The sequence below is a fragment of the Pristis pectinata genome, chromosome 1 (genome assembly GCF_009764475.1).
Source record: "Pristis pectinata isolate sPriPec2 chromosome 1, sPriPec2.1.pri, whole genome shotgun sequence".
Lineage (NCBI taxonomy): Eukaryota > Metazoa > Chordata > Chondrichthyes > Rhinopristiformes > Pristidae > Pristis > Pristis pectinata.
In genome coordinates, this window is record NC_067405.1 from 147,192,118 (window position 1) to 147,336,296 (window position 144,179).

Here is a 144,179-nt window from a genome sequence, read left to right on the forward strand (position 1 = left end):
TGGCGGAGTCCGTATTCCACGTACACACCGAGCACGAGAGGCTGCAGGTCCCCGTCTGAGTGTCTGAAGGGGCTGCTGGTGACACTTCCCCACACTCCTGACCTCTGGGCACCCGGTGCGGGGGTCGGCCGGGGGAACCCCCTCATCGGTCTGCTCCTGGGCCTGGCCACGGTGGTCACTCACAGGTCCCGGCAGTGGGCTGTCGGGGGTTCCGCCTGAGCCGACTGCCTGCCCCCCTCCTTCCGAGGATTCATCCATGTCCGGGTCTCCCTGGAGAGGGAGCACAGTGTCCACTGGCTCTCTGGAGACCTTCTGAACCAGTGGGCGCTATAGGGGCTGGAGCAGACATGTTTTGCTTTGAATGAACAGATGTTTTAAAACACAAGATATAGGAGGAGAATCAGGCCATTCGGCCCATCGAGTCTGCTCCACCATTAAAGCATGGCCAATTTTGTTTTTCAACCCCATTCTCCCTGGAACCCATAACCCCCTGACCAATCAAGAACCTATCAATCTCTGCCTTAAATACACCCAATGACTTGGCCTCCACTGCCCTCTGTGGCAACAAATTCCACAGATTCACCGCCCTCTGGCTGAAGAAATTCCTCCTCATCTCAGTTTTAAAGGTACGTCCCTTTATTCTGAGGCTGTGCCCTCAGATCCCAGGCTCTCCCACTGATGGAAACATCCTCTCCACGTCCTCTCTATCCAGGCCTTTCAGTATCCATGTATAAAACATGTCCCAGCCCACACAGAAAGACCAGCCCTCCCACCTGAGTAACAGGTTAGATACAGACTGTGCACTCGTCATTCTGTATGACCTGCTCCAGGTTCAAATCCCCATCCAGTTCCTTCAGTATCACAGTGTGTGTATCCATCTCCTGAGTTCTGTGAACGATTCCCCCAACAGTTGAACAGCTCCTCAGGCTGTGTGGGTGAAGCTCTGCTGCTGGTGGTTGACTGGTCCACAGGCACCCTCTGGGGTTCAGGGGCGAAAGGGCATGAGTTGTACAAGATGATGGTGAGGCCGCATTTGGAACACTGTGTTCGGTTTTGGTCGCCCTGCTATAGGAAAGATGCCATTAAGCTGGAAAGAGTGCGGAGGAGATTTACGAGGATGGTGCCAGGACATGAGGGACTGAGTTATGGAGAGAGGTTGAGACTTTATTCCGTCCCATTGGAGTGTAGAATGTGGGGTGATCTTAAAGAGGTGTATAAAATGATGAGGGGCATAGATAGGGTGAATGTGCGCAGTCTTTTTCCCAGGGTTGGGGAATGTAGAACTAGACGGCATGGGTTTAAGGTGAGAGGGGAGAGATTTAATGGGAACCTTTTTCCACACAGAGTGTAGTCAGTATATGGAACGAGCTCCCAGAGGAAGTGGTTGAGGCAGGTACATTAAAAGGTACTTGAACAGTATATGGACAAGAAATTTTAGAGGGACATGGGCCAAACATGGGCAAATGGGAATCTTGGTCAGCATGGACCAGTTGGGCCGAAGGGCCTGTTTCCGTGCGGTACGACTATAACGAAGAGAACCGTGCCAGGGAGAAACTGAACGGGAAGCACAGTATTAGTTAGTGTCACTGTTTACATACAGAACTTTATTAAAATGGACTAAGATCGGAAATAGGATTAAACATTCTACCATGGCTCTGAGAAACAGTACAATGCTTTACAGTTGTATTGCTTTTGTAAGGCTTTAGGAAGCCCCAAGATAAACAAAAGATAATAACCAGCAAGCAAAACATTCTCTGCAGCCAGGAGACGAGTTGAACTGGCTCCCCAGCCTCAGCAATGAAGCTGGACAACTGACCAGAGGCAGAGACCCAGCAGAGAGCTGGAGAGGGAGTGGGAGTGGGAGTGGATCTCCTGACCAAGGGTTTGTCACAGCACCTGGCCCTGATAAACCCTCTGCTCCTATGTTTTGTAAGGCAGGACGTTCCCCACTGCAAACCCCCCCCCCCCACCAAGACCTGTCTGGAAGATGCTTCAAGTCCACTGACCCTGCCCAGTCCATCGCTCCTGGAGCCCAGCTCCAACAGGAGGTGAACAGGCTGGGGGTGGTCACCACAACCCCATGAATCCTCCCCCGCCCCCCTCCACACATTCTCACACCCATGGGACCACACTAACTCAATGCCACTCCACCCTACTCTAGGAGTGTGCTAGGAACTCAACCACTTCTTTCTCCCTCCCCCCCCACCCATATTATATGTCAAACCACCCCCAGAACTTGAGCAACACTGGCAAGGCCATTCAGTACAGACAGGGGAATGTTTGCCCAGCCTGACCAGGATAGAGCACTCCAATCAGTTCCATCCTTTGCCCAGAGCTCTGGAAATTGAACTCCAGAGTTGTCCCAATCCCTTTCGGAGGTTGGGACAATCCCTTTCCTTTTGGAATCACTTCCACTACTCAGGCAGCACATCCGAAGTCACAGCAACCCATGGGTTTCAAGGAATTAGGAACTCCTCTCTCCCCAACCCTGATCCATCTCTCTAATAAACCTTCTCTTAACCCTTCCCAGTCTACAGAGAACAACTCCAGCTTCTCGGTTTGACACACGTAGAGATGTGGATGTCCCACCAGCTGTCACACAGCAGGCGGCTTCCTGAACCAGCGAAGTGTGACAACGTACCCTGTGTCACCGGCGAGGGGAACGAGCTTTTACTGGTACCTGAAAAAAAACATCCAAGTGCCCAGTGCAATAGGAAAGCACCAAATCAAATCTGTGCAATCAAGTATCACCTGGTAATCAATGCAAAACCGGGACTGAGCATCACATTACGGAAACCAAACACAACACTGGGCGGTCTGGAGAACTGAACCACACCGCAGGCCCGAGTGAACTGGTCTCTTCTCCTGGGCCAGGTCCTGCTACCGGTCAGTGTACTGGACGAGCTGTGATGCCAGACCCCTGCTGCCAAGCAGGGAGGGACGCCGGGCCAGAGCGCACACGCTCAGGTGTGGCCGTGCGATGGCCTCCATGGTCGAATAGCCCGTTTTGAGGGGAACCGTTCCGGGAAGTGGGGGGGGGGGAAGGGGGTTGAGGTTTCGGGGCACCCGATGGGAGGAGGAGGAGGAGGAAGGGGCGAAACTCCTTGCAACAGAACGGGGGAGGCCAGACCCCAGCCCAGTGGGTCACCCGACGCGGAGCCGCCTCACGCCTTCTTGGTGTGGCTGGTCAGGTGGTGGGTGCTCAGGTCCTTCTTGAGCTTGAACTTGTCGCCGCAGAGGGCGCAGGCGTGGAGGGTGCATGTCCATGTGGCGCTCCAGCAGCTGCCCGTCGCCAAACACCTGGAAGCAGACCTCGCAGATGACCTCGCCGGCGGCCAAGTGGGACACCATGTGGCGCAGGTGCTCATGCTTGCGGTAGCTGCCCTGGCCGCAGCGGGGGCAGACGTAGCGGGCGTCGCCCCGGTGCATGTCCAGGTGCAGGCGGAGCAGCCGTTCACAGGCAGGAATTCCTTGCCGCAGAGTTGGCAGGCGAACTCCTTCTCCCGGGTGTGGGTGGTGTGGTGCTCCCGCAGGTGGCACCGTTGGTAAAAGCCCTTGCCGCAGAGGCCGCAGACGTGCCGGCGGCGGGCGTTGCGCTGGGGCCCCGGCGGCGGGCTCAGCCCGCACCGTGAGACGTGCTCCGCCCAGGGCCCCTCCTGCTCAAAGGCCAGTGGGCACCGCGGGCAGCGGTAGGCGGCGCCCCGGTGACAGTACACGTGCTCTTCCAGCTGGCGGGGCCCGGGGAAGGTCTCCCCGCACACGGGGCAGGCGCAGGGGCCCGGCCCGGACTCTGCCTCGGCTTGGCCCCAGGCCTCGGCCTGCTCCCCGCCGGCCCCCAGGCACTGCTCGGCGTGCTCCTGCAGCCGGCCCCCCTTCACCAGGATGCGGCCGCACTTGCCGCAGGCGCACACGCTCTCCATGTGGTGGGCCACGTAGTGCTCGGCCCGCTCGCTCTCAGGCAGGGCCGCGCCGCACAGCTCACAGGCTGGGCCCAGAGGGCTGTCGCCCGCCCCTCCCTCCGCCGCCACCACCTCCTCCTTCGGGCCCTCGTCCTCCTCGTCTTCCTCCTCGTCCTCCTCCTCCTCCTCGTCTGTCCAGCTGCCCGGGCCCCGCTCCCGAGGGGGCGGCCGGCCATACAGGCCGTAAGCTGGGGCCTGCGCGGCCTCCTCACCCTCGTCCGCCACCTGCACCACCGTGATGTCCCCCAGGCCAGTGGCGGCCGTGTCCTCTGGCTCCGTCTTGACCAGCGGCCGGCCGCGGGCCCCGTCCCCTGCCGGGCCTTCTCCTCCTTCCCCCCCTCCACCTCCTCCTCCTCCTCCCTCGCCGGCCGCCACTGCCGCCGTTGCCGGGGCGACGGGCCGACCTCCGCAGGCCTGAGGCGGGTCCCCGGGCTGGGGCTGGGGCAGGGCCCGGCGGCTGTTGCAGGTCAGTGAGTGCTCGTCCAGCAGCCTCTCGCAGCTGAAGACAAAGCCGCAGCAGTCGCAGGTGTAGCGCCGCCCGAACCGGCGGTGGAGCCTTCCCTTCAAGGCCCCACTCCGCCCTTGCTTGCAGGGCGGGCTGCCCCCCGCCGCCGGCCTCCGGCCCGGCCTCTCCCGGCTGGGCTCCCGCATCCCGTTCACCTCTGTGGTGGCCTCACCCCTCGGTCCCTTGCCGGCTCCCCCCGGCGGCCCGCCGTACATCCGGACGCCGAAAAGCATGGAGCCCTTGGCCTGGCTGAAGGGAGGCGACGGGGCCTCGGCCTCCCGCACCTCCTCCAGGCTGCGCGGCACGTAGTAGAGCTGCAGGAAGGTCATGGCCGAGCGCAGCTCCTCGAAGTCGGACGGGACGCCCACCAGCCGGCCCAGGTACATCAGCTGCAGGATGAGGTCGAAGCACTCGGCGCTGACGTGGGCCTGGCTCAGGCTGAGATTGCCGGTCAGCTGCTGCTGCCCGATGAACATCATGCGGAAGTAGGAGCTGCAGGCGGTCAGCACGGCGCGGTGGGCGCGGAAGTAGATGTCCCCGATCACAATGCAACAGTCGCAGAGGAAGCCCCACTCCCGCTGGTTGTTCAGCTGCTGCAGCACGTAATCGCTGTGGCTGGGCCGCGGCATCCTCGGGCCGTGCCCCCGACCCTGTCCCCGCCGCTCCTGCAAAAGGCAAGGTCAACGTTAAGTTTATTGTCACAGGCTCGAGTCCACGTGTGCACGGGTGCAGTGAGAAACTTACCTGCAGCAGCATCAGTGGCACAGGTCGGATGACCTGTCCTGGACCTAGCACGTAGAGGCACCCACAAGGAGGGTGTGTCAGTGTCTTTACTCTATTGGAAGGTTAAGGAGGTTTGGCTTGTCACCGAACACTCCAATACGCTTCTACAGATGTGCTGCTGATTGGCTGCATCGTGGTCTGGTACTGCAATTCGAATGTGCAGAGCAGATACAGGAGCCTGAGGGCACGTACCACCAGACTTAAGGACAGCTTCTACCCCACTGTGATAAGACTATTGAACAGTTCCCTTATACGATGAGATGGACTCTGACCTCACGATCTACCTTGTTGTGACCTTGCACCTTATTGCACTGCACTTTCTCTGTAGCTGTGACACTTTACTCTGTACTGTTATTGTTTTTACCTGTACTACATCAATGCACTCTGTACTGACTCAATGTATCTGCACTGTGTAATGAATTGACCTGTACGATCGGTATGCGAGACAAGTATTTCACTGTACCTTGGTACAAGTGACAATGATAAACCAATGCAGCACAGAACAAGCCCTTTGGCCCACAATGTTGTGCCAACATTTTATCCCGCTCTAAGATCTACCTCACCCTTCCCTCCCACATAGCCCTCCATTTCTCTATCATTTATGTGTCTAAGAGTCTCTTAAATGTCCCTAATGTATCTGAGGCTGCAGAGAGTCGTGGACTCAGCCTAATACATCACGGGCACATCCCTCCCCACCATTGGGAGTATCTACAGGAGGCGCTGCCTCAAGAAGGCAACGTCCATCATCAAAGATCCCCACCATCCGGGCCGTGCCATCTTCTCACAGCTCCCATCGGGCAGGAGGTACAGAAGCCTGAAGTCCCACACCACCAGGTTCAGGAACAGCTGCTTCCCTTCAACCACTCGGTTCTTGAACCAACCTGCACAATCCTAATCATTACTTCAATTCTTGTAAATTTATGTTTGATTTATGTTTTTCTTGTCAAATTCAAGTTTATTATCATCTGCACGAGTACATGTATGTACAGATGCAATGAAAAACTTACTTGCAGCAGCATCACAGGCACAGAGCATCAGATAAGCAGCGTTCACAAGAGAAACATAAATTACACAAAATTATTCAAGAAAAAACTCAATTAAAACAAAAAGAAACAAAGTTCATTGTTGTGTTGCTGTACTGAGGCAGTGATTAGGGTTGTGCCGGTTGGTTCAAGAACTGAATGGTTGAAGGGAAGTAGCTGTTCCTGAACCTGGTGGTGTGGGACTTCAGGCTTCTGTACCTCCTGCCTGATGGGAGCTGTGAGAAGATGGCACGGCCTGGATGATGGGGATCTTTGATGATGGATGTTGCCTCCTTTAGGCAGCGCCTCCTGTAGATACTCCCGATGGTGGGGAGGGATGTGCCCGTGATGCATTGGGCAGAGTCCACTACTCTCTGCACTTCTTATGTTCCTGCACATTCGAATTGCCGTCCCAGACCGTGATGCAACCAGTCAGGATACTTTCAACAGCACATCTGTAGAAGTTTGTTAGAGTGTTTGGTGATAAGCCAAACCTCCTTAACCTTTCAAGAAAGTAAAGATGCTGACGCACTTTCCTTGTGACTACATCTGTGCGCTGGGCCCAGGACAGGTCATCTGATATGTTAATGCCCAGGAATTTAAAGCTGCTGACTCTCTCCACTGCCGATCCCCCCAATGTAGACTGGCGCATGTTTGCCCTCCTTCCCCTGCCTGAAGTCAGCAATCACTCTTTAGTTTTACTGCAGTCAGCACCCCGTATTCCTGTTTACATTGTTGTGGAGTCAGAGTCATACAGCAGGGAAACAAGCCTTCGTTCCACCTATTCTGTGCGAACCTAACAGCAATCATTTACACTAATCCCATTTCATTCCCCTCAACTCTCCCCAGATTCTACCACTCAGAGTCATACAGCACAGAAACAGGCCCTTCGGCCCAACACCTCCATGGAGCCCACCAAGCTAGTCCCATTTGCCTGCATTTGACCCATATGCCACCTGTCAAAGCCCTTACATCTTATTGTTGTTAGTTTATCATTGTCACATGTACTGAGGTACAGTGAAAAACTGTTTTGCATGCCATCCATACAGATCAGTTCATCACACAGTGCATTGAGGTAGTACAAGTGAAAACAATAACAGAATGCAGAGTAAAATGTTGCAGTTACAGAGTAAGTGCAGTGCAGGCAGACAATAAGGTGCAAGGCCATAACGAAGTGGGTTGTGAGGTCAAGAGTCCATCTTGTCATACTAGGGAACCATTCCATAGTCTTATAACAGCGGGACAGAAGCTGTCCTTGAGCCTGGTGGTACGTGCTTTCAGGCTTTTGTATCTTCTGCCTGATGGGAGGGGGGAGAGGAGAGAATGTCCGGGGTGGGTGGGGTCTTTGATTATGTTGGCTGCTTTACCGAGGCAGCGAGAAGTGTAGACAGAGTCCATGGAGGGGAGGCTGGTTTCTGTGATGCGCTGGGCTGTGTCCACAACTCTCTGCAGCTTCTTGCGGTCACGGGCAGAGCAGTTGCTGTACCAAGCTGTGATACATCCAGATAGGATGCTTTCTATGGTGCATTGATAAAAATTGGTGAAGGACGACAGGGACATGCCGAATTTCTTTAGCGTCCTGAGGAAGTAGAGGTGCTGGTGAGCTTTCTTGCCCATGGCGTCTACGTGGTTAGACCAGGACAGGCTATTGCTGATGTTCACTCCTTGGAACTTGAAGCTCTCAACCCTCTTGACCTCAGCACCATTGACGTAGACAGGAGAATGTGCATCACCCCCCTTCCTGAAGTCAATGACCAAATATTGTCTGCCTGCACTTTCTCTATAACTAACACAATCTTGCATTCTGCTTTTCCCTTTGTACTACTCTGATGTACTTTGGAATGATCTGTACGGACGGCATGCAAAACAAAGTTTTTCACTCTACGTGTCACAGTAATAAACCAATTAAACTTTTCTTATCCATGTATTTATCCAAATATCTTTTAAATGTTGTTATTGCACCTGTCTCCACCACTTCCTCTGGCAGCTCGTTCCATGTACCCACCACCCTCTGTGTGAAGAAGTTACCCCTCAGGTCCCTGTTAAATCTTTTCCTTCTCACTTTAAACCTGGGCCCTCTAGTTCTTGATTCCTTTTCCCTGGAAAAAGACTGTGTGCATTCACCATATCTGTGCCCCTCATGCCTTCATACACCCCTCAATCTCTTACGCTCCAAGGAATAACGTCCCAGCCTGTCCAACCTCTCCCTATAACTCAGGCCCTTGAGTCCCAGCAACATCCTTGTAAATCTCCTCTGCAGTTTAGTGATGTCTTTCCTTCAACAGGGTGATCTTTGCGTCCTCACTGGCCACAGGAGTAGTGCCAGATGATTGGAGGGTGGCAAATGTTGTTCCTTCAAGAAAGGGAGTAGGGATAACCCTAGGAATTACAGACCAGTGAGTCTTACTTCAGTGGTGGGCAAATTACTGGAGAAGATTCTTAGAGACAGGATTTTTGGGCATTTGGAGAACCATAGGCTGATTAGGGACAGTCAGCGTGGCTTTGAGAGGGGCAGGTCGTGCCTTACGAGCTTGTTTGAATTCTTTGAGGATGTGACAAAACACATTGATGAAGGTAGAGCAGTGGAAGTGGTGTACATGGATTTTAGTAAGGCATTTGATAAGGTTCCTCATGGAAGGCTTATTCAGAAAGTCAGGAGGCATGGGATCCAGGGAAACTTGGCTGTGTGGATTCAGAATTGGCTCGCCCATAGAAGGCAGAGGGTGGTTGTAGATGGAGCGTATTCTGCCTGGAAGTCAGTGACCAGTGGTGTTCCGCAGGGATGTGTTCTGGGACCCCTGCTCTTTGTGATTTTTACAAATGACTTGGATGAGGATGTGGAAGGGTGGGTTAGTAAGTTTGCTGATGATACAAAAGTTGGTGGTGTTGTGGATACTGTAGGAGGTTGCTGAGGGTTACAACAGGACATTGATAGGATGCAGAGCCGGGCTGAGAAGTGGCAGATGGAGTTCAACCCAGAAAAGTGTGAAGTGATACACTTTGGAAGATCGAAATTTGAAGGCAGAATACAAGATTAATGGCAGGACTTAGCAGTGTGGAGGAACAGAGGGATCTTGGGGTCCACGTCCATAGATTCCTCAAGGTTGCCACGCAGGTCAATAGGTTTGTTACGAAGGCGTATGGTGTGGTGACCTTCATCAGTCGGGGTATTGAGTTCAAGAGTTGTGAGGTGATGTTGCAATATCACACTTGGAATATTGTGTTAGTTCTGGTCACCTCATTACAGGAAGGATGTGGAAGCTTTAGAAAGGGTGCAGAGCAGATTTACCAGGATGCTGCCTGGATTGGAGAGCATGTCTTATGAGGACAGGTTGAGTGAGCTAGGGCCTTTCTCTTTGGAGAGGAGGAGGATGAGAGGTGATTTGATAGATGTGTACAAGACTATCTCCCAGGGTGACAATGGCCAACACGAGGGGACATAATTTTAAGGTGATTGGACGAAGGTATAAGGGGGATGTCAGGGGTAAGTTTTTTTTTAAACACAGAGAGTGGTGGGTGTGTGGAACGCACTGCCGGCAGAGGTTGTGGGGGCAGATACATTAGGGACATTTAAGAGACTCTTAGATAGACATATGAATGAGAGAGAAATGGGGGGCTATGTGGGAGGGAAGGGTCAGATAGATCTTAGAGCAGGATAAAATGTCAGCACAACATCGTGGGCCCAAAGGCCTGTACTGTGCTGCAGTGTTCTGTGTTCTATAAAACTGTACACCGTACTCCAATTGCAGTCTCTTATGTTTGAAGAGCACTGGGTCAGATACAGGGTGCTGGGGAGGGGTTTCCCAGAATAGGTAGGGCATTTGGACCTGGTGGGTGTTTGAATATGAAGAGTAGAGGGGTACAGGCTTAATGCTGGGAAAATTGTCGATAGGCATCATGATCAGCATGGCTGTGTGGGGCCGGTCTCTGTGCTGTACAGCCCTGTGACTGTGTTTATCATTGCGACAAACAGACTACAGACATGGGTGGTGAGAGGAGGGAAGTCAGTTAGTCCACGGGGACCAACAATAACATCAGAGATCACTGGGTTAATGGGTTAATGTAAGGCTTAATGGCATGCTTCTCATTGTCAGCTTCTTCTCATGGTAAAGAATCACCTCAGCCATGGGGTGACTATAGTTATGACTGAAGTGAGGACCAGGTGTGGGTAAGGAAGACAGTTATTTTAGACATATCTTGTTTCGCTAAAGCTTGCTGTAAGCAATTACCGCAGTGAGTGCAACTTCCCACGAAGGTTTCTCACAAAGTGGGTATAAAAGATACACACTAACCGAGGCATCTGCGAGTGCGAAAAGAACAGAGCTCCGGTTACACTGTTTACTCTTTCTCTGTATCCCCCGCTCCCACTAGCATTAAACTAATAAAACATTACTCACAAGTTCTTTGGTTCTGCTGTTGTCTGATTTATTACAGAGCGCGGGTCGACTTTCACACAGCAGGTCAGGCAGAACTTGTGGGAAGAAAAACAGTTAATGTTTCACCCTGAAGACCTTTGGTCAGACCCAAAACATCAACGAGGTTTCTCTTCGCAGATACGGCTTGACCTGAGTGTTTACGGAGCTTATTGCGGATTTCCAGCAGATTTTTTTTGTCCCATTTTAACTGATGAGCCAATGGGGACAAACAGTGCGACAGTCGAGATGGAGAAAATTACATCGCAGGCAAGACTCAACACTAGAAATCCAGAGATAGGAATCTCTTCACAAAAACGGCCTGCCATTTTGTTTATTACACACTAATGTGGATCTTGAAATACACACAGGCAAGGCTTTGACACAAGTTTAAGAGGGAAAAAAAACTTGCAGTGAATCTCCTGCCAAAAGGCTGTAGAAAGCTCAATTAAAAACAAAATAGGGTTATGCATCTTGTAAGACACATGCTTTGACAATTATTTCAATATGCTGACTTCACAGCTGGATCGCAGGGCTCAAGTTATTAGGACAGAGAGTGATACAACACAGAAACAGGCCCTTCGGCCCAACTCATCCATGCCGTCCATCTACACGTCCCACTTGCTCATATCCCTCTAAACCTTTCCTATCCATAAATTGGATAGGTTGAGACTGAAGAAAGGCCAAGAGGTGACAAGATAGAGGTACATAAAAACGGAGGCACAGACAGGGTAGACAGCCAGTGTCTGTTCCCCAAGGTAGAGGAGTCCAAAACTAGAGGTCAGAGGTTTAAAGTGGGAGGGAGGAGATTCAAGGGGGATCTGAGGGGTAAATTCTTCACACAAAGAGTAGTTGGTGTCTGGAACGAGCTGCCAGAGGAGGTGGAGGCAGAACAGTGACAACACTTAAGAGGCATCTGGACAGGTATCTGAATGAACAGGGCACAGAGGAATGGAACATAGAGAACATAGAACAGTACAGCACAGAACAGGCCCTTCGGCCCACAATGTTGTGTCGACATAGCTAATCCCTCCTGCCTACAGAATGCCCATATCCCTCTATTGTCCTCTCATTCATGTGCCCATCCAAGCCCCTCTTAAAAGCCCCCAATGAATTCGCCTCCACCACCCTATCAGGCAACGCATTCCAGGCATCCACGACTGAGTAAAACAAAAACGTACCCCTCACGTCTGTTCTGAACCTACCCCCGCTTACCTTAAATGCATGCCCTCTGGTATTGGATCACTCAATAATGGGGAAAAGATATTGCTTGTCCACCCTATCTCTGCCCCTCAATTTTTATACACTTCCGACAGATCACCCCTCAGCCTCCGCCGCTCCAGAGAAAAGAGCCCAAGTTTGTCCAGCCTCTCCTGACAGCACATGCCCTCTAATCCAGGCAGCATCCTAGTAAACCTCCTCTGCACCCTCTCTGATATGGAATTAGGTGGGATTAATGTGGGTTGGCATAATGATCAGTACAGACATAGTGGGCCAAAGGGCCTGTTTCTATGTTGTACAACTCTGTGATCCAAGATGATACTCCTGGTTTTGAAGAGCAGTTGGTAGCAAGGGGAGGCCACTCAGCCCCTCCAGCATGGGCTATCACACAAGGACGTTGCCAGGACTGGAGGGCTTGCGTTATGAGAGGCTGGACAGGCTGGGACCATTTTCCCTGGAGTGAAGGAGGCTGAGGTATTGTGGAAGTGAGGTGAGGTGTACTGGCTGTAGTGGAAGGATCTCACAAAGGTTTATCAAATCATGAGGGGCAGAGATAAGGTGGATGGTCAGTCTTTTCCCCAGGGTAGGGGAGTCTGAAACTAGGACTAAAACTGGGATCCAAGGAAACTTGGCTGCATGAATTCAGAATTGGCTCGCCCACAGAAGACAGAGGGTGGTGGTAGATGGAACGTATTCTGCCTGGAGGCCGGTGACCAGTGGTGTTTCACAGGGATGTGTTCTGGGACCCCTGCTCATTGTGATTTTTATAAATGACTTGGATGAGGGTGTGGAAGGGTGGGTTAGTAAGTTTGCTGATGACACGACTGCTTCAAGGACTGCCTGGGGCTGAGAACTAAATGTATGAGAAAAGATGGGGAAATGGTAGAGGAGGCTTGGTGATTAACGATGAGATTGCAGTATTGATGAGAGAGGATGAAATGAGAGGTAACCCCAGTGGAAACTTGGAGTAGAATTAAGCAACAGAAAAGGATTTAATACTGGTGGAAGTTCAGAATAGGCCTCCTGGTAGCAGCTGTGGAGTGACAGAAGACACAAATATAGAGTCCAGACCAGAAAAGGCAGGGTAGTTTCAACGGGGAATTTAACTTCCACATGATGGGATTGAGACGAGGAGTGTCCTCGCTTAGCAGGTGGTGAAACTGCGGAATTCTCTATCTCAAGGCAGTGAATATATTTAAGGAGATGGGTGGGTTTCCAGGCACAATAAGCGTCAATGGCTGTGTAGGAGGGATGGGTTAGATTGATCGTGGAGTAGGTTTATATAGGTTAGCACAACATCGTGGGCTGAACGGCCTGTACTGTTCTGTGTTCTAGAAGGCATAGATTTAAGGCGAGAAGGGAAAGATTTAAAAGGGAACTGAGGGGCAACTTTTCCCCCCCACAGAGAGGGTGGTGGGTATGTGCAACCAGCTGCCAGAGGAAGTGGTAGAGGCCATTACATAGAACACAGAACAGCACAGCACAGGAACAGGCCATTCGGCCCACAACATCCGCAGCGAACACAATGCTGGAATAAACTGAATCCCTCTGCCTCCACATGAACCACAGCCCTGCGTATTCACATGTCTGTCCAACCACCTCTTGGACACCACTGTCGCATCTGCTTCCCCCACCACCCCACCGGCCCGTTCCAACGTTTAAAAGGCGTTTGGATTGGAATGAAGTAGAGGGATACGGACCTAACGCGGCTAAGTGCAATTAGTATGGAAAAAGCATTGCAGTTATCCACCAGTCACATAAATGATTTCATTTTAGGCCCGTTAACTCCTAGCAGAGGGAGAAAGGCTTGAACTTCGCCACCTCAGGAACAGGAAGCTGCAGTCACAGCTGTAATGCAGGAAGCTAGGCAGATGACTTACACACAGCAAGATCCCACAGACAGCGTTCTGACACTGACCCAGGTCAGCTGTCGAGGTTGGCGGGCAAGGGATGAATACTGGCCGGAACACAACTCCAGACTCTGTGAACCTGTGACAGCGGACGGTGGTGCTTGGGTAGAATTAACAGCTCCTCTGGCAGACAGAGCCAGGACAACCCAGTCAACCCTCTGCACTGCATTGGGAGCGTTGGGTTCTTTCTGCCCAGCTCTCTGGATCAGGTACTCCACCCTCTCAACCTTTTATTAATCCAAAAGCAAGAGCAGTCCCCCAACCCTGTGTATGCATGCTCCAGTAACCTGTGCCCATTGGTATCTCTCCCCAGACCCGGACAACTAAGAATGCTCCAATACAGAAAATGCTGGAACACTCAGCAGGTCAGGCAGCATCTGTGGGGAGAGATACAGAGTTAACGTTTCAGGTCCAAGTCCCTATGTCAGAACTGGAAAAAGAGTGAAAAACAAGTTACAGGCACGAAACTTGGGTTGTTTTCTCTGGAGCGTCGGAGGCTGAGGGGGGACCCGATAGAGGTTTATAAAATTATGAGAGGCAGAGATAGGGTAGACAGTCAGAGTTTTTATTCCAGGGCAGAAATGTCAAACACCAGAGGACGTGCTTTTAAGGTGAGAGGGGGAAAGTTTCAAGGAGATATGTGGGACGTTTTTGTTTTTTTTAAGAGCGAGAGAGCGGTGGGTGCCTGGAACGAGCTGCCAGGGGTGGTGGTGGAAGCAGATACAATAATGGTGTTTAATTAGACACATGAAGATGCAGGGAACGGCAGGATGTGGATCACGTGCCGGCAGAAGAAATTAGTTGAATTTGGCATCATGGTCGGCACAGACGTTGTGGGCCGAAGGGCCTGTTCCTGTGCTGTTCTATGGATAGAGGCGGTGGGGAAAGGATGGATAGGTCAAAGGAAATCTCTCTGATTGGGTGAGGCCAGGGTTGCTGCAGGGATAAGTTGTTGAAGTCAGGCCTTCCGACAGCTCTGCGTTTCACATCTCCCTCTCCTTTGAAACCCTGTGACAGATTGACTCATTCATCTCTCCCCCACCCTCGGTCCAACTTAAAATGACCTTTTCTCCCTCCCTCCCCAGTTCTAATCAAAGGTCGTTAACCTGAACAGTTTCTCTCCCCACAGGCGCTGCCTGACCTGCTGAGTGTTTCCAGCACGTCGATTTTATTTCAGCTATTCAGCCGTCAATTTTCAAAATACTCTTCAGGGTCCTGCGCACAGGATTTCCGGTCGATAACCCTGCTCTGGGGCCTGATGCAGGGTTTCGACCTGAAGTGTCAACAGCTCCTCCCCCCCACAGTCCCCCCCACAGATGCTGCTCGACCCGCTGAGTTCCTCCAGCAGACTGTTTGTCGCTTCGGCACACAGGTTGCCCCCCACACACGAAGCTGCTACCCCTGTGACCTGGTGAGACATAGGATCTCACCTCCCACACTGGCCGTGGCTCACACAGGGCCTCAGAGCCCGGCACACAGCTGCTCGATTGTCCCAGCCAGTGACAAGGACACTTCACCCAGGCTGCACAGAGAGGGACAACCCTCCCTCACTCCCCAGCCAAACCTCCAGCAGCCCCCTCCTCACAGCTGCTTGTTAACAGCTCTCCCTGCTGCCTTCCTGGTGTGATGACATACTAGGGCGAGGTGGAGGTGGGGTCCCTGGTTCGCCAGCTACAGGAGAGAGTGGTGAAGATCTGGAACGAGCTGCCAGAGATGGTGGTGGAGGCAGGTACAATTACAGTGTTTAAAAGGCATTTGGACAGGTACTTGCCACAGTCCGTAAGGAGTTTGTACGTTCTCCCTGTGTCTGCGTGGGTTTCCTCCGGGTGCTCTGGTTTCCTCCCACATTCCAAAGACGTACAGATTAGGAAGTTGTGGACATGCTATGTTGGCGCCGGAAGCGTGGTGACACTTGCAGGCTGCCCCCAGAACACTCTACACAAAAGATGCATCTCACTGTGTGTTTCGATGTACATGTGACTAATAAAGATATCATGTATCGTACTTGGATAGGAAAGCTGTGGAGGGATATGCAGGCAAATGGGGCTAGCATAGATAGAGATCAGGATCAGCATGGACAAAGTGGGCCAAAGGGCCTGTTTCCGTGCTGTACGACTCAATGGCGGCTCAGACTGGCGGTGACGGGCAGGGTGTCAGCATGGCCATTGTCCGGCCGGTACAGGAGCTGGAGGCACGGCTGCCAGAGCAGAAGGTCCTCAATACCCAAAGGGTTAATGAGCACGGGGGGGCTCAGGGCCAAAGAGTGAGGGAGGAGAGGGGTGTCAAGAGTTCTGGATGGGCTGTGGTTTACGGACTGTAGCTCCAGGGTGCCTGAAGAGGAGTGCTGAAGTAACCAAGTGTGGAGCTAACTAAGGCATGGAGGAGGGCTTCAACAGCAGAAGAACGTGGCAGGGCTGCTTGGGCTGGGCAATGTTCCAGGAGTGGAAGGCAGTTTTACAGATGGTGCAGACATGGGATTCATGTCAAACACAATCCAAGGCGTGTACACACCACCATCGTATCTGCCTCCACCACCTCCCCCAGCAGCCCGTTCCAGGCACCCACCCCTCTCTGTGTAAAGAACTTGCCTCGTAAATCTCCTTTAAACTCCACCCCCCACCATGAACCTGTTCCCTCTAGTATTTAATATTTCCAGCGTGGGAAAAAGATTTTGACTATCTACCCAATATATTTTAGTTCAGGTCTCCCCTCAGCCTCCAACGCTCCAGAGAAAACGGTCCAAGTTTGTCCAACCTCTCTTTATAGCTAATGTCCTATAATCCAGGTAACATCTGATGAACCTCTTCTGCATCTGAAGTCTCCACATCTCCACAGAAACCAGAACTACACAAAGTACTTCAAATGTGGCCTGACCAAAGTTTTATACAGCTGCCAGCAGACTTGCACCCCAAGATCCCCCGTACACCAATGCTCGCAAGGGTCCTGCCATTACCTGTTTTCTTTCCCCTTACATTTGACCTCCCAAAGTACAAGACTTGCCTGGATTAAACAGCATCAGCCACTTCTCTGCCCATATCTCCACCTGATCAATACCCTGCTGTTTCCTTCGACAATCTTCCTCATTGTCTACAGCTCCACCAATATTTGTGTCATCTGCAAATTAACTAATCAGCCCACCTATATTTTCATTTATATATACACGACACAGAACAGAGGTCCCAGCATTGATCCTTGTGGAACACCTCTGGTCACAGACCTCCAGTCAGAATAACACCTCTCCACCACTACCCTCTCTCCTCTCTGGTAAGCCCATAGATCCTAGAACATTGTAAATCCAATCCGACATGAATCCAGTTTTATTCTGCCCACATTCCCATTGACTACCTCCAGATTTTTTCTCTCCCGTACACACTAGGGGCAATCCACAGTGGCAAGTTAACTTAACTGCACGTCTTTGGGATGTGGGAGGAAACCGGAGCACCCGGGGGAAACCCACGCACAGTCACAGGGAGAACGTGCAAGATCCACACAGACAGTGCCCGAGGTCAGGATTGAACCCAGGTCTCTAGCACGACAAGGCAGTGGCTCTACCAACTGCGCCACAGTGTCACCCTTGTTCTGTTTTCCTTCCTCACTCTATCTAAACCCTTCACCATTTTGGATTCTTCTCTTAAAGCTGTTCTTACCTCCATGGGAAGCAAACACAGTTTCTCCAGTCTCTCCACTTAACTGAAGTCCCGCAGCCCCAACCTCGGTAAACTCTGAGGGAAGGTGTGGTGGTTCTGTTCCTGGACTAGTAGTTCAGAGGCAGAGACTAAATGCACCAAGTGCTTTCAAAACAATAGGCTGCTGGACATTAAGGGAATCAAGGGATATTGTGAGAGTGCTGGTAGACAGGGCTGAGGGAGAAGGTCGGCCACGATCTTGATGAATGACAGGGCAGGCTCACTCCTGCTCCTAATGCTTTCCTCGTGCAAACCCAAAGGGAAGAGTTCAAATCCCACCAGAGCTGTACAAGTCATTGGTGAGACCACACAGTGAGTACTGTGTGTAGTTCTGGTCGCCCAGCTGTGGGAAGGGTGTCATTAAGCTGGAGAGGGTACAAGAAAGATTCACGAGGATGTTTCCGGGTCTGGTGGGCTTCAGTTATAAGGAGAGGCTGGATTCACTGGGACTATTTTCCCTGGAGTGTAGGAGGCTGAGGGGTGACCTTATAGAAGAATAAAAAAATCATGAGGGGCATTGCGGGGAGTCTAAAACTAGGCATAGGTTTAAGGTGAGAGGGGAAAAATTTAAATAGCTCCTGAGGGGCAACTTTCGCACACAGAGGGTGGTGGGTGTGTGGAACGAGCTGCCAGAGGAAGTGGTAGAGGCAGGTACAGTTACTACATTTAAAGACCCTTGGACAGGTCCATGGATGGGAAAGGTTTAGAGGGATACGGGCCAAACACAGGCGAATGGGACTGGGTCAGATAGATATCTTGGTCAGCATTGATGAGTCGGGCCGAAGGGCCTGTTTCCATGCTGTACAACTCTATGACACAGCAGCTGGGGAATTTAAATTCAATTAGTTAAGTACACTGGAATAAATATTCTCAGTAATGGTAAATATCACCAACAACTGGTCCTGGTCCAACCAGGTAGACACCACGGCCAAGAAAGCTCACCGGCACCTCTAATTCCTCAGGAAGCTAACAAAATTCGGCATGTTCCCAATGACACTCACCAGTTTTTACAGTTGCACCATAGAAAGCATCCCATCCAGATGCATCACGTCTTGGTACGGCAACTGCTCTGCCCGGGATCGCAAGAAACTGCAGAGAGTTGTGGACACAGCTCAGCACGTCACGGACAACAGCCTCCCCTCCTTGGACTCTGTCTACACTTTCCGCTGGCTTGGGAAAGCAGCCAACATAATCGGAGACCCCTCCCACCCCAGTCATTCTCTCTTCTCCCCCCTCCCATCAAGCAGAAGACACAAAAGCTTGAGAGCACGTACCACCAGACTCAAGGACAGCTTCTATCCCGCTGTTATAAGACTCTTGAATGGACCTTGTACAATAAAGATGAACTCTCGATCTCCCAGTCTCCCTCATCATGGCCCTTGCACTTTGTTTACTGGCACTGCACTCTCTCTGTAACTGTAACATTACATTCTGAATTCTGTTTTCCCTTTTTACTACCTCGATTATGTATGGAATGATCTGTCTGGATGGCATGCAAACAACAGCTTTTCACTATATCTCAGTACATGTGACAATAATAAACCAATTACCAGTAAACCTCTGGTTTATTGTAAAAACCCATCTTGAAGACAAATGTCCTTCAGGGAAGGGTTTCCCATCATTTCCCAGTCGATTGGCTGGAATGTTGCTGACTCTGCTTTCTACTGACCTCCCGGGGAACCACTCGAAAACCAGGGGCAATCGGCAGCACCCACACAAACAGCTCAATTCTCTCTACAGCCCTCCCAGGAGGCCATTCAGCCCATTGACTCCATGGCTGTTCTTCTCCAACAACGATCTGTTCCATCCCAGGGAGGCTGGTTTCCGTGATGTGCTGAGCTATGTCCACGACTCTCTGCACTTTCTTGTGGGCAGAGCAGTTGCCATTCCCCACTTGTTCCCTGTAAATAATCTCTCCTTAACAGCTCATCCAATTCCCTGCTTTCACCAGCAGCGAGTTCCAGATCAATCGTAGTGTAAAAAAAACTCCCCCCACATCTCTAACCCCACCCCTCCTCAGCTGTATTTTTTGCCCTCACGAATTTTTAAATCAACGCACCATAGAAAGCTTCCTTTCCGGATGCATCACGGCTTGGTACGGCAACTGCTCTGCCCAGGACCGCAAGAAACTGCAGAGAGTTGTGGACACAGCTCGGCACATCACGGAAACCAGCCTCCCCTCCATGGACTCTGTCTACACTTCCCGCTGCCTCAGTAAAGCAGCCAACATAATCAAAGACCCCACCCACCCTGGACATTCTCTCTTCTCCCCCCTCCCATTGGGCAGAAGATACAAAAGCCTGAAAGCACGTACCACCAGGCTCAAGGACAGCTTCTATCCCGCTGTTATAAGACTATTGAACAGTCCCCTAGTGCGATAAGATGGACTCTTGACCTCACAATCTACCTTGTTATGGCCTTGCACCTTATTGTCTGCCTGCACTGCACTTTCTCTGTAACTGTAACACTTTATTCTGCATTCTGTTATTGTTTTCCCTTGTGCTACCTCAATGCACTGGTGTGATGAAATGATCTGTATGGACGGCATGCAAAACAAAGCTTTTCACTGCACCTCGGTACACGTGACAATAAACCAATTAATTAAATTGGAAACACAACTAGCAGTGCATGCAGAGCAAGTGTGACAACTACCCAATTATCTCAGTGATGTTGGTTGAGAGATAAATACAGCCAGGGCACCAGGAAGAACTCCCCAGCGTTTCTTCAAAGGGCACCATGGATCTTTGAAACATCTGAAGGGGGTGGAAGGCCTCAATTTCTCTACCTGAAGGCATCCCTCAGCACCACACTAGGGGTCTGGGTCCAAATTCTGGGCCAAGTCTGTGGAATGGGGTTGGAACCCACAGCCTTCAGACTCCACAGGGGAGAATCCTACCCTGATGAACAGTAGTATCGTCAGCGGGGAACCACAGTGGGCAAGCTGACCTGACCAAACAGCCCACTGGGCAGCAAGAGCAAAGACCAACTTTCTCCCTTCTGCGTCACTTCCAGAGATCAGGTCAGAACAACAGTAGAATTTACCAATTTACAGCGGCCAGTTAACCCACTGACCCACACGTCTCTGGGATGTGGGAGGGAACTGGAGCACCCGGGGGAAACCCATGCAGTCACAGGGAGAGTGTGAAAACTCCACACAGGCAGCGCCGGAGGTCGGGATTGAACCTGGGGCTCTACCACTCGGGCTAGAGCAATGACAACTCCCAAACCCGTGAGCTTTCCCACCAAGCTGGACATGGGCCGGTGACGGGTATTGGTTGGACACCTCTGGGCAATAGGGTTACCAGCAGTAAGGCTGGTTCCTGCCCTGATCAGGGTGCACAACCAGGACCACAGCCCTACAATCCCCTCTCAGCATTCCTGCCCAAAGGCACAGATCCCTGCACCATCACCCCAACACCGGGAAGAAGCCAACACCAACAGAACCACTGATGCCCCTGAACATGGCACACAGTCTTCAGATCCTCAGTGTAGATATTGGCACATTGGCACAGTAGGTGAGCCGCTGCCTCACGTCACTAGAGACTAGGGTTCGATCCTGACCTCCGGCGATGTCTGTGTGGAGTTTGCACATTCTCCCCGTGACCGCGTGGGTTTCCCCCAGGTGCTCCAGTTCCCTCCCACATAAGATATCTTTATTAGTCACACGTACATCGAAACACACAGTGAAATGCATCTTTTGCGTAGAGTGTTCTGGGGGCAGCCCACAAGTGTCACCACGCTTCCGGCGCCAACATAGCACGCCCACAACTTCCTAACCCGTACGTCTTTGGAACGTGGGAGGAAACCGGAGCACCCGGAGGAAACCCACGCAGACACGGGGAGAACGTACAAACTCCTTACAGACAGCAGCTGGCATTGAACCCGGGTCGCTGGCGCTGTAATAGCGTTACGCTAACCGCTACAATACCGTACCAACGACGTGCGGGTCAGTGGGTTAATTGGCCGCTGTAAGTTGTCCCCAGTGTGTGGGTGGGGGGTAGAATATGGGGGAGGGAGGAGGGAAAGAGGGAATAAAATGGAATGAGTGTAAATGTGTGGTTGACAGTCAGCACAGACTTGATGGGCCAAAGGGCCTGTTTCCCTGCTGTATCTCTATGTGACTATGCTGCCAAAACCCCTACCTATCAGAGCAATTATTCTTCACAGAAGGCGTCAGAGGCTTTCCCTTCCTGACTCTTGAAGGACAGGGCGAGAGGGGAGAGATTTAATAGGAACCTGAGGGGGCAAATTTTTCACCCCGAGGGTGGTCAGTATATGGAACGAGCTGCCAGAGGAAGTGGGTGAGGCAGGTACATTAACAACATTTAAAAGGTACTTAGACAGGTCCATGGATGGGAAAGGTTTAGGAGGATATGGTATTGGTTCTGGTTCATTATTGTCACGTACCGAGGTACAGTGAAAAACTTGTCTTGCATAATGCAGGCAAATGGGACCAGCTTACATGGGAATCTTGGTCAGTATGGACCAGTTGGGCCGAAGGGCCCGTTTCCCTGCTGTATAACTGTGATAAATATTTCAGCCAGACACAGTATCGCAGTGGGTATGGGGGTAAAACAGCAGTCCTCTGCTGCACTCAGGCCCTGCACAGAACGTTCTAATGAAAGCCAACCAACTGCAGCTAACTCCACACGTGGAAGTGAACCAGACCCCTCCGTCCCTACCTCCACAACCTTCTCCCGCTCTAACAACCCTCCCGGAGCACCGCACTCCCCCAGGTCCAGCTCCCCATTCCCAGAAGGTAATTGCTCCACCATTGGTGTCCGTGCTCTCGGCCGTCTGGTCTCTGAGCTCCCAAACCCTCCTCTCAGACGCTGCTCAAGGTCTCCCTCATTTTCCGAGCTTTCGATCCCTTGTCCTGGATCGGGTGGGTTGCCTCATGAGGAAAGGTAGGTGTAGTCTTGACCCGAAACATCAACAATTCCTTCCCCCTCCCCACAGATGCTGCTCGACCTGCCAAGTTCCTCCAGCAGATTGTGTGTTGCTCCAGATTCCAGCATCTGCTGTCTCTGGTGTCTGCTGGAGCTCAGATGAGTGAGATTTGAGGAGCAGGGTTTGGGGGGGGGGGGGGGGATGGTGGTCACTGATTGAAGTACATGAGATTACGGGGCAGCTGACCGGAGAGGTTTCCTCTGGGACGATGCAGAACTCAGGGTCACTGTTTAAAGGGGTCACCCATTTAAAACTGAGAGGGGTGATGTTCCCCCCACCCCCCCACTTTTCCAAGGGTCATGAGTTTTTAGAACTTTCTTAGTCCTATAGTCATACACCGGGGAACAGAACAGAACAGTACAGCACAGGAACAGGCCCTTCGACCCATAATGTCTGTGCCGACCACGATACCAAACTAACCCAAACGTCTCCTGCCTGCACATGATCCATATCCCTTCAGATATCTTTATTAGTCACGTGTACATCGAAATACACAGTGAAATGCATCTTTTGCGTAGAGTGTTCTGGGGGCAGCCCGCAAGTGTCGCCACGCTTCCGGCGCCAACATAGCACGCCCACAACTTCCTAACCCGTACGTCTTTGGAATGTGGGAGGAAACCGGAGCACCCGGAGGAAACCCACGCAGACACGGGGAGAATGTACAAACTCCTTACAGACAGCAGCGAGAATTCAACCCAGGTTGCTGGCGCTGTAAAGCGTTACGCTGAAAGCCCCTTGAACATCACTACCGTGTGGGCCTCCACCACCACCCCGTTCCAGGCACCCACCGCTCTCTGTGTAAAAAAAAAACTTGCCCCGCACATCTCCTTGAAACGTATCCCTCTCTCACCTTAAATGAATGCCCTCTAGTATTTGACATTTCTACTCTGGGAAAAAGACTGTCTGCCCTATTGAGGCCTCTCACAATTTTATAAACCTCCATCAGGTCTCCCCTCAGCCTCCGATGCTCCAGAGAAAACAACCCAAGTCTGTCCTTGTAGCTCATGCCCACTTATCCAGGCAGCAACACCTCCATGCCAACCAAGGTACCCATCTGAGCTGGTCCCATTTGCCTGCGTTTGGCCCATAGAGGCCTTTGCAACCCATTCCTCAAAAGGTTGTTGAAGGCAGTCAAAAGGGTAGAGGTAGATCAATTCTCGATGAGAGAGAACTGGGGAGAAAGGTTACTGAGGGTAATGTGGAATTGGTGTTACGGTCAGCAGTACAGGCTGGAGGGGCCGAGTGGCCTCCCCCTGTTCCTGACAGGGGTGTTGACTGTGGCTCTGGCCACAATCTGCAGACAGGAACAAAGTTCAAGTGTCAGCTTGATGGACCTGCAGCAGCCCGGGGTCGGTGTGCGACAGACTGTCCCCTTGCCAGGGCTGGGAACCTTCCGCTGCAGGGCGCCTGCTAAATGCAGGGAGTGTGGGGTGCAGTGGAGGAGAGCTGGATTCCTGCAGCGGACTCCGCGTCTCCTTCAGCTCGCCCCACGCTGAGAACTTCTCCTGAAGGGCAATGCAGTTATTTTACCAGAATCTGACAGGTTCGACCAAGAGGGAAAAGTCACGCAAGCCTGGGACCTGCATCCCCGTCCGGTTGCAATACTCCCGTCCCCCGGGACCAATGCAACACACCCGCCCGGTTTGCATTACTCCAGATCCCGGGGCTAATGCAACACACTCTCCCGGTTGCACAGCCCCGGTCCCCCGGTTGCTCGGCAGCCCCGGTCCCCCGGTTGCACAGCCCCGGTCCCCCGGGCACGGCAGCCCCGGTCCCCCGGGCACGGCAGCCCTGGTCCCCCGGTTGCTCAGCCCCCGTCCCCCGGGCACGGCAGCCCCGGTCCCCCGGTTGCACAGCCCCGGTCCCCCGGGCACGGCAGCCCCCGTCCCCCGGGCACGGCAGCCCCCGTCCCCCGGTTGCACAGCAGCCCCCGTCCCCCGGTTGCACAGCCCCGGTCCCCCGGTTGCACAGCCCCGGTCCCCCGGGCACGGCAGCCCCCGTCCCCCGGGCACGGCAGCCCCCGTCCCCCGGGCACGGCAGCCCCGGTCCCCCGGTTGCTCAGCCCCCGTCCCCCGGGCACGGCAGCCCCGGTCCCCCGGTTGCTCAGCCCCGGTCCCCCGGGCACGGCAGCCCCCGTCCCCCGGGCACGGCAGCCCCCGTCCCCCGGTTGCATTGTCTCGGTGCCGGGGGGAGGCCGGTTCCAGCTCGGCCGCGCTGCCCCGGGACCGGCGGCGGCCGATCCCCCGGTTGTCCGGCCCCGATCCCGGCTCTGTCACTGCCTCCACCCTCCCTACCTGGGTGCCGGACTGCGGCCGACCTGGGCTGGGTGCAGGAACCCCCCGAGCTGGGCGCTCTCCTCGGACCAGGGCCTCGGCTCAACACATCACAGGAAATGAGCTCCTGTCTCCTCTCCTTAAAGGGGAAATGTGCTGCAGGAACTCAGCCGGGTTGCACCGAGCTGCCACACTGCAGGCCGAGGCAAGTTCACTGGCGTGTGCACAGGTACAATGCACAACTTGCAGCAGCACTGCTGGCGTCCTGCAGTCAGGGCATGCAGCGCAGGAGTTGGGGACTTCTGCTGCAGCTAGACTGGTGTTGGTTTATTATTGTCACTTGTACCGAGGTCCAGTGAAAAACTTGTCTTGCAAACTGATGGTACAGGTCAATTCATTACACAGCGCAGTTACATTGGGTTAGTACAGAGTGCATTGATGTAGTACAGGTAAAAACAATAACAGTACAGAGTAAAGTGTCACAGCTACATAGACGGCACAACCTGGTGGGCCGAAGGGCCTGTTTTGTGCTGTATGGTTCTATGGAAAGTGCAGTGCAATAAGGTGCAAGGTCACAACAAGGTAGATCGTGAGGTCAGGGTCCATCTCATTGTATAAAGGAACCCTTCAATAGTCTTATCACAGTGGGGTAGAAGCTGTCCTGAAGTCTGGTGGTACGTGCCCTCAGGCTCCTGTATCTTCTACCCGATGGAAGAGGAGAGAAGAGAGGATGCCACTTGTACCGAGGTACAGTGAAAAACTTGTCTTGCATACCGATCGTACAGGTCAATTCATTACACAGTGCAGTTACATTGAGTCAGTACAGAGTGCATTGATGTAGTACAGGTAAAAACAATAATAGTACAGAGTGAAGTGTCACAGCTACAGAGAAAGTGTAATATAATGGAGACTGCAACTACTGGAAATCTGCAGCAACACACACAAAATCGAATGAGATGGAATTTGAGAATACCAGGTTAATGGCAGGACTCTCAGCAGTGTGGAGGGACAGAGGGATCTTGGGGTCCACGTCCATAGATCCCTCAAGGTTGCCACGCAGGTCGATAGGGTTGTTAAAAAGGCATAGAGGATAAGATTTCTTTATTAGTTAGGGCAGGCGCCAGCAACCTAGGTTCAATTCCGGCTGCTGTCTGTAAGGAGTTTGTATGTTCTCCCCGTGTCTGCGTGGGTTTCCTTTGGGTGCTCCGGTTTTCTCCCACGTTCCAAAGACGTACGGGTTGGGAAGTTGTGGGCCTGCTATGTTGGCGCCGGAAGCGTGGCGACACTTGCAGGCTGCCCCCAGAATATTCTCAGTAACGCAAAAAGATGCATGTGTGTTTCGATGTACATGTGACTAATAAATATAAAAAAACAGTGGGTCAGGCAGCATCTATGGAGAAGTGAACCGTCAACGTTTCAGGCCGAGACCCTTCATCAGGACTGGGGTGTCAACTCTCCATTTCCCTCCATAGACGCTGCCTGACCTGCTGAGTTCCTCCAGCGTTTTCTGTGTGTTGCTGCAGTTATACAAGATGCTGGTGAGGTCCCACTCGGAGCACCGTGCACAGTTTTGGTCGCCCTGTTATAGGAGAGATGTTATTAAACTAGAAAGAGCACAGAAAAGATTTCCCAGGATGTTGTCTGGACTTGGGGGCCTGAGTTACAAGGAGAGGTTGTGTAGACGAGGACTTTATTCCCTGGACTGTAGGAGATTGAGTGGTGACCTGATAGAGGTGTATAAGATCATGAGGGGCATAGGCAAGGTGAAAGCACACAGACTTTTTCCCCAGGGAGGGGGAGCTAAAAACAAGAGGGCAGAGGTTTAAGATCAGAGGCGAGAGATTTAAAAGGGACATCAGGGGCAGCTTCTTCACACAAAGGGTGGTGCGTATTTGAAACGAGCTGCCAGAAACAGCAGTTGAGGCGGGCACATTAACAACATTTAAAAGCCATCTGGATAAGTCCATGGATAGAGAGCCCTGGGCCAAACACAGGCAGATGGGACTAGCTGCCTAGGCAACACAGTCGGCATGGACAAGTTGGGCAGAAGGGCCTGTTTCTGTGCTGTATAACTCTGACAACACACAGAACATAAATTATACACAACAGTGAAGTAAAAAAAACTGTGCAAAACAGGACATTAATGCAAATAAAAGACAGAGACAAGTCCACGGCAGTGCAAGAGCTGGTCCATAGTGTCCCGTTGCTAAGGCAGGGTTAGGGATGTGCAGGTCGGTTCAAGAGCCTGATGGTTGAAGAGAAGTAGCTGTTCCTGAACCTGGTGGTGTGGGACTTCAGGCTTCTGTACCTCCTGCCCGATGGGAGCTGCGAGAAGATGGTATGGCCCGGATGGTGGGGAATCTTTAATGATAGATGCTGCCTTCCTGAGGCAGCACCTCCTGCAGATGCTGTCAGTGGTGGGTCGGGCTGTGCCTGTGATGGACCGGGCTGTGTCCACTAATGCCAGAGGAAGTGGGGGAGGCAGGTACAACAGGATGATTTAAGAAGCACTTGGACAGGTACATGGAGGGGTGGGGCTTGGAGGGATATGGGCCGAACGCAGGGAATTGGGACTAGCTGGGTGGGCAGCATGGTCAGCATGGACTGGTTGGGCTGAAGGGCCTGTATCCGTGTTGTATTGCTCTATGACTCAGTGACTGTACTCTCTGCAGCCCCTTGTGTTCCAGGCCATGATGCACCCAGTAAGGATACTTCTTACAGTCCGTCTGTGGAAGTCTGTTAGAGTATTTGGCAACATTCTGAATCTCCTTAAGCTTCTAAGAAAGTAGAGGTGCTGGTGTGCCTTCTTCGTGATTGCATCTATGGCAGAGCTAGTACAGACTGGCCATTCAGCCCACTGAACCTGTGCTGGATCTACTCACAAGATGCTGGAGGAACTTAGCAGGTCAAGCAGCATCCGTGGAGGGAAATGCACAGTCGATGTTTTAGGTTGAGACCCTTCCCCTGGGCTGGATCTAACCAATTCACATCCGTGCCTGCTCTTTTCTGCAGAGCCCATAAGACCTCTTTCTGGTGTTTACTTGCCTTGGAAGTTGCCATTCAACCAGCCTCTGCCACCCCTCAGACCTCTCCGATGCCGTTTCTTGAAGCAGGTGCAGTTGGCATTGACCGTATTGTCAACATTGAACAGTGGTGCAACGGGTAGAGCCAAAGCATCACAGCTCCAGAGACCGAGGTTCGATCCCGACCTCCAGCGCTGTCTGTGTGGAGTTTGCACGTTTTCCCAGTGACCGCGTGGGATTTCTCCAGGTGCTCCCAGGTGCTCCACAGTTCCCTCCCACGTCCCAACAATGTGCAGGTCGGTGGGTTAATTGGCCCCAGTGTGTGGGTGAGGGGTAGAATCTGGGGGGGGGGGGGGGGGGGGGCGGGTGATGGTGGGAATGCAGGCAAAATAAAAATAAATGTAATTACTGTAGAATTACTGACGGACAACTTTTTCCACGCAGAGGGTGGTGAGCACACGGAACGAGCTGCCAGAGGATGTGGGTGAAGCAGGAACAATAACGACATTTAAAAGACCCTTGGACAGGTCCATGGGGAGGAAAGGTTTAGAGGGACCTGGGCCAAATGCAGGTAAATGGGACTGGCTTAGATGGGCATCATGGACCAGTTGGGCTGAAGGGCCTGCTTCCATGCTGCAGGACTCTCCAAATAAGCAAGAGCTGCCTCCAGTGGCAGGGTGGTCAGTAACCAGAGGCTACAAGGCAATTGGACCGCAAGTTATAGGAGCAGAATTAGGCCATTCAGCCCATCGAGTCTGCTCTGCCATTCACTCGTGGCTGATCATTTTTCACACCATTGTGCTGCCTTCTCCCCAACACCTTCAACCCACTTACCAGTCAAGAACCCATCAATCTCTGCCTTAAATACACCCAATGACTAGGCCTCCCCAGCCCTCTGTGGCAATGAATTGCGCAAATAGATGTGGAGAATCTCCCAGTACCTGAACCATACCTCTGGAGAGAGATTCCCCCAATGACACTATGTGGTTCCAGGGCGGAACGGGAGCACGGGATCAGCACGGCCTTCCCTGTTCCTCCAGCCTTCCTCCACGTGTCCAACTTGCACTGAGTATCGGCTCCCACCACAAGGTGATAAGGCAGATGGTGAGACTGAGGGTCATTGGACAGCCCCACCACAGACAGCGTCCCCACTCTAGTGTCACTGGCACAAGTGATCATCCCCCATCACAGAAACTGACACAGGAACCTGGAGTGTTTTGTTGATGGTCAACACTGCAGCCTATCAGCACAAAGTATTCAAAGAAGCAATGTATAAAACAGTGGCAACCACCAAACCTGTAGAATATTTTGAAGAAAAAAAAGACAGATCATAAATTCTGTAAGTTTTAAGATCGTTATGGACACGGATAAGACTGATCCTCAGGTGAAAGTGCTAAATTGGGGGAAGGCTACTTACAACAGTATTAGGAAGAAACTGGGGAGAGTAGATTGGGAGTGACTGTTCGGGGACAAATCCACATCTGACATGTGGGGATTCAGCTGGATAGAGTTCAGGACCAGCATGTTCCACTGAGGATAAAAGATAACATAAGATATTTATTTATTAGTCACATGTACATCAAAACACACAGTGAAATGAGTCTTTTTGCATTAATGAGAATGTGCTGGGGGCAGCCACAAGTGTCGCCACTCTTCCAGCGCTAACATATCATGCCCACAACTTCCTAACCCGTACGTCTTTGGAATGTGGGAGGAAACCAGAGCACCCAGAGGAAACCCACGCAGACACGGGGAGAACGTACAAACTCCTTACAGACAGCAGCGGGAATTGAAGCCGGGTCGCTGACACGTCACACTAACCACTACACATCGTGCCGCCCAAGCATGGCAAGGTTCGGGAACATTGGATGACAAGAGATACTGTAGGTTTAGTTAAAAAGGAAAAGGAAGCATGTGTGTGGTTTAAGAAGCTGAAATCGGACAAGGCCCTCGAGGACTACAAAGGAAGCAGGAAAAAACAAGGAATTAGAAGGGCTAAAAGCGGCCAGGAAATGTCTATGGCGAGTAGGATTAAGGAGAATCCCAAGGCATTTTATACATATATTGAAGGTAAGTGGATAAGTAGGGAAGGGGTAGGACCACTCAAGGACAAAGGAAGGAATCTATGCCTGGAGCCGGAGGAAGTGGGCGAGGTCCTGAGTGAGTACTTCCCATCGGTGCTCAACAAGAAGCATTTGCATGATGGAAATGAGAGGGTTATGTTGATATTATAGGGCATGTCGATATCAAGATAGATAGACAGATAGATTTCTTTATCAGTCACACGTACATCGAAACACACAGTGAGATGCATCTTTTGCATAGAGCGTTCTGGGGGCAGCCCGCAGGTGTCGCCACACTTCCGGCGCCAACATAGCATGCCCACAACTTCCTAACCCGTACACCTTTGGAATGTGGGAGGAAACCGGAGCACCCGGAGGAAACCCACGCAGACACGGGGAGAACGTACAAACTCCTTACAGACAGCGGCGGGAATTGAACCCGGGTCTCTGGCGCTGTAAATAGCGTCACGCTAACCGCTACACTACTGTGCCTGCCCCAAGGAGGAGGTGTTGGGTCTCTTGATAAAGATTAAGATGGATAAGTCCCCAGGGCCTGATGGATTCTATCCCAGGAAACTGAGGAAGGCAAGGGAGGAGATCTCTGGGAACTTGACCAAGATCTTTGTATCCTCTTTAGCCACAGGTGAGGACTGGAGAACAGCCAATGGAGCAATAGGGACAAACCAGGGAATTATAGGCTTATAAGCCTCACATCCTCTGTGATAGAATCAGTATCAGAATCAGGTTTATTATCGCTGACTTACATGATGTAAAATGTGTTGTTTTGCGGCAGCAGTGCAGTGCAAAGACATAAAATTACCTTAAATTAAAAAAACAAATAAAGAGTGCAAAAAAAAGGAATAACGAGGTAGTGTTCATGGGTTCATGGACTGTTTAAAAATCTGATGGCGGAGGGGAAGAAGCTGTTTTTGAATCGTTGAGTGTGGGTCTTCAGGCTCCTGTGCCTCCTGCCCGATGGTAGTAATGAGAAGAGGGCATGTCCCGGGTGGTGAGGGTCCTTAGTGATGGATGCTGCCTTCTTGAGGCACCGCCTCTTGAAGGTGTCCTCGATGGTGGGGAGGGTTGTATCCGTGATGGAGCTGGCTGAGCCTCTTGCGATCCTGTGCATTGGAGCCACCATACCAGGCTGTGATGCAACCAGTCAGAATGCTCTCCGCAGGACCTATGGAGATTGGTTAGAGTCTTTGCTAGGGAAATTATGAGAGAGGATTTTTAAGGATAGGATCTACTCGCATTTGGAAAAGCATGGACTTATTCGGGATAGTCAGCGTGGCTCTGTTGGGGTGAAGTCCTGTTTCACAGATTTGATTTGAATGTGATATTGAGACAAAGGATCAGCATTGATTGTACTGAATGGCAGAGCAGGCTCACAGGACAGGACATCCTAATCCTGCTATCTTTCTTTGCTTCTATGAAACTTTGACTGATGGGAGTTCGATGTGGGACAGCGTGAGGATCTTTAATTTGGATCTGAGGAGGACATGTTTGGGTCTTTGGTCTTTTAATTTGGATCTGAGGAGGACATGTTTGGAATACCTGGCAGCTCAGGCAGCATCTGCAGTGAGGTACGGGGCACAGGGAGGCAGGGTGGTGAAGAAGGTGTTTGGCACGCCTGCATTCATTGGTCAGGAGCACTGAGTACAGGGGTTGGGATGTCATGTTACAACTGGACCAGAGGTTAGTGAGACCACACCTGGAGTACTGCATGTAGTTCTGGTCACCCAGGTATAGGAAGGATGCCGTTAAGCTGGAAAGGTTGCAGAAAGGGTCTCCACATGGGCCAGAGCTTTTGGAGGGTAGTGTAGCAGTTCGCGTGAAGCTATTACAGCGCCAGAGACCCGGGTTCAATTCCCGCCGCTGTCTGTAAGGAGTTTGTACGTTCTCCCCGTGTCTGCGTGGGTTTCCTCCGGGTGCTCCGGTTTCCTCCCACATTCCAAAGGTGTACGGGTTAGGAAGTTGTGGGCATGCTATGTTGGCGCCGGAAGTGTGGCGACACCTGCGGGCTGCCCCCAGAACGCTCTATGCAAAAGATGCATCTCACTGTGTGTTTCGATGTACGTGTGACTGATAAAGAAATCTATCTGTCTATCTATCTTGATATCGACATGCCCTATAATATCAACATAACCCTCTCTTATTTCCATCATGCAAATGCTTCTTGTTGAGCACCGATGGGAAGTACTCACTCAGGACCTCGCCCACTTCCTCCGGCTCCAGGCATAGATTCCTTCCTTTGTCCTTGAGTGGTCCTACCCCTTCCCTACTTATCCACTTACCTTCAATATATGTATAAAATGCCTTGGGATTCTCCTTAATCCTACTCGCCATAGACATTTCCTGGCCGCTTTTAGCCCTTCTAATTCCTTGTTTTTTCCTGCTTCCTTTGTAGTCCTCGAGGGCCTTGTCCGATTTCAGCTTCTTAAACCACACACATGCTTCCTTTTCCTTTTTAACTAAACCTACAGTATCTCTTGTCATCCAATGTTCCCGAACCTTGCCATGCTTGGGCGGCACGATGTGTAGTGGTTAGTGTGACGTGTCAGCGACCTGGCTTCAATTCCCGCTGCTGTCTGTAAGGAGTTTGTACGTTCTCCCCGTGTCTGCGTGGGTTTCCTCTGGGTGCTCTGGTTTCCTCCCACATTCCAAAGACGTACGGGTTAGGAAGTTGTGGGCATGATATGTTAGCGCTGGAAGAGTGGCGACACTTGTGGCTGCCCCCAGCACATTCTCATTAATGCAAAAAGACTCATTTCACTGTGTGTTTTGATGTACATGTGACTAATAAATAAATATCTTATGTTATCTTTTATCCTCAGTGGAACATGCTGGTCCTGAACTCTATCCAGCTGAATCCCCACATGTCAGATGTGGATTTGTCCCCGAACAGTCGCTCCCAATCTACTCTCCCCAGTTTCTTCCTAATACTGTTGTAAGTAGCCTTCCCCCAATTTAGCACTTTCACCTGAGGATCAGTCTTATCCGTGTCCATAACGATCTTAAAACTTACAGAATTTATGATCTGTCTTTTTTTTCTTCAAAATATTCTACAGGTTTGGTGGTTGCCACTGTTTTATACATTGCTTCTTTGAATACTTTGTGCTGATAGGCTGCAGTGTTGACCATCAACAAAACACTCCAGGTTCCTGTGTCAGTTTCTGTGATGGGGGATGATCACTTGTGCCAGTGACACTAGAGTGGGGACGCTGTCTGTGGTGGGGCTGTCCAATGACCCTCAGTCTCACCATCTGCCTTATCACCTTGTGGTGGGAGCCGATACTCAGTGCAAGTTGGACACGTGGAGGAAGGCCGGAGGAACAGGGAAGGCCGTGCTGATCCCGTGCTCCCGTTCCGCCCTGGAACCACACGTCCGGGTACTGGCAGATTCTCCACATCTGTTTGTCCTTCAGTGACGTCACTGTTAGTGGGAGACTTCACTTGTGACGTCATTGTTGGTGGGAAGCTCCCCTTGTGACGTCATTGAGTTACTGGGAGACTCCCCTTGTGACATCATTGTTGCTGGGAGACTCCCCTTGTGACGTCATTGAATTACTGGGACACTCCCCTTGTGACGTCATTGAGTTACTGGGAGACTCCCTTTGTGACATCATTGTTGCTGGGACACTCCCCTTGTGACGTCATTGTTGCTGGGACACTGCCCTTGTGACGTCATTGAGTTACTGGGAGACTCCCCTTGTGACATCATTGTTGCTGGGAGACTCCCCTTGTGACGTCATTGAGTTACTGGGAGACTCCCCTTGTGGCATCATCGTTGCTGGGAGACTCCCCTTGTGACGTCATTGAATTACTGGGACACTCCCCTTGTGACGTCATTGAGTAAATGGGAGACTCCCCTTGTCAAATCATTGAGTTACTGGGAGCCCATGCAGTGACGTCACTGGGACTGTCAGGCTCGCTATGACATCACTGTTGCTGGGGGGGGGGTGTCATGTTGTGACGCAGACGCCGCTGTGACGTCACCCAGTCGTTCGGAGGCTCGCTGTGATCTCACTGGTCAGGTCCGGTGACGTCACGCAGCGCGTCCGGTGACCCCAGAGGTCGCGAGGCGACGGAGCGGGTGAGAGGCGGCGGGAGGCGGGAGGAGAGGGGAGGGAGCGGCCGGTCAGCCGGTGGGCGGGAGGGAGGTCCAGACGCCCGGCCCCAACCCCCGGCCACCGCGGACAAAGTTTTGGAGCCGATCCGGGGAAGAGTCGCAGCGCCCGGGCCGGAGCCTGCAGCTGAGCCCGTTCACAGCCCGGCCCGGCCCGGCCGCTGGAGCGGAGCGGAGCGGGGAAGGTGCGGTGGGGCGGGATCTGTGCACAGGTGACTGCAGATAGGGAGGGGGGGTGGGGGAGCTGGAGGGGAGGGGGAGCTGGGGAGGGAGGGGTGTGGGGGGTGGGGGAGCTGGAGGGGAGGGGGAGCTGGGGAGGGAGGGGGTGTGGGGGTTGTGGGAGCTGGAGGGGGGAGGGGGTGGGGGAGCTGGAGGGGGGAGGGGGTTGTGGGAGCTGGAGGGGGGAGGGGGTGGGGGAGCTGGAGGGGAGGGGGAGCTGGGGAGGGAGGGGTGTGGGGGTTGTGGGAGCTGGAGGGGGGAGGGGGTGGGGGAGCTGGAGGGGAGGGGGAGCTGGGGAGGGAGGGGTGTGGGGGGTGGGGGAGCTGGAGGGGAGGGGGAGCTGGGGAGGGAGGGGTGTGGGGGGTGGGGGAGCTGGAGGGGAGGGGGAGCTGGGGAGGGAGGGGTGTGGGGGTTGTGGGAGCTGGAGGGGGGAGGGGGTGGGGGAGCTGGAGGGGAGGGGGAGCTGGGGAGGGAGGGGTGTGGGGGTTGGAGCTGGAGGGGGGAGCTGGAGGGGAGGGGGAGCTGGGGAGGGAGGGGTGTGGGGGTTGTGGGAGCTGGAGGGGGGAGGGGGGTGTGGGGGGAGGGGGAGCTGGAGGGGAGGGGGAGCTGGGGAGGGAGGGGGGTGGGGGAGCTGGAGGGGAGGGGGAGCTGGGGAGGCAGGGGGTGGGGGAGCTGGGGAGGGGGGTGGGGGAGCTGGGGTGGGGGGGATGGGGGATCTGGGGACAGTGGGTACCAGCGAGGGGGAATGGAGGAGGGGGAGCTGTGAAGGAGGGAGGTGTGGGGGGAGCAGCTTGATAAGACAAGATTTCTTTGTTGGTCACACGTACATGGAAGCACACAGTGAGATGCACCTTTTGCGTCGAGTGTTCTGGGGGCAGCCCGCAAGTGTTGCCGCAGGTGGAGGTGGTGTGGGAGGTTTTGTTTTAATGCCTGTGTGGCCTTTGCTGGGGGAGGTGTGTGGGTTTGTGTGGGGCTGTCGGAGCAATCTGAGCCAGTAACTGCAGTACATTTTGTGCACGGTTCCCACTGCAGCCACTGTGTGCTGGTGGTAGAGGGAGTGAGTGTTTCATCAGATGCCCGGCTTCACTGACAGTGCATCAGTGTGGCACTGCTACACCGGACTGGATCTTGTGCTCAGTTTTCTCTGAGCTGAGACTGTGGGTGTTCTGCCCCAATTGACAGATACAGAGACCATACCTGCCATATTATAGGACTGGTGTCAAAATTGCAGTAACATTCATCCTGGTCTGAGCCCAGATGTGGCTTCAGTCCCAATGTGCCCAGTTGACCTTCAACTTTCCCTGAGATGTGGCTGGATGAGAAAGCACCTCCCCCCCCCAGCAAGGCCCACCCCTGAAGAATGGACTGAGGGATAGTGTTAATCCAGACCAGTAAGGCTGGGAAAATTCAGTGTCAAGAAGTGAGCACTGCCAGTATTGATGCAGCGTTTCGACTCAAAACGTTGACAGTTCCTCCTGCCCCCCCCACGGATGCTGCTCGACCTGCTGAGCTCTTCCAGCAGATTGTTTTGGCTAATGGCCTTTCATCAGAATAAGCTCAAGTTACCTTTTTGTCGTTCACATATACAGTATGCTATAAAAACACATGGAGAAACGAAATGTTGTTTCCCCCAGACTCTCAGAACAGAGGACATACATAGAATAGAGGACATAATATAAACGCAGACAAAAGAATTGTGCAAGTACAAATAATGCAAAAAACAGTATATACAGAATACAAATTTAGTGCAGAGTTAGTGCAAAACCGAGTTGGACGGAAATACAGAACTCTGTGTTGCACTAATTGTATAAACATGTTCAGCAGCAGCCAAAATTCTTGTTCGCAGTTGTGCAAACCAGGGCTTTTGACACGCCATTTGTCTGAAACTGTCTCCAGGGTATTCAGGGGCCTGACAGCCTTGGGGGAAAAAACTGTTGTACAGTCTAGTAGTTCTGGCCCAGATGCTCCGGTACCACTTGCCAGACGGCAGTAGGACAAATAGGTTATGGGAGGGATGAGAGGGGTCATCTTATGATTCTGCAGGCCTTGCATGTGCATTGTGTGTTGTAGATGTCCAGGATGGAGGGAAGAGGTTCTCCAATGATCCTTCTCACTGTACTTGCAATTCTCTGCAAAGACTTGTGGTCAGAGATGTTACAGTTACTGAAACCACTTCTGATGGAAAATAGGGAAAAGCTGGTTGTCTGCAATTGTTGAATTCAGTGTTCTGGGAGCTGGTTGGAAAGTGAGATGCTATTCCTCTATCTTTTATGTATGAAGCTTTGTTGTAACAGTGTAAGAAGCCAAAGGCAGAGAGGTGGGAGTGGGATGGACATTCGGGATCATCCATGTGCACTGAATGGAGATGTTGTTCAAAGCAGTTGCCCAATTTGCTTTTGGTTTCTCTACAGGAGATTACATCATGAGTACCAAATGTAGTACACTGAATTGGAGGAAGTTCATCTGTTAAGGGTTTTTATTTGAGGAGGAAACCAAGAGAATTAATGAAGCCAAGGTGGTGGATGTTGTCCATGTGGACTTTAGCACGGCCTTTGACGTGGTCCCACATGGAAGGCTAGTCTGGAAGGTCAGATCACATGGGATCCAGGGAGAGCTGGCTAACTGGATGCTCAATTGGCTTGGTGGCAGGAAGCAGAGGGTGATGGTGGAAGGTTGTTTTTCAGACTGGAGGCTTGTGTCTGGTGGTGTGTCTGGGGGCTGGAAACTTTGTTGTTCATCAGTTATATAAATGATTTGGATAAGAATGTACAACGCGTGGTTTGTAAGTTTGCAGATGACACTAAAATAGGTGGCAGGTCGCAAAGAAGGTTATCAAAAATGACGGGGAGATCTTGCTCAGCTGGGTAAGTGGGCCGAGGAATGGCAGACGCAGTTTAATTCAGGTAAGTGCGAGGTGTTGCATTTTGGGAAGTCAAACCAGGGTAGGACTTTCACGGTGAACGGTAGTGCACTGGGGGGTGTTGTAGAACAGAGGGACCTTGGAGTACAAGTCAATAGTTCCCCAAAAGTGGCATCAGAGGTAGGCAGGGTGGTGAAGAAGGCAATCAGCACACTGGCCTTCATCAGTCAGAGCACTGAGTGTAGGAGTAAGGACGTAGTGGTGCAGTTTTACAAGACATTGGTGAGGCTACCCTTAGAGTATTGTGGACAGTATTAGTCACCATGTTATAGGAAAGATGTCATTAAACTGGAAAGAGGGCAGAGAAAATTTGCGAGAATGTTGCCAGGACTCAAGAGCCTGAGTTGTAGGGAGAAGGATTTTCGGGCAGGCTAGGATCTTATTCGTTGAAATCTAGGAGACGGGGTGATCTTATACAGGTATAAAAAATCACGAGTGGCATGGAGAAAGTGAATGCACTCAAGTCTTTTTCCCAGGGTTGGTGGGGGGGGTGTCTAAAAATAGAAGACATCGATTTAGGGTGAGGGGGGAAGGATTTAAAGGGAACCTTGTGTTAATGAAATTGGCCTTCTCCTCCCCCACCGCCCCATCCCAAATATGAGACCAAATTTTATCTCTGTCCTTTTCCAGAACTACTTTAAAATGTACAGAATTATGGTCATGATCTCCAAAATGCTCCCCCACTGACACTCCCTCCCCTCGAATAGTACATTTCTGAGATAATTCGGATAAGTGCAAGGTGTTGTATTTTGGAAAGTCAAATCCAGGTTGGATTTCACAATGAACGGTGGGGACCTGGGGAGTGCTGTAGAACAGAGGGACCTTGGAGTTCAGGTACATGGTTCCCTGAAAGTGGAGTAATAGGTAGACAGGGTGGTGAAGAAGGCTTTTGGCACGCTGGCCTTCATCAGTCAGGGCACTGAGTATAGAAGTTGGGAGGCCATGGTGCGGTTGTACAGGACGCTGCTGAGGCCGCACTTGGAGTATTATAGAACAGTGTAGCACAGTGCAGGCCCTTCGGCCCATGATGTTGTGCTGACCTATATAAACACCCACTCTATGATCAATCTAACCCTTCCCTCCTACACAGCCCATCACCCTTTACTTTTCTTGCATCGATGTGCCTATCTAAGCGTCTTTTAAATGTCCCATTGTATCAGCCTCCACCACCACCCCCAGCAGTGTGTTCCAGGCACCCTGTGTACAGAACCTACCTCTGACATCTCCCCCAAGCTTTCCTCAACTCACCTTAAACACATGTCCTCTGGTATTGGCCATTGCCGCCCTGGGAAAAGGTGCTGGCTGTCCACTCTATCTATGCCCCTCATCATCTTATACAGCTCTATCAAGTCACTTCTCATCCTGCGTCACTCCAAAGAGAAAAGCCCTAGCTCGCTCAACCTATCCTCATAAGACATCCTCTCCAATCCAGACAGCATCCTGGTAAGTCTCCTCTGCACCCTCTCTAAAGCTTCCACATCCTTCCTATAATGAGGCAAACAGAATTGAACACAATACTCCAAGTATGGTCTAACCAGAGTTTCATAGAGCTGCAACATTACCTCGCAGCTCTTGAACTCAATCCCCCAACTAATGAAGGCCAGCACACCATACGCCTTCTTAACCACCCTATCGACTTGCGTGGCAACTTTGAGGGATCTATGGACTTGGACCCGAGATCTCTCTGTTCCTCCACACTACTCAGAATCCTGCCATGAACCTTGTACTCCGCCTTCAAGTAGGTTCTTCCAAAGTGTATCACTTCACACTTATCTGGACTGAACTCCATCTGCCACTTCTCTGCCCAGCTTTGCATCCTGTCTATATCCTGTTGTAATCAATGATAATCTTCTACACTACCCACAACACTTCCAATCTTCGCATCATCTGCAAAATCACTAACCCACCCTTCCACTTCCTCATCCAAGTCATTCATAAAGATCACAAAGAGCAGGGGTCCCAGAACAGATCCCTGCGGAACACCACTGGTTACCAATGAATCATCTACCACCACCCTCTGCTTTCTGTGAGCAAGCCAATTCCGAATCCACTTATCCAAGTCTCTATGGATCCCATGCCTCATGACCTTCAGGATGAGCCTACCATGGGGAACCTTGTCAAACACCTTACTAGAGTCCATATACACCACATCCACCGCTCTACATCAATTTGTTTTGTCACCTCCTCAAAAAACTCAATTAGGCTCGTGAGGCACGACCTGCCCCTCACAAAGCCATGCTGACTATCCCTAATAAGACTATGCTTCTCCAAGTGCTCGTAAATCCTGTCCCTAAGAATCCTTTCCAATAGCTTGCCCACTACTGATGTAAGACTCACTGGTCTATAATTCCCAGGATTATCCCTTTTACCTTTCTTGAACAACAGAGCCACATTTGCCATCCTCCAATCCTGTGGTACCACTCCTGTGGCCAGGGAGTACGCAAAGATCATCGTCAACACTCCAGCAATCTCTTCCCTTGCTTCCCATAGTAACCTGGGGAGGAGAGGTTTAGAGGGCTATGGGCCAGAAGCAGGCAGATGGGACTTGTTTGCAGGGCAACACAGTCAGCATGGATGAGTTGGGCTGAAGGGCCTGTTCAGAACATAAGGAATAGGAGCAGGAGTCAGCCAACTGGCCCGTCGAGCCTGCTCTGCTATTCTATAAGATCGTGGCTGATCTGGCCGTGGACTCAGATCCACCTACCTGCCTTTTCCCCAGAACCCTTAATTCCCCAACTATGCAAAAATCTAACTGTGTCTTAAATATACTTACTGAGGTAGCTTCTACTGCTTCCCTGGGCAGAGAATTCCACAGATTCACTACTCTCTGGGAAAAGCAGTTTCTCCTCATCTCCGTCCTAAATCTATTACACGAATTTTAAGGCTGTCCCCTAGTTCTAGTCTCACCTACCAGTGGAAATGACCTTTCTGCCTCTATCTTATCACGTCCTTACATAATTTTATATGTTTCTATAAGATCCCCTCTTATTCTTCTGAATTGCAGTGAGTATAGTCCCGGGGGGGCGCGAAGGTGAGAGGGTAGGTTCATAGAATCATACAGCATGGAAACTTCGGCCCAACTCATCCATGCTGACCAGGGTATCTATCTGAGCTAGTCCCATTTGCTTGTGTTTTGCCCATATCCCTCAACACCTTTCCTACCCATGTACCTGTCTAAATACCTTTTAAACACTGTAAATGTACCCACCTCACCCACTTCCTCTGGCAGCTTGTTCCACACACCCACCACCTTCTGTGGAAAAAGTTGCCCCTCAGGTCCCTTTTAAATCTTTCCCCTCTCACCCTAAATCTATGCCCTCTAGCTTTAGACTCCTCTACCCTGGGAAAGAGACTGTGGCCATCCAATTTATATCTGCCCCTCTTGATTTTATAAATTTCTATAAGGTGGCCTTCACACCAGGGAACAAAGTCCCAGCCTATGCAGCCTCTCCTTGAAACTTGAGGCCTCCAGTCCAGTGACATTCTTGGGAATCTTCTCCGCACCCTTTCCAGCTTAATGACTTCCATCCTATAGCTGGGTGACCAGAACTGCACACAATACTCCCAAGTGCAGCCTTGCCAATGTCTTGTACAGTTGCAACGTGATATCCCAACTCCTGTACTCAATTCCCCGACCAGTGAAGGCCAGTGTGCCAAGTGCTGCCTTCACCACCCTGTCTACCTGCATCGCTGCTTTCAGGGAACTATGTACCTTTACTCCTAGGTTCCTCTGTTCAACAACACTCTCCAAGGACCTACCATTTACTGCAAGTCCTGCCCTGATTTACCGCATCAAAATGCAACACTTCACATTTGTTCGAGTAGAGTTGTGTCTGCCATTCCTTGGTCCACTTTCTGAAATGATCTCGATCCTGTTGTAATCCTGGATAACCTTCGTCACTCTCCACCACACCACCAGTGTTGGTGTCATCCACAAACTTACCAACCACCTTAACAACGTTATCATCCAAATTGTTAATATATACGACAAACAACAGAGGATTCAGCACCGATCCCTGTGGCACCCCACTGGTCACAGACCTCCAGTCTGAATAACAATCCTCCAATTAGTATTGGTTTATTATTGTCACGTACCGAGGTACAGTGAAAAACTTGTATACTGATCATACAGGTCAATTCATTACACAGTGCAGTTACATTGTGTTAGTACAGAGTGCATTGAGGTCGTACAGGTAAAAACAATAGGCACAGCACACTTGTCCCTGATGACTACACCTGTAAAAGGTGCATCCAGCTGCAGCTCCTGACAAACCGAGTTAGGGAACGAGCTGGATGAACTTCGGATCATTCGTGAGGCAGAGGCAGAAATAGACAGGAGCTTCAGGGAGATAGTCACCCCTAAAAGTCAGGTAGCTGGGTGACTGTCAGGAAAGGGAAGGGGTATAGACAGAAAGAGCAGAGCACCCCCGTGGCTGTTCCCATCAACAATAAGTATACCGTTTTGGATACTGCTGGTGGGGACGACCTTCCAGGGACAAGTTGTAGTGGTCGCGTCTCTGGCACCGAGACGGGACCCTCAGCTCAGAAAGGAAGGAGGGAAAAGAGGAGAGCAGTAGTGATAGGGGATCCGATAGGGGGACAGATAGGAGGTTCTGTGGGAGAGATCGAGAATCCCGGATGGTCTGTTGCCTCCCTGGTGCCAGGGTCCGTGATATCTCGGATCAAGTTCTCGATATTCTCAGGAGGGAGGGTGAGCAGCCAGATGTCGTGGTCCATGTAGAGACCAATGACATGGATAGGAAGGAAGAGGAGGTCCTGCAAAGAGAGTTTAGAGAATTAGGTGCAAAGTTGAAGGACAGGACCTCCAAGGTTGCAATCTCAGGATTGCTACCCGTGCCACGTGCTAGTGAGGCGAGAAATAGGAGGATCATGCAGCTAAATATGTGGCTAAGGAGATGCAGGAGGGAGGGCTTCATGTTTCTGGACAATTGGGCTTTGTTCCAGGGAAGGTGGGACTTGTTCTGACAGGTCGGTTTGCACCTGAACTGGAGGGGGACTAACATTCTTGTGGGTAGGTTTGCTAGTGCTGCTCCGGGGGGTTTAAACTAGATTTGCAGGGGGAGGGGAACCAGAGTGTTAGAGCAGATAGTGAGGTGGGGGAGGAAAATGATCATGCGAGGACTGCAGGTATCGACAGAAATCAAAGGTTTGTACGTGATGGAAATGTTCTCAGGTGCATCTATTTCAATGCAAGGAGTATTGTAGGTAAGGCAGATGAGTTTAGGGCGTGGATTGACATGTGGGATTACGACATTATTGCTATTAGTGAGACTTGGTTGCAGGAGGGGCAGGACTGGCAGCTTAATGTCCCAGGCTTCTGTTGTTTCAGATGTGATAGGGGGAGGGATGAAAGGGGGAGGAGTGGCATTACTGGTCAGGGAATGGATCACGGCTGTGCGTAGACAGGGCAACCTGGAGGGCTCATCTACAGAGGCCATATGGGTGGAGCTGAGGAACAGGAAAGGTGTGGCCACACAAATAGGATTGTATTATAGACCGCCCAGTAGAGACAACTAGAGGAACAAATCTGTAGTGAGATAGCAGATTGATGTAAGAAACAGAAAGTTGTAATAGTAGGGGATTTTAACTTTCCACATATTGACTGGGACTCCCACACTGCGAAAGGGTTGGATGGCTTGGAATTTGTCAAATGTGTTCAGGAAAGTTTTCTAAATCAATATATAGAGGTACCAATGAGAGAGAATGCAATACTTGATCTCCTATTAGGGAACCAGACAGGTCAGGTAACAGAAGTATGTGTAGGGGAGCATTTTGGGTCCAGTGACCATAATGTCATTAGTTTCAAGTTAATTATGGATAAGGATGGGTCTGGTCCTCGAGTGGAGGTTCTAAATTGGAGAAAGGCCAATTTTGTGGAAACGAGAAAGGATCTCGGAAGAGTGGATTGGGATAAGTTGTTTTCTGGCAAGGATGTGCTCAGTAAGTGGAAGGCCTTCAAAGGTGAAATTTTGAGAGTGCAGAGTCTGCATGTTCCTGCCAGGATTAAAGGCAAAGTTAACAGGCATAGGGAACCTTGGTTTTCAAGGGATATTGGCAATCTGGTTAAGAAAAAGAGAGAGGTGTATAGCAGGTATAGGCAACTAGGAACAAATGAGGTACTTGAAGGGTATAGAAAAAGTAAGAAAATACTGAAAAAGGAAATCAGGAAGGCAAAAAGAAGACATGAGGCTGCTTTGGCAGATAATGTGAAGGTAAACCCGAAGGGTTTCTACAGGTATATTAAGAGTAAAAGGATAGTAAGGGACAAAATTGGTCCCCTAGATCAGAGTGGTCATCTATGTGTGGAGCCTCAGGAGATAGGGGAGATCATAGACAGTTTTTTGGATCAGTATTTACCCAGGAAACGGGCATAGAGGATATGGAAGGAAGGGAAACAAGCACTAGTGTCATGGAACACATAGAGATTAAAAAGGAGGAGGTGCTTGCTGCCTTACAGCGAATAAAGGTAGATAAATCCCCTGGGCCTGACAAGATATTTCCTTGGACCTTGAGAGAGACTAGTGTAGAAATTGCAGGTGCCCTGGCAGATATATTTAAAATGTCCTTAGCCATGACGCAGTGCCGGAGGACTCGTGTTGTTCTGTTGTTTAAAAAAGGATCTAAAAGTAAATCAGATAATTACAGGCTGGTGAGCCTGACATCAGTAGTAGGTAAATTATTGGAAGGTGTTCTGAGAGATCAGATATACAAGTATTTGGACAGCCAAGGGCTGATTAAGGATAGTCAGCATGGCTTTGTGTGTGGTAGATCGTGTTTAACAAATCTTGTAGAGTGTTTCTACAAGAAAGTAGATGAAGGAAAGGCTGTGGATGTTGTCTACATGGACTTTAGTAAGGCCTTTGACAAGGTCCCACATGGGAGGTTAGTTCAGAAGGTTCAGACACTAGGTATCCATGGAAAGGTTGTAAACTGGATTCGAAATTGGCTGAGTGGGAGAAGACAGAGAGTGGTTGTGGATGGTTGTTTCTCAGACTGGAGGCCTGTGACTAGTGGTGTGCCTCAGGGATCTGTGCTGGGGCCATTGTTGTTTGTTGTGTATATCAATGATCTAGATGATAATGTGGTAAATTGGATCAGCAAGTTTGCTGATGACACTAAGATTGGAGGTGTAGTGGACAGTGAGGAAGGCTTTCAAAGCTTGCAGAGGGATCTGGACCAAATGGAAAAATGGGCCAGAAAATGGCAGATGGGATTTAATGCAGACAAGTGTGAGGTGTTGCATTTTGGAAGGACAAATCAAGGTAGGACATACAGAGTAAATGGTAGGGCACTGAGGAGTGCGGAGGAACAAAGGGATCTGGGAGTTCAGATTCATAATTCCCTGAAAGTGGCGTCACAGGTAGACAGGGTTGTAAAGAAGGCTTTTGGCATCCTGGCATTTATAAATCAAAGTATTGAGTATAGGAGTTGGGATGTTATGGTGAGGTTGTATAAGTTATTGGTGAGGCCAAATTTGGAATATTGTGTACAGTTCTGGTCACCTAACTATAGGAAGGATGTCAGTAAGATTGAAAGAGTGCGGAGGAGATTTACTAGAATGTTGCCGGGTCTTCAGGAGTTGAGTTACAGGGAAAGATTGAACAGGTTAGTACTTTATTCCTTGGAGTGTAGAAGAATGAGGGGAGATTTGATAAGTTTACAAAATTATGAGGGGTATAGACAGAGTTAATGTGAGTAGGCTCTTTCCACCTAGATTAGGAGAGATAAGTACGAGAGGACACAGCTTTAGGGTGAAAGGGGAAAGGTTTAGGGGGAACTTCTTCACTCAGAGAGCGGTGGGAGTGTGGAACGAGCTGCCATCTGATGTAGTAAATGCGGGCTCACTCTTAAATTTTAAGAATAAATTGGATAGATACATGGACGGGAGAGGTCTGGAGGGTTATGGACTGGATGCAGGTAAATGGGACTAGCGGAATAACGTTTCGGCACAGACTAGAAGGGCCGAATGGTCTGTTTTCTGCGCTGTAGTGTTCTATGGTTCTAACAGTACAGAGTAAAGTATCACAGCTACAGAGAAGTGCCTTGCAGGTAGACAATAAGGTGCAAGGTCACAACAAGGTAGATTGTGAGGTCAGAGTCCATCTCATCGTATAAGGGAACCGTTCAATAGTCATCACAGTGGGATAGAAGCTGTCCTTGAGCCCGGTGGCACATGCCCTACGGCTCCTGTATCTTCTGCCTGATGGAAGAGGAGAGAATGACCTGGGTGGGTGGGGTCTTTGATTAGGCTGGCTGCTTCACCAAGGCAGTGAGAGGTAAAGTCAAGAGTCCAAGGAGGCCCGGGCAGAGCAGTTGCCGTACCAAGCCATGATGCATCCGGATAGGATGCTTTCTATGGTGCATCGATAAAAGTTGGTGAGCGTTAAAGGGGACATGTCAAATTTCTTTAGCCTCCTGAGGAAGTAGAGGCACTGGTGAGCTCTATTGGCCATGGCGTCTACGTGGTTGGATCAGGACAGGCTGTTGGTGATGTTCACTCCTAGGAACTTGAAGCTCTCAACCCTCTCGACCTCAGCACCATTGATGTAGACCAGTGTATGTAAACTGCCCCCTTTCCTGAAGTCAATGACCAGCTCTTTTGTTGACATTGAGATAAAGTTTGCTGTCATGACACCATGCCACTAAGCTCTCTATCTCCTTCCTGTACCCTGACTCGTTGTTTGAGATACGGCCCACTACGGTAGTATCATCTGCAAACTTGTAGATGGAGTTAGAGCAGAATCTGGCCACACAGTCATGCGTGTATAGGGAGTAGAGTAGAGGGATAAGATAATAGATAAGATGTTTATTTATTAGTCACGCACATTGAAACACACAGTGAAATGAGTCTTTTTGCGTTACTGAGAATGTGCTGGGGGGGCAGCCCGTAAGTGTCGCCACGCTTCCGGCGCCAACACAGCATGCCCACAACTTCCTAACCTGTATGTCTTTGGAATTTGGGAAGAAACCGGAGCTCCCGGAGGAAACCCACGCAGATACAGGGAGAATGTGGAAACTCCTTGCAGACAGCTGACAGGATTGAACCTGGGTCGCTGGGGCTGTAAAGCGTTACGCTAACTGCTACACTACCGTGCTGCTTCTGTCTCCTTCCACCAAGCCAATTCTGTATCCGTTTGGCCAACTCACCGTGGATCCCATGTGATCTAACCTTCTAGACCAGCCTACCATGCAGGACCAGGGAGAACAGACCCAGCCTCTCCAGATAACTGAAACACTCCATCCCAGGCAACATTCTGGTGAATCTTCTTTACATCTTCTCCGGTGCTATCACATCTTTTCTATAGTCTGGTGGCTAGAACTGCATGTAGTACTCCAGCTGAGGTCTGACCTAATGTTGGAACATACCTCTCTGCTCTTGTATTCAATGCCATGACTAATAGCGGCCAGAGTCCTACGTGCCTTCTTAACGTTATCTACCTGTGCTTCAAGAATCTACCTACTTAGAATTGGAATTGGTTTATTATTGTCACTTGTACCCAGGTACAGTCTTGTCTTGCATACCGTTTATAGAGATCAACTCATTACACAGTGCATTGAGGTAGTACGAGGGAAAATACAGGATGCAGAATAAAATATCACAGCTACAGAGAAAGTGCAGTGCAGGTAGACAATAAGGTGCAAGGTCATAACGAGGTAGATTGTGAGATCAAGAGTCCATCTTATTGTGAAAGGGAACCGTTCAATAATCTTATAACAGCGGGATCGAAGCTGTCCTCTAGCCTGGTGGTACGTGCTTTCAGGCTTTTGTATTTTCTGTCCGATGGGAGGGAGGAGAAGAGAGAATGTCCGGGGTGGGTGGGGTCTTTGATTATGTTGGCTGCTTTACCGAGGCAGCGAGAAGTGTAGACAGAGTCCATGGAGGGGAGGCTGGTTTCCGTGATGTGCTGAGCTGTGTCCACAACTCTCTGCAGCTTCTTGCGGTCCCGGGCAGAGCAGTTGCCGTACCAAACCGTGATGCATCTGGATTGGATGCTCTCTGTGGTGCATCAATAAAATTTGGTGAGTATCAAAGGAGACGTGCCAAATTTCTTTAGCCTCCTGAGGAAGTAGAGACACTGCTGAGCTTTGAAACTTCAAAGATAGACAGTCAAAATCTTCTTTTCTGTTGGTAGGGGTATGAAAACCAAGGGGGCATAGTTTTAATGTGAGATTGGTAAATTATTGTCCCATGTACCAAGGAACAGTGAAAAGCTTTTGTTTACCTGCCATCCATGCATAAGTACATCGAGGTAGTACAAAATGAAAAAGAAACAATGCAGAATATCGTGTTACAGTTGCAGAGAAGGTGCAGTGCAGGTAGTCAAATGAAGTGCAAGGACCATGACAAAGTTGATTGAGAGATCAAGAGTTCATCTTTATTGTGCAAGAGGAAGGAGTTTTACAGGGGATCTGAGGGGAAAGTTTTTTTTTACTGAGGGTGGTTGATATCTGGAACCATCTGCTGGAATCAGATATGATGACTACGCTTCAGACATTCAGGTAGGCCCTTGAATCTCCAAGGCATAAAAGGATATGGACCTAGTGTGGGCAAATGGGCTCAGTGTAGATCGGAATAAAGCACGTGGTGGGCTGCCGGGCCCGTTTCTGTGCTGTGTGATTCTCCCTGACTCTCTCCAACGAGGGTTTTGTGTCCAATGATGGGGGAAGGTTTGCTGCACTGTGCTAAGCAACGTGTGTACAGCCAGTGGCAGATACTGAGACGACATTTGCTGAGAAATGCAAGCCTTTCATGTGGTTTTCTCTTAAGTTTGGAAACGAGGCTTGGTAATCACACTGCACAGCCTGAAGCAACCACAGCAGCAACTGATGGAGATGGGGTGCAGTGTACTTTTACCTTTTAAACCTCAGTGTACTTTCCCTCTTGTGGTGTGATGCCTGGATCCAGGGCCCTGCTGACTGACTACAGAACCAGCAGAACTTGTCCAAGATAAAGTGAAGAGCTACTGGTTAGAGGGATGCTGAAAATCTCAGCCAGAAAATGCTGGAGATACTCAACAGACTAGGCAGTGTCTTTGGACAGAGAAACAGTTAATGTTTCAGGTCAAAAGCTCATTTCATCAATGCTCGTTCAGAGCTACGTTTAAGATCTCCAAACACAAAGGCTTAGTCGAGTAGATTGAGTTCCATCACCCACCATGCCGGTGGTACACAGTGGCACAAATAGTAGCTCCAGTGAGCTGGATTCAATCCTGACCTCGGGCGCTGTCTGTGTGGAGTTTGCACGTTCTCCGTGACCACGCGGGTTTCCCCCGGGTGCTCCGGTTTCCTCCCATGTCCCAAAGATGTGCGGGTTGGTGGGGTAATTGGCCGCTGTAGATTGCCTCTTGTGTAAGTGGTAGAATCTGGAGGGAGTTGATGGGAATGTGGGGAGAATGGGTAACAGGGAAGAGTATTGGAGAATGGGATTGCTGTGTGAGCTGTCATAGACAGTGGGCCAAATGGCTACCTTTTATGGCATGGAAATATATAAATATGTGAACTCCTTTTGTTCTCGGATGTCCTGGAATCACTTTAAGGCTGGTAGATGGTCACACCCCTTACCTACCTCCAGCCAATGACCTGAACCAGTAACACACAATCCTGGAGTCTAGCATAATTATGGTTGCAATAGAGATGCAAGTTTGCACACAGAAAGACCCTCCGACAGCACAATAACAATCAGAGGATTTGTTTTCCATTAATGATGCTTGAGGGACAGATGTTGGTTAAATTCGGTAGCATGGAATCTTTTCACATGAGCTGGCAACTTGTTTAACATCTTGTCGACTGCATCCCCAAGAGGATAGCACTCTCTTAGTACTGTGGGGGGCTGGCAGCCTGGATTATTGGCTCGCCTCTGCAGTGGGGTCTGACCTGCGACTGTTGGTCAGTGGTGAGAGTCATTCCTGCTGCTGGCACGCAGACTGCTGGGTGAAGAATTATGTCTCTTGGGATCTGTGAGCTGTGGGCAGTGTCAGGATTTAATTGTCCTTGGAAATGTCACGAGATGGTGTGCCTGGAGTCGCATATACTTCTGGACCTCCTCCCTTGATGAGCAGCTTCTGACGTTGCAGTGGTAGGATGTGAACCCATTTTGTTGTTCCTCTGGGGCACTTTATTGCTGGGACTCTTCCCAGTTCATGGGGTACAAGCTGCTGCCCTTGGTTGGAGTGTTAATCATGCGGTTTTGTACCCTGCAGGGCGACACCATGGACGTGGCAAATCACAGCGTGGTCCTTCTGCAGCAGCTCAACGTCCAGCGGGAGTTTGGCTTCCTATGTGACTGCACGGTGGCCGTGGGGGACATCCACTTCAAAGCCCACCGAGCTGTGCTGGCTGCATTCTCCAACTACTTCAAGATGATCTTCATTCATCAGTCCAGGTCAGGGGCATTCTCCGTCCTTCCTCCTCCTCCAGCTTGTTCACTCTCTTTCCTCCTTGCTCACGGATGCCCTCCCTCCACCCTCCCTTTCCATCGAGTCACACGACCCTATGGCCCAGTGATTATCAACCACACATGCTGATACCAATCTATTCTCCTCACACTCCCATCAACTCCACCCCCACCCCTCCCCCACCAGATTCTGCCCCTTGCCCACACAACTAAGGGGGCAATTTAAGTGGCCAATTAACCCCTGACCCACATGACATTGGGATGTGGGAGGAAACTGGAACACCCGGGGGAAACCCATGTGGTCACGGAGAACGTGCAAACTCCACACAGAGAGCACCGGAGGTCAGGGTTGAACCGGGTCTCTGGTGTTGAGAGGCAGCAGCTCTGCTAGCTGCACTACTGTGGAACCCCGCACATCCCCTTGAAATTTCTTAAAGCTATACCCTCGAGTATTCAACATTTCTACCCTGGGATAAAGACTCTGTCTACCCTATCTCTGCCTCTCATAGTTTTATAAACTTCTAGCAGGTCTCCCCTCAGCCTCTGCCGCTCCAGAGAAAACAAGCTTGTTTCAACCTCTCCCCGTAGCTAATCCAGGCAGCATCCTAATAAGCCTCTACTGCACCCTCTCCAAAGCCTCCATGTCCTTCCTGTAATGGGGCGACCAGAACTGCACAAAGTTCTCTAAGTGCAGCCAAAGTTTTATCCAACTGCAATGTGACTTCCTGACTATGCCCCTAGCAATGAAGGTAAGATGCCATATGCCTTCTTTACCACTCAACCTACTTGGATTGCCACTTTCAGTGGGGTATGTGGCCCTGCTCCTCTCTTAGATGCTGACTTACTTGGTGAGTACTTCCACCATTTTAAAGTCATAGAGCAATACAGCACGGATACAAAGGTTGGTGGTGTTATGGATGCTGTAGGAGGTTGCTGTAGATTACAACAGGATATTGATAGGATGCAGAGCTGGGCTGAGAAGTGGCAGATGGAGTTCAACCCGGATAAGTGTGAAGTGATACACTTAGGGAGATCGAATTTGAAGGCTGAATACAAGGTTAATGGCAGGACTCTTAGCAGTGTGGAGGAACAGAGGGATCTTGGAGTCCAGGTCCATAGATCCCTCAAGGTTGCCGTGCAGGTCGATAGGGTTGTCAAGAAAGCGTATGGAGTGTTGGCCTTCATTAGTCAGTGTATTGAGTTCAAGAGCAGCGACGTGACGTTGCAGTTCTGTAGAACTCTGGTCAGACCACACTTGGAGTATTGTGTTCAGTTCTGGTTGCCTCATTATGGGAAGGATGTGGGAGCTTTAGAGAGGGTGCAGAGGAGATTTACCAGGATGTTGCCTGGATTGGAGAGCATGTCTTATGAGGATAGGTTGAGTGAGCTGGGGCTTTTCTCTTTGGAGAGAAGGAGGATGAGAGGTGACTTGATAGAGGTGTACAAGATGATAAGAGGCATAGATCGAGTGGACAGTCAAAGACTTTTTCCCAGGGCGACAATGGCTAACACAAAGGGACATAATTTTAAGGTGATTGGAGGAAGGTATAAGGGGGATGTCAGGGGTAAGTTTTTTACACAGAGAGTGGTGGGTGCGTGGAACGCACTGCCAGCAGAGGCTGTGGGGGCAGATACATTAGGGACATTTAAGAGACTCTTAGATAGACTCATGAATGATAAAAAAAAATAGGGAGCTATGTGGGAGGGAAGGGTTAGATAAATCTTGAAGCAGGATAAAATGTCGGCACAACATTGTGGGCCGAAGGGCCTGTACTGTGCTGTAGTGTCCTATACAGGCTATTCAGCCCAACTAGTCCATGCTGACCATAGTGCCCAACCAGCTAGTCCCAGTTTACTGAGTTCGGCCCATATCCCTCCAAGCCCCACCCCTCCATGTACCTACCCAAGTGCTTCTTAAATGACACTGTTGTACCTGCCTCACCCACTTCCTCTGGCAGCTCGTTCCATACACTCACCACCCTCTGTGTGAAAAAGTTGCCCCTCAGGTCCCTTCTAAATCTTTCCCCTCTCACCCTAAATCCCCTAGCTTTGGACTCCCCTACCCTGGGGAAAAGACTGTTACCGTCCATCTTATCTATGCCTCTCATAATTTTAAACACTTCTGTAAGGTCCCCCCTCAATCTCCTACGTTCCAAGGAATAAAGACCTAGCCTGGCCGACCTCTCCCTGTAACTCAGGCCCTCGAGTCCTGGCAACGTCTTTATATCTTTTCTGGACTCTTTCCAGTTTAACCATGTCTTTCCTATAATAGGGTGAACAAAACTGTACATTTTCTGTTTTTGCCTCCTCTGTACTGTCCTGCTCTGTCAACCTAGATTACGGGTTTGAGCGTCTTCAGTGGGGCTTGGTCCCAGGGTCACCTGTCAATACAGGAATCCTGAACCTGAGGCCAGGCTACTGGGGGAATGTGTGTGCCAGTAATTTCAAGTTTCTGTGGGAGCACTGCGCATGGGTTTTGACCTCTCCCTCTCTCTTCCCGACAGCGACTACATCAAGGTGCAGCCAGTGGACATCCAGCCAGACATCTTCAGCTACTTGCTGCACCTCATGTACACAGGCAAAGGGCCAAAGCAGCCCGTGGATCCCAACCGCCTGGAGGAAGGGCATCCGCTTCCTGCACGCCTACAACCTGGTGCACGACCCGGGCCATGGGGGGCAGGTGTTTGCCCAGCACCACGAGGTGCTGCCCTTGCAGTCACCCAACCTCTACGGCATCCAGATCTCAGGCTCGCAGAAGCTGCAAGTGAGGGACCTGCAGCCGCCCGGAGGCCGGAGCGGGGCGGCTGCCCAGACCTTGGAGCAGCCCTGCCAGGCATCCCTGGGAGCGGCCACCAACATCCCTGAGCACCGGTATGCCCGCCCTCCCATCGGCCAGGAATCGGTGGCGGGGACAGAGGACAGTGGTCAGAGCTTCCCGCCGGCAGCGTCCCGGGGTCTACTCTCGGGCGGGCTGCAGGTGCCTGGCCTCAACTTCAAGCGGGGCAAGTCCCACAAACTCTACTCGTGCCACTACTGCGGGGAGAGGTTTGCCGCCAGGGGCAGTCTCCGGGACCACCTGTACTCCCACGCCAGCGGCGCGCTGCCCTCTGGAGCCTCCGCCGAGTGCAGGGGCCCGGGGGAGCCCCAGGAGGTGGAGAAGCCCGAGGGGCTCCCTCCGCAGGGCAGCGAGAGCCTGCTCCCTGCCTCTGACCAACCGGAGGGGGGCAGTCTGGACGAGCAGCCTCCCGTCGGCCTGACAGTGACCATAGGAGCCTACGGGGACCCTGTCGATTCCGGCGGCAACTTTGGGGCAGCCAAGAGGAGGAAGTTCGCCTGCAGTGTGTGCGGCCGTGAGTATCCGCAATCCCCGGGGGCTGGTGGTGGGGAGGGAGCGGGTTGGGATCTGAGGGCTGGGCCAGGCAAGGTGCGAGGGGAACTGGCCCAACCCCACCCCTCTCTCTGGTCGGAACCGGTTCATTCCCTGCCTCAATCTGTGCTCCTCCAGGATTTAAGCTCTGAAATTCCTTCCATATTGATGACAAATTAAGACACCTCTGATCCTGAGGGAGCATGACCGGGCAGATAGCGAGATGTTTCTGCTGGTGGGAAAATCTCAAATGGGAGTGGATGTTGTTAAAAGGGGGCAGTCATTTAAAATTGAGATGCTTAGAAATTCATTTTTGCAGAGGGTGACGAGTCTCTGGAGTAGAAGGTTGCTGTAGGTTACAACAGGACATTGATAGGATGCAGAACTGGGCTGAGAAGTGGCAGATGGAGTTCAACCGGGAAAAGTGTGAAGTGATACATAGAACATAGAAAACCTTCGGCCCACAAAGCTGTGCCGAACTTGTTCCTACTTTAGAAATTACTAGGCTTACCCATAGCCCTCTGTTTTTCTCAGCTCCATGTACCCATCCAAAAGTCTCTTAAAAGACCCTATCGTATCCACCTCCACCACCGTTGCCGGCAGCCCATTCCACGCACTCACCACTCTCTGAGTAAAAAACTTACCCGACATCTCCTCTATACCTACTCCCCAGCACCTTAAACCTGTGTCCTCTTGTGGCAACCATTTCAGCCCAGGGAAAAAGCCTCTGATTATCCACACGATCGGTGCCTCTCATCATCTTATACACCTCTATCTGGTCCCCCCTCATCCTCCGTCGCTCCAAGGAGAAAAGGGTAGCTTATCAAATGCCTTGCTGAAATCCATATACACTACATCTACTGCTCTCCCTTCATCGATGTGTTTAGTCACATCCTCAAAAAAATACAATCAGGCTCGTAAGGCAGGACCTGCCCTTGACAAAGCCATGCTGACTATTCCTAATCATATTATACCTCTCCAAATGTTCATAAATCCTGCCTCTCAGGATCTTCTCCATCAACTTACTAACAACTGAAGTAAGACTCACTGGTCTATAATTTCCTGGGCTATCTCTACTCCCTTTCTTGAATAAGGGAACAACATCCATGACCCTCCGGAACCTCTCCCATCCCCATTGATGATGCAAAATGGGCTGCCAGAAACGGTGGTGGAAGCGGATACGATAGGGTCTTTCAAAAAGACTGTCAGATAGGTACATGGAGCTGAGTAAAATAGAGGGCTATGGGTAAGCCTAGTAATTTCTTAGGGTAGGGACATGTTTGGCATAGCTTTGTGGGCTGAAGGGCCTGAATTGTGCTGAAAAAAATCATCGCCAGAGGCTCTGCCATCTCCTCCCTTCTCCCACAGTAGCCTGGGGTACAGCTCATCTGGTCCCGACTTTGGAAGATTGAATTTGAAGGCAGAGTGCAAGATTAATGGCAGGACTCTTAGCAGTGTGGAGCATCCCTCTATCAAGGATGCTGTGCAGGTCGATAGGGTTGTTAAGAAGGTGTATGGTTTGTTGGCCTTCATTAGTCGAAGTATTGAGTTCAAGGTCCACGAGGTAATGTTGCAGCTCAATAGAACTCTGGTTCGACCACACTTGGAGTATTGTGTTCAGTTCTGGTCGCCTCATTATAGGAAGGGTGTGGAAGCTTTAGAGAAGGTGCAGAGGAGATTTACCAGGATGCTGCCTGGATTGGAGAGCATGTCTTATGAGGATAGGTTGAGTGAACTGGGGCTTTTCTCTTTGGAGAGAAGGAGGATGAGAGGTGACTTGATAGAGGTGTACAAGATGATAAGAGGCATAGATCGAGTGGACGGTCAGAGACTTTTCCCCAGGGCGACAATGGCTAACACGAGGGGACATAATTTTAAGGTGATTGGAGGAAGATATAAGGGGGATGTCAGGGGTAAGTTTTTTTACACAGAGAGTGGTGGGTGCGTGGAACGCTGTGGGGGCAGATACATTAGGGACATTTAAGAGACTCTTAGACATGAATGATAGAGAAATGGAGGGCTATGTGAAAGGGAAGGGTTAGATCTTAGAGCAGGATAAAATGTCGGCACAACATTGTGGGCCAAAGGGCCTGTACTATGCTGTAGTGTTCTATGTTCTCTGCACCAGAGGGTTGTGGAGGTGGACATATTTTTGCAAGATTGAGGAATTGAAGGTTATGGGGAACTGGCACTCGAGTTGAGGCCTGGGGCAGTAGTGGGACAGGTTTGAGGGGCTGAGTGGCCTACTCCTGCTCCTATTTTCTTTGTTTAAACCTCCTCCCCTCCCTCAAAATCTGTATTTTTGAACAAACCCTGTTGCCATCTCCCAATATCTCCTGGAATGTGGATGTGTTTCTCCCCCTCATTCTGCTTTCGGGCTCGCCTTCAGCCAACCAGCCCTCCTCCTGTGATTGCTCCAGTAATTCTGTCTCACCATTGCAGACAGTCTTCTGTCACCCCCTTCCTCTCAACCTCCCGAGTGCTTTGATGTGACCCACCGCTGCCTCAGTTGTCACTGCACCATAGAGGGAGGCCATTCTGCCCATCTAGCCAGTGTCAGCTCTAAAGAAACAAATGAATGCTCCTCAATGCAAAATATTATGGCTGATCTAAATGTTGGGCCCACCCTTTCCAGTCTCATTTCTCCAATAATCCAAATATTTTCCAGAAGCCTAAAAATATACAACAAATCTTGTAGCGATGGAGGATGAGGGGTGACCTGATAGAGGTGTGTAAGATGATGAGAGGCATTGATCGGGTAGTCAGAGGCTTTTCCCCAGGGCTGAAATGGTGGCCACAAGAGGACACAGGTTTAAGGTGCTGGGGAGAAGGTATAGAGGAGATGTCAGGGGTAAGTTTTTTACTCAGAGTGGTGAGTGTGTGGAATGGGCTGCTGGCAACGGTGGTGGAGGCGGATACGATAGGGTCTTTTAAGAGACTGTTGGATAGGTACATGGAGTTTAGAAAAATAGAGGGCTATGGGTAAGCCTAGTAATTTCTAAAGTAGGGACATGTTCGGCACAGCTTTGTGGGCTGAAGGGCCTTTGTGCTGTAGGTTTTCTACGTCTCTAAGCCAATAGTTTCATGTCACAGCTTTCAATTCATTTTAACTGTATTTAAATTCCCCAATTGCTATGCAGGATTAGAATTCAGGTCCCTGGAGTGTAACTGCTCTGCTTTAGTATCGCTGTGAAAGGGTTATTCAATCGGTTGCCCTCACAGCCCTGCAAACATTTCCCCTTCCGTTGTTTCTCCAGTTCCCTCCTGCAAACTCCTGTGACAGCACAATCCCAGTCACATAGTCATACAGCATGGAAATAGGCCCTTCAGCCCAACTCATCCATGCTGGTTAAGATGTCTATCAAAGCTGGTCCCATTTGCCTGCATTTGGCCTACATCCCTCCAAACCTTTCCTATCCATGTACTTGTCTAAATGTCTTTTAAACATTGTAATTGTACCTGCCTCTACCACTTCCTCTGGCAGTTTGTTCCTTATACCCAGTCCAGGACCAGGAGTTGTGGTCAAAGGATCAGACTATGAAGAGGAGAAATGTCTCCACTCAGCGAGTGGTGAACCTGTACAATTCAATCCTACAGAAAGCATTTGAGGCCAACACCGTAGTGTAGTGGTTAGTGTAACGCTATTACAGCGCCAGTGACCCGGGTTCAATTCCGGCCGCTGTCTGTAAGGAGTTTCTACGTTCTCCCCGCGTCTGCGTGGGTTTCCTCTGGGTGCTCCGGTTTCCTCCCACATTCCAAAGATGTACGGGTTAGGAAGCTGTGGGCACGCTATGTTGGCGCCGGAAGCGTGGCGACACTTGCGGGCTGCCCCCCAGAACACTCTACACAAAAGATGCATTTCACTGTGTGTTTCGATATACATGTGACCATAAAGATAACTCACCTTACCCTATGTGTGGAAAAACTTGCCATTCAGGCCCCCTTTAAATCTTTTACCTGTGCCCTCTAGTTGTAGACTCCCCTACCCTGGGGAAAAGACTGTGACCATTCACCTTACCTACACCCCTCATGATTTTATAAACCTCTACAAGGTCACCCCTCAGCCACCTCTGCTCCAGGGAGAAAAGCCCCAACCTCTCCAGTCTCTCCTTATAACTCAAGCCTTCCAGCCACGGTAAGTTCCTTGTGAATCTTTTAGAAACGTAGAAAAACTACAGCACAATTCAGGCCCTTCAGCCCACAAGGCTGTGCCGAACATGTCCCTACCCTAGAAATTACTAGGCTTACCCATAGCCCTCTATTTTTCTCAGCTCCATGTACCTATCTAACAGTCTCTTGAAAGACCCTATCGTATCAGCCTCCACCACCGTTTCCAGCAGCCCATTCCACGCACTCACCACTCTCTGAGTAAAAAACTTACCCCTGACATCTCCTCTGTACCTACTCCCAGCACCTTAACCTGATGTCCTCTTGTGGCCACCATTTCAGCCCTGGGAAAAGCCTCTGACTATCCACCCGATCGATGCCTCTCATCATCTTATACACCTCTATGAGCTCTCCCCTCATCCTCCGTCGCTCCAAGGAGAAAAATCCGAGTTCGCTCAACCTGCTTTCATAAGGCATGCTCCGCATTCCGGGCAGCATCCTTGTAAATATCCTCTGCAACCCTCTCTATGGCTTCCACATCCTCCCTGTAGTGAGCCAACCAGAGCACAGTACTCCAAGTGGGGTCTACGAGGGACCTATATAGCTGTACAATACCTCTCGGCTCCTAAATTCAATTCCCGATTGATGAAAGACAATACACCATATGCCTTCTTAACCATAGAGTCAACCTGCGCAGCCGCTTTGAGCGTCCTATGGACTCGGACCCCAAGATCCCTCTGATCCTCCACACTGCCAAGGAGTCCTACCATTAATACTATACTCTGCCATCATATTTGACCTGCCAAAATGAACCACTTCACACATCTGGGTTGAACTGCATCTGCCACTTCTCAGCCCAACTTTGCATCCTATCTATATCCCTCTGTAACCTCTGACAGCCCTCCAAACTATCCACAACACCCCCAACCTTTGTGTTATCCACAAACTTACTAACCCACCCCTCCACTTCCTCATCCAGGTCGTTTATAAAAATCACAAAGAGCAAGGGTCCCAGTACAGATCCCTGAGGTACACCACTGGTCACCGACCTCCACTCAGAATATGACCCTTCAACAACCACTCTTTGCCTTCTGTGGGCCAGCCAGTTCTGGATCCACAATGCAATGTCCCCTTGGATCCCATGCCTCCTTACTTTCTCAATAAGCCTTGCATGGGGTGCCTTATTCAATGCCTTGCTGAAATCCATATACACTACATCTACTGCTCTCCCTTCATCGATGTGTTTAGTCACATCCTCAAAAAATTCAATCAGGCTCGTAAGGCAGGACCTGCCCTGACAAAGCCATGCTGACTATTCCCTAATCATATTATACCTCTCCAAATGTTCATAAATCCTGCCTCTCAGGATCTTCTTCATTAGCTTACCAACCACTGAGGTGAGACTCACTGGTCTATAATTCACTGGGCTATCCCTACTCCCTTTCTTGAATAAGGGAACAACATCCGCAACCCTCCAATCTTCCGGAACCTCTCCCGTCTCCATCGACGATGCAAAGATCATCGTCAGAGGCTCTGCAGTCTCTTCCCTCACCTCCCACAGCAGCCTGGGGTACATCTCATCCGGTCCCGGCGACTTATCCAACTTAATGCTTTCCAAAAGTTTCAGCACCTCCTCTTTCCTAATATCTACATGCTCAAGCTTTTCAGCCTGCTTCAAGTCCCCACTACAATCCCCCAGATCTTTTTCCGTATTGAATACTGACGTACGGTATTCATTAAGTACCTCCGCTATTTCTTCCGGATCCGTACACACTTTCCCATTGCTGCACTTGATAGACCCTATTCTTTCGCATCTCATCCTCTTACTCTTCACATACTTGTAGAATGCCTTGGGGTTTTCCTTAATCCTGCCCGTCAAGGCCTTCTCATGCCCCCTTCTGGCTCTCCTAATCTCCTTCTTCAGCTCCTTCCTATTAGCCTTATATTCTTTCAGATCTCTAACATTACCTAGCTCTCTGTACCTTTTGTAAGCTTTTCTTTTCCTTTTGACTAGATTTATTATAGCCTTTGTACACCACAGTTCCTGTATCCTCTCGTGACTCCCCTGTCTCATTGGTACATGCCTATGCAGAACTCCACACAAATATCCCCCAAATATTTGCCACATTTCTTCTGTACTTTTCCCTGAGAACATCTGTTCCCAATTTAATCTTCCAATTTCCTGCCTGAGAGCCTCATAATTCCCTTGACTCCAAGTAAATGCCTTTCTAGTCTGTCTGTTCCTATCTCTCTCCAGTGCTAACGTAAAGGAGATAGAATTATCATCACTATCACCAAAATGTTCACCCACTGAGAGATCTGACACCTGACCAGGTTCATTTCACAATATTAATTCAAGCACAGCCTCTCCTCTTGTAGACCTATCTACATATTGTGTCAAGAATCCTTCCTGAACACACCTAACAAACTCCACCCCATCTAAACCCCTCACTGTCTGGAGATGCCAATCGATGTTTGGGAAATTAAAATCGCCCATCACAACAACTCTGTTATTCTCACACCTTTCTAGGATCTGCTTCCCTATCTCCTCAATATCCCTGTTACTATTTGGGCAGCCTATAAAAATACACCCAGTAAAGTTATTGACCCCTTCCTGTTCCTAACCTCCACCCACAGAGACTCCGTAGATAGTCCCTCCACGACGTCCACCTTTTCTGCAGCCGTGACACTATCTCTGATCAACAGTGCCACTCCCCCAACTCTTTTGCCTTCCTCCCTGTCCTTTCTGAAACATCTAAAACCCGGCACTTGAAGCAACCATTCCAGTCCCTGAGCCATCCAAGTCTCTGTAATGGCCACCACATCATAGCTCCAAGTATTGATCCAAGCTCTTAAGCTCATCCGCCTTGTTCACAATACTCCTTGCGTTAAAATAGACACATCTCAAACCTGTCTGAGTACGTCCCTTCTCTATCACCTGCCTATCGTACCTACTACCAGCTTTCTCTATTTGAGAGCCAAACACCTCTTGCCAGTCTCTCCAGTTCAGATCCCACCCCCCAACAATTCTAATTCAACAATTCTGCATGCTTTCTGGTTTAAGGACATCCTTCCCATAACTGGGCAACCAGAACTGCACACAATGCTCCAAATGTAGTCTCAACACCACCTTGTACAGCAGTAACATTTGTCCCAACTCTTGTTCACACTGCCCTGACCGTTGAGGGCAAGCACGCCAAGCACCATCACTACACTGTCTAGCCGCGTTGTTTTCAGGGAACTACGTACCAGGACCCCTAGGTCTCTCTGTTCCACCACACTCTCCAGGACCCTGCCATTTACTGTACAAGTCCTGCTCTGCATTAACTGACCAAAATACAACACCTCGTACTTGTCCATCTGCCATCTCTTTGCACACTTTACCAGTTCACCTAGATCCTGTTGTAATCCTAGGTAACTTTCACTTCTTTGAAACACACAAGATCCTAAAGTGGCCTGACAGCTAGATGTTGGATGTGAATATAGGAGGTGTGATTGGTAAGTTCGTGAGTAACACTAAAATTGGAGGTAATTTTAATCGGGAGGAGGAGGGTTGTCAACTGCAGGATGATACCGATCAGTCGGGAAGATTTGTAGAACAATGGAAAATGGAACTTTGGTAAGTGCTAGGTGATGCACTTTGGGAGGACTCGTGAATGGTCAGGCCCTTTGGGATTGGTTTATTATTGTCACATGTACCGAGATACAGTGAAAAACTTGTCTTGCATACTGTTCATACAGATTAATTCATTACACAGTGCATTGAGGTAGTAGAAGGGAAAACAATAACAGAATGCGGAATAAAGTGTCACAGCTACAGAGAAAGTGCAGTGCAGACAGACAATAAGGCGCAAGGTCATAACAAGGTAGATTGTGAGGTCAAGAGTCCGTCTTATTGTTCTAGGGAACCATTCAGTCTTATAACAGTAGGATAGAAACTGTGCTTGATCCTGGTGGTACGTGTTTTCAGGCTTTTGTATCTTCTGTGTGATGGGAGGGGAGAATGTTTGGGGTGGATGGGGTCCTTGATTATGTTGGCTGCTTTACCGAGGCAGCGAGGTATAGACAGAGTCCATGGAGGGGGGGGGGGGGGGGTGCTGGTTTCCGTGATGTGCTGATCTGTGTCCACAACTCCCTGTGGTTTCTTGTGTTCACGGGCAGGAAGTAGAGATACTGGTGAGCTTCCTTGGCCATGGCGTCTACGGGGTTGGACCAGGACAGGCTACTGGTGATGTTCACTTCTAGGAACTTGAAGCTCTCAACCCTCTCGAAGTGAGCAGTGAGGAACAGAAGGATCTTGGTATAAAAGTCCAAGGATTCCTGAAGGTGGCAGGACAGGTAGATACGGTGCTGAAGAAGGTATATGGGGTACTTTTTCACTATAATAACAGGGACAACTTTATAAAACATTGGTTAGGGAGAGCCGGAATACTGTGTACAATTCTGGTTGCCGCACTACAGGAAGGACATGCTTACACTGGAGAAGGTTCAGAGCAGATTCACCAGGATGTTGCCTGGGATGGAGCATTTCAATTATGAGGAGAGACTGGATAGGCTGTGTTTGTTTTCCTTGGAGCTGAGAAAGCTGAGGGGGAGGACATGGAGGTTTACAAAACTGAGAGGGGCATAGATAGGGAAGATAACAGGAAATTTTTCCCCATAGCAGGGGTGTTTAAAACTAGGAAGTATAGGTTTAGGATGAAGGGTAAGAACTTTTTCACTCAGGATGGTTGGAATGTGGAACACACTGCCTGAGAAGGTGGTGGAGACAGGCACTCACAACATTTGAGAAGTATTTAGACAAGTGCTTATATCACTCAGGCACAGAAGTCTACAGACCACTTGCTTCTTGCAAAGCGTGGTGAATCTTTGGAACTCGCTACCCCAGGTTGTGGAGGCTGTACCCTTAATTAAAGATTAGTTTTTGAAAGATCAGGGAATTAAGAGCTTGGGGGACTGGCACAGAAGAGATGAGATGAGACCTGGTGCAGATCAGCCGAGATCATATTGAATGGTGGGGTAGGCTTGTGGGGCCGAGTGGCCTGTTCGTGCTCATTTTCTTGTGTTCTTTCATCTTGTGTTTAATAGATATTTATGGCCATTCTATCCAATGCTGACAAAAAAAGCCATGCAGTCTAATCCCATTCTCAGGATTTGCAAGTGCCTGTGCAGGCGCTACTTAAATGCGTAGAGTTTCTGCACCTACCACAAGTACCAGGCCTCTACCCTCCTGTAGTGGTGCCACCAATGACCTTAATTCTATGCCTGTTATTGTCCTCTCTGCCAAGGGAGGTAAATCCTTCACGTTCACCCTGTTTGGAGAGTGAAGAAAGTGGTCAAAGGATTCAGCAGCACAGAAGTTGAAAACATGGATGGAGAAATGGCTGATGGAGTTTAATCCAGACAGGAAGGATATGGAGGCTTTGGTGAGAAGAGGTTCACCAGGATGTTGCCTGGATTAGAGAGTATTAGCTATAAGGAGGTTAGACAAACTTGGGTTGTTTTCTCTGGAGCATTGGAGGCTGAGGGGAGGCCTGATATAAGAGGCATAGATGGGGCAGGTAGTGCTTGTCCCAGGATGGAAATGTCAAATACTAGAGGGCATAGCTTTAAGGCGACGGGGAAAGTTTAAAGGAGAGTTATGAGTTAAGTTTTCTTTTCCCCAGAGTAGTAGGTGCCTGGAACACGCTGCCAGGGAAAGTGGTGGAAGCAGATACAATAGCAATGTTTAAGAGACATTTAGACAGGCACATCGGTGGAAACAACAAATTTCACGACATATGTCAATGATGATAAATCTGATTCTGATATGAATGGACAGGGAATGGAGGGATAGTCAACATGCAGGCAGATGGGATTAGGTTGGACAGCACAGACATCAGAGCTGAAGGACCTGTTCCTGTGTTGTATTGTTCCATGTGCTAATACACCTTGCCCCCGTAAATATCCCTGCAAGACTCTGGGAGGGGCACAAAATGTGGCCTTTCGTCACATCCCATGACTGAATAAATGAAAGCATCCTTTACACATGAATGTTATAATATCCTTTCTGTAGTGTGGTGACCAGTTTGTTTTCTGGCTGTGGCATGAACTTGCTGCTCATTTATTTCTTTACCTTAGTACCTTATCTGCAGCCCTGCTACCTTTGGGGATCTGTGGGCATGCACTCCAAGATTACTGCTTCATGGAGGCTTGAGGTTGGTGGGACTATAAAATTATAAAAGAGATTGGATAGGCTGGGACTGTTCCTTTGGAAAGAGGAGGCTAAAGGGAGATTTCAGTGAAATGTGGAAGATTATAGGAAAGGACCTGGCCTCTCAGAAGAGAGTTCAAAAATCAGAGGTCCATGATTGGCTGAAGGATTAAAGGGGAGATGAGGAATTGTTTTTTTCAGCCAGGACGTCTTTGGGGGATGAAGGACGGACGTCTCTGATTGGGGGAGACAGAGGGAGGATGTCTGATTGAGGAAGGAGGGAGGGATTTCTCTGATGGGGGGAGGGGATGTCCCTGATAGAGTAAAACCAGGGTGACCGTGGGATGAGCTGTAGAGTGACAGGAGATTCCCTATCCCATGTAAGAGGTGGACCTCAGCCCCACCATGTGTAGCTGGCCTGGCCCCCCAACCTCCCCATGGAGCACCCACCCTGACGACCCCACCCCCATGGAGCACCCACACTGACCCCCCCCACCCATGGAGCACCCACATTGACCTGACGCCCCCCCCACCCACGGAGCACCCACATTGACCTGACGCCCCCCCCCCACCCACGGAGCACCCACATTGACCTGACCCCCCCCCACCCACCCCCCACATTGACCTGACCCCCCCACCCACGGAGCCCCCACATTGACCTGACCCCCCCCCCCACCCCACCCCACCCACGGAGCCCCCACATTGACCTGAACCCCCCCCCCCCACATTGACCTGACCCCCCCCCCACGGAGCCCCCACATTGACCTGACCCCCCCCACCCACGGAGCCCCCACATTGACCTGACCCCCCCCCCACCCACGGAGCCCCCACATTGACCTGACCCCCCCCACCCACGGAGCCCCCACATTGACCTGACCCCCCCCCCACCCACCCCCCACATTGACCTGACCCCCCCCCCACCCACCCCCCACATTGACCTGACCCCCCCCCCACCCACCCCCCACATTGACCTGACCCCCCCCACCCACGGAGCCCCCACATTGACCTGACCCCCCCCCACCCCACCCACGGAGCCCCCACATTGACCTGACCCCCCCCCACCCACGGAGCCCCCACATTGACCTGACCCCCCCCACCACGGAGCCCCCACATTGACCTGACCCCCCCCCACGGAGCCCCCACATTGACCTGACCCCCCCCCCCACGGAGCCCCCACACTGACCCCCCCCCCACGGAGCCCCCACACTGACCCCCCCCCCCCCACGGAGCCCCCACACTGACCCCCCCCCCCACGGAGCCCCCACACTGACCCCCCCCCCACCCACGGAGCCCCCACACTGACCCCCCCCCCACCCACGGAGCCCCCACACTGACCCCCCCCCCACCCACGGAGCCCCCACACTGACCCCCCCCCCACCCACGGAGCCCCCACACTGACCCCCCCCCCCCCCTCTGTCCTCTCCGAGACTCCGCCGAGCCGGACCCCGGCGCCACGTCACCGCCCTCGGCAGCGCCCCCCGCAGGACCGGAGGAGCCGTCGGTCGCCCCGCAACGACCGGAGGAGGAGGAGGAGGAGGGGGAGGAGGAGGAGCTGATGGTGACGTCGAGCCCGACCCCGGGCGCGCCGCCGCCGGCCGAGCTGGAGCGCGCCTTCCGCCAGGTCTTCGCCGGCTACGAGGCGCCGCGCGTGCACGCGCACTACAAGTGCGCGCGCGTCGGCTGCGAGCGGACGTCGTCGTCGTCGTCGGCGGCGGTGTCCGAGGCGCGGCGCGGCGACCGCTTCGTCCACAAGTGGCTGTCGGACCGGGAGCTGACGTACTGCGAGCGCACCGGCGTCTACTGGCTGCTGTACGAGGAGGGCCAGGGCATGTTCTGCTACCTGTGCCGGCGCCACGACACCCACAACAAGCAGAACAAGACCAAGGTCTTCAACGGGACGCCGGCCGTGCGCTACAAGAAGTCGGCGCTGCAGGTACACGCCGAGTCGCAGCAGCACGCCGCCGCCGTGCACGCCGAGCTGGCGGGCCGCATGTCGGCGCGGGAGATGGCCGAGCGGGAGCGCCAGGAGGCGGCCGCCCTTCGCGCCCTTTTCCTCGCCGCCTATTGGCTGGCGCGGGAGGGACTGCCCACCGCCAAGCTCCGCCCCGCCCTGCGTCTGCTGGCGGAGGCGGGGCTGGCGGGCGGCGCCGCCACGCACTTCCGGCGGGCCGACACGCTGCAGGAAGTGTTCCGCGGGCTGGGCCGCGCCGTCCGCCGCCGCCTACTCGGCCGCCTGCGCCGGGCCGCCGCCTACGGGCTCCGGTGCGAGCGGGCGGGCCCGGGGGCCGAGGCCACGCTGCTGGTCTTCGTCCAGTTCGTCGAGCCGGGCACGGCGGAGGTGGCGAGCGGGCTGCTGTTCGCCGAGGCCGCCCCGGTTACCGGCCGGGCCTGGGACTCGGCCGAGGAGTTGGCGGCGCTGATCGGCCGCGCCCTGGGCCGCCTGGAGTTGCCGGCCGGCCGCCTGGCCTGGCTGGTGACGGACGGCGGCGAGGTGATGCCGGCGGCGGCGGCCCGGCTGCGGGAGCGGAGCCCGGTGCTCCTGGGCCTGCCGTGGGTCTGCCGCCGCCTACTCCTGGCCGCCGCCCCGGGCTGCCGCCGCCTACTCCGGGTCGAGGCCTGGCTGCAGCAGCTGTGGGAGGCGCTGGAGCGCTCGCCCGGCCTGGCCGAGGCCTACCTGAGCGCCCGGCTGGCCTCGCAGCCCAGCCGCCGCCTGAGGCCGCCGCTGCTCCGCCGCCTGAGGCGGGCCTGCCGCCGCCGCCGCCTGTCGCTCGAGGCCTCGGTGGAGGGCGCCTACCACGAGTACCCGGCGCTGCTGCGGGCGCTGGCGGCGGCGGGCGAGGCCGAGGCGGCGGCCGGCGGCCTGCTGAGCCGGCTGGGCGACCCGCGCTTCGCCGGGGCCCTCTACATCCTGCGGGAGGCCTCGGCCTCGCTGCTCGGCCTGTCCCGGGCCTGGCGCCGGGGAAGCCTCCAGCCGCCCGGCCTGGAGCCCGCCCTGCGCCAGGCCCTGCAGCGGCTGGAGGAGGCGGCCGCCTCCCGAGCCCCCTTGGCCCGGCTCCGGGCCGACCTGGAGCCCGGGGGCCGCCTGGCCTGCTGCGGCCTACCGGCGCTGGAGGCCGGGGACGAGGCCGAGCTGAGCGGCCTGCTGGAGGCCTACACGGCCGGGCTGGCGGCCGACCTGCGCCGCCGCTTCGGGGCCTCCGGGCCGCTGCTCGCCGCCTTCTCCGTCTTCAACCCGCTGCTGGTGCCCGAGCCGGGCTCGGCTGCCTTCCCAGCCCACGGCCAGGCCGAGGTGGGGGCCTTGGCCGCTCACTACCACCCCGGGGATCCGGAGGCCGAGGCCCGGCTGCAGGCCGAGTGGGCCCGGCTCCGGCTGCAGCTGCCCGGCTGGAGGGACGAGGTCCCGGCCGACGGAGGGGCCTCGGCCACCGAGTGGTGCCTCCGCCGGCTGCTGGGCCACGGCTCCTACCCGGGCCTGGCGCCGCTGGCCGAGGCCTCCCTCTCGGCCCCGGTGGGCCCCGGCCCCTGGGACCGGGCCTTCGCCGCCCTGCGGAGGCTGGAGGCCCGGCTGCGGGGAGGCCGGGGCGAGGAGGCCGGGCTGCTCGACAGCCTGCTGCACGTCAGCGTGAACGGGCCCGAGCTGGGCACCGCCGACTGCGGGCAGCTGGTGCAGGAGGCCGCCCTCGCCTTCCTGCAGCAGCGCCGGCGGAGGGGCCGAGGCTCCCCGCCGCGGGACGAGCCCTCGCCGGCCTCGGGCAAGGCCGAGGAGGCGGCGGCCGAGGGCTGCTGCTCGGAGGGCTCGGAGCAGGAGCTGGAGCAGCTGCAGCAGGAGCTGGACCAGACGGTGGGCGCCCTGCAGCTCCAGGCCGACAACGAGAGCGACTCGGAGGACAGTCTGTGCGACTGAGCACCCGGGGGCACCCACCCCTGGGTATCCACCCCGGTCCACCAGGGGGATCCTCCCAGGGGACCCACCCGGTCCGCCTGTCAGTGCCCGGCCAGAGCGGCCACCGGGCAGAAGCCCCCCTCGGTTGGTCCCCTTCCTCTCGCTCCTTGGCTTCAGACATGACCGGCCAGGGGTTGGCACCAGGGCAGATGTGGGTCCTTGCAGAGGCGCCGGAGCTTGTCGGGTGTGGGCAACATTGGGGAGGTCTCTCCCTGTCACCACGGTGGAATGGACCCTCTGGTCTCTCCCTGTCACCATGGGGGAATGGACCCTCTGATCTCTCCCTGTCACCACAGTGGAATGGACCCTCTGGTCTCTCCCTGTCATCATGGGGGAATGGGCCCTCATCAGAACTGAAGTCTATGGGCCAGGTTGTCCATGTAGGCACAGGAGACTGCAGGTGCTGGAGGAACTCAGCGGGTCTGGCAGCATCTATGGAGGGAAATGGGACCGACGATGTTTTCAGCTGATGAAGGGTCTCGACCTGAAATGTCGACTGTCCCATTATCTCCCCAGATGCTGCCTGACCTGCTGAGTTCCTCCAGCACTTTGTGTGTTGCTATGAGTGTCTCAGTCTTCCCACAAATGGGGGCCCCCTTTTTTGGCCTACATCTTCATGACCCATGGGTGTAAGCATGGCCGAGGGCTTGTGTGTTGGAATAGTGGGGCAGGTTAGAAAAGAGACGGTCTTGCTCAGGGTTGAATGTTTGTAGCTCCCAGCTGTTGTAGGATACACAGAACATTTGCACCATGTGTGTTTTGAGTAGATTTGTTAATCATTTTTTAACTATAGTAGTTTTTTTATCTGTGTATTTTAAAGTGAAAATAAAAGTCCAGTTTTTTTAAACAGTTTTAAGCAGTTTTTATTACAGCTTTCTGTCGGCAAGGTACTGAACAAATGAAAAATTACACGTTGCTTGCTGCTTTTTGTGATGGGGTTTTAAATTCAGGAGACGATACGGCACTGCAGGTTCTGGAATCTGTAGCAAAAAACCTGCTGGAGCAGCTCAGTGGGTCAGGTGGCACGTGCAGGCAAAGGGATGGTTCAGGTTGAGACCCTGCATCAGGACTTCACCCTCATTCATTCTTAACGGGACATGGCTGGCATATTTTGTCGGTTGTGCCAACTCTGCCATTTAGTAAGATTGTGGTTGATCTTTTACCTCATTCCCACTTTCTGTAGAGATAACAAACCTCTTGTATCTCAATATTTATTAAATGTGTAAGGGGATATGTAGAACCGGCAGGGAATGGAGGGGTACAGTCCACGTCCAGTTTATATTGGCAACGTGGGCGGCTGTAAGAATATCCTCAGACTTGTCCTTGGTCTGCAGATTCACCATCCCTTTAAGGAATTTCTTATCTGAATGGTCGGCCCCTCCTTGGATCCCCTTTATCCCTGGGTTTGGATGCCTGGACACCTCCCTATATCGACCTGGTCAAACCATGTAAGGGTTTTGTCTGCTCTCATTCTAAATTCCATTGAGGGTAGACTCGGCCTTTCCTCTCAGGATGCCCTCTCCATCCCAACTGCCTCCAGCGTAAGTACATCTGTCTAAAAGTAAGACCAAACCCATCTAGTGTGGTCATCTGGTTGAGCACCTGTGGCCCAGGTTCAATCCGGACTTTAGGTGCTGTCTGTGTGGAGTTTGCATGGGTTTCCCTTGGGTGCACGGGTTTCCTCCCACGTCCCAGAGATGAGCGGGTCTGTAGGTTAATTGGCCGCTGTAAGTTGCCCCTGGTGTGTGGGTGAGGAGTAGAATTTGAGGGGAGTAGATGGCAATGTGGGACTTCTTATAAAAAGGTTAAATGTAGAATTACTGTAAATGGGTTGTAGATGATTGGCACGGACTCGGTGTTTCTGTGGGCCTGTTTCCATTCCGTATGTCACAAATTTTCCCTAATCTGTATTCCACCCCTTTTCAAAAAGACCCAGTGTTTCATTTCCTTCCTGATTACTTGCTGTAACTGGAATATTGTGTTCACTTGTGGTCACCTCCAAAGAAGGATGTGAGGGCATTGGAGAGGGTCTGGAGGTTAGTGAGAATGGTTCCTGGGATGAGGGACTTCAGTTACAAGGAGAGGCTGTGGCTGTTCAGAGGAGAGAAGGCTGAGAAGATCCGACCCTGAAGTTTAGAGGAGCCTGAAGACCCACACTCGATGTTTCAGGAACAGCTTCTTCCCCTCTGCCATCAGATTTCTGAACGGTCCATGAACACTACCTCGTTATTCCTCTTTTGCTCTATTTACTTTTGTAACTTAAGTAATTTTTATGTCTTCCACTGTACTGCTGCCGCAAAACGACAAATGTCATGACATGTCAGTGAAAATAGACCTGACTCTGACAGTAATACAAAACGATGAGGGGGTCATAGAACCATAGAACAGTGCAGCACAATACAGGCCCTTCAGCCCACAATGTTGTGTCGACCTTTAAACCTCACCTAGAAACTATCTAACCCCTTCCTCCCACATATCCCTCTATTTTAAATGTCTCCATTTGCTTATCTAACAATCTCTTGAATTTGACCAATGTACCTGCTTCCAACACCCCAGGCAGTGCATTTCATGCCCCAACCACTCTGGGTGAAAAAAAACCTTCCTCTGATATCTCCTATGAACTTCCCACCTATTACTTTAAAGCCATGCCGTCTTGTATTGAGCATTGGTGCCCTGGGAAAGAGGCACTGGCTGTCTATCTATTCCTCTCAATATTTTGTACGCCTCTATGATGTCTCCTCTCATCCTCTTCTCCAAAGAGTAAAGCCCTAGCTCCCTTAGTCTCTCCTCATAATGCATACTCTCTAAACCAGGCAGCATCCTGGTATATCTCTGCACCCCTTCCAACGCTTCCACATCCTTCCTATAATGAGGCAACCAGAACTGGACGCAGTACTCTTAAGTGTGGTCTAACCAGTTTTGTAAAGCTGCATCATTACCTCGCGGCTCTTAAACTCGATCCCCCGACTTATGAAACCTAACATTCCCATAAGCTTTCTTAACTACCCTATCCATCTAGACATAGTAGGAGTCTGCTCCCTTTGGTGGAAGACCAAGGACTAGAGGTCACAGGCACAAGGAAGAGAATTACTTTATATGAGGAAACACACTGCATGCGGATTGAATGTGGGCCACACTCCCTGCAGATGTGGTGGAGGCAGGTTCAGTTGTGGTCTTCAAGAAGGAAGTGGATGAATACGTGGTGAGATACTTTGCAAGGCTTATGGCAAAGGGGTGGAACTGTTGAGTGGCTCTGGTAGCTCCACCATGGACGTGATGGGCTGAGTGGTCTGGGGTGTAATAATCACATCCTCACCTGTGTGGGGACATCCATATCTCCCTGTGCAGCAGCATGTGGTGGTCTCTCCATTTAAACGTTCTAACCAAAGAGGATAACCTTGCATTTCCCCATGTTACACCATCTGCCTAGCTTGTGCTTGTTTACACTGTCCATTTGGAGATTGTGTCCTCCCCAAAAGCTGTGTCCTCAACTTTTGAACAGGATATCTGGCTGCTGTACATGTCCTTTACATACAGATTGTACGTGATTAAGGCCCCACTCATTGCCAGTGGCTAATTTGAAAGTGACTTGTTGTTCCAACTCTTTTCTGTTAGTTAACCAATTCTCTGTCCTCGTATCTTGTCCCAAAGCCCTGAGCTCTTCAGCAGTTACCTTTGATGTGGTACCTCACTGAATGCCAACCGCAAATCCAAATCCATGACATCTATTCATTCTCCTTTATCCACCCTACTAACTACATTTTGAAAGAACTTGAAAATCAACAAACTGCAGATGCCTGAAAACGTTGGAAGACTCAGTGAAAGTTGGCCACCAAAGTCACTAACTGTCTCTTAAACGTAGTGATGTATCTGATTCACCACCTCCTCTGGCAGTGAGTTCCATGTATCAACCACTTTATTTAAAAAGAAAAAGACCTGTCCCCTTAAATGCCCTTTAAAACTTCTTCCTCTCATGTTAAACCTATGCCCTTTTTTTTTGATGCCCCAACCATGGGAAGAGTACTATGCCCACTTAGGCAGTCCGTTCTGGGTTCTGGATGAAGTATATTCTTCCTCAGATCTCCTCTAAACCTCTTGTCCTAAACCCATGTCTTCTAATTTTCAGTCCAGATGAAGGGTCTTGACCCAAAGCGTCATCTGTCCATTTCTCTTCATAGACCTGCTGAGTTCCTCCAGCATCTCGTGGTGCTCTAGATTTCCAGCATCTGCAGTCCTCCTTGTGTCTCCTGATTTTACCTACTTTAGCCAGGGGAAAAGTTTCCTATTACCTACCCTGTCTATGTTCCTTATAATTTTGTACACCTCTGCCAATTTCCCCTCAGCCTCCTCTCCTCCAAGGAAAACAAGCCCAGTCCATCCCAGCCAACATCCTGGTGAAACAACAAACAATCTGCTGGAGGAACTCAGCAGGTTGAGTGTCTCCAACATCCCGGTGAATTTCCTCCGCAACTTCTCCAGGTCCAACACACCCTTTTTCATGTTGGCAACCAAAGCTGCAAACTTCACTCCAGCTGTGACCTCACCAATATGTTGTAATCTCCCTGCTCCCGTAATTAATGCCCCAGCTAATGAAGGCTGTATGCCTCTTATTTACCCATGCTGCCAACTTTGGGGATCCTTGGATCCTAATTATGCAAGGTAAACACGTTGAAAACCTTAGACAGTCCGTCAGGATCAAGGACAACCTCCCTCCACTCCAGTTCTGAGGGTTGTGAGGTGGCTGATGAGGCTAAGACCCATGGACTCTTACAGGAGGAGCCTGACTGGAAGGTAGGTGTTTACTGTGAGGTGTCTGCGCCTTCTGCCGTTTATGTTGGGTTCTCCCGATGCATCCCAGAATACCAATTTGAACTAACGCCAGAGGTCGGGATCGGACCTGGGTCTCTGGGGTTGTGAGACAGCGGCTCTACCCGCTGCCCCACAGGTGCTGTTGAAGTGTTGACAGGGAGCACTTTGATGTCCTTGGTATGATGTCTGACTGAGGGGATGAGGACCCAAGGGTGTTCAAAAGAGAAGTTGTGGAGCCTTGTCAACTACTTGGCTGTGAGCTGTATCCTTCACGGGGGCTGGAGTGGAGCCCGATTCCCAAATCTCTCCACTTACTGGAGGGGCTGAGATCCATCAACACCTGGGAATGCGGAGACCACTAGACTTTGAACTGACTGGATGCTAGTGATTTTCATCCAGCCGTCCGGTTTTCCTGTGGCCAGCAAGCTTGTCCTGGTGTGGGACACACACACACAGGAGGGCTCCTGGGGACAGGACTTGCGGGGATGGTGTAAAGCAAGATTAAATTCAGCTCCACCCTCACTGAACACCAATTCACACATTGGGTATAAAACTGGGATCCACCCACTTCACCCCTCACCCAGTAACAGTTACATCAGCCCCTGACAACCCTTCTCCTCCTGGACCCTGGTGGTGTTCTGAGAATGGGATCCCAGTGGTAGATTGGGAGGGTGGTCCCACTGGGGGAAGGTTCCAGGGTGGAATGCAGTTGTCCCCATCGCCCAGCCTGGGTCTGCACCACCCGCTTCCTCCTGACCCGCTCTTCCGGTGTCAGCCGTGGGTCCTGGAGCAGGGGTGGGGGAGGGGGTTTGGGGGTTGCAGCTGCCCGTGGTTTCTGCAGACACCTGTGCCACTGCCGCTTCCACCGCCCAGCGGACGATGCAGCAAGCCACCCAGTGCAAGGCTGCCTCTGGTGGCGGGGCCTGTCCAGGGGGCCCCCAGCCTGCCCCACCCTCTGCTGGTGCCCCGTTCCCATTCACATATTGCCAGGAGCGGGGATCCTGGGCAACCGCTCCTGCCCTACGGCTGAGGGCAGGAAGGGAGCCGCAGTCGGGAGCCAGGGCTGGGCTGTGGGGCAGGTCCAGCGCCAAGCTGCCAGGACTAGCCCCAGCAGTAAGAACTTGCCCAGGGCCACCAGCAGGACTTTCGGCGCTGCTCCCAAGTTCACCCTTGCTGGACTGTCCCAGCCCGGGAGCCTCCCAGGTTGGTCCCTGCATCAGGTCCTCAATGGGGAGCCCTTCTGGCCCATTAACTCCTCTGATGCCACCTTGCTTTGCCACTGACATTGGTGCCAACCTAAGCTGGGGCGTGGAACCATCTCCTGGGACAGGGGGTGTCTCATCCGGGTTTCCCTGCTCCATCCCGGGATTGCCGACCTCCGCCATTGCTCGCAGGGCAGGTGGAGGGGTCTCCCCCTGCAAAGGACCTATAGCTTTGCCCAACGCCCCCTCTGTGTGTCCATCGGTGCCCACCTGGGCAGACGGGTGGTGGTGTGGCGGTGACCCCCACCCTGGGGGAGGGGTGGCTGACTCCACCCAGCCCTCTGCTGGGACCGTTCCCACCCCCCCTCCACACGACCCAGACTGCGACCGTCCAGGGGCACCTGTCTCCTGGTGTCCCGGGCGCAGGGATCCAGAGTGTCCCAGGGCAGCTCCCGGGGGGTCTGTCCATCCCTGCTCCTCACCCCCGACTGGTGACACCTCGCAGTGGGCGCCGGAGGGTACCTGCGGGTCCCCGGGAACCTGGCGCCCCGTGCTGCCGGTGCCCCCCGCCTGCTGACCCTGACCCCCCGACACTCCCACACCCTTCCCCACCGAGCCCCTCCGCTCCTTCCTCGGGGCCACCAGCCGCCTGAAGGAAGTCCACCCTCTGCCCGGCTTGGCTCCTGCCCTGCAGATGCTGGATTCCAGGGGTTTGTCCCTGTTGCCCGGGTCCCCTGCCCCTGCCCTCTGGTCGGTGCGCCCACCGGGCTGCCCCTGGCTCTCCCTCGGAGACCTGCCCCCCGCCTCGTCCCCTCTCCCCTCCCTGGGTTTCCTGACGCAGATCAGGGCCCCCCACGAGGCTCTCAGACCCCTCTGCCTGCTCCCCCCTCCCTGCCCTGCCCCTCCTGCCCCCCTGGTGACGCAGGACAGGGGTCCATTGGAGCTGGGACAAGACCGAGGGAGGGGCACTCCGCCCGTGGAGCCTCTCTCACCACCTTTGCTTCTTGCACTGGATGCAGAGACAGTGGGACCAATGCACTCCGTGTCTCCGGGGTCCTGGGCACCCCTGGGGCTCCCGGTGCCTGCTGGACATTCCCAATCGACGGGGTCTTCATCATCCCGGAGAACGTCCGATGCACCGAGGTCCGTCTTGTCCCTGGACCCCTCCAGCTTTGCATGGCTTACCCTCCTCTTCTGTCCCATGAGGAGGAGTTTGGGAGCACCCCCTCTCAGTCTCCTCACCAGGCCGACCCTGCCTTTGCCTGAGGGGCGAGGCGTGCGTTCCTCCTCCGTCCCGACCCGCCGCTCCATGCCACCTGGTCACCCTGCTCCGGCAATCTCTGCTGGGGCTTCAGGTCCCGAGAGCAGGTGCCACACCAGGGGGGGATCTCCTCTCCTCCCCAACACCCCGGTCAACATCCCCTTGTTGGGAGCTTCCTTCAGGCCGATCTGCAGAACACACACAGCAGGGTCAGGGCAGGACCTGGTTAAAATGGTTACATTGGTTTTCTAAATGGGGAGCCAATTCAGAAATCGGAGGTCCAAAGGGACTCGGGAGTCCTAGTGCAGGATTCGCCAAAGGTTAACTTGCAGGCTGAATCGGTAGTAAGGAAGGCAAATGCAATGTTAGCATTCATTTCGAGAGGACTGGAATATAAAAGCAAGGATGTAATGCTGAGGCTTTATAAGGTGTTTGGAGTATTGTGAGCAGTTTTGGGCCCCATGTCTAAAGAAGAATGTGGAAGTCCATGGCTCATTGAAAGTGGCTACACAGGTAGATAGGGTGGTTTGGAACTGAGATGAGGAATTTCTTTAGCCAGAAGGTGGTGAATCTGTGGAGGCCAAGTCATTGGGTATATTTAAAGCGGAGGTTGATAGGTTCTTGATTAGTGAGGGTGTCAAAGGTCACGGGGAGAAGGCAGGAGAATGGGGTTAAGAGGGGAAAATAAATCAGCCATGATTGAATGGCGGAGCAGACTCGATGGGCCAAATGGCCTATTTCTACTATGGTTTTACCTGGGGGAGAACTTCCACATGGGAGGGTGGTTGGAACACACACCCTGGGGAGGGGAGGTGTGGGGTAGAGGCAGAGACTCTCACATCATTGGACGAGCACTTGAATCACAGCACAGGATCAGGCCCTTCAGCCCATCGTGTCTGTGCCGGCCACGATGCCAAGGCAGAGAAGGCTACAAGCCAAAGGTTGGGAAATGGGACACGAGATGGCAGAGCCTGCAGTCTGGAGCAACAAACAATCTGCTGGAGGAACTTCAGGTAAGCCACCCCCACTCTGCTCCTACCTGTGCACCCAGGTTCTGGCTCCCCCTGGCTATCACCCACTCACCTGTCCACCTGGGCTGCTACTCCCTTGACCAACCCTTCCTATCCCCTCCCTACTGGCTCCATCTGCCCAACGTCCCTCCCTCATCTGGTCCCACCTATCACCTACCACCTCCTCTCTTACCCACCCCCCTCCCCCCAACCTCTATACACTGTCTGCCTTCCCTCTGCACTCCCAGTCCTGACACCGGGGCCTGATCAAGCATTGACCATCTCTCTGAGTTCCTCCAGCAGTTTCTTGCTGGTAAATGGGATCACTATAGATGGGGCCTTGATGGTCAGTCTGGGCTTGATGGGCCAAAGAGCCTGATTCTGTGCTGTACGATTCCATGACTGATAGAGAATCAGTACAGAGGGGGCCATTTGGCCCAGCGTGGCCGTGCACAGACACGATGGGCCGAAGGGCCTGATCCTGTGCTGTGATTCAAGTGCTCGTCCAATGATGCGAGACCTCTCCAATCAGTGCCCTGCTCTGTTCAACAGCTGGGTAACTTCTACCCCTCCTGTGCCTTGGGAAAGCTGCAGATTAATCTGCTCCCTCTGCCCCTTGGGATGGCATGTCCCACATCACAGTCACTGACTGCCCTTCCTCATCAACAGGGTTCCATCAGCAGATCCCCACAACCGCCAAGAACCCACATTCATTGGAATTAGAATTATTGTTGTCACGCACCGAGACAGTGAAAAGCTTTTGTCTGCACGCCATCCAGACAGATCATTCCATACGTAAGTAGTAAAAACAATAACAGAATGCAGAATAAAGTGTCACAGCTACAGAGAAAGTGCAGTGCAGGCAGACAATAAGGTGCAAGAGCCACGACAAGGTAGGTTGTGAGGTCGAGTCCATCTTTTAGCCTTAGTTCAGAAGGAAACCTCTGATGTCACCCAGGACCAGCTCTCTGTCTCGCTGCCCAGCTCACCACCTTCACATCCCATCACCTCAGGTGGATACCTCGGTTAAGAGTCTGTCAGTGGGCACAGGGGGATCCACAGGTGCTGGGTCTGGCACGTGAGAAGCACCCAGTTGTCACGGTGGTGTTTAATTAGTAAATAGGACAGCGGAGCTTAAAACCCAATTTGGGTTTAGTTTTGGAAAGCTCAGGTATCTGAGAACGAGGGCATTTTCTCCAGCTTCATTAGCCTGGGATATTGATGGGTTTTTGGAGTGTGGTCACAAGTATAACATAGGGACACAGTAGTTAATTCAGGCACTGCGTACCCCTGTAGTGGTGATATTGATCATGTGGTGATCTGAGAGGGATCAATATTTCAGAGTGACAGTATTATTTAACTACGTGGGAGAGCAGATAGGCTCCCTCAGTACTGCCCCTCCCACAGGGTGACCCTCCCTTAGTACTGCCCCTCCCACAGGGTGACCCTCCCTCAGTACTGCCCCTCCCACAGTGTGACCCTCCCTCAGACAATGAGTGGAGCCCTGGCTCAGTATCTGTTGTCCTCAGCAGAGATCCCCACCCACTGACCGACACTGACCGACTGCTGGGAGACCAGTGAGTTTTCACGGTGACCTCAGTGCCTCACCTGGCCCAGGTCGTGTGTCAGACCTCACCTGGGCCGGTCTTTATCCCTTCTTCAACATCACCAAGAGGCACAGGTGCAGCGGTTCAGTAATGGAAAATATTCTCCACAGTAACGGGACATACACTCCCCACCCCCAGCACCGTGAAAAGAGGAAGATTTGGAACCTGCGCTATTGAACCAAAATTCAAATCCCATCACAACACTGCAGAGTTTAAATCCAAGTAACTCAATAAATCTGAAATAAAGAGCAGGTAATCACTAGAACTGTCAGGACTTACAGAGCAACAGACTGAGTGTTGAGTACTTGATGGTCCGCACTTTGTGACGTGTGACTCTCTGACTCTATCTCCTATCACCGTAATACAACTGTGAACAGTGGTGCTGATTTTTTTCAGCCATTTCCCATTGCTGAAGGTCAGGCAGCTTCTGTGGGGAGAGAAGCACGCTGACCTTTCATCAGAACTAGGTAAACTTAGAAAACAGCTGAAGGGGAGGACTGGGCAGAACATCTGTGACATGGAGACCAGGAGAAGGTGGATGGCCGAGACTGCTGGTGAACTAGGGGAGGGGGAGTAATGGCAGTGAACCTGTCTGAGGGAGGTGTAGGAACAGGAAGGACAGGAACAAACCTGTTGGAATGGTGAGATACAAACATCGCAGATGCTGGAAATCTGAAACAAAATCAAAAGTTACCAGAAATACTCAGCAGGTCAGGCAGCATCCGTGGAGAGGGAAGCAGAACGAATGCCTCAGTTGATGACCCTCCATAGGAGGTCATTGACCTGAAATGCCAACCCTACCCTTTATTGACAGATGCCATCCAATTGCCAAACAGCCCAGATCATTCCCTGCTACTACACCAGAACTGGTCAGTTCCAACACAAGCTGGAAAGGCTGGTTATCTGAAATTGTTGAATTTAAGTTGGAGCACTAGGGGCTACACCGTAAGATGTGGTTCGCCGAGGTTATGATGGGCTTCATTAGATCAGTGCAGGAAGCCGGAGACAGAGTGGTCAGAGTGGGAGTGGTGTGGAGCAGGCAGCGGGAAGGACAGGGTTGTCCTGTGGACTGAACACAGGTTCTCCACAATACGATCAGCCGATCTGTGTTCAGTGTCTCCAGTGTAGAGGAGAGCACACCAAATGTAGTTCACTAGACTGGAAGAAGTTTAAGTGAACAGTTATTTCAGCCTGTTTAGTTAACTTTTCATATCCTGGAGCTGGACCAGAGAAGCAGGATGTTTGAGGTGGAGCATGTTCAGATGAAAGGCCGTTGACCTGAAACATCAACTGTTTCTCTTTCCCAACCTGCTGCGTTTCCAACCCTTTCTGTTTTGTTTCAGATTGTCAGCATCTGGGGTTTTTGTTTTCATTACATTATCTCCCTTTACTAGTTTCTGGCCATTAATCGACAATCTTCCCTTTCATTTGTTTCAGATTACGATTACAACCTTTTCCTCCTGATCCGCTCTCCTCCAGTTGGAAGACCAGTTCGGATTTCACATTTTCCATTTCCTATTTCACCTGCCGGAGACCATTTCTGAATCCTTTCCCCTCGGACCTTGCTCAGTTCAGGTGGAGCTTGGCTTAACAACTCCGTTTCCTCATGTCCCAGAGAACTGGTGGCCGAGTCCTGAGGAAGGGAAGCCCTCTTTCCCACACCTTCTATTTCCATATGCCAGTTTTCCAAGGGCTTGGGTTGTATCCGGAGTGTTTAACCCCCAAGGTGCTGGTCTTTATTTACTCCTGGCAGTTGGTGATCACAACATCATTCACTTTTCTATTCTGTCCCGTGCTGTCAATCTCGGTGCAGAGCTCATCTACTGGATTCTCCCCTCCACTCCCTGGCAAACCCAAAGTGCTGGAGGAACTCAGCAGGTCAGGCAGCATCTACAGAGGGAAATGAACAGTCGATGTTTTGGGTGGAGACCCTTCCTCAGGACAGAATGTCTGCAGCATCTGCAGAATCTCTTGTGTCTTCCTCCGTTCCCTGCCTGTTCATGTGTCTGTCTAAATCCCTCTCAAATGCCACCATCGTATCTGCCTCCACCACCTCCCCTGGCAGCCTGTTCCAGGCACCCACCCCTCTCTGTGTATAAAGTTGGCAATACACCACAAGGAACTTTCAGTCCTACTTAAGATAAGATAAGATTTCTTTATTAGTCACATGTACATTGAAACACACAGTGAAATGCATCTTTTGCGTAGGGTGATCTGGGGGCAGCCCGCAAGTGTCGCCACGCTTCCAGCGCCAACAAAGCATGCCCACAACTTCCTAACCCGTACGTCTTTGGAATGTGGGAGGAAACCAGAGCACCCAGAGGAAACCCATGCAGACAGGGGGAGAATGTACAAACTCCTTACAGACAGCAGTGGGAATTGAACCCGGGTCGCTGGCGCTGTAATAGTGTCATGCTAGCCACTACACTACCGTACCTTACGAGGGGTCAGTCTGCTGGCGTTTTCTCTGCCCCACATGATCCCTTTACCTTGTACCCCACTGGTCACAGTAACCGTGTTCTGACCTGAACCCCTCTCTACAGCCACCCCTTCCTTGTACATCAGCTCCAGCAGCAGCAATGATTCAGGAGAGAAATATCCACTGACACACCCATCCATGTCTCCCTCACTACAAACTCCCACACACTGCAGTCCGACACACAAACTTCATTGCCATCAATTAATGCTATTTAACATAGGACATAGAACAATACAGGCCCTTCGGCCCACCATGTTGTGCCGACCTTCAAACCACTCCTAAGACTATCTAACCCCTTCCTCCCACATATCCCTGTATTTTAAATTCCTCCATATGCTTATCTAGTAATCTCTTGAATTTGACCAATATACCTGCCTCCACCACCACCCCAGGCAGCGCATTCCACGCCCCAACCACTCTCTGGGTGAAAAACCTTCCTCTGATATCTCACTTGAATTTCCCACCCATTACTTTAAAGCCATGCCCTCTTGTATTGAGCAATGGTGCCCTGGGAAAGAGGCACTGGCTGTCCACTCTATCTATTCCTCTTAATATTTTGTACATCTCTATCATGTCTCACCTCATCCTCCTCCTCTCCAATAAGAAAAGCCCCAGCTCCCTTAGTCTCTCTTCATAATCCATACTCTCTAATCCAGGCAGCATCCTGGTAAATCTCTGCACCCTTTCCAACACCTCCACATCCTTCCTATAATGAAGCAACCAGAACTGGACGCAGAGTACTGTGTGGCCTAACTAGAGTTTTATAGAGCTGCATCATTACCTTGCTTTGTACTTTATTTTTGTATTGGTTTAGTTTTTCTAATCAAACACCATGGGAACGCTGGATGATCTGTAAAATACTGCCTCAGGTTTCCATGGACACTATAGGATGCCGGAGGCAGGAGCTCCTTCCTCCTCTGCACTGTTTACACTCTGGAGTGTCGGAGGCTGAGGGGAGACCTGATAGATTATGAGAGGCAGAGACAGGGTAGACAGTCATCTTTTCTCCAGGGTGGAAATCAAACACCAGAGGCACAGGTCTAAGGTGAGAGGGGGAGAGTTGAAAGGAAATTGATAAGGCAAGTTTTTTTTCCCACACATAGAGCGGTGGGTGCCATTGGAAGCAGATACAACAGCAACATTTAATAAGAATTTAGATAGACACACGAACAAGCAGGGAATGGAGGGATATGGATCACGTGCAGGTAGGGTAGTGTAGCGGTTAGCATTACGCTATTACAGCGCTAGCGACCCAGGTTCAATTCTGGCCGCCATCGTAAGGAATTTGTACGTTCTCCCAGTGTCTGCGTGGGTTTCCTCCGGGTGCTCCGGTTTCCTCCCACATTCCAAAGATGTATGAGTAAGGAAGTTGTGGGCATGCTATGTTGGCGCCGGAAGCGTGGCGACACTTGCGGGCTGCCCCCAGCGCACACTGTGCAAAAGATGCATTTCACTGTGTGTTTCGATGTACATGTGACTAATAAAGATATCTTATAGATGGGATTAGTTTGGATTGGCATCATGGTTGGCACAGACACATTGGGCCGAAGGGCCTGTTCCTGTGCTGTACTGTCCCAAGTGCACGTTCCCCACACTGATTCGGTGAAGTGCTTACTTTATAAGTCTGTCTGATTCTGCTCCATGTTTACAGGCAGTGACCCAACAACTTATAGTGCACTGTAGCTACTCATACACAGCTGGTTATTGGAGTTAACTGGTTCAAGGCGCGGTGATCTCCCCCCCCCCCCTCCCCCCTTATCCTTAGGGAGAGAAACAGAGCCAACATTGCAGGTCAACAACCTTTCATCAAATGGCTCAGGAGGCCATTTGGCCCATTAGATCCATGCTGGTTGCTGGGTAGCAACCTATTAATCGCATCTCCCATCTCCTTATCTCCCTGCAGCTCCACAACAGTCTCACCCGCACATGCCCAACAACTCCCCTTTGATTCTTTTTGCCATTAACCTACACACTGGGGGGCAATTTACAGCGGTCCATTAACCCACTGACCTGCACATCGTTGGGATGTAGGAGGAAACTGGAGCACCCAGGGGGGAAACCCACTGGGTCACAGGGAGGACGTGCAAACTCCACACAGACAGTGCCAGAGGCCAGGATCAAACCCAGGTCTCCAGCACTGTGAGGCAGTGGCTTCACCTCAATGCTGAACAAAGGCAGCTCTGGTGGAGGAGTTAGATGTAGGGAGAATATTTCATTGCAGAATTGAGCACCGAGAAACTATTCGGCCCGTTGAGTCCAGTCCAGCTCTTTGAAAGGGCTCTGCCCTCCAACCCCTTCGTTTCCCACTACCCTGGTAATTTTTTCCCTTCAAGTCTACACCCAGTTTGTGTATGGGGGTCCCTGCTGAACCTGGTCCCATCACCGTCCAGGCAGCAGCATCCTGTAGTGGAGGAATCACCTTTCACCCTTCTCCACTCAACCCAACCAAACCCCTCTTGATCCTCAATCTCCGCCTGTCTTCTCCACTCCAAGGACATCAGCCTGGGCAGTTGGTGAGCTCCTCTTCTTCCCTACATGTTCTCTCTGGGAAAAGATGTAAGTGACCTCAGTGGCCAAAGCAGAGTGTCAGTCTGTTATTCGACTTTAGGAGGCACTACACAACCTGGTGTGTGTAGCGACCAGGTGTGGGAATCCTGGCTGTCGTTCTCTCTCAGGAGACACAAGCGACTACAGATGCTGGAATCTGGAGCAACACACAATCTACTGTGGGAACTGGAGGAACAGTTACAGAGAAAGTGCAGTGCAGGTAGGCAAATAAAGTGCAAAGGTCACGACGAGGTAGATTGGGAGATCAAGTTCATAGTTAACCTATGAGAGGTCCATTCAAGAGTCTGATAACGGCAGGATAGAAGCTGTCCTCATGTCTGGTGGTACACGTTTTCAACCTTTTGTATCTTCTGCCCAACGGGAGAGGGGAGAAGTGATTTACCATGGCCCACACCTTTATCAAATAAGCAGCATCAAACAATTAGCAAGATGCTCAGTGGGTCGGGCAGCATCTGTGGGGGGAATGGACAGTTGATGATTCAGGTTGAGACCCTTCATCAGGACAGGAGGAGCCTTGATCCCTGACTTAATGTTGATTAACTCAACACCCAACTGCTGCAGAACTGGAGCCCACACCAGAAAGCACGGCATTAGTGAGGTTCCCTGACAGAGCACCACACCTTCAACGTAACGCGATGCGTGCCGTGTGGGGTGATAGGTTCGAATCCCACCCCAGACAGGCACAAGATAAGGGAGGCAGGGAGATTTTGATATCGAACGATGCCAGGTAGCAGATGCTATTAATCCAGCCTCACGTTAGATGTGCATTTAGAATTGTACAAAACCAAAATCGTCACGGAAAAAGGTGCAGAGAGGGAAGTTATTATTAGAAGAACAACACAGAGAGTGTGGATACATCGTTAAGATGCACAGAGATTGGAGCAGATTTTATATAAGAAATTGTACTGAACTATTTTATGAAAGAATCGTAAAATAAAGGGAGCAAAAGGCTGGGAGACAGTGTGGGCAGAAGCGTATACCACCTACACATACAATCATGTATGCATTGACATATACAGTGAAAGTGTACATACATCAAAGTCAGGGTACAGAAACAAGCTAGAGGTTTAATTTCGATAGCTGATGATATTTTTGCAGCAGTTATAACTCACCGCACAGCCAAGTCCTCGCGGTGAACAGCTTGTCCTCACACCGACGGCAACTCACGAGTGATATGTCTCTTGATGCTGAGTGGCCGCTTTACCAGAAACCAAACTTCACAGAGCACACGGGCAGCCGGTAACCCATAGCAACTGCCAGTGACAGACAGCAGTCACCACTTACTGCAAACTTACTCAAAGAACAATATTAATATTACATTACCGGGCAGCTGCGTAATGCAGTCATCACCGACTGCCAGGGATCCGTGCCTTCAAGGCACGGGGCGAGGGTACTGCGTGGTGTGTTGGAATTAACGGGGTGATCGTGAATAAATATTCATTGGGTTTGTTCAGTCAACTGGATGATTTCAGCCTCATCAATCAGCATTTTTCATTTCTGGGTTTGTTCAACCTTCGACAATCCTTTCATTCAAAACTTTGCAGATGCTGAAAATCTGATAATGCTGGAAACACTCAGCAGGTCAGACAGCATCTGAGGAGGGAGAAACAGGTCGGGAAACCTTCCTCAGAATTGGGAGAGCGAGAGAGAGAGAGAGAGAGAGTGAGAGAGAGAGAAACAACTTGCAGAAAAGGTGGGGAAAGAGATGGCCAGGACAAAGGCAACATCTTTAGAGAGGGTGCAGAAGAGGTTTACTAGGATGCTGCCTGGATCAGAGGGCATGTGCTATCAGGAGAGGCTGGACAAACTTGGGCTCTTTCCTCTGGAGCAGTGGAGGCTGGGGTGATCTGTTGGAAGTGTATAAAATTGAGGGGCATAGATAGGGTGGACAAGCAATATCTTTTCCCCGTTATTGAGCGATCCAATACCAGAGGGCATGCATTTAAGGTGAGAGGGGGTAGGTTCAGAACAGACGTGAGGGGTACGTTTTTTACTGAGAGAGTGGTGGATGCCTGGAATGCGTTGCCTGATAGGGTGGTAGAGGCAAATTCATTGGTGGCTTTTAAGAGGGGCTTGGATGGGCACATGAATGAGAGGAAGATGGAGGGATATGGGTATTCTGTAGGTAGGAGGGATTAGCTATGTCAGCACAACATTGTGGGCTGAAAGTCCTGTTCTGTGCTGTACTGTTCTATGTTCTATCTGCGACAGGGTGAGCCCAGGGTTGTCGGGGGGATAAGTTAAGAAGCTCCTCTGGTAAATGGGGCAGGAGGACTGAAATAAAGACTGTTCCACAGGTGTAGTTTGAGCCCACCTGAATTCCCACATCCACGCCTTTGATCAGCAGAAAGTGAGTGACGTTCAGTGTGAGGATGAGTTCAGTCGGGTGAATGAGTGTGTTGGTGGAGGGGAACCGGTTGGGCCTCTGTCCAAGGAAGAAGCAGAGTGTGGGATGGAGAGGGAGAGGGGTTGGGAGCAGGGAACCGGGAACCATCAAAGTGGTGGAGTCCATCAGAGTTTCCTCTGCCCATTAGCACAACCTGACCTGTGGTAATGTCCCGCAGCCCTGCATCTCACCATGTGCTACACTCGTGTTATCACCCCGTCACTGTCCCCATTATAACTTATCCCTACAGCAACCCTGGCCTCATCCTGTCAGAGACACTCCCTCTGTCCTGTCCACCCCTCTCCCACCCTCTCTCCAACTTAAGAACAAGACTCTGTAGTTAAGAAGGCATACGGTGTATTGTCCTTCATCAATCGTGGAATTGAACTTAGGAGCCGAGAGGTAATGTTGCAGCTATATAGGTCCCTGGTCAGACCCCACTTGGAGTACTGTGCTCAGTTCTGGTCGCCTCACTATAGGAAGGATGTGGAAGCCTTAGAAATGTTGCAGAGTGGATTTACAAGGATGTTGCCTGGATTGGGGAGCGTGCCTTATGAAAACAGGTTGAGGGAACTCGGCCTTTTCTCCTTGGAGCGACGGAGGATGAGGGGGGACCTGATAGAGATGTATAAGATGATGAGAGGTGTTGATTGTTTGGATAGTCAGAGGCTTTTCCCCAGGGCTGAAATGGTGGCCACAAGAGGACACAGGTTTAATGTGCTGGGGAGTAGGTACAGAGGAGATGTCAGGGGTAAGTTTTTTTACTCAGGGAGTGGTGAGTGTGTGGAACGGGCTGCCGGCAACAGCGGTGGAGGCGGATACGATAGGGTCTTTTAAGAGACTGTTGGATAGGTACATGGAGCTGAGAAAAATAGAGGGCTGTGGGTAAGCCTAGTAATTTCTAGGGTAGGGACATGTTCGGCACAGCTTTGTGGGCCGAAGGGCCTGAATAGTGCTGTAGTTTTTCTATGTTCTAACTCATTTTCTCTCTGCCTCAGTTCTGATGAAGGGCTTTGATCTGAAACATTCTCTCTCACAGACACTGTTGACCTGCTGAATGTTTCCAACATTTTCTGATTTTTGATTCCTTTCATCCTTTTATCGTCATCACTGTACCCCTTACAGTCCCCCCTCCCTACCCCCTCACCCCCACGCCCTCTCCCCCCTCCCCAACCGTCAGACTCCCCTCTCCCCTCCCCACCCCCACACTACCTGCAGCAGTGAAACAACTTCCCTAATATTGATTGGCACCTCCTCAGTGCAAAAGTTTTAGATGGGGCAGAATTTGTTAGGTGTGTCCAGGAAGGATTCCCGACACAGTATGTGGACAGGCTGACCAAAGGAGAGGCCAGACCGGATCTAGAACTAGGCAATGAACCCGGTCAGGTGACAGACCTCTCAGTGGGCATTTGACAAGTTTCCCCATGGTAGGCTCGTCCAGAAAGTCATGAGGCATGGGATCCATGGAGACTTGGCTGTGTGGATTCAGAATTGGCTTGCCCACAGAAGGCAGAGGGTGGTGGTAGATGGAGAGTATTCTGCCTGGAGGTCGGTGACCAGTGGTGTTCTGCAGGGATCTGTTCTGGGACCCCTGCTCTTTGTGATTTTTATAAATGACTTGGATGAGGATGTGGAAGGGTGGGTTAGTAAGTTTGCAGATGACACGAAGGTTGGAGGTGTTGTGGATAGTGTAGAAGGTTGTTGTAGGTTACAACAGGATATAGACAGGATGCAGAGCTGGGCGGAGAAGTGGCAGATGGAGTTCAATCTGGAAAAGTGTGAAGTGATACACTTTGGAAGATCAAACATGAAGGCGGAGAACAAGGTTAATGGCAGGATTCTTAGCAGTGTGGAGGAACAGAGGGATCTTGGGGTCCACGTCCATAGATCCCTCAAGGTTTCCACGCAGGTTGATAGGGTAGTTAAGAAGGTGTATGGTGTGCTGGCCTTCATTAGCCAGGGGATTGAGTTCAAGAGCCACGAGGTTATGTTGCAGCTCCATAAAACTCTGGTTAGGCCACACTTGGAATATTGTGTTCAGTTCTGGTCACCTCATTATAGAAAGGATGTGCAAGCTCCAGAAAGGGTGCAGAGGAGATTTACCAGGATGCTGCCTGGATTAGAGAACATGTCTTATGAGGATAGGTTGAGCAAGCTAGGGCTTTTCTCTTTGGAGCAACACAGGATGAGAGGCGACTTAATAGATGTGTGTAAGATTATGAGGGGCATAGACGGAGTGGACAGCCAGCACCTTCTCCCTAGGGTGGTAGTAGCCAATACCAGGGGACATCAGTTTAAGGTGAGGGGAGGAATGTTCAGGGGAGATGTCAATGTTCTTTACACAGAGAGTGTGGGTGCCTGGAACGCACTGCCAGGGGTGGGGATAGAGGCTGATACAACAGGGACATTTAAAAGACTCTTAGACAGGCACATGGATGTAAGAAAAATGGAGGAGAGGCTGACTAGAGGAGAGACCATTCCGCATCTGGTACGAGGCAATGAACCTGCTCAGGTGTCAGATCTCTCAATGGGTGAGCATTTTGGAGACAGTGACCATAACTCATTGACCTTTACCCTTGCCTTGGAGAGGGATAGGAACAGACGATATGGGAAAGTATTTAATTGGGGGAGGGGAATTATGATGCTATTGGACAGGAACTTGGGAGTGTAAATTGGGAGCAGATGTACTCAAGGAAATGCACAATGGAAATGTGGAGGTTGTTTAGAGATCACTTGCAGGGGTTCTGGATAGGTTTGTCCCATTGAGGCAGGAAAAGGATGGTAAGGGGAAGGAACCGTGGTTGATAAGAGATGTGGAATATCCAGTGAAGCATGGATCAGACGGGCTCTAGAGAGTTACAAGGTAGCCAGGAAAGAGCTTAAGAATGGACTTAGGAGAGCTGCAAGGGGGCATGAGAAGTCCTTGGTGAGTAGGATTGAGGAAAACCCCAAGGCGTTCTACATGTATGTGAAGAACAGGAGGATGACTAGAATGAGGGTAGGACCGATCAGGGATAAACATGTACCTGGAGTCGGAGGAGGTAGGGGAGGTCCTTAATGAACACTCTGCTTCAGTATTCACCAGTGAGAGAGAACTCGACGTTTGTGAGGACAGTGTAAAACAGGCTGATAAGCCAGAACATGTCAATGTTAAGAAGGATGATGTTCTGGAACTTGTGAAAAACATTTGGATAGATAAGTCCCTGTGGCCGGACGGGATATATCCCAGGATACTACGGGAAGCAAGGGAAAAGATTTCTTGAGCCCTTGGTGATGATCTTTGCATCCTCACTGGCCACAAGATTAGTACCAGGTGATTGGAGGGTGGCAAATGTTGTTCCTTTGTTCAAGAAAGGGAGTAGGGATAACTTGATGGGCAAATTATTGGAAAAGATTTTAGAGACAGGATTTATGACCATTTGGAAAAGCATAGTCTGATTAGCAACAGTCAGCATGGCTTTGTAAGGGGCAGGTTGTGCCTCACGAACCTAATTGAATTCTTTGAGGGTGTGACAAAGCACATTGATGAAGGTAGAGCAGTGGATGTGGTGTACATGGATTTTAGTAAGGCATTTGATAAGGTTCCCCATGATAGGCTCATTCAGAAAGTCAGGAGGCATGGGATCCAGGGAAACTTGGCTGTGTGGATTCGGAATTGGCTCACCCATAGAAGACAGAGGGTGGTTGTAAATAGTGTGTATTCTGCCTGGAGGTCAGTGACCAGTGGTGTTCCGCAGGGATCTGTTCTGGGACCCCTGCTCTTTGTGATTTTTATAAATGGCTTGGATGAGGAAGTGGAGGGATGGGTTAGTAAGTTTGCAGATAACACGAAGGTTGGAGGTGTTGTCGATAGTGTACAAGGTTGCTGTAGGTTACAACAGGACATTGATAGGATGCAGAACTGGGCTGAGAAGTGGCAGATGGGGTTCAACCCAGAAAAATATGAAGTGATTGACTTTGGAAGATTGAATTTGAAGGCGGAATACAGGGTTAATGGTAGGATTCTTAGCATTGTGGAGGGACAGAGGGATCTTGCACGGTAGCAATAGGGCGTGCAGGGTAGTGTAGCAGTTAGTGTAACACTATTACAGCACCAGCAACCTGTGTTCAATTCCCACTGCTGCCTATAAGGAGTTTGTACGTTCTCCCCATGTCTGCGTGGGTTTCCTCCGGATGCTCCGGTCTCCTCCCACATTCCAAAGACATATGGGTTAGGAAGTTGTGGGCATGCTATGTTGGCGCTGGAAGCGTGGCGACACTTGCGGGCTGGCCCCAGCACATTCTTAGCACACAAAAAGACGAATTTCACTGTGTGTTTTGATGTACATGTGACTAATAAATAATTATCTAAAAAAAATAAATAGATCCCTCAAGGTTGCCACGCAGGTCCATAGGGTTGTTAAGAAGGTGTATGGTGTGTCGGCCGTCATTAGTCGGGTTATTGCAGCTCTATAGAACTCTGGTCAGACCACACTTGGAGTATTGTGTTCAGTTCTGGTCGCCTCATTATAGGAAGGATGTGGAAGCTTTAGAGAGGGTGCAGAGGAGATTTACCAGGATGTTGCCTGGATTGGAGAGTTTGTCTGAGTGAGCTGGGGCTTTTCTCTTTGGAGAGGAGGAGGATGAGAGGTGACTTGATAGAGGTGTACAAAATGATAAGAGGCATAGATCGAGTGGACAGTCAGAGACTTTTTCCCAGGGTGACAATGGCTAACACGAGGGTCATAATTTTAAGGTGATTGGAGGAAGGTATCAGGGGTAAGTTTTTTACACAGAGAGTGGTGGGTGCGTGGAACGCACGGCCAGCAGAGGTTGTGGGGGCAGATACATTAGGGACATTTAAGAGACTTTTAGATAGGCACATGAATGATAGAGAAATGGAGGGCTATGTGGGAGGGAAGGGTTAGATAGATCTTAGAGCAGGATAAAATGTCAGCACAACATTGTGGGCCGAAGGGCCTGTACTGTGCTGTAATGTTCTATATTCTAATTCCCCAGATGCTGACCCTTCCTTCAAATGAACCCAGCCAGTAAATGTAAACATGCAATTCCGCGATGATAGGCATCGTACCTGGTGACAGAGTTGGCCTTGACTAAGTTCCACCAGTGGCGATGAGAGTGAGGAACCTGCCCCCACTCCCCACCCTGGCCTCTCAGAGAATGAAACTTTGGACCACCGCTTTGTTTCGGCAGTCAGTGCTCTGCACAATTACCCACTCAGCCCCCTCTGAGATTTCATTGGGTAAATCTACCAACTCAAACTGCCCAACTGTTGTGCAGCCACTGAGGTTCTTTCGTTAGCACCTGCTGTGATACAGGGCACGTGGCAGCAAGGCCACAGACCAGAGCTTGTTAGATAGGCATATGGAGGAGTGTGGGATGGGGGGATATGCGGGAGGAAGGGGTTAGGTAGTGTGAGGGTGGTTTGATGGACAGCACAACATGGTGGGCCGAAGGGCCTGTTTTGTGCTGTATGGTTCTATGGTATCCTCAGGATTGTTAAGGTCATCAGCCCTTCCTTCATCACTGCTTGGTCTAAATTCTACTGAATAGCAGTGTGGGAGTACCAAAGGGATACAGAAGATGTCAGCTTACAAGGCAGTTGGGGATGGATAATAAGAGCATGCATTTAAGGTGAGAGGGGGTAGGTTCAGAACAGACGTGAGGGGTATGTTTTGTACTGAGAGAGCGGTGGATGCCTGGAATGTGTTGCTTCATAGGGTGGTGGAGGCAAATTCATTGGTGGCTTTTAAGAGGGGCTTGGATGGGCACATGAATGAGAGGAAAATGGAGGGATCTGGGCATTCTGTAGGTAGGAAGGAATAACTATGTCAGCACAACATTGTGGGCGGAAGGGCCTGTTCTGTGCTGTACTGTTCTATGTTCTAAGAGTGTGATAATAACCTAATGAGTTTCCCGTCACTGTTGTCCGTCAGGATTTTGATGGTGGCATCCTGGGCAATAGGAAGGTCACTGACTGTCATGGAGAGGTGGTTGAACTCATTTCTGAGATGGTCCTTACCTGGACCCTTTGTGGTTGGAATCTTGTCACCTCAGCCCATGCCTGAAACGTGTCTGGTCTTGCAGCAGGCAGTCAGTGGGGGCGTCAACACTGGGACATCTGCTCTCTTTTGAGGAGCCTGTGGTTCCACGTTGACCTCAGCCACTTCAGGGTCCACAGACACGTCAGCCTCGATCTTACCTGAGAGCAAGCAACAACTTTGCTGTGCCTGAAGTCAACCCTGTTACTGTGACACCGTATTCGGCATTCTGTTACTTCTTTTCACTTTGTACCTCAGTGTATGATGTTTGGGACGATCTGTCTGGGTGGCACGCAAAACAAAGATTTTCACCATGTCTCAGTCTGTGACAATAGTAAACTGATCACCAACATGCCGGCTCCAAGGTCATAGAACAGTACAGCACAGGACCAGGCCCTTCAGCCCACAATGTCTGTGCCAACCATGATGCCAATCTAACTAATCCCATCTGCCTGCACATGGTCCATCTTCCTCCACTCCCTGCCTGTCCATGTGTCTGTCTAAATACCTCTTAAACGTTGCTGTTGTATCTGCCTCCATCACCTCCCCTGGCAGCCCGTTCCAGGCACCCACCGCCCTCTGTGTAAAAAAAACTTCCCTCCTAAATCTCCTTTAAATTTTCCCCCTCTCACGTTAAAGCTACGTCCTCTATTATTTGACATTTCCACCTTGGGGAAGAAGTGTCTGACTGTCTACTCTATCTACACCTCTCATAATTTTATAAACCTCTACCAGGTCTCCCCTCAGCCTCTGCCACTCCAGAGAAAACAACCCAAGTTTGCCCAACTTATAGCTCATGCCCTCTAATCCAGGCAGCATCTTGGTGAACCTCATTATGTGTCAATAAGCTGGAAATAGTGCAAAGGAGATGTTGCCGGGACTCGAGGGAGAGGTTGGGCAGGATGGGTCTGGAGCATAGAGGCTGAGGGGTGACCTTATGGAGGCGTATAAAATCATGAGGGGCAGAGATAGGGTGAATGCGCTCAGTCTTTCTCCAAGGGTTGTCGAATCAAAAACTGGAGGTCACAGGTTTAAGGTGAGAGGGGAAAGATTTAAAAGGGACCTGAGGGGCAAGTTCTTCACGCAGAGGGTGGTGGGTCTATGGAACGAGCTGTCAGAGGAAGTGGTTGAGGCAGGTACAATAAAACATTTAAAAGACTCTTGGACAGGTACATGGATGGGAAAGGTTTGGAAGGATATGGGCCAAATGGGACTGGCTCAGATGGGCATGGATGAGTTCCATGCTGTATAACTCCAATTCTATAACCTCTTCCACACCCTCGACAAAGCCTCCACATCCTTCCTGTAACGCGGCGAGGCACATGGTGGCCGCGCAGTTTTGCCCACTGGATGGGCCTGCTCTCAGTTGTCAGGCTCGGTTTGCTGTGTTCTGAAACTTCACCACCTCAGTGCAGATTTGCAAATTCGCACCTAGATTAAAACCTGTTAATTATGCGCTGTGCAAGTCTCGAGTCTGTTGCTGCTGCTGCCTTGCTGTGTGTTCTCTATTGGAAGTGTTTGTACAAAAGAGATCACATTATAAGTTGCCACACAACCCTGGAACAGTTTGGAGTATTCAAACACATCTTGGTAACATCCTGAACCCCTCGCGATGGAGACACAAGGAATTCTGCAGTTGCTGGAATCCGGAGTGATGTACACAATGGTCTCAGCCAGAAACGTCGACTGTTCATTTCCCTCCATGGATGCCGCCTGACCTGCTGAGTTCCTCCAGCACTTTGTGTGTATTGAACCCCTCGGGATGCCCAGATTTAGTGGAGAGTCCATGTCTGCTGAGATCTCTGGAGTCCATGGGAGCTTTCACAACCTTGGAACCTCCCAACGAAGGAAGGGCTTGCTGCAGTGTATTCTTCTTCACTTGTCCCCCAGTCCCCCTGTTCTACAACACTCCCTAGTGCAGGGCTTGCACAGTAAACGGCAGGTCCCTGGGAAGTGGAACAGGGAGACCTAGGGGTGAAAGCGGTGACACAGGTAGACAGGTGAAGGATTTTGCAGGCTGGCCTTCATTGATCGGAACATTGAGCATATGTCATGCTACAGTTGTACAGGATGCTGGTAAGGCCACATCTGGAGTACTGGGTACAGTTCTGGTCACCCTGCTAGAGGAAGGGTGTCATTAAACTGGAGGGGGTGCAATAAAGATTTACGAGGATGTTACCTGGGCTGGAGGGCTTAGGTTGTAAGGAGAGGCTGGGGCTCTTGTTCCCTGGAGCATAAGAGGTGTATAAAACCATGAGAGGCGTAGATAAGGTGAATGGTCACAGGCTTTTCCCCAGGGTGGGGGAGTCTGAAACTAGAGGGCAAAGGTTTAAAGTGAGAGGGGAAAGATTTAACGGGAACCTGAGGGGCAACTTTTTCCACACAGAGGGTGGTGGGTGTGTGGAACGAGCTGCCAGAGGAAGTGGCTGAGGCAGGTACAGTTATAACATTTAAAGGACAGTTGGACAGGTCCATGGATAGGAAAGGTTTAGAGGGATATGGGCCAAACACAGGCAAGTGGGACTATCTCAGGTTGGCATTCTGGTTGGCATGGACAAGTTGGGCCGAAGGGCCTGTTTCCATGCTGTGTGACTCTGTGATCGGGAGACCTGACCTGCATGCGATATTCTGGGTGCAGTCTCACCTACAGAAATAGGACAAGATGTCTCTGCTCTTGTACTCATACCCTCCGGCAATGGAAACCAATATGCTGTTTGTTTTCCTAATTGCTTGCTGGATTTGTATGTTAACTTTCAGTGACTCACTTTCAAGAACGCCTGGGTCCATCTGAACACCAACACCTTTCAATCTCTCACCATTTAAAAATACCATTATTTTTCCCACCCAAGTGGAGATTTCACATTTCTCCATATTAGGTTTCTATCTGCCCTGACTCTTAATCCCAGGGTTGTGGTTCGAGCCCCACGTTGGGCATGAAGTATGTGGGGCAGGCTTGGTAGTGTAGCGGTTAGCGTAACGCTATTACAGCGCCAGCGACCCGGGTTCAATTCTGTCCGCCATCTGTAAGGAGTTTGTACGTTCTCCCCATGTCTGCGTGGGTTTCCTCTGGGTGCTCCGGTTTCCTCCCACATTCCAAAGACGTATGGGTTAGGAAGTTGTGGGCATGCTATGTTGGCGCCGGAAGCGTGGCGACACTTGTGGGCTGCCCCCAGAACACTCTACGCAAAAGATGCATTTCACTGTGTGTTTTGATGTACACGTGACTAATAAAGAAATCTTAATCTTCACTCAGCCTCTCTATATCCCCAGGAAGCCTCTCTCCATCCTCCCTACATCCCACCCTGCCAACAGACCTGGACATATTGCACTTGATCCTCCGATCAACTCACTGATACAGATTGTGAATAGCTGGGGTCCAAGTGCTAACCCCTGTGGCACTCCATTGATCACGGCCTTGAACCCAAATCCCTGCCTGTTAACCCAGGCCCAGCTGCTCTAATTTTGTGGAATAACTCGTGTGGCATTCTTCAGGTGTTCAGCAGTGCAGAATTTTGGCTTTGTGCACACAACTGCGTGACCACACAGTGCCCGACATGTAGGCACAGAGCACCGACACTCACTGGGGGACGGGTCCCACCTCACCCCAGGGTGCTGGACCTCCTTGGGGGGAACGGATCTCTCCCCACCCTAGGGTGCTGGACATCGCTGGGGAGAACGGATCTCTCCCCACGCTAGGCTGCTGGACCTCGCTGGAGAGAACGGATCTCTCCCCACGCTAGGGTGCTGGACCTCGCTGGGGGAATGTGTTAACTGAAGGTAAGTGTCTGGCTCGGTACCTTTATGAAGCGGATCGTAGACATCCTGTTTCTGCTCCAACCTGCTCGCTTTGTGCCCAAGCCCTGCGTGACCGATCACCATTGGTCATTGCAGCTCTTGGACTGCCTGTCTTCCCCAAGGAGAGATTGAAACTGGCACACGTTGGTCTCCACTCAGATACTACAGAGCTGACGGGAAGTGGTGGAGGTGGGTACGATTACAACATTTAAAAGACACTTGGACAGGTCCATGGGTAGGAGAGGTTTAGAGGGATATGAGCCAAATGCAGGCAAGTGAGACTAGCTGAGATAGGCAACATGGTCAGCATGGATGAGTTGGGCTGAAGGGCCTGTTTCTCTGCTTATAACTCTGTGACTGTAAGTATGACCCTTGATGAGAGTGCAGTGTAGATTCAACAGAATCACCTCTGGACTTTGACTGTTAATTGGAAGATCACAGAATCAAGGAAGGAATTCGGAACGCAAAGGGGTGTTGGCTGTGACCTTCAAGTTGGTGACAGGACAGAGTTGTTGCTGATTGGGGAGAATGAGCAGAACTTCAAAATTAAGTCCTGACCTGAAAGGTCAACAATTCCATTCTCCTCCCACAGACGCTGCTCGACCCGCTGAGTCCCTCCAGCAGATTGTTCGTTGCTCCAGATTCCAGTAACCGCCATCTCCTGTGTCTTCAAAATTAAGGTCAGGCTGTTCAGTGGCGAAGTTTGAGGACACTTTTGTCCGCAAACAATACTAGGTAGGTTGCTAACTCTAATCCCGAGATTCATGAACAAAAATCTATCGATTAAGGGTCACAGGGAAAAGGCAGGCAGGTGGAGTTTGATCAAAGTGTGGACTTTGGTTAAATGGGTTCGAGGTCTGAATGTTTCCCCTATTTCCATGGCCACCGTGACAGAATGTATGGCTGGATCTGTAAAGGGAAGATAAATGTTATCGAAGCCCTAATTGGACTTTAGTAAAGCACTTGACAAAGTCCTGCACAGTAGGCTGATTCAGAAGGTTAAGATGCATGGGATCTGTGGAGACTTGGTAGTTTGGATTCAGAATGGACTTGGCCACAGAAGACAGAGGGTGATGGAGGAGGAGTGTTCCTCTGGCTGGAGGTCCGTGACCAGTGGTGTTCCGCAGGGATCGGTGCTGGGACCTCTGTCGTCTGTGATGTATATAAATGACTTGGATGAAAATGTCGATGGATGGGTTAGTAAGTTTGCAGATGACACAAAGGTTGGTGGAACTGTGGACAGTGTAGAGGGCTGTCAAAGGGTGTAGCAGGATATAGATCAGTTACAGATATGGGTGGAGAAAAGGCAGATGGAGTTTAGTCCGGGCAAGTGTGAGGCGTTGCACTTTGGGGGGTCAAATGTACTATGAAAGTATACAGTTAATGGCAGATTCTTAAAGGTATTGATGCAGAGAAGATCGTGGGGTCCAAGTCCATTGCTCACTAACAGTGGCCACACAAGTAGACAGGGTGGTAAAGGTGGTGTATGGCATGCTTGCCTTCATTGGTTGGGGGGTTGAGTACAAGAGTCAGGAAGTCACGTTGCAGCTGTATAGAACTCTGGTCAGGCCGCACGGAGTATTGTGTGCAGTTCTTGTTATCCCATTACAAAGATATTGGGATTGGTTTATTATTGTCACTTGTACCGAGGTCCAGTGAAAAACTTGTCTTACAAACCGATTGTACAGGTCCTTTCATTACACAGTGCATTGAGGTAGTACAGGGTAAAACAATAACAGAATACAGAGTAAAGTGTCAAAGCTACAGAGAAAGTGCATTGCAGGCAGACAATAAGGTGCAACGTCATAACAAGGTAGATTGTGAGGTCAAGAGTCCATCTTATCGTATAAGGGAATCGTTCAATAGTGTCTTAACAGTGGGGACAGAAGCTGTCCTTGAGCCTGGTGGTACGTGCCCTCAGGCTCCTGTATCTTCTGCCTGATGGGAGAGGGGAGAAGAGAGAATGTCCGGGGTGGGTGGGGTCTTTGATTATGTTGGCTGCTTTACTGAGGCAGCGAGAAGTGTAGACAGAGTCCATGGAGGGGAGGCTGGTGTCCGTGATGCGCTGGGCTGTGTCCACAACTCTCTGCGGTTTATTGCAGTCCTGGGCAGAGCAGTTGCCGTACCAAGCCGTGATGCATTTCTATGAGGGTCATCAGGGACATGCCAAATTTCTTTAGCCTCCTGAGAAAGTAGATGCACTGGTGAGCTTTCTTGGCTATGACATCTATGTGGTTGGACCAGGACAGGCTGTTGGTGATGTTCACTCCTGGGAACTTGAAGCTCTCAACCCTCTCGACCTCAGCACCATTGATGTAGACAGGTGCATGTACACCGCCCCCTTTCCTGAAGTCAATGACCAGCTCTTTTGTTTTGTTGACACTGAGGGAAAGGTTGTTGTCATGACACTATGTCACTAGGCTCTCTATCTCCTTCCTGTACTCCGACTCAACATTATTTGAGATACAGCCTGCTACGGTGGTATCATCTGCAGACTTGTAGATGGAGTTAGAGCAGAATCTGGCTACACAGTCATGGGTTTATAGGGAGTAGAGGGCTGAGGACGCAGCCTTGTGGGGCACCAGTGTTGAGAATAATTGTGCCGGAGGTATTGCTGCCTATCCTCACTGATTGCGGTCTGTTGGTCAGGAAGTCAAGGATCCAGTTACAGAGGGAGGTGTTGAGTCCCAGGTCTTGGAGTTTGCTGATGAGTTTGCTTGGAATTATAGTACTGAAGGCAGAGCTGTATTCAATAAACAATAGTCTAATGTAGGTGTCTACTGTCCAGATGCTCCAGAGCTGAGTGTAGGGCCAGGGAGATGGCATCCGCTGTAGACCTGTTTCGCCGATAGGCGAATTGCAATGGGTCCAGGTTGTCTGGGAGGCTGGAGTTGACGCGTGCCATGACCAACCTCTCAAAGCACTTCATGATGGTGGATGTCAGAGACACTGGTCGGTAGTCATTGAGGCATGTTACCTTGCTTTTCTGAGGTACTGGGATGATAACAGATTGGAACCTCAGGTTGAGGCAGGGATGAGGTTAAATATGTCTGCAGATACCCCCGCCAGCTGATCAGCGTAAGATCTGAGCACACGGCCAGGGACACCATCCGGGCCAGGTGCTTTCTGTGGGTTCACTCTCTGGAAGACTGATCTTATGTCCTCAATGGTGACCACGGGTTCAGTTGCATTGGAGGCTGTTGGGGTGGGTGGTGACAATCCACTTCCCTCCTGTTCAAAACGCGCATAGAATGTGTTCAGCTTATCGGGAAGGGATGCACTGTTGTTGACTATGCAGCCCCACTTCGTTTTGTAGCCCGTTACAGCATGTGAGCCCTGCCACAACTGACAGCTGCTCTGGGACTTGATTTTGAACCGGTGTTGTCTCTTGGCACTCCTGATAGCTTTACGGAGGTCATATCTCGATTTCTTGTAAAGGTCAGGGTCACCCAATTTGAATGTAGCAGTCCTCAACTCAGTAGGGAGTGGATCTCCCGGTTCATCCATGGTTTCCAGTTTGGGAACACCCGTATTGTCCTCTTTAGTACACAGTCCTCCACACACTTGCTGATAAAGTCTGTGATGGTGGTGCCATACTCATCAAGGCTGGCAGCTGAGTCTTCGAACATGGACCAGTCCACTGTCTCAAAGCAGTCACGTAGGAGCTCATCTGCTTCCTCAGACCAACACTGCACGACTCTCCGTACCGGATCCTCCCGTTTCAGTTTCTGTTTGTATGCAGGGAGGAGGAGCACAGCCTGGTGGTCTGATTTCCCAAAGTGAGGGTGGGGGGGAGGGGAGGGGAGGCGGAGGGTGGCTCGGAAGGCATCGGAAGGATATGGAGGCTTTGGGAAGAGAACAAGGTCCACCAGAATGCTGCGTGGATTAGAGGGCGTGAGCTACAAGGAGAGGTTGGACAAACTTGGGTTGTTTTCTCTGGAGCGTCGGAGGCTGAGGGGAGACCTGATGGGAGTTTATCAAATTATAAGAGGCAGAGATAGGGTAGATGGTCAGAGTCTTTTCCCAGGGTAGAAATGTCAAAAACTAGAGGTCATGCATTTAGGGTGAGGGGGGAAGTTTAAAGGAGATGTGTGGGGCAAGTTTTCCTTACACAGAGAGTGGTGGTGCTGGGGATGCTGGTGGAGGCAGAAACACTAATGGCATTTAAGCAGCTTGTACACAGACACATGAACGTGCAGGAACGGAGGGATATGATGTGCGGGCAGGAGGGATTAGTTTAATCCAGCAATGTGTTCGGCACAGACACGGTGGGCCGAAGGGCCCGTTCCTGAGCTGTTCTGTCCTACAAGCCTGACTGCCTTTTAACTAAAGAATTTCATTTAGACAAGATTTCTTTATTAGTCACGTGTACATCGAAACACACAGTGAAATGCATCTTTTGCGTAGAGTGTTCTGGGGGCAGCCCGCAAGTGTCGCCACGCTTCCGGCGCCGACATAGCATACCCACAACTTCCTAACCCATACGTCTTTGGAATGTGGGAGGAAACCGGAGCACCCGGAGGAAACCCACGCAGACACGGGGAGAACGTACAAACTCCTTACAGACAGCGGCCGGAATTGAACCCGGAGTGTTGGAGGCTTGCCCCACACGTCTCCTTTAAACTTCCCCCCTCACCCTAAATGCATGACCTCTAGTTTTTGACATTTCTACCCTGGGAAAAGACTCTGACCATCTACCCTATCTCTGCCTCTTATAATTTGATAAACTCCCATCAGGTCTCCCCTCAGCCTCCAACACTCCAGAGAAAATAGCGCTGTAATAGCGTTACGCTAACCGCTACACTACCGTGGCTGCCCCACAGCAATAAACCCACAGCAAATTTGCCTTCGTCATGTGTTGTCTGGTCACTGCAGTGGTTTTCCAATTAGCAGATAAAACTAAACATGGGTGACGTTTTGATCAACTGCATCCTATGACTGCACGTCAAACCGATGGGACATTCCAAGTTGAGATATGCATCGGACAGTTACACTATGATACCCCACACAGACTGTCACCCTCTCAGGCCCACAGGAGCAGGGGTAATAAAACAAGGAACCAGGCATCTAGATCAACTCGCTGCCTCAAGCTGCCTGACTGAGGTTAGTGTGGGAAGTCAGGGCAGTTTAGAGTCATAGAGAGAGACAGCATTAAAACAGGCCCTTCGGCCCACTGAGTCCATGCTGACCACCAATCACCCATATACACTGATCCCATTTTATTCTCCCCACATTCCATTAACTCCCCCCCAGACTCTACCCCTCAGCCACACACTAGGGAGCAATTTACAGCAGCCAATTAACCTTTGGGATGTGGGAGGAAACCGGAGCACCCAGCGGGAATCCAGGCGGTCACAGGGAGAACGTGCAAACTCCACACAGACAGCGCCGGAGGTCAGGATCGAAACCGGGTCTCTGGTGCTGTGAGGCAGCGGCTCACCCACTGTGCCACCGTGCTGCCCTTTGTGGCCATGACTCTGTGGCAGAGGGTGTAGCGAGGCGTCGCCGGTGTAGAAACCTGAGCCAGACCCATGCTCTGGTTCTGAATCGACAGCACCTCAGGAGGCCATGCAGTGAGAGCCTCGAGCTGCGAGGCAGGCTTGCCGGACATGTCATCACTTGTCCTTGGAGAGCAACAGTGCATCAGAAATGAAAGTTCATGCTCACTGTTGACTTGCTGTCACTGCTATAGCATCAGGAGCTCAGCAGGCAATCCGTGCACGGCAGGATCCCACACAGACCAGTGACTTTCAGCAGTGCCGAGGGAGTGCCACACAGCCAGAGGTGCCAGTTTCAAAGCAAAGACCGCATATCCCTGTTAAAGATCCCACCAGACTTCTCACTGAAGTGACAGCAAACGATTCAGAAGCCAAAGGGTAGGTTGGCATTTGTGGTGAGAGAATTTGGGTAAAGTTGTCTCACTGCAATCAACCATGGAGTCGTACAACTCAGGAGGAACTTCGGCCCATCACCCACACGACCTGCCCCTCACCCACACCTTCCTCCCTCCGGTTCCCCTCCCCACCTTCCCTTTATTCCATGGTCTACTGTTCTCTCCTATCAGATTCCACCTTCTTCAGCCCTTTGCCTCTCCCACCTCCCAGCTTCTTGCACCATCCCTTTTTACCCCCTCCCCACCCCACCCACCCACCTCCCTGCCCCTTTACCTACCTTCCCCCTCGCACCTGGACACCCATCACCCACCAGCTCACACTCTCTCCCCCCCCCACCCCCCCACTTTCATTGCAGCTTCTGCCCTCTTCCTTTCCAGTTTTATTTCCCTCCACGGATGCCGCCTGACCTGCTGAGTTCCTCAGGCATTTTGCACGTGTTGCTTCGGCCCATCAAGTCCATGATGACCATCAGGTCCCCAGTTCGCAGTTTACAGCACGGAAACAGGCCCTTTGGCCCATCTACTGTCCACTTACACCAATTCCATTTTATTCTCCCCATACTCTACCACTCACCTACACACCAGGGCTAATTCACGATGGACAATGAACACACGCCAACCCGCACGTCCTTGGGATGTGGGGGGAAACTGGAGCACCCAGAGGAATCCCATGTACTGAAGGGAGAGGGTGCACATTCCCCACCAACAGCACCCGAGGTCAGGATTGAACCTGGGTCGCTGGCACCATGAGGCAGTGGCACTACCAGCTGAAGACTAACCCCATTTACCACAGCCATCCAAGCCTTGCAGATTCAAGTGTTTGGACATTTCTTACATGGAGCCTCGGCAAGACTGCATCTTGAATGGACTCAGCAGATGCTGCGATCTGGGGCGGTCCTCTTGCAGGGTCCAGACCTAAACATCAACCATCCGTCTGCCTCCACAGATGCTGCTCGACTTGCCAAGTTCCTCAAGCAGTTTTGTTTTGCTGCATCTAGAACACTGTGTACAGGTGGTCTCTGACCCAACAGAGGATCTACTTACGTTAGGGTTTGTTGTCTGAAAATGTCCCCTCTATTCACCCTAGCTGAACCAGCAGCATCACCCATCCCTCGATCAAATCTTTCCTTAACATTAGTCAGAGTTATACAGCACAGAAACAGGCCCTTCGGCCCAACTCACCCATGCCTATTCGAGCAGGTCCCATTTACCTGTGTTTGGCCATTACCATCTAACCATTCCTGTCCATGTACCTGTCCAACATTGGAATTGTACCCACCTCTACACTGTCCCTGGTTCCACATAACCACCACCCTCTGTGTGAAAACGTTTCACCCATGGGTCCCCTTTAAATCCATCCCCTCTCACCTTAAACCATGACCCGTAGTTTTGAACTCCCCACCCTGGGAGAAAAGACTGACCATCCACCTTGTCTATGCCCTTCATGGTTTTATAAACCTTTATAAACCATAGAACCATAAGGCAGCACAATACAGGCCCTTCAGCCCACCATGTTGTGCTGACCTTCAAACCACACCTAAGACTATCTAACCCCTTCCTCCCACATATCCCTCTATCTTAAATTCCTCCATATGCTTATCTAACAATCTCTTGAACTTGTCCAACGTATCAGCCTCCACCACCGCCCCAGGCAGCGCATTCCATGCACCAACCACTCTCTGAGTGAAAAATCTCCCTCTGATATCTCCCTTGAACTTCCCACCCATTACTTTAAAGCCATGCCCTCTTGTATTGAGCATTGGTGCCCTGGGAAAGAGGTGCTGGCTGTCCACTCTATCTATTCCTCTCAATATCTTGTACACCTCTATCATGTCTCCCCTCATCCTCCTTCTCTCCAAAGAGTAAAGCCCTAGCTCCCTTAGTCTCTCCTCATAGTCCATACTCTCTAATCCAGGCAGCATCCTGGTAAATCTCCTCTGCACCCTCTCCAACACCCCCATATCCTTCCTATAATGAGGCGACCAGAACTGGACACAGTACTCTAAATGTGGTCTAACCAGAGTTTTGTAAAGCTGCATCATTACTTTGCGACTTATGAAAGCTAACACCCCATAAACTTTCTTAACTACCCTATCCACCTGTGTGGCAACTTTCAGTGATCTGTGGATATGAACCCCAGATCCCTCTGCTCCTCCACACTGCTCAGAATCCTGCCATTAACTTTGTACTCCCCCTTGGAGTTTGTCCTTCCAAAGTGTACCACCTCACACTTCTCTGGATTGAAGTCCATCTGCCACTTGTCAGCCCAGCTCTGCATCCTATCAATATCCCTCTGTAAGCTTCGACAGGCCTCCACACTATCCACAACACCACCGATCTTAGTGTCATCTGCAAACTTGCTAACCCAGCCTTCCACCCCCTCATCTAGGTCATTAATAAATATCACAAGTCGAGGTCCCAGAACTGATCCTTGTGGGACACCGCTAGTCACAGCCCTCCAATCCGAATGCACTCCCTCCACCACAACCCTCTGCTTTCTACAGGCAAGCCAATTCCGAATCCACACAGCCAAGCTTCCCCAGATATCTTGACCTCTGACCTTCTGAAGAAGCTTACCATGTGGAACCTTGTCAAACACCTTACTAAAATCTATGTAGACCACATCTACTGCACTACCCTCATCAATCTGCCTGGCCACCTCCTCAAGGAACCCTATCAGGCTTGTGAGGCAAGATCTTCCCTTCACAAATCCATGCTGGCTGTCCTTAATCAGTCCATGATTCTCCAAATGCTCATAGATCCTATCTCTTAGAATCCTTTCCAACAGCTTACCCACCACAGACGTGAGACTCACCGGTCTGTAATTCCCTGGACTATCCCTACTACCTTTTTTGAATAAGGGGACAACATTCGCCACCCTCCAATCCTCTGGTACCATCCCCGTGGACAATGAGGACTCAAAGAACCTAGCCTTCAAAGAATCTCCTCCCTCGCCTCACGAAGTAGCCTGGGGAATATTCCGTCAGGCCCCGGGGACTTATCTGTCCTAATATTTTCTAACAGCTCCAACACATCTTCTCTCTTGATATCTACATACTCTAGAACATTACCCTCACCAACACTGTCCTCAGCGTCATCAAGACCCCTCTCCTTGGTGAATACTGAAGAGAAGTATTCATTGAGAGCCTCACCCACTTCCACAGCTTCCAGGCACATCCTCCCACCTTTGTCTTTAATCAGACCTACCTTTACTCTAGCCGTCCTTCTGCTCTTCACGTACGAGAAAAAAGCCTTGGGATTCTCCTTAACCCTACTCGCCAAAGCCTTTTCATGTCCCCTTCTCACTCTCCTCAGCCCTTTCTTAAATTCCTTCCTTGCTACTCTATATTCCTCACGAGCCCTGTCTGATCCTTGCTGCTTACACCTTATGTATGCTGCCCTCTTCTTCCTAACTAGTTGTTCCACCTCTCTCGTCACCCACGGTTCCTTCACCCTGCCATTCCTTCTCTGCCTCACCGGGACAAATTTATCCCTAACGTCCTGCAAGAGATCCCTGAACATCGACCACATCTCCATAGTACATTTCCCTTCAAAAATGTCATCCCAATTTACACTCCCAAGTTCTCGCCTTATAGCCTCATAATTCGCCTTTCCCCAATTAAATATCTTCCCGTCCTCTTTGCTCCTATCCCTGTCCATGACAATGCTAAAGGTTATGGAGCAGTGGTCACTGTCCCCCAAATGCTCACCCACCGATAGATCTGTCACCTGACCCGGTTCATTACCTAAAACTAAATCTAATACGGCATTCCCTCTAGTCGGCCTGTCAACATACTGTGACAGGAATCCGTCCTGGACACACTTAACAAACTGTGCCCCATCTAAACCTTTGGCACTGAGTAGGTGCCAATCAATATTTGGGAAGTTGAAGTCTCCCACTATAATAACCCTGTTATTTTTGCATCTTTCCAAAAACTGCCTCCCAATCTGCTCCTCAGTATCCCTACTGCTACCGGGAGGCCTATAGAATACTCCCAGTAGAGTAACTGCTCCTTTCTTGTTCCTAACTTCCACCCATATTGACTCTAGAGAGGATCCTTCTACATTATCCACCCTTTCTGCAGCTGTAACAGTGTCCCTGACCAGTATCGCCACCCCTCCTCCTCTTCTCCCCCCCCTCCCTATCCCTTTTAAAACACTGAAAACCAGGAATATTCAATATCCATTCCTGCCCTTGTGTCAGCCATGTCTCTGTAATAGCCACAATATCGTAGTCCCATGTACTTATCCAATCTCTGAGTTCATCTCCCTTATTCCTGATGCTTCTCGCATTTAAGTAAATGCACTTTAGCCCAGCCACCTTACTACTTCTGTAGCCTGTATTCTGCTTCTCCTTCCTCAAAGCCTCTCTACCTGTCAGATCTGACTTTTCCCCATCCCCTTCTTCCTCTGACCTACTCCTCCGGTTCCCTTCCCACCACTCAGCCTCCTACACTCCAGGGAAAACCACTCCAGCCTACCTACCTGTCATCTCACACCCCTCCACAGTCCACCAACTGCCTCAGAATCCTTTCTCGCCACTCCCCTTCCCCTGTGTATACACCAGCCATCTCCCCTCTCAGTCCTGATGCAGGGTTTCAACCCGAAACAGCGATAATTTCTCCCCCCCACAGATGCTGCTCGACCCACTGAGCTCCTCCAGCAGATTGTTTGCTGCCTCTCTGGCAACATCCCCTTGAATCTTTTCCACATCCTGTCCAGTTTAATCATCCTTCCTATAGCAGGGTGACCAGACCTGCACACAACACTAAGTGTGGTCTCACCAAAGTCTCGTACAGCTGTAATGGGATGTCCCAACTCCCACACTCAACCTTCTTCCAGTCTGCACTTCAGGGCCTTATAATTTAAGTTTCAGTCACATGGGTGTCCTCTGCCCACCACTGCCCCTCCCTCCACTCTGGCCCCTCCTATATGGTCAGGATATCTTTCCGAAGTTTGCACATAGAACAAGATGCAGTGTTCTCAGCCTCTCCTGCTTCGAGGGACAAGCAGAGGGGTGGAAGGTGTGAAACCAACACAGACAGGGGCAAAGTTAGGAAACTGCTCTTTTATTCTGTTAGAAAATTAGAACATTCAGGTGAACTTTTACCCGCAATATACTGATTGTCAGCTTGTGATTTGGAAGATCTGTCACTGTAGTTGATTGTGGTGCTAGAAGCAGAATTCAAGGCAGCTCCTGGCACTGTGCTTGGTCTGTAATCAGGCATCAGGCAAAAATCAGATCCCCTCCAGACTTGCTGCAGCCTGCACTGCTGAAAGTTTCTCCAATCTTTTGGACCCTGCAAGACAGGCAGAAAATGTAAGAACGCCAGCAACGTCAAGTAGCTATCCCTGAGAAACCCCTGGCAGATAAGGTAAAGGAAAATCCTGAAAGATTCTCATATTAAGAATAAAAGGGTAGCTAGGGAGAGAACAGGTTGCCTTAAGGATCAGTATGGAGTCACAGGAGATGGGCGAGGTCTTAAATTAATACTTCTCGCCTGTATTTACTGTGGAGATGGAGCTGGTAAGTTCAGGGGAGGGAACAATGATATCCTGGAACATATCAATATTACAAAGGTGGAGGTGGTAGATGTCCTGGAATGCATAAAGGTGGAAAATCCCTGGGGCTTGACCAGGTATATCCTAATATTCTTTGGGAAGCAAGGGAGGAGATTGCTGGGGCCCTGGCAGGGACTTCATATGATACCAACCACCCCTCCTTCACAACACCTGACACTGTCCTTGTTGAGTAACCCTGGCCGATCCCGAGCAAGGTCAGAACGGCTCTACAGAGATGGAGAGCTTTAGCTTTAATTCCCAACAGCACGGTTCCACTAAGGAAAACAGCAAACAGATGGCATCTCATCCACACTCCATCTCGGAACTGGCCTGGAACAGGCTGTGCTGTTGGCTGAGGAGGCTGCAGCGACTGAGAACCAGAATGGGGAGGAAGCCAGGAGGAGGTGGGTGGACCCAAAGGCTGTTTATTAACACATCGCAAGGCACAACGTCTCCTCTTGGCTAGGCAGGGAACACAAAGTGGAGAGTGGCCAGGGACACAGTATCTCTCCCTGGCTCTGGAACCAGAAGGCTGGCGTGACTAACACAGACAACGGGAGTTTAAATCCCAGTGTCTGAATCAGAATCAGATTTATTATCACCGACTTATATGACGTGAAATGTGCCGTTCTGTGACAGCAGTACAGTGCAAGACATAAAACTACTATAAATTACAAAAGTAAATGAATAGTGCAAAAAAAAGGAATAACGAGGTAGTGTTCATGGACGGTTCAGAAATCTGATGGACGAGGGGAAGAAGCTGTTCCTGTATCTGCAGCTTGAGAAACTGAAATCTGGTGATAGGGTGCAGGGGAGTGCAAGGCTGTGAGATTACTGTGAACACACTGCTTCAGGAAGGAAAATCAACTGCCTTTACCCGCTCCGGCTCATATGTGACTCACTGGGTGAGGGTAGAGCAGTGGGAATGGTGACTGGGGGAGGGGTTTCACAGTTAAAAGCTCAGCTGGGTCAATCCACCAGGGTGGTTCAGCTTCAGATAACTCCCCGGGGTGGGAATAATGGCAGTTGTGTTTGTGACAGGGACCAAGGGCAATGGTTTCAATCCTGTCCATAACCAGTCCAAGGTATCTTCTGCTGGTCATACCTCGGGCATCTGACCGGTGGGAGGATGGGGAGATGCAACACAGTGTCCTCTGCATCACGTTGAACCTGGAGTGGCTCTGAAAGATGTTGTTCTGGGACAGCACGTAAATAAACAGGGCTCCAAGAACAGACCCTTGGGGATCACCATAGGCAGAGGTAAAGTGCCAGGAGAAACCCACAGAATCTAATTTTACTTACGCTAAATCAAACAAATAAATGCATTTGAACACGTATTTGATAGCAGTATATATGATTATATATAGGGTAGAAAGTCAGAGCCCTTTTTCCCCCCAAGGTGTAAATGTCAAATATTGGAGGGCATAGGTTGAAGGCGAGAGGGGGAAAGGAGATGTGTGGGGCAAGTTTCTTTTTACACAGAAAGCCTGGAACTCGCTGCCGGGGAAGTGGTGGAGGCAGATACAATGGCAAAGTTTGAGAGGCATTTAGACAGGCACATGAACAGGGAGGGAATAGAGGGATACAGACCACGTGCAGAGAGATGGGATTAGTTCGGATTGGCATCATGGTTGGCACAGACATCATGGGCTAAGGGGCCTTTTCCTGTGCTGTCCTATGTTCTAGGACAAATCAACTGGGACAATGGAATAGCGAGGGCGCTTCACGGAGATAACCCTTACCGTTCACTGTGGTTAGAAGAGTCCGTTCACCTCTTCAGTCTCAGGGTTCAAATCAATATCATAAAAGCAGGGTCGGGTTGGCAGTCCTGGCATGGTGCTCATCTGTAACACAGAGGCTGGGTTACTAACTGATCCCACACAAAGGGACATACAAGGCTGAAACGGACTAAATGACTGTCACACAGAGAGGGGAAGAGAGGGGGTGGGGAGGGAGAAAGACACACACACACACACACACACACAAAGCTGGGATATCACAAATGAACACTGCCTTACCACTAGCTTCCACCTACTCTCCTTACTTGACCCATCCAATGCCCCATGACGGGCATCAAAACCAAACGTAGTTAAGATATCTTTATTAGTCACACGTACATCGAAACACAGTGAAATGCATCTTTTGTGTAGAGTGTTCTGGGGGCAGCCCACAAGTGTCGCCACGCTTCTGGCGCCAACATAGCACGCCCACAACTTCCTAACCCGTACGTCTTTGGAATGTGGGAGGAAACCGGAGCACCCGGAGGAAACCCACGCAGACACGGGGAGAACGTGCAAACTCCTTGCAGACAGCGGCCGGAATTGAACCCGGGTCGCTGGCGCTGTAACAGCGTTACGCTAACCGCTACACTACTGTGTCTGCCATCTCTGTGGGTGAGTGACTTCCCTTCATCAATCACCCACAATGAAGCAGCAGAGGAGAGCTGGAGCTGCAGAGGGATAGTGCTGGGGGAGGACATGGTGATGTAAGATGGCAGAGCCACTGCCTCACAGCTCCAGAGATCCAGGCTCGATCCTGCCCTCGGGCACTGTGTGTTGAGTTTGCATGTTCTTGTTGTGACCGTGTAGGTTCCCCCCAGATGCTCTGGTTTTCTCCCACATCCCGAAGACATGCGGGTTAGTAGGTTAATTAGCCGCTGTAATTTGCCCCTAATGTGTAGGTGAGGGGTAGAATCTGGGAGGAGTTGCGGGAATGTGGGGAGAATAAAATGGTATTAATGTAGGATTAGTGTAAATGGGTGGTTGATGGTTGGTGTGGACTTGGTGGGCCAAGGGGCCTAGTTTGTGCTGTCTGACTGTACGAGCAGTGCTGCTGGAAGGTTAATGATGAGGGAGGGCCACACTGCCAGTCACACCATTTTTCACATTTCTTATCTTTCGGCTCAGGTAAACATAAAGTTTCCCATAATTTACTTCTGGGAAAAAAAAAATTCCCTAGTGAAATGCCAATATTTAATCTTCTACCAAGGTTACTAATAAAACAAAACACCCGCTGGAGGAACTTAGTGGGTCAAGCAGCATCTGTGGAGGCAAGCAGATAGCTGATGTTTCAGATCGAGATCCTACATCAGAATCAATGAAGCAGATGATCTGCCCAGGTTTACAGCGCCATGTGTGGGAGCTTGCCATGACGGAACTGGCTGCTTTTCTTCCTACTTTGTGACCACACATTTTGAAGCTCCTTCAGCAGAAGAATAAACTGCAGGAGGAACTCAGCGGGTCGAGCAGCATCCTGATGCAGGGTCTTGACCCAAAACATCAGCAATCCCTCTGCCTCCACAGATGCTGCTCGACCTGCTGAGTTCCTCCAGCAGTTTGTTTTTAGCTCCAGATTCCAGCATCTGCCGTCCTGTGTCCCTCTGAAGCTCCTCCATTAGCCCAAGGCTGTGACTGGTACTCCGGAAATATTCCTCCCCCGCTCCCTGACACAGACAATTGTGGGCTTGTGTGCCTATAACTGCACAAAGTTCTCCAAGGAGGGCATTGGTAGAGGGAGGATGACCAATATATCTAGTCTTTTCTTAATAAATAGAGCAGTAAATAGAGACATAATTCAAGTGTGTGCTCTATACTTTGTTACCTTGCCTCTGATCACTTCACTGGGAACCTTCCAATATCAGTTGTGTAACTGGGGAAGTTCATAGTCACGGGATGCAGCCAGATACTGAATACATATGTCACTCAAAGCCAGCAAGACTCCATTATACAATAAGGTCGGTCCGTAACTGATAAAAAATTAAGAGTAAACAGAGTTCTGGACAGCCGATCCTTGTTCCTGTGGTGTGAGGTGAGGGATTACAGGATGAATAGAGAATGTTGAAGAACAGACGGCATTGTGCGAGTCAAGCCTCACTTCTCATACAGAAAGAGTGACTTTGCTCTTCAACGGTAAGAAGACACCCAGGCTGGATAAACAATCTGTGTGCAGCGTGCCACAGTCCAGACAGCTGTCTCTCTCTGGCACTCTAACAATCAGCACCAGAGTACCTAAAGCAATGGGAGCAAGCAAGCTTTTCACCAACTCTGCTCGAGCCACTGGCCGTCTGTTGCAGTGTAACAGGAGCTGCCACTCTGAGAACTTTGCAGTAGATTACGCTGTAACCTAAACCTCATGTTTTAAGCCATTTAATTTGTGACTCTTTCCCCAGCCACACCCTCAGGGGTACTAACACAGTGTGTATCAGGCCAATTAACAACTTGCTTCCTTTTGCAGTGTGATAATTAAAACCGAGTGCAGCAAAGAACTCGCATCAGTGCTCGCTAACCACCCACTCCCGCCTGGCTCTGCTAATTTAGCTCCTCGCTCAAACTGCTTTCAATAAAAACAATGTGCATTTACTCAGGTGGGTCTGGAAAAAACAGAAATAAATGAAGGGTAAATTAACACAAAACAGAAAATGCTGGAAACACTCAGCAGGCCGGGCAGCTGCTGTGAGGAGAGAAACAGTTATATGTTTCAGGTTGACAACCTTCCATCAGAATCAATCTATTAGGCAAGGGAGTCTTTAAAGGCAGGTTGGTGGAGAGCATGATGTCAGGACATTGCACAGTGCTTTCTGTAAGTAGTCTCATTACAGGAGGGATGTGGAGGCTTTGGAGAGGGTGCAGAAGAGGTTCACCAGGATGCTGCCTGGATTAGAGGGCATGAGCTATAAGGAGAGGTTGGACAAACTTGGGTTGTTTTCTCTGGAGCAGTGGAGGCTGAGGGGAGACCTGATAGAGGTTTATAAAATGTTGAGAGGCATAAATAGGGCGGACAGTCAGAATCAACACATGTAGGCAGATGGGATTAGTTTAATTTGGTACCATGGTCCACACAGACATTGTGGACTGAAGGGCCTGTTCCTGTGCTGTACTGTTCTGTGTTATAAACTGTTGATTGTGTGAAATGAAGACTTGCCAGTTAAGGAGTTGGTATGTTCTCTCCGTGTCTGTGTGGGTTTCCTCCGGGTGCTCTGGTTTCCTCCCACATTCCAAAGACGTACGGGTTAGGAAGTTGTGGGCGTGCTATGTTGGCGCCGGAAGCGTGGTGACACTTGCGGGCTGCCCCCAGAACACTCTACGCAAAAGATGCATTTCACTGTGTGTTTCGATGTACTTGTGACTAACAAAGAGATCTTAAATGTCATGATCACCCAGCACCACTTACAAAAGACACTGGGAATCCGATTAACTCCTTAACAATTTAAATACGCATATACTTTTCTTATTTTTAATACTCCTTTGTGTTGCTTCTCTAGAAAACTCGACCAAATTGTGGTTCCCTTGGATCCATCCTTCATTGACTCATGGGTACGCACTGGTACAGTGGTTAAGTTACTGCGCTAGCAGCCAGAGTTCCAGTGACGTGGGTTCAGATCCCATCATGGTAGCTGGGAAACTTAAATTCAAATTATTAAATAAAAACAGGAATTTTATGTAAAAATGATCAGAGTAATGGTATCATGAAATTAGCTGTAAAAATCTACCTGGTTCACTTCAGCTAAGGAGACTTGCCATCCTTACCCAATCCAGCCCATACATTTCTGGAGACCAACCAAAGTGGTTGACTCTTAAGTTGTCAGTTCTGGGGCAACAGAAGTGGACGATAAATGCTGATGTTGCCAGCGATCCCACATTTGGTGAACAAATTAAAAATAAAACACCTGGGTGGGACTTTGCTGGTGGCTCTCCCACATCTAGACCAGGTCTTTTCACTGCAGAACCAGGCGAGGTCCCAGTGGTCAAGCCTGGTCTCTCTGCCTCAGAACGTTGGGGAGACTGCACTTGGAGTACTGTGTGCAGTTGTGGTCGCCTGGGTATAGGAAGGATGTCATTAAGCTGGAAAGGGTGCAGAAAAGATTCACGAGAATGTGACTGGGACTGGAGGGCTTGAGTTACTGGATAGGCTGGGAAACATGATGCTGGAGGAACTCAGCAGGCCAGGCAGCATCCGTGGAGAAAAGCAGGCGGTCAATGTTTCAGGTCAGGACCCTTCCTCAGGACTGAAGATAGGAAAAGGGGAAGCCCAATATATAGGGGGGGGGGGGAAAGCAGAGCAGTGATGGGTGGACAAAAGAGGGGAGGCGGGGTGGGCACAGGGTGGTGATAGGTAGATGCAGGTAAGAGACAGTGATGGGCAGGTGTGGGGGAGGAGGGGAGAGCAGATCCACCGGGGGATGCGTCAAAGGTAAGGGGAGAGAGGTAAAAAAGGCTAGGAAAGGGAAGAAGAGAATTAGCATGGTGTGAGGTGTTGTGGGGAAGGGGGGTGGGGATTCCCTAAAGTGGGAGAATTCAATGTTCCTGCCGTTGGGCTGCAAGGTTCCAAGACGGAAAATGAAGTGCTGTTCCTCCAGTTTGCGCTTGGAATTCTCCTGGCAGTGGAGGAGGCCGAGGACTGACATACCAGTGATAGTGTGGGAGGGGGAGTTGAAGTGACTGGCAACGGGGAGACGCAGGTCGCGGTTACGGATGGAGTGCAGGTGTTCTGTGAAACTGTCACCTAGCTTGCGTTTGGTCTCACCAATGTAGAGGAGGCCACACTTGGAGCACCGAATGCAGTCGATGATATTAAGGGAGGTGCAGGTGAATCTCTGTCTCACCTGAAAGGACTGTTTGGGTCCCTGGATGAAGGTGATGTAGGGGCAGGTGTTGCACCTATGGTGAGGGCAGAGGAAAGTCCCTGGGGTGGGAGACGGATGGGTGGGTGGGGTAAAAGAGGAATGAACAAGGGAGTCGCGGAGACAGTGGTCCCTGTGAAAGGCAGAAAGGGGTGGGGAGGGCAAGGTATGCTTGGTGGCGGGGTCCCGTTGGAGATGGTGGTCAACACGTCATTCTCCGCCACTTTCACCATCACCAATGGGCGACATGAAGTGACAGAGGCAGGTCCAGTAACAACATCCATGAGAGGAGGATGCATGGAGTTGGGGGTCACGTAATAGCATGGGTAGAGGATTGGTTAACTGATAGAAGGCAGAGAGTTGAGATAAATGGGTGTTTCTCTAGTTGGCAATCTGTGGTGAGCAGGGTGCTGCAGAGGTCGGTGCAGGGCCAGCAACTGTTCACAATAAACATTAACGATTTGGAAGAGGGGAGCGAGTGTAGCGTACCCAAGTCTGTTGTTGACACTAAATGGAGTGGAAAAGCAAATTGCGCAGAGGATGCGGAGAGTCTGCAGAGAGAGAGGTAGTTTAAGGCAAGGGTCTGGCAGATGGAGTACAATGTTGGTGAATGTGAGGTTGTCCACTTTGGAAGGAAAAATAGATCAGATTATTATTTAAATGGTGAAAGACTGCAGCATGCTGTGGTGCAGAGGGACTTGGGAATCACAGAAGGTTGGCTTGCAGGTGCAACAGGTTATCAACTAGGCAAATGGAATGTTGGCCGTCATTGCTGGAGGGATTGGATTTAAGAGCAGGGAGGTTGTGCCGCAACGGTACAGGGTACTGGTGAGGCCGCACCTGGAGTACTGCGTGCAGCTCTGGTCTTCTTACTTGAGGAAACTGGCTTTGGAGGTTCACCAGGTTGATTCTGGAGATGAGGGGGTTAGCCTGTGAGGAGAGATTGAGTCGCCTGGGACTCAAAAGAATGAGAGGGGATCTTATAGAAACATGTAAAATTATGAAAGGGATAAATAGAGGCAGGAAGGTTGTTTCCACTGGTAGGTGAGACTAGAACTAGGGGACATAGCCTCAAGATTCGGGGGAATAGATTTAGGACGGAGATGAGGAGAAACTACTTTTCCCAGAGAGTAGTGAATCTGTGGAATTCTCTGCCCAGGGAAGCAGTAGAAGCTACCTCATTAAATATATTTAAGACACAGTTAGATAGATTTTTGCATAGTTGGGGAATTAAGGGTTATGGGGAGAAGGCAGGTAGGTGGATCTGAGTCCACGGCCAGATCAGCCATGATCTTACTGAGTGGCGGAGCAAGCTCGACGGGCCAGATGGCCGACTCCTGCTCCTATTTCTTGTTATTTAGGAAAGGAAAGGTTTAGAGGGATATGGGCCAAACGCAGGCAAGTGGGACTAGCTTGGACAGACATCTTGGATGGCAAAGATGAACTGGGCTGAAGGGCCTGTTTTCTGTGCTGTATAACGCTATGGCTAGATACTGCAAGCTGTTACAACATCTGGATCCAACCAATCCACCCGATGCCCTTCATAGGTTGATAGCAAGGCTTGGAAAACAAAGGTGTAGATACAACGTTCATAGCACAGAGCTCCATGTGTGGATGAAATCAAAACCCGTGAGGACCCCGACCCGAGGACGAGCAGGGGCTGATGCAGGGAACATTTCTGTTGTACAGCACAGAGACCAGAATGAAAGGGATGAATGTTGTGCCTCCCTCCTGCGCAGCTCACCTATTTCTGGCTCTGACCTCACCACTTCGTTCATAATTAACAGCAACTCACAAGTGCTAGTATTCAACTGTCTGACCCGTTCTCTAGTGATAGTGCATTAGGTTGCCATTGAACACCCACAGCCAGAGATAGTGCTCCATCTCCAACACACGTTTACTTGCATCTAAAGGATATAATAAACCCAGCTTAGGTCAGTTCCACACTGGATCCTTCCCACGTTAATTACATACTATCACGCATTGCCTCAAACTCTGGTGGGTGGGTAAGAGCTGGTAGAATAAGTACCAGCAGATGATACAATAATGGGACGAAACTTCCTGCCACATGTGATTTCAGGATTCAAGAGCAGGAGGGTGTTCAACCCCCTACCCTCAATTCAACACGATCGTGGCTGATCACCTCTTTGTAGTCATAAAGCTGTACAGCACAGACATGGCCCTTCAGCCCACCCAGTCCATGCCAACCTTTTTGCCCACATAGGTCTGTACCTTTCTATACTTTGCCTAAAGTATCGGTCTATATGCTTCTTAAACATAGTAATCGTATCTGATTCCGCACCTCCTCTGGCAGCGCATTCCTGTCCTTTTCGGATTCCCTCAGTGCCCAAACATCCATCCAGTTTACTCATCTGGGATAGAGAATGCTGAAGGTTCACAATCCCAAGTGAACAAGTTTCTTCCAGTCCTAAAAGGCCGCCCCCTACCCCAAATCTGTGCCCTGTTGCAGAGTCACCCACCTGGTGGGGGGGGGGGGGGGGAGGTGAAGTACATTTAAATAATCAAGCTAAAGTGTTTTTAATACTTCGACTTGCTTGAATAAAGCATTGGTTTCACTCAATCCACAATGTGGTATTGTGGGTCAGCTTCTGCTCTTAATTTAGAACAGTAAAGTACCGGACAGGCCATTCAGCCCATGATGTTGTACTGATCTTGATGCTGATTAATACTAAATCTCCTCTTGTGTATCACCCGTATCCCTTCATATTCATGTGTCTATCTAAAAGCCCCTTAAACTCCACCAAACTGCCCCTGCTAACCCATTCCAGGCACCAACTACTGTCTGGATAACAAAAAACTTGCCCCTCACATTGCCTTTAAACATCCCCCCTCTAACCTTAAAAGCATGCCCTCTGGTGTCTGACGTTTCCACCCTGGGAAAAGATTCTGGCTGTCTACCCTATCCATGCCTCTCAATCTTAAAACCTTCTACCAGGTCTCCCCTCAGCCTCCGACTCTCTAGGGAGAACAACCCAAGTTTGTCCAATTTTTCTTGATAGCTCGTACCCTCTAATCCAGGCATCATCCTGGTGAACCTCTTCTGCACCCTTTTCACAATCTCCACATCCTTCCTATAATGGGGTGACCAGAACCGCACAAAATACTCCAAGTGCGGTCTGACTAAAGTTTTATTTAGCTGCAGCATGGCTTCCTTACTCTTGCACTCAACACCCCTACGAATGGAGGCAAGCATGCCATATGCCTTCTTTACCATCTTATCCATTTGCAATAGCCACATTCAGTGAACTATGGACCTGGACCGCAAGATCCCTCTGTACCTCAATGCTATTAGGGGGCCTACCATTAACTGTATACTCTCTCCCTTCATTTGACCTCTCAAAGTGCAACACCTCACACTTGCCCAGATTAAACTCCACTTCTCTGTCCATATCTATAATTGATGTATATCGTGTTTTATTCTTCAATAGTCCTTTCCAATTTCTTGTGCATCTCTTGATCCTTTGATAGCTCAAAAATCTACTGATCCTTGAGGTGAGAAAGCTAAGAGGAATGTGTCCACAACCCCCAAAGATCACAACCCTGAGGTAAGAAGTTTCTCCTCATCTCAGTCCTCAAGCACAAAGCATTCACAGGAACAGGGTGATACCACTCAAGACTGACTTACCACTTTAATCACATCATATACACATGGTCTGTCTCTTCATCTCATTTCACTGCCTTTGCTCCCCATCACCTGACCCTATAACAACCTGCCAAGGTCAGTCTTATGGGTTTCAAGTGAGCCCCAGCAATCCACTGCCTTTCAGTTCACAAGAGTTCCAGGTCCCCACTGCCCATGTGTGTAGGAAACTGCTCCCCAACCTGACTCCTTTTGTTATTGCTTTCTTGTTCAGCTCTCCTCCGCAAGTTCTCTCTCCTATTAAATCTATTCTCAACACCCCTCATGGTGCTGTGCTGTGGTGCATATCGGTGGTGCTGTGGATAGTGTGGAGGGCTGTTGAAGCTTACAGAGGGATATTGATAGGATGCAGAGCTGGGCTGACAAGTGGCAGATAGAGTTCAATCCGGAGAAGTGTGAGGTGGTACACTTTGGAAGGATAAACTCCAAGGCAGAATATAAGGTAAATGGTAGGATCGTGGGCAGTTTAGAGGGATCTGGGGGTTCATATCCACAGATCACTGAAAGTTGCCACACAGGTGGATAGGGTAGTTTAAAAAGCTTATGGGATGTTAGCTTTCATAAATCGTGGGATTGAGTTTAAGAGCCGCGAAGTAATGATGCAGCTTTACAAAACTCTGGTTAGGCCACACTTAGGGTACTGTGTCCAGTTCTGCTCGCCTCATTATAGGAAGGATATGGGGGCGTTGGAAAGGGTGCAGAGGAGATTTACCAGGATGCTGCCTGGATTAGATTATGGATTATGAGGAGAGACTAAAGGAGCTGGGGCTTTACTCTTTGGAGAGGAGGATGAGGGGAGACATGATAGAGGTATACAAGATATTGAGAGGAACAGATAGAGTGGACAGCCAGCGCCTCTTTCCCAGGGCACCAATGCTCAATACAGGAGGGCATGGCTTTAAGGTAGTGGGTGGGAAGTTCAAGGGAGACATCAGAGGGAGGTTTTTCACCCAGAGTGGTTGATGCATGGAATGCGCTGCCTGGGGTGGTGGTGGAGGCTGATATTTTGGGCAAGTTCAAGAGATTGTTAGATAAACATATGGAGGAATTTAAGATAGAGGGATATATGGGAGGAAGGGGTTAGATAGTCTTAGGAGTGGTTTGAAGGTCAGCACAACATGGTGGGCTGAAAGGCCTGTATGGTTCTATGGTTATTCAGCATTCCAGCTGCCTCAATTAAATCACCTCCTAACCTCGAGGAACAGAAGCCCAGTCTTGACACTCAGCCTTGTGAATCAACTGTTGTGCCCGTGCGATACTCACAGTGCCCACTAGTGGGTACAGGAACCCAGCACCAACACTCGCCCGGATGTCCCGAATTGGCAGAACAAACCCAGTTGGTGCTCCCTTCCTTTCTGGCTCGTGAGATAAGGATAGGTGAGTCTTCGCCATGCAGATGGGAAGACCTGCAAATCCCTGGACAAAAAAGGAAGAGACTTTCAGAGAAAGGCAATATCTTTACTCAAGGGCAGCACAATGGTGCAGCGGGTAAAGCCGCTGCCTCACAGCTCCAGTGACCCAGGTTCAATCCCGACCTCTGGTGCTGTCTGTGTGGAGTTTGCATGTTCTCCCTGTGACCGTGAGAGTTTCCCCAGCGTAGTCCGGTTTCCTCCCACATCCCAAAGACGTGCAGGTTGGTAGGTCAATTGGCCGCTGTAAATTGTCCCTTGTGTAGGCAAGTGGTAGAATCTGGGAGCAGTTGATTGGAATGAGCAGAGAATAAAATAATTGGTGTAGGATTAGTGTAAATGGGTGCTTAATGGTTGGTGGATCAGAGGCCCCGTTTCCATGTTGTGTGACTATGAGCCTGGGACATGCCCTCTTCTCATTACTACCATTGGGGAGGAGGTACAGGAGCCTGAAAGCCCACACTCAACGATTCAGGAACAGCTTCTTTCCCTCTGTCGTCAGATTTCTGAATGGTTCATGAACCCATGAACACTGCCTCATTACTCATTTTTCTTGCACTATTTTTGTAATTTTATAGTAATTTTATGTCTCTGCACTGTACTGCTGGTGCTAAACAACAAACTTCACGTCATCTAAGTCAGTGATAATAAACCTGATTCTGATGACCAAGTCTGAAGGAAGGGGAGAGACTGTGCATAACCAAGCCCCTTACCTGCTTGGTGTAAACCTCCACTTTATGCTGCGCTTCGGGGCTGAGCTCCACATCTGCAGCACCGTAGATTCTCTGGGCTATGGTACGGATTTTGTCCACAATAGGCAGCTTTATCGAAGAAACAGAACTCAGTCAAAAACTCTCACATTAAAAAGCAGTGTTTGGAACATAGATCGACAACATCAAACAGACAGTTCACCCTGTGCTGGGGTACGTTGAGTACAGAAGCAGGGCTGGTCCCAAAATGTCAAATCTTTAATAAGTGATTTTTTTTGGGACAATTCACCTCATTTTAACTGCATTTTATTTTTTGCCTTTGATAGAGTATACAGCATGAAAACAGGCCCTTCAGCCCAACTCGTCCATGCCGAGTGTGTTGCCCAGTGAGCTAGTCCCATCTGCCCGCGTTTGGCCCATAACTCTCTGGACATCTCCTATCCATGTACTTATCTAGATGGCTAATGTGCCCATCTCAACCACTGTTTCTGACAGCTCATTCCAAATACGCACGACCCTTTGCGTGAAGAAGCTGCCCCTGATGTCCCTTTTAAATCTCTCACCTCTGATCTTAAACCTAGGCCCTCTTGTTTTTAGCTCCCCCTCCCTGGGAAAAAAGACTATGTGCTTTCATCTTGTAACTTGACTCAGTCCTCCACTACTTCCAAGTGAAAATGTTCACGGTGACTTTCTTACCAACTTCTAACTTCCTCACTTTAACATGCATTTATGGAATGTCTTTTTTCACTTTTACTTTATCGTTTACATGATGTGGACATCACTATCAATTTAATGTTCATCCTTAATTACCCCTAAAGCTAAGAATCAACCAAGGATTGAATGGAACCAAGACAAGTAGATCGAGCAAAAGTACAGATCAGCAGTGATCCAAAGGATAGGTGGAGCAGGGTTAAAGGCTGAAATGATCTCCTTTACCCACATTCATAAATTTCTTTTAAAAGTGGACATTGCAACAACAAGTTCACCCAGGTTCTACTTACAGCAAGCAAGCTCATTTCTTACCTCTAAGTCATAGAGGAATTTGAAGTTGCTCTGTAGCTCTGAAGCCCTCTGGACAGCTTTAGCCAGCTTGACAGCTCCCAGCCCTCCTTCCGCCCAGTGAGTGCACTTCACAGCATCAAATGCGCCCACTTCCTTGGCCATACTGCACACTAACTCCAGCTCAGCCTCGGTGTCTGACCTGCAAGAACACACAAGGGACGGCTGGTGACACGGGCACTACCCAACACAAGAATGTCGGAGACGTAAGAGACTGCAGCTGCTGGAATCCGGAGCAAGAAAACAAACTGCTGCAGGAACTCAGGTTAGGCAGCAAAAGGATAGTTGATTTTACCAGCACAGAGTCATACAACACGGAAACAGGCCCTTCGGTCCATCGTCCATGCCAACCAAGTTGTCTACCTGAGCTGGTCCCATTGGCCCACATCCCTCTAAACCTTTCCATAACCACGTACCTGTCCAAGTACCTTTTAGATGTTGTAATGTACCTGCCTCACCCACTTCCTCTGGCAGCTCGTTCCACATACCCACCACCCTGTCTGAAAAAACTTGCCCTTCACGTCCCTTTTAAATCTTTCTCCTCTGAACTTAATCCTATGCCCTCTAGTTTTAGACTCCCCTACTGTGGGGGGGGGGGGGGGGGGGGGGGGGGGGGGGGGGGAGGACTGAACATCCATCTTATCTATGCCTTTTAGTGAGAGACATTGATGTGCATCCCAGACAGTGTCAGCACACGATCAGGACAGACTCACCAGCAGTTTTTGGTTACTTGCAATACAAGTCCTCCTTGATTGTTGCCTTACTCACTATTTTAAGGTTCACCTGGTTCCATGCTTTGCCTCCCAGCCCCTGCCTCATCTCTTTATACCGGCTATCTCCCCTCTACACCCTCAGTCCTGATGTAGTCTCGACCTGAAACGTCGACTATCGCTCTGCTCCCACAGATGCTGTCTGGCCCGCGAGTTCCTCCAGCAGTTTGATTTTGCACAGGAATGTTGCAATGATGAGGGGCAAAACACAGCAGTTGCTGGAAATCTGGAATAAAAGGAGAACGCTGGAATAATGCTGGAAAAGCTCAGCAGGTCAGGCAGCACATGTGGAGAGAGAAACACTGAGAAAAGGCCAGAGGCAGAACAGCAAAAAGACTGCAGATGCTGGAAATCTGAAACAAAATTAGAAAGTGCTGTGATCACTTGGCCAACACAACATTCATTCCAAGAGCAAAAAACAACCTGCTGGAGGAACTCAGCGGGTCGAGCAGCATTTGTGGGAGGAAAGGAATGGTCAATGTTTTGGATCAAAACGTCGACAATTCCTTTCCCCTTTGCAGTTGCTGCTCAACCCGCTGAGTTAGAACATAGAACAATTACAGCACAATTCAGGCCCTTCGGCCCACAAAGCTGTGCCGAACATGTCCCTATCCTAGAAATTACTAGGCTTACCCACAGCACTCTATTCTACTCAGTTCCTCCAGCTGGTTGTGTGTTGCTCCGGATTCCAGCATCTGCAGTCTCCTGTGTCTCCATTCAGTCCAAGAACCTTCATACACAAGTACACACAAGAGCATCATGACCCATGCAAATATTCTCCATGCCATCACACCCCGCACACCTTTATAGGCGGACGCTGCCAGAGATGTTTGGAAAACAAGTAAAACTACAGACACTGGAATCCGAAACGAAAACAGAAAATGCTGGAAGAGCTCAGCCAGTCAAACAGCATCTGTAGGAAGAGAAACCAGTCAATGGTTCAGGTCACAGGTACTTCCAGAGATATGTCTCACTTAGCATCTTACTATACACAGCCACTGAAGGTTTGTGTAGTTCAGTGCCGAATTTCCAAAGTTTAATCACCCTCCCATCTCCCAGCCAGCCCCACCTTTGTGTCTCCTGTTCTTTGACCATGAGGACACCACATCTTGAGCTGCACTCACAGGGAGAGTGTAGAACACCAACTTACTTGAAGGCATTGACTGCCACCACCACTGCGACCCCGAATGAGTTTGCGTTCTCGATCTGTTTCCGGAGATTACTGCAGCCCTTCGTCAACAAGTCCAGGTTCTGCAGTGAGGAGGAGAACATTGAGTTAAGTCATGCTAAATTTACTTGCTTATTCCCATACAGGAGGCCATTCAGCCCCTCGAGTCCAAGCCAACTCCCAGCAGAGCAATCCCACCAATCCCATTCTCCCACTCCTTGTTTAGCCCTGCAACTTTTTCCACTCTAACGGGCCCATGAACTCCCCTTTGATCTTCAGTCACTTTCCCACAATAAGGGATAGTCCATGGTTAGGACATACGGTACAGCACAGGAACAGGCCCTTCGGCCCATGATGCCGAATTAAACTATACTTCTTCTCTACATGATCCATATCCCTCCATATTCATGTGTCTAAAAGCCTCTTAAACACCACTATCGTATCTGCTTCCACCACCTCCGCTGGCAGCCCGTTCCAGGCACCCACCACTCTCTGTGTAAAAAAACTTGCCCTGCACATCTCCTTTGAACTTTGCCCCTCTCACCTTAAATGCATGTCCTAGAACATTAAGAAATAGGAGCAGGAGGAGGAGGCCATCTGGCCCATCAAGCTTGCTCTGCCTTTCAATAAGATCATGGCTGATCTGGCCGTGGATTCAGATTCACCTACCTGCGTTTTCCCCAGAACCTTTAATTCCCCTATTATGCAAAAATCTATCTAATTGTGTCTTAAGTATATTTAGTGAGGTAGCCTCTGCTGCTTCCCTGGGCAGAGAATTCCACAGATTCACTACCCTCTGGGAAAAGCAGTTTCTCCTCATCTCTGTCCTAAATCTATTCCCCTGAATCTTGAGGCTACCTTCCCTAGTTCTGGTCTCACCTACCAGAGGAAACAACCTTCTTGCCTCCATCCTATCTATCCCTTTCATAATTTTAGATGTTTCCATAAGATCCCCTCTTATTCTTCTGAATTCTAGCGAGTATAATCCCAGGTGACAATCTCTCCTCATAGGCTAATTCCCTCATCTCTGGAAACAACCTGGTGAACCTCCTCTGCACCACCTCCAAAGCCAGTTTCCTCAAGTCAGGAGACCAGAACTGCACGCAGTACTCCAGGTGTGGCGTCACCAGTACCCTGTACAGTTGCAGCATAACCTCCCTGCTTTTAAATCCAATCCCTCCAGCAATGAAGGCCAACATTCCATTTGCCTTCTTGATAACCTGTTGCACCTGCAAACCAACCTTTTGTGATTCATGGAGAAGCACTCCCAAGTTCCTCTGAACAACAGAAGATCAGATTATTATTTAAGTGGTGAAAGACTGCAGCATGCTATTTTCCCTACCGAAGTGGATGACCTTACATTTATCAACACTGTACTCCATCTGCCAGACCCTTGCCCACTCACTTAACCTATCTAGATCTCTGCAGACTCTCCGCATCCTCTGCACAATTTGCTTTTCCACTCCATTTAGTGTCATCAGCAAACTTAGATACGCTACACTCGGTCCCCTCTTCCAAACTGTTAATGTATATTGTAAACAGTTGCTGGCCCAGCACTGACCATTGCAGCACCCCACTCATCACTGATTGCCAACAAGAGAAACACCCATTCATCCCAACATTGGTTAACCAATCCTCTGCCCATGCTAGTACATTACCCCCAACTTCATGCATTCTTATCTCATGGAAGTCTTTTATGCAGGCACTTTATCGAATCCCTTCTGGAAATTCAAGTATACAATATCCACCCGTTCCGGTTTATCCACTGTGCTCATTATATCCTCAAAGAACTCCAGTAAGTTTATCAAACAGGACCTGCCTTTCCTGAATCCATGCTGTGTCTGCCTGATGGAACCACTTCTATCCAGATGTCTTGCTATTTCTTCCTTAATGATAGCTTCAAACATTTTCCCGACTACAGACGTTAAGCTAACTGGCCTATAGTTATAGGCTTTTGCCTACATTCTTTTTTAAATTCTAGTCCTCACAGGACTAAAAAAACCCTCTTGTCCTCTAGCATTTGGCATTTCTACCCTATCTATGCTTCTCACAGTTTTGTATCCCACCATTCCCTGCACATTCGTAAGTCTAACAGCTTCTTAAACACTACCATCATAATCTGCTTCCACCCCCACCCCTGGCAGCCTGTTCCAGGCACCCACCACTCTGTGTAAAAAAAAACTTGCCCCACACGTCCTTTAAACTCTTCCCCCCTCACCCTGTTAACTTGCCAACATGTTGTCTTGATGAGGCATCCCAGCAACGTGTGGTCAGGAGCAGGTTCATCATCTCTGGTTACTTGCATTACTGTTCCTGCTTGATTGCTGCTTTACTCACTGTGTTCAGGTTCACAGCCCTTAATTTGCCAGAATCAAACATGTTGGCCTGGATTTCCTTGGTACGTAATTGAGGAAATTTCTGCATGAAATCCTCACTGTCCAGAAGTAGCAACACCCCCCAACCCACAGAGAACACCACCCCTCAGATTTTACCTCTTCAGTATATTCCTTCGGCAATGGGACACCTGCAGTCACCTACAGAAAAAATACAAAGACGTATTAAAAATCTATTTTGAAATATACATGAAAGACAGGGAAGGTACAATTAACAGACAATTGGACAGGTACATGGACAGGAATAGTTGAGGGGGATGCAGGCAAATGGGACTAGCTCAGGTAAGCAACTTGGTTGGCAATGGAAGCGTTGTGCGGAAGGGTCTGTTTCCGTGCTCCATAACTCTGAATCTCAATGCATTTCCAGCACAGAAGCAGGGCATTCAGCCCTATGCTCCAGGGAAAACAGTCCCAGCCTGTCCAGCCTCTCCTTGTAACTGCAGCCCTCCAGTCCTGGCAGCATCCTCGTGAAAGTTTCCTGCACCCTTTCCAGCTCAATGACACCATTCCTATAGCTGGACTGCACACAATATTCCAGATGTGGTCTCACCAACATTTACGGTCGTAACATGACATCCCAACTTCTGTACTCAACCCTCATCCCCAAGCCCTTTGTTGGCAACTGGAAAATCAAATCCCCCCCACTCCTCTTCTCCCACACACACTCACACACCTGTCCACCTAGTTCTATTCTTTCTGTGATCACCTTTCCCATCCCCTCCCCGCACCTGGTTCCATCTGCCTATCATCCCCTCCCCATCTGGTTCCACATCACCCACCAGCCTGTGTCCCACTCCCCACCTCCTACTGCTACATACCGGCAATTTTCCTTCTTCCCTCTCAGTCCTGGTATAGAGTCGACCTGAAACGTCACCTTATACCCTGTGCTTCCACAGATGCTGCTCGACCTGCTGAGTTCTTCCAGCGTCTTGTCTTTTTTAAAATCACCTTTGACAGTTGATTGGAAGTAAATATTGACCGGCAATCGAGAGAGAACTCTCCTGGAGCTGCCCACATCCACCTGGTTCAATGTCTCATCTGAAAAACAGTACCTCTGCCGTACTGTAGAGACCTGCGAGCTTAGGCGGAACATAGAATGGTACAGGATGGGAACAGGCCCTTCGGCCCACCACGCCTGTGCTGACCATGATGACAAATTAAACTAAACCTATCTGCCTGCACGTGACCCATATCCCTCCATTCCATGCCTGTTCATGTGTCTGTCTAAATGTCTTTTAAACGTCACTATTGTATCTACTTTCACCACTTCCCCAGGCAGCTCATTCCAGGCATATAACACTGTCTGTGGTTAAAAAAAACATACAATAACACAAAGGAGCAGAATGAGGCCATTCGTTCCATCGAGTCTGCTCCGCCATTCCATCCTGGCTGATTTATTTTACCCTCTCAAACCCATTGTCCTGCCTTCTCCCCGTAACCTTTGACACCCTTACTAAACAAGAACCTATCAACCTCCGCTTTAAATATACCCAATGACTTGGCCTTCACAGCCGTCTGTGGCAATTAATTCCACAGATTCACCACCCTCTGGCTAAAGAAATTCTTCCTCATCTCAGTTCTAAAGGGACGTCTCTTTATTCTGAAGCTGTGCCCTCTGGTCTGGACTCTCCCACTGATGGAAACATCCTCTCCACGTCCGCTCTATTCAGGCCTTTCAATATTCGGTAGGTTTCAATGAGATCCCCCCTCATCCTTCTAAACTCCAGTGAGTACAGGCCCAGAAACATCAAACACTCCTCATACGTTAACCCTTTCATCGCTGGGATCATTCTCTGGACCCTCTCCAACACCAGCACATCCTTCCTTAGATATGGGGCCCAAAACTCCTCACAATAGTCCAAATGTGGTCTGACCAAACTTATCCTGCACACATCCTTTAAATTCCCCACCCCATCTTAAACCCGTGCCCTCTAGTGTTTGACATTTCTACCCTGGGGGAAAAAGACTGTCTATCTTATCGATGCTTCAATTTTATAAACCTCGATCAGATGTTGAATGAGCCCAAGTAAGGTTTGCAGCCACAGGTTGACTCAAGGCGACAGGAAGCTTCCTGCTGGGGCAGGGCTGACAATCAACTGCAGGGAAACCACTTTCTCACAAGGAACTGGCGCCTCAGACACTGCCAGACAGGCCACGCTTGTCTTCATTGCCCTCCATCTAAACCAGGGCCCAGGAGTCAAATGGACCAGGAGCCCAGCTTCTGATCCAGTGTCCTCTCAGGCACAAAGACCAACTTTTACCTCTGCCGCACTGCCCATCTCTCCTCTGCTTCAGAGGACCTGCTGCCAAAACCTTTACCCACATTTCTTTTTCTGGATTCCTGGTTGCCTCTCGTTTTCCATCCTTCATGAATTGTTCATTCAAAGCCATTATCCTGCAGCTGCCCATTCATCCATTCCCACCCTTCGTCCCAGAGTCAGGTGACGTTACTGGACCAGCTACCGGGGTTCTGGACCATTGATCCAGTAGATCAGAGTTCAGATCCTACCAAGGCCACTAGGGAACTTAAGTTCAAGAACAGAGGGACCTAGGAGTACAACTGCATGGTTCCCTGAAAGTGGCGTCACAGGAAGACAGAGTGGTGAAGGCAGCATTAGGCCTTTATCAGTCGGGGCACTGAGTACAGAAGTTGGATGTTATTTGCAGTTGTACAAGATGTTGGTGAGGCTGCATTTGGAATATTGTGTTCAGTTTTGGTCACCCTGCTATAGGAAAGATGTTTTTAAGCTGGAAAGCGTTCAGAGAAGATTTACAAGGATGTTGCCGGGACTCGAGGGACTGAGTTATGGAGTGAGGTTGAGACTTTTTCATTGGACTGTAGGAGAATGAGGGGTGATCTCATAGAGGTGTATAAAATCCTGAGGGGCATAGATAGGGTGAATGTGCACAGTCTTTTTCCAGGGTTGGGGAATCAAGAACAAGGCATGGTTTAAGGTGAGAGGGGGGAGATTTAATATGAACCCGAGGGGTGACTTTTTTTACCCAGAGAGTTGTCCATATATGGAACGAGCTGTCAGAGGAGGTGGCTGAGGCAGGTACATTAACAACACTTAAAAGGCACTTAGACAGGTACATGGAAAGGTTTAGAGGGATATGGGCCAAATGAGACTATCTTAGGTGGGAATCTTGGTTGGCATTGATCGATTGGGCTGAAGGGCCTGTTTCGCTTCTGAAGGACTCTGACTCTGTGACTAAGTACATTAATCTAAAATAGATTAACCGGTCAATACGTATTTACAATCAAAGATAGGTAATAGAAAACAGAACACTGGAACAGAACTCAGGGGACTGAGCGGTATCTATGGAGGCAAAAGGTGTAAGTCAACATTTTGGGTTGAGGCCTTGCATCGGGACTGAGGGGGAGAAGGAACTATTGCCAGTATGTAGCAGTAGGAGGGAGGGCTGGGACAGGGGCTAGTAAGTGATAGGTGGAACCAGATGGGGAGGGGGTGACGGGCAGACAGAACCAGGCGTGGGGTGGGATGTGAAAGGTGAACAAAGGGAGACGAAAACCAGGTGGACAGGTGAGTGTTTGGGAAAAGCTAGTGGCAGTAACAAGGAGCGACCACAAGGTCATAAGAACCCCGTGGTTCATTAATCCCCCTCAGATGTCAGCCACCCTTACCCTCTGGCCTACGTGCAACTCTAGACTGGGTTCTTACTGCCTCCTCTATTCACGGGCAATCAGAGATGGAAACAAATGCTGCTATTACTAATGATGCCCACACCCTTAGTATCACTGTGACCTTGAAGTATTCAATCCCTGCATAAATTCTTCACTGCTCTCACCCCTCTCCTGTACAAAATAGACAGAAGTAATTGCTGGTCCTTATTATGTCGGCAGGTAATGACTGTTCGTAGCCAGGGATTGGTGCTTGGGCCCCCAGCTATTCCCAATTCCACCAGCCTCAAGGACAGCTTCTATCCCACTGTTATAAGACTATTGAACAGTCCCCTAGTGCAATAAAATAGACCTTGACCTCATAATCTACTTCGTTATGGCCTTGCACCTTATTGTCTGCCTGCACTGCACTTTCTCTGTAACTGTGACACTTTATTCTGCATTCTGTTATTCTTTTCCCCTTGTACTTTGTAATGCACTGTGTAATGAAAGTATCTATATGGATGGCATGCAAAACAAGTTTTTCCACTGTACCTCGGTCCACATAACGATAATAAACCAATTTATCAATCTACATCAGCCACCAGGCCTGCACATGGATGGCCCATCTACTGTTGCCGAGCCAAACTCCAGAACTCAGGCTGCCCGGCTACAGAAGGCATCAGTGGCATGGAGACGGCAGGTTCACCCTGGATGATGTGGCAGTGACTGCTCTACCCTGCGGGAGGCTGTGCGCAACAAGCAGCCTCTCCTGCTCATTTCCTGCATGCTTTTGGGATATTCCCTAGAGCGTGGCTCTACGTTAATCACTGTACTCACGGTGGGGCCGCCGCCATGCATCTTCAGAGCTCGTACCGTGGCAACCAGCACAACCACATGGGGACGCAGACCCGAGTACCTGCACTTAATGTCAAAGAACTTCTCCATTCCAATATCCGCTCCAAATCCCGCCTCCGTCACTGAATTTAAACAAGTCAGAGCATTAAAAAAAATCCTGCTGGGCGAGAAGTGACACTGAAACAGATACTTTCGGCGAAGGACAAGTCAGGAGTGCATTTTCCAGTACCTGAGTGTCAAGTGTATAGTAAAACTCAAATAACCTGATATCTGACAATTTGGAGGTCCTGAATGTGCAGCACCTGGCTCATCGGGTGGTGCTGGCACTTTCCTTTTACCTGGACCCCAATTCCCACACTCCCCGCCCACTCACCAGGGTCCTCATTCTAGTTCCCACATTTCTACCCACATTTTCTGTGCTTTTAAACTAATCCTTTGACTATATTATTTGGAATTGTTGGAGAAAAAGATGTAACTTTGAAGACTTCTGATTTACACATTTTGGCTTTTATTTCTCTTATAGCCAGGAGGGCTGTGTTGCTTAAATGGAAGGAAGTTACTCCGCCTACTCATGTTCAATGGTAACGAGATTTTACGTCATACCTAAATTTAGAGAAGATCCGTTGTTCAATTTCTGAATCTAACTTAGACTTTCAATCATTGTGGGGAACTTTTTTTGAACTGTTTTCAAAACCTTTGATCTGGTGGTTGAAGTACAGATATTGGCTGATAACATCGTGTTAAGGACTTTTCCTTGTCCTTTTTTTTAAAAAACTAAAGAGCTTTGGTTTTGGTAGTGGGTTTAGATTTTTTTTTATAATAAAATCATTCCAATTTATTTGTTATTAATTAATTATCATTTTTGATTACTAATACAGAGTATGGTGATCTCAGTATGATTTAACACAATGTATTCAGTAGTATTTTATCCTCTTTTTGATTCATGTACTCTATTTTCTTTGTGGAATTAATAAAAAAATTGTAAAGAGAGAGAAACCCACCCAGTTCACTGAATAGGAGACACGAGAGAGACCGCAGACGCTGGAATCTGGAGCAACACACAAGATGCTGGAGGAGGTCAGCAGGTCGAGCAGCATCCGTGGGGGGGGGGGGGGGAGATGGACGGTCGACGTTTCAGGTGGACAAAGGAGGCTGCAGATGCTGGAATCTGCAGTTCCAGATGAAGGGCCTCTACAGACGCTGCCTGACCCACTGAGTTCCTCCAGCTCCTCGTCTGTTGCTCCAGTTCAATGAAATGTAACCTCTTAAACAAGTGAATTAGAAGTGTACTGGAATATGAATAATAACATTCCGATAGTCCAGAGAATCCACTAGCCCAGTACTGTGTCCCGGATTAATTTTATTGTAATTGAGGATGCTGCCTCAAGAAGGCAACATCCATCAAGGATCCCCACCATCCGGGCCATGCCATCTTCTCGCAGCTCCCATCGGGCAGGAGGTACAGAAGCCTGAAGTCCCACACCACCAGGGTCAGGAACAGCTACTTCCCTTCAACCATTCGGTTCTTGAACCAACCTGCACAACCTTAATCACCACACTTTAGCAACACTATGACCACTTTGCACTAAAGTGAACTTTGTGGTTTTTTGTTTGTTCTAATTGTGTTCTTTCTTGTAAAAATTGTTTATGTTTTTCTTGTGAGTGCTGCTTATATGAAGCCATGTGCCTGTGATGCTGCTGCAAGTAAGTTTTTCATTGCACCCGTGCGCACATGTACTTGTGCGCGTGACAATAAACTCGACTTTGACTTTGTAAACAGATGACATTGGGACAGGGGCAAAGCCGCAGTGTCAGCTTCTGGTGACTGGGTGAAACAGCCTGATGGGCTCTCTGAGGGCCTTTTCTGGCAGAGGGTCCAGAGGGTCAAACCCTGAACACACAAGGACAAAGGAACCTGGAGTAAAAAACTGCTGGAGGAGCTGAGGAGGTTAGACAGCATCTGTGGAGGTAAAGGGAATGTTGAGATCCTGCATCAGGATGATCGGGGAGGTGGTAGAAGCAGATATGATAGCAACGTTCAAGAGGCATTTAGACAGGCTCATGGACAGGTGGGGCGTGGATCATCTGCACATGGATGGGATTAGTTAGACTGGCATCATGGTCGGCACAGACATCGTAGGCTGAAGAGCCTGTTCCTGTGCTGTATTATTCTATATAAAATAATATGAGGCATAAATAGGATAGAGTCTTTTCCCAGGGTGGAAATGTCAAGTAGCAGAATCAGAGTTATACAGCACAGAAGCAGGCCTTTCGGCCCAACTGGTCCATGCTGACCAAGATGCCCCATCCAAACTAATCGCATTTGCCAGTGTTTAGCCCATAACCTTCTAAACCTTTCCAATCCATGTACCTGTCCAACTGTCTTTTAAAAGTTGTTATTGTACCTGCCTCAACCACTTTCTCTGGCAGCTCATTCCACACAGATACCACGCTCTGTGTAAAAAAAATTTCCCTTCAAGTTTCTAATAAATCTCTCCCCTCTCACCTTAACCTATGCCCTCTAGTTCTTGGTTCCCTTTACCTGGGAAAAAGACTGAGTGCATTCACCCTATCTATGCCCCTCATGATTTTATACACCTCAATAAGATCACCTCTCAGTCTCCTACACTCCAGGGAATAAAGTTGTAGCCTGTTTAACCTCTCTATATAATTCAGTCCCTCAAATCCTGGCAACATCCTTGTAAATCTTTTCAGCACTCTTTCCAGTTTAATAACATCTTTCCTACAGCAGGGCGACCAAAACTGAACACAATATTCCATGTGGCCTCATCAGTGTCCTGTACAACTGCACAGCTTTAAGGTGAGAGGGAAAGTTTAAAGGAGATTTGTGAGGCCATTATATTTCTTTAAAAAAAAGCGGTGGGTGCTTGGAACACTTAGATAGGAATGCTGGAGGGCAGGCGATGGAGGGATTCACACCATGTGTAGACAGATGGGATTAGTTTAAAACAAGCTGCTTGAGGAACTCAGCGGGTCGAGCAGCATCTATGGAGGGAGAGGAATTGCTGACATTGTGGGTCAATAGTCCTGATGCAGGGTCTCGACCCATAACGTCGACAACTCCTACCTCGCCACAGATGCTTCTCAATCCGCTGAATTCCTCCAGCAGTTTGTATTTTTTTTGCTCCAGATTCCAACATCTGCAGTCTCGTGTCTCTGGGATCAACTTACATTGGCATCATGGTTGGTACAGAAGCTCCTGTGGGCTACTAAGGGCTGAAACCTGGTAAAACTTTAGTAGAACTGCTGCAGTGAAACCACTTTATATAATTTCTCATTTGAAAACAACTCAGAATTCACCAGCAAAACATAATTAGACCCCACCTTACCTCATCCACCTGGCTATCACCCTCAACACTCTCCTACCCCTTCCCCTCACCTCCTTATACTGCCCATCTCCCATCTTGAAGGGTCTCGACCTGAAACAGCATCTGCCCATTTCCTTCCACAGATGCTGATCGACCCTCTGAGTTCTCCCAGCGGCTTGTTTTTTGCCCCAGATTCTGGCATCTGCAGTCTCGTGTTGTCATCCTGAACTATTGCTCTGCTAACTGGTGATCCAGGGAGACATGTACTTCCTTGCTGAGCCCACACCACAGAAGGTGGCTCAAGCCCAGCAGATTCAGTGATCCCAATGGCAAGAAAGGGCTGAGTGAATCTTTTCACTTACGTGGGGTAATTTAAACATGCACACTATTATCTTCAGTATTTGGAAGTAAATTTTTAGCACTACTTTTAATAGTTTTTGAGTGTTTGTAATATTCAAAAAGAACAATCTTAATGACAGCTGATAAATCTGGGGTCAGGGTCTCACTAGTAGGGCAGGGGTGAAACCAGCAGGTTGCACACAGAGAGGTCCTGTGCCAAAGCTGGGCTACTAGTGTGGGATTCAAGGAGCCAATAGCAAGCTTGGCCAGTGGAAGGTTCTGCCCAAGGCCTGTGTACAAAAGCAAAGTGTGAAAGCAAAAAGGTTCCATAACTCACCTACAAACCCATTGGGCCCAACCAGCTTTAGTGCTATTTTGTCAGCCAGGACTGAGGAGTTTCCGTGTGCAATGTTGGCGAAAGGTCCAGCGTGGACAAACACCGGAGTCCCCTATTAACAAGACAAAAACCCATCAACTCCCATTCCCCACTACTCAAAATTCATTACACATAAGTATCAGAGTCTGGGAGAACCTCAATAACTCACAAAGTACTTCTGTCAAAAGCATCCACCAAAGTCAGATCATAGGGTGCAGAAATGGTAAAGGTGCTAAAGATAGGGGTTGGTGATGTAAGTAAGATGGCAACTGATTAGGAGACAACCATCGGCAGGCAAGGTTCCAATAACTTCACAGACGAGGAAAAAGTGGTCAGCCACTGAGGGTTGAGGAGACAACATTTCTTCATTCAGAGGGTAGAGAATTCTTTGGAATCCTCTGCGGAGGCTGATTATCTTCAGATCAGAGATCAACAGATTTTTAGATGTTAAGGGAATCGTGGGATATGGCTCAGATTGCAATGCTATCTTTACACCATTCTACTGCTTTGTGCTTATCACTGTATTTATTATTACCACCTATACTATTTACTATGAGCTTCAGCTGAGCAAGGAATTTCATTGCACCTTGGTGTACATGACAATAAACTAATCTGGATCTGGATACAGGGAGAGGAGTAATATGGGCAGCCGATGGAAGTGTTGAGGAACTAGGAAGAATCTTTACCTAGGCTGTCCACATTCTGGACCTCATGTTAAACAAACCATTGGCCCACGTTGATCCAAGATAACATTTGCCTTTTTATCCCCATAGTTTAAGTCTTCTGTTTACTAACAGCAAGCCTCAGAGCACAGAAAGTCACACAGGTTCTAGAATTTCAATTAAAAGTTTGTCTTCCTTCTGATGCAAAAGTCAAAGATTTCACAAGACACACGTTAACGGATGTGAGTAAAACATCACAAACCTCCAATGTCTGCATGAGGTTGGGCTTAATGGCGTCCTTCATCAATACAGCAAGGGCTCCACTGATGCCCTGGAGCGAGAAACCAATAAATCACACCTTTAGTTTATCATTTGTACGCAATTACTAACAACCAATCTACTGAAAACATAGCAGGCTATTTAATTGAGAACATAGGTTGGAGAAGGGTTAATGGAGATCAGAATTAGGATCAGGTTTATCATCACTGACACGTCGTGAATCTTGTTGTTTTGCGGCAGCAGTACAGTGCAGGACATAAAAATTACTATAAAGTTACAAAAATAAATAAATAGTGCAAAAGAAGAATAACAAGGTGTTCATGGACCGTTCAGAAATCTGATGGCGGAGGGGAAGATGCTGTTCCTGAAATGTTGAGTGTGGGTCTTCAGGCTCCCGTACCCCCTCCCCGATGGTTGGACACCAAGAGAATTAAGTGTCACAGGGATCAGGTAGGAGAATGGACAAGGGAGTGGACGTGCCATCTAATTTAATGTCAAAGCAGCCTTGAGGGGCCGAATGGACAATTCCAGTTCCTAGTTATGTTTTTAAAATCTGAATCCAGTCATGAACAAGTAGTAGAAGCAGGAAAAACATCTGTACAAAACAGGAAAGGGATATGGGCCAAATGTACACGAAGGTGACTGACGCAGGAAGGAACCTTGGTCAGCGTGGAGGAGTTGGGCCAAGGGACGTGTCTCTCTGCTATACAACACTATGAATCTACGACTGGGCCTTTCCACCTATGCGTCTGTTCTGTCCGGCTGACCTCTGAGCTCAGTATGGCTTTCCTGCACTAATCTCTATCCCTCCATTCTCTAATATCTAAAATAAAATCAGTTAGAATATTGAACAGTACAGCACAGGAACCAGTCCTTCTGCACTGAACACAATGCCAGATTAAACACTCTTCTGCCTGGACATGATCCATATCCCTCCATCCCCTGCCTATTGATGTGTCTGTCTAACAGCCTCTTAAACCCCACTGTCGTATCTGCCTCCACCACCACCCCTGGCAGCCCGTTCCAGGCACCCACCACTTCCTGTGTAAGAAAAAACCTTGCCCAGCACATCTCCTTTAAACTTTCTCCCTCTCACCTTAAATGCATGTCCTCTAGTATTTGACATTTCTAACCTGGGAAAAAAATTCTGACTATCTTTTTGTTCCGTTTTTTTGTTAACTGATCATTTGTTCCCAAGGCAGTTTGTGGGACCTTGTGGGTAAAGCTGCACATCAGATACTATCCTTCAAAGCACTTTACTGTGCATTCCATGCTGTGAGCTTTGAGCCACTTTGGGTCCATTGAGTTCTAGGCTTACCAAATCATCCGTGGTGACAGGCTCTCCTTTCCTACTGGAAGCAACCACCATTTTCCCCAGCCGTTCCCTCATGTCCTTTAATTCGTCGGTCAGTGCCAGCACAGCCATGATCTCACTTGCCACTGTGATGTCAAACTGCGCCTAAAAAGGTGAAACACACAAATCAAAAGTTGTCATTCCCCAATCCTCCTGACCTGTTACAGGCCACTGCATTCAAATCACCTCCCGTCCTTCATTTCACACACGTTTCTCAGTCACGTTAAAAGAAAGCTCCCTCAACACTGTCCCATCAAACAATCCAAGGGCAGGGGCAGCACAGGCTAGAGAAAGAATATAGGGATCAGAATAATCTCCCTCATAAGCATACAGGGAACAAACCTGCCCTTTATGCAAAGGGTAGTGCATATTTGGAATGATAAGTACATGGATAGGAGAGTATTAGAGGGATATGGGCCCAACGCAGGCAAATGGGATTAGCTTAGATGGGCATCTTGGTCAGCATGGATAAGTTGGGCTGAAGGGCCTGTTTCCGTGCTGTACAACTCTGACTCTAAATGCAGGGGTAGGCCATTTGGCCCCTCGAGCCTGTACTGCCCTTCAACATGGTCTCAGCTGATCTTCTACCATAATGCCATTTTCCTTTGCCAATCCTGTTTCCATAGATTCCCTTAAGATCAAGTCTAAAGGTCTCCACTTTGAATATTCTTGGCAATTTGGTAAATCTATGCCGTACTTGCCCTAGACCCGGAACGGTTCACAGGATTCCAAGTGGGTGTCCAAGCAGAGCTTTGTGCTGCTGAACTGCTACATCTACCTTTTACACTCCAGTCCCCTCAATAGAAAGGTCAGCATTACATCAGCTTTTATGATTATTTCCCATTCTAGTCTGTGATTTTAGCAAAATAAGCTTACCACCCGTTCCCCACATCCATTTCCTCCATTCATCGCACCTCCCTTCCTCTCCAACTCACCTCGGACCTCTACTGCTTATAACTTTACCATTTTAAAAGTTCTCTGTCCTCTATCCAGCACAGATGACCACATTTACCCGTGTTGAAATCCGTTTGCCAATTTTACCATTCATGCCAGCTATTGCTAAACTACCCTTTATTATACTTGCACTGTTCCCAATGCCTTCCGTCTCTGCCACACTGCCAAAGTTGGATATGTGCCTATTTGTCCTGTCACTCAAGTCATCAACATGGTGAGTAGCTACGGCCCCAACACAAATCCCTGTGGAGAAGCTGAGCCTTTCTTCAGTCTACCACTTGGATGAGGAGGGAAAATGAAAGACTTACTGTTCTGGTGAATCCCTTCTCCGTGGGGGACTGGCCGATTGTTATCTTCCTCAGAAACCTGTCGTTGGTATCTATCACTTTAAAACAGAAAACATGCATTGTGTGATGATTGGTCCAGAAAGGTATCACTCTCCACATACACTGCCTGGCCTATTGGGTATTTCCAGCAGTTTGAGAATGTACCATCAACTTGCAGTCAGAGAAAAGAAAAACTCGATAGAAGCTTGGAATGAGCTCAAAGTTCAGGTCAGCAACGTCGCTATTTATGGATGCATCATGGTTTGGTACAGCAACTGCTCTACCCAGGACCACAAGAAACTGCAGAGAGTTGTGGACACAGCTCAGCACATCACGGAAACCAGCCTCCCCTCCATGGACTCTGTCTACACTTCCCGCTGCCTCAGCAAAGTAGCCAGCATAATCAAAGACCCCACCCACCCAGGTCATTCTCTCTTCTCCCCCCTCCCATCAGGCAGAAGATACAAAAGCCACGTACTGCCAGGCTCAAGGACAGCTTCTATCCCACCGTTATAAGACCATTGAACTATCCCCTAGTATGATAAGATGGTCTCTTGACCTCACAATCTACCTCGTTATGGCCTTGCACTTTATTGTCTGCCTGCACTGCACTTTCTCTGTAACTGTAACACCCTTATTCTGCATTCTGTTATTGTTTTCCCTTGTACTACCTCGATGCACTGATGTGATGAAATGATCTGTATGGATGGCATGCAAAACAAAGTTTTTCCACTGTACCTCGGTACATGGGACAATGATAATAAATCAATAAACCAAACAAAATGACTACGTCAGGCACTTTAGGCCAGACATTCGTAACACCAATGGCGAGAGTACCCAACTCTGGTTAAGTTTCTTTCTGATTCACTCCAGGTCTCAGCTGGGGTACGCAGAGGAGTTCTGATGAAAATTCTGATACAAGGTATTCAATCTGAAATGCTAACTCTCGCTTCTCCCTCCACAGATGCTGCTTGATGTGCTGAGTATCTCTAGCATTTTCTGTTTTACTTACCACTCTGCAGTAACTTGCTTTTTGGTTTCTCATATGCAATGAGGGGCTTGGGAGACACAATGGTCTCAAGGCCGTGGGAAACCATCACACAGCCAGCTGACTAAGCCATTACATTCACCACATCGTGCAATGTGTTCCGTAAAGCAGAGGACAAAACTGATACCTCGCTGCCAGGTGATAGAATCTGGTTCAATATCCAGCCTCACAAAGCAGTTTATCTCCTCGTCAGTCAGTGCACTGGGATCAGTTTTGCTGATTCCAAGTTTCTGGGAAAAAATAGTTACAGATTAGGAATTCACAAGAAACCAACAGAGTGGGAGACGGTAAACCACCAAGGGAAGTGCTAAATGAGTGCATACGGCGCTTGGAGTGTTGCGTGCAGTTCTGGTCACCTAGCTATAGGAAGGATGTGATTAAACTGGAAAGGGTACGGAGGAGATTAATGGGGATGTTGCTGAGATTGGACTTGGGTTACACGAAAGACTGGATAGCCTGGGGCTGTTTTCCCTCGAATGCAAAGGTTGAGGGGGGTGACTTTGTGGACGTGTGTGAAATTGTGAAGGGCGTGGATGTTCACAGTCTTTTCCCTGAGGTGGGGGAGTCTGGAGCTGGAGGTAGTGCATTTAGGGCGAGAGGGGGAAGGATTTGCAAGGGACCTGAGGGGCAAGATTTTCCACACAGATGGCAGTGGGTGTGTAGAGCAAGTTGTCAGTGGAAGTGGTAGAGGCGGGTAGTAATAGAGCATTTAAAAGACATTTGGACAGGTACATGGATAGGGAAGGTTCAGAGGGGATGTGGGCCACATGGGACCAGCTCAGACAGGCATCTTGGTCAGCATGGAAGAGTTGGGCTGAAGGGCCTGTTTCCCTGCTGTACAACTCTCTGATTGCCTTTATTTCCTGGAGGCCATGCCTGAATGGCCATCCTCAGTTTGCTGCCTTAGAGTTGAGCAGCTAGTGAGCTATTCAACTGCAGGACACAGAAGAATGCATTCGTTTCTATACCCTCAAAGGGTGAATGGAGCCCAATCCTAGTGGCTGGCTGAGGCCAGCAAAGCTCTGCACAGACAGGGAATCAAAGCAGTTTAACAGTCTGTTAGTTTTCCCTCAAGCCCAAGAGGCAAAGAGGAGAGTTGGTCCAATCCTCCTGAACTAATATTAAACCAATCTTCTCCTTCTGTTGATGCAAGGTTCAATTCTTCCAACACATTAATGGTTGCATCACAAAGAGGAACTGCAACAACAAGCGATGAAGTGCTTGGGATTTAGGAGGTGAAGGGACGATTAGATCGATATTGAGAGGAACTGATGGAGCAGATGGAAAGAGTTTGCTGGAGAGCTCAGGACCAGGGTCTAAAAAAAGGCAGCAGACCTTTTAGGAGTCAGCCCTGGAAACACAGATTTACGTAATGACTACAGCAGGCTCACAGACCATTCAGTTTATCACGCCAGCACCAATTCTACACAAGAGCAGCCCAGCTGAGCTCCATCCTCCACTCTCCCTCCATACAAATTTTTCCTGTTCGGATACTCATTCAGTTTCCTTCTGATTACTACAATTGAATCCGTCTCCACTTTCCCCCAGTACACCTTAACCACTTGCAGCTGTAAAAAAAAGTTGTTCCTCCTGGCTGAAATGGACTTCTGCTGTTTTTGCATTAAGACATGTACCTGTAACCTCTTTAGCTGAATGTCACTGAACGCCTTTACTCCTTTATTGGAAGGCACCAAACGGTTATACAAAGCCTGCAATGGAAGAGGGAGAGAGGGAGGAGAGATCGATTAACAAACTCTTCATTTCCAAATAGAGAGCTGGAGGACACATTCAGAGGTGACCATACCTTGTCAGACTGAGTGGCCTCGTGGAAAATGCGGGCATCGATAGCAGCAGCAACCAGATTATTAGCGGCAGTGATGGCATGGATGTCGCCTGTCAGGTGAAGATTGAACTGCAGGATAAAAGCAAAATGAGAAAACTTCACCACTCAAGAAAAAAAAATCACAGGAGGCATGTCTGCTCCCCTCCCATCCCCTCAACCCTGACCTCAGCTCTGGAGATGCTGGGAGGCAGTGAGGGCCTGTACTGTGCTGTAATATTCTATGTTCGATTTAGTGACACAACCATTGCCGAGTCCCCCACCATCAATATCCTGGGAGTCACCATTGTCCAAAGGATCAACTGGATCAGCCACTAGGGCAGGTCAGAAGCCGAGTATCCTTTGGCGAATCCTGACATCGTATGGGCTTTCCACACCAACAAAGTGATAGTATGTTCTCCACTTGCCTGGATGTGCACAGCTCCAAATAAGATCTGCATCACTCCAAACACAACAGCTGGTTGACTGTTACCCCCAGTCACCACCCTGAACATTCTGTCCCTTCACTAATGGAGCCCCACTGCTGCAGGCTGCTCCGCGGCTACTTGTATGGGCCAACTGCAGATGCTGGAATCTGGATGGGCCGCATAATCTTGCAATAGGCTGCTCTGACAGCCTCTCTCACATCCGTGACTCTACTCCTAGGAAGACAAAGGCAACACCTTCGTGGGAACGTCACCCCATCCGAGCCACACCACATCCCGACTTGGAAATATACTGCTTGATACTTCATCATCACTGGGTCTAAACACACCCACAGCACTGCAGTAAACACTTTTACCAAAGGTACCGGCAAAGGCTTCTTTTCAATAGATTCTGACCTTGCCAATGATACCCATATCCCCGATGATAAATAAAATCTCTAAAGTACCATGACACAGTACCTCTTCCATTGGGATAACCTGGGAATATCCACCGCCTGCGGCACCACCTGTAACACAAGACCAGAGAGCAGGGAATCATATGCAACCAGAGATACTTTCATTACCTCCTGCATTACAGGAAGATGAGATGCAAAAATAACAGGGCTGTTGTCATGGGAGACTTCAACTTCCAAAATATTGGTTGGCACCTCTTTAGTGCAAAAGGTTTAGATGGGGCAGAATTTGTTAGGTGTGTACAGGAAGGACTCCTGACACAGTATGTGGACAGGCTGACCAGAGGAGAGGCCATACTGGATCTAGTATTAGGCAATGAACCTGGTCAGGTGACAGACCTCTCGGTAGGCAAGCATTTCAGAGATAGTGACCACAACTCCCTGACCTCTCGCATAGCCATGGACAAGGATAGGAGTGGACGATATGGGCGAGTTTTTAATTGGGAGAGGGCTAATTACGATGGTATTAAGCAGGAACTTGGGAGTGTAAATTGGGAACAAATGCTCTCAGGGAAACGCACAACAGAAATGTGAAGGCTGTTTAGGAAACACTTGTGTGGGGTTCTGGATAGGTTTGTCTCAATGAGACAGGTAAAGGATGGTAGGGTAAAGGAGCCATGGTTGACAAGAGAGGGGAAACATTTAGTCAAGCTGAAGGAGGAAGCATACTTAAGGTTCAGGAAGCAAAAATCAGGCAGGACTCTTGAGAATTAAGGTTGCCAGGAAGGAGCTTAAGAAGGGACTTAGGAGAGCTAGAAGGGGACACGAGAAGACCTTGGTGAGTCGGATTAAGGAAAACCCCAAGGTGTTCTACACATACATGAAGAACAGTAGGATGACCAGGGCGAGGGTAGGACTCAGGGATAAATGTGGAAATATGTGCCTGGAGGTGGAGGAGGTAGGGGAGGTGCTTAACAAATACTTTACTTCAGTGTTCACTAGGGAGAGACACTTTGACGTCAGCGCAGAACAGGCTGACGTGCTGGAACATTTTGAGGTTAAGAAAGAGGCAGTGTTGGAGCTTCTGAAAAACATTAGGATAGGTAAGCTCCTGGGGCCAGACAGGATATACCCCAGGTAGCTACAGGAAATGAGGGAAGAGATTGCTGGGGTGTTAACAATGATATTTGCGTCCTCCCTGGCCACAGGAGTGGTACCAGGGGATTGGACACTGGCAAATTTGTTCCCTTGTTCAAGAAAGGTAATAGGGATAATCCTGGGAATTATAGACCAGTGAGATTTATGTCAGTGGTGGGAAAACTATTGGAGAGCATTCTTAGGGACAGGATTTACGAGCATTTGGAGAAGCATAGTCTTATTAGAGATAGTCAGCATGGCTTTGAGGGGCAGGTTGTGCCTCACAAGCCTGATTGAGTTTTTTTTTTGAGGAGGTGACAAAATAAATAGATGAAGGTAGAGCAGTGGATGTGGTGTATATGGACTGTAGTAAGGCATTTGACAAGGTTCCCCATGGTAGGCTCATACAGGAAGTCATGAGGCATGGGATCCACAGAGACTTAGCTGTGTGGATTTGGAATTGGCTTGCCCACAGAAGGCAGAAGGTGGTGGTAGATGGAGAGTATTCTGCCTGGAGATTGGTGACCAGTGGTATTCGGCAGGGATCTGTTGTGGGACCCCTGCTCTTTGTGATTTTTATGAATAACTTGGATGAGGAAGTGGAGAGTTGGATTGGTAAGTTTGCAGATGACACGAGGGTTGGAGGGATTGTGGATAGTGTAGAAGGTTGTCATAGTTTACAACAGTATATAGACAGGATGCAGAGTTGGGCATAGAAGTGGCAGGTGGAGTTCAACCTGGACAAGTGTGAAGTGATACACTTTGGAAGATCGAACATTAAAGTGGAGTACAAGGTTAATGGCAGGATTCTTAGCAGTACAGAGAAACAGAGGGATCTTGTGGTCCAAGTCCATAGATCCCTCAAAGTTGCTGCACAAGTTGATAGGTTGGTTAAGAAGGCGTATGGTGTGCTGGCCTTCATTAGTCAGGGGATCGAGTTCAAGAGCCATGAGGTATTGTTGCAGCTCTATAGAACTCTGGTCAGACCACACTTGGAATATTGTGTTGAGTTCTGGTCACCTCATTATAGGAAGGATGTGAAACTTTAGAGAGGGTGCAGGGAGATTTACCAGGATGCCACCTGGATTTGAGAACATGTCTTATGAGGAAAGGTTGAGCGAGCTAGGGCTTTTCTCTTTGGAGTGACGCAGGATGAGAGGCGACTTGATAGAGGTGTATAAGATTATGAGGGGCATAGAGTGGACAGACAGCACTTTCTCCCCAGGGCAGCAATGGCCAATACCAGAGGGCATCAGTTTAAGGTCAGAGGAGGAAAAGTTTAGGGGAGATGTCAGAGGTAGGTTCTTTACACAGAGAGTGGTGGGTGCCTGGAACACACTGCGAGGGGTGGTGGTAGAGGCTGATACAACAGGGACATTTAAAAGACTCTTAGATTTAAAAGACTTTTGGTTGTTGAAGGGTCGTATTCTGAGTGGAGGTTGGTGACCAGTGGTGTACTTCAGGGATCTGTACTGGGACCCTTACTATTTGTGATTTTTATAGATGACCTGGATGAGGAAATGGAGGGGTGGGTTAGTAAGTTTGCAGATGACACAAAGGTTGGGGGTGTTGTGGATAGTTTGGAGGGCTGTCAGAGGTTACAGAGGGACATAGATAGGATGCAAAGTTGGGCTGAGAAGTGGCAGATGCAGTTCAACCCAGATAAGTGTGAGGTGGTTCATTTTGGTAGGTCAAATATGTTGGCGGAATATAGTCTTCATGGTAGGACTCTTAGCAGTGTGGAGGATCAGAGGGATCTTGGGGTCCGAGTCCATAGGACGCTCAAAGCAGCTGCGCAGGTTGACTCTGTTGTTAAGAAGGCATATGGCGTATTGTCCTTCATCCATCGGGGAATCGAATTTAGGAGCCGAGAGGTATTGTTGCAGCTATATAGGTCCCTGGTCAGACCCCACTTGGAGTATTGTGCTCAGTTCTGGTCGCCTCACTACAGGAAAGATGTGGAAGCAACAGAGAGGGTGCATTTACAAGGATGCTGCCTGGGATGCGGAGCATGCCTTATGAAAGCAGGTTGAGGGAAGTTGGCCTTTTCTCCTTGGAGAGACGGAGGATGAGGGGGGACCTGATAGAGGTGTATAAGATGATGAGAGGTATTGATAGGGTAGATAGTCAGAGGCTTTTCCCCAGGGCTGAATCGGTGGCCACAAGAGGACACAGGTTTAAGGTGCCGGGGAGCAGATATAGAGGAGATGTCAGGGGTAAGTTTTTTTACTCAGAGAGTGGTGAGTGCGTGGAATGGGCTGCCAGAAATGGTGGTGGAGGCGGATACGATAGGGTCTTTCAAGAGACTGTTGGATAGGTACATGCAGCTGAGTAAAATAAAGGGCTATGGGTAAGCCTAGTAATTTCTAGGGTAGGGACATGTTCGGCACAGCTTTGTGGGCTGAAGGGCTTGAATTGTGCTGTAGTTTTTCTATGTTCTATGTTCTAGATAGGCACATGAACGTAAGAAAAATGGAGGGTTAAGGGGTGTGTAGGAGGGAAGGGCTAGATTGATCACAGTTTATATAGGTCGGCACAATATAGTGGGCCGAAGGGCCCGTACTGTGCTGTTTTATGTTCTGTTCTATATTCCAAGATGGGAAAAAAGAGGCTTGGTCACACCCCCATCTTAAAAGTCCAAGTGCCCAAACAGAAGTAGTAATTTCTCGTCATCGCAGTCCTGAATGGCCAACTCATCTTGAGATGGTTTCCCCTGGTTCTAGATGCTCCAGCTGGAAGCAAATCCTCTTGGTATCCACCCTGCCAAGCTTTCTCATTTTAATCATTTTAGTACAACCCACAGTTAGCATTAAGCAGAACTACCATTGTAACAAAGTGATTCCACATCCCAGGGGAACTACAACTGGAGTTAAGACACGGGTCACCCATGATCCACAGAGCTGAATGACCTCCCCTGATTTTGAGATCACTCAAGGGCCGTCCAGAGATCGTGGACTTGTTTGGTAACCTACTGGGTAACTTAATAGGTCGAGTATGGTAACATACTGGTTATTTTACTGAACCGGTAATCTAGTGACCTGAACCAATAATTCAAATCCCAGCATAAGGATTTTAAATTAAATCAATGTAAAATTAAAAAGCCAGTACCAATAATCATGACCATGTTGTAAAAATCCATTTGGTTCCTTTAGTGAAGAAAATCTGCCCTCCTTACCGAGTCTGGTCCATATATGGCCCCACACCCATTATGCTTGACTCTGCTAGTAGGGGCAGTAACTACCCAAACTTTGCAATGAATAGAAAATAAACTTGTGGCTGGAATGAACTGCTACCTTATATTCCTGCTACTTGGAGGAGTCTAACTTGGCAGGAGGGTGCTGGTGTACGAAGTACAGTGGCTGTGCAGCAGGTGGGGAGATCGACTCAAGTGCAGAGGATAAATCAAACGTCCAGTGGGTAGAGTAGACAGAGGAAGGTTACAGAGAATAGGGAGGTGCTGGTTGGCTCATCTCCTTTTACTTTAATGAAAGGAGCATCACAGGTAACTCAGATAAGCTTGGAGCATGGATCAGCACTTGGAATTATGATGTGACTGCAGTCATGGAAGGGTAGGTCTGGAAGCTTAATATTTTGAGGTATAGAAGTTTCAGACATGAAAGCAAAACAGGAGGGGTGCTGCACTGCTGATCAGGGAAAATATCACGGCAGAGAGGATATCCTCGAGGCATCTCCCAATGAGGCTATATGGGTAGAGCTGAGGAATAAGAGAGGGATG

General features: G+C 50.0%; 3 protein-coding genes across 4 annotated transcripts in view; 1 reads left to right on the forward strand and 2 right to left on the reverse strand.

Annotated features, from left to right (window-relative positions):
• Positions 1-2,205: 2,205 nt before the first annotated feature.
• LOC127571329 (zinc finger and BTB domain-containing protein 1-like) lies at positions 2,206-24,962 on the reverse strand. The gene is given in 5 exon segments (XM_052017622.1): positions 2,206-3,254; positions 3,256-3,456; positions 3,459-5,129; positions 10,667-10,740; positions 24,743-24,962. Coding segments are annotated over 3 exon segments (1,926 nt in total). The 5' UTR covers positions 5,094-5,129; positions 10,667-10,740; positions 24,743-24,962; the 3' UTR covers positions 2,206-3,164.
• Positions 24,963-28,195: 3,233 nt separating this feature from the next.
• On the forward strand, positions 28,196-67,208 carry LOC127571324 (uncharacterized). Its single transcript, XM_052017608.1, is given in 5 exon segments — positions 28,196-28,315; positions 49,297-49,478; positions 51,995-52,112; positions 52,114-52,840; positions 64,585-67,208. Coding segments are annotated over 5 exon segments (3,510 nt in total). The 5' UTR covers positions 28,196-28,309; the 3' UTR covers positions 67,062-67,208.
• A 37,996-nt stretch (positions 67,209-105,204) lies between these two features.
• The window catches only part of mthfd1b (methylenetetrahydrofolate dehydrogenase (NADP+ dependent) 1b), a 70,020-nt gene continuing 31,045 nt past the window's right edge, over positions 105,205-144,179 (reverse strand). For both annotated transcript variants that reach the window (XM_052015171.1, XM_052015164.1), the window contains exons 13-28: positions 139,374-139,420; positions 138,454-138,561; positions 138,284-138,358; positions 136,777-136,879; positions 135,584-135,660; positions 134,286-134,426; positions 132,951-133,019; positions 131,988-132,099; positions 127,965-128,104; positions 123,602-123,643; positions 121,092-121,192; positions 119,136-119,313; positions 118,116-118,223; positions 117,257-117,409; positions 107,456-107,557; positions 105,205-105,451 (exon numbers count right to left, since the gene is read on the reverse strand). In XM_052015171.1, the coding sequence (XP_051871131.1) occupies positions 107,468-107,557; positions 117,257-117,409; positions 118,116-118,223; positions 119,136-119,313; positions 121,092-121,192; positions 123,602-123,643; positions 127,965-128,104; positions 131,988-132,099; positions 132,951-133,019; positions 134,286-134,426; positions 135,584-135,660; positions 136,777-136,879; positions 138,284-138,358; positions 138,454-138,561; positions 139,374-139,420 (1,544 nt within the window). In that variant the 3' untranslated portion in view covers positions 105,205-105,451; positions 107,456-107,467. The remainder of the gene's footprint in view (positions 105,452-107,455; positions 107,558-117,256; positions 117,410-118,115; positions 118,224-119,135; positions 119,314-121,091; positions 121,193-123,601; positions 123,644-127,964; positions 128,105-131,987; positions 132,100-132,950; positions 133,020-134,285; positions 134,427-135,583; positions 135,661-136,776; positions 136,880-138,283; positions 138,359-138,453; positions 138,562-139,373; positions 139,421-144,179) is intronic.